The following is a 144,179-nucleotide window of genomic DNA, read 5'->3' on the forward strand; positions in this document are numbered from 1 at the left end:
AGGCTGAGCACCATTAGAACACAGGGCCAAGCAGCTAAGAACAGAGGGCTGAGCACCATTAGAACACAGGGCCTACCATCATAAGATCAGAGGAACTTGTAGCATAAAAACATAGGGCCGAGCACCATTAGAACAGAGGGCCTATCACCATAAGAACAGAGGGCCTAGCACCATTAGAACACAGGGCCTAGCACCATAAGAACAGAGGCTGAGCACCATTAGAACATAGGGCGTAGCACCATAAGAACAGCAGCCCAAGCACCATTAGAACACACGGCCTAGCACCATAAGAACAGAGGGCAGAGCACCATAAGAACAGAGGGCCGAACAACATGAGAACAGAGGTCCGAGCACCATAAGAACAGAGGGCCAAGCACCATAAGATCACAGGGCCTAGCACCATAAGAAAAGAGGGCAGAGCACCATAAGAGCAGAGGGCCTACCACCATTACAAGAAAGGGCTTAGCACCATAAGAAGAGAGGGGCTAGCACCATAAGAATACAGGGCCTAGCACCATAAGAACAGAGGGCCTAGCAGCATAAGAACACAGGGCCTACCACCATCACAAGAAATGCCTAGCACCATAACAACAGAGGGCCTAGCACCATAAGAACACAGGGCCAAGCACCATAAGAACAGAGGGCCTAGCAGCATAAGAACACAGGGCCTACCACCATTACAAAAAAGGGCCTAGCACCATAAGACCAGAGGGCCGAGCACCATAAGAACACAGGGCCTAGCAACATTAGAACAGGGGGCCGAGCAAGAAAAGAACAGAGGGCCTAGCACCATAAGGACACAGGGCCGAGCACCATAAGAACACACGGCCTAGCACCATAAGAAAAGAGGGCCAAGCACCATTAGAAGAGAGGGCCGAGCACCATAAGAACCCAGGGCCGACCACCATAAGAACAGAGGTCAAGCACCATAAGAACACAGGGCCGAGCACCATAAGAACGGAGGGGCTAGCACCATTAGAAGAGAGGGCCTAGCACCATAAGAACATAGGGCCGAGCACCCTAAGAACATAGGGCCTAGCACCATTAGAACAGGGGGCCAAGCACCATAAGAACAGAGGGCCGAGCACCATAAGAACACAGGGCCTGGCACCATAAGAACAGAGGGCCGAGCACCATAAGAACAGAGGGCCTAGCACCATTAGAACAGAGGGCCAAGCACCATAAGAACAGAGGGCCTAGCACCATAAGAATACAGGGCCTAGCACCATAAGAACAGAGGGCCTAGCAGCATAAGAACACAGGGCCTTCCACCATTACAAGAAAGGGCCTAGAAACATAAGAACAGAGGGCCTAGCACCATAAGAACAGAGGGCCTACCACCATTACAAGAAAGGGTCTAGCACCATAAGAACAGAGGGCCTAGCACCATTAGAACAGACGGCCAAGCACCATAAGTACAGAGGGCCTAGCACCATAAGAATACAGGGTGTAGCAGCATAAGAACAGAGGGCCTAGCAGCATAAGAACACAGGGCCTACCACCATTACAAGAAAGGGCCTAGCACCATAAGAACAGAGGGCCTAGCACCATAAGAACAGAGGGCCTACCACCATTACAAGAAAGGGCTTAGCACCATAAGAACAAGGGCCTAGCACCATAAGAATACAGGGCCTAGCACCATAAGAACAGAGGGCCTAGCAGCATAAGAACACAGGGCCTACCACCATTACAAGAAATGCCTAGCACCATAAGAACAGAGGGCCTAGCACCAGAAGAACACAGGGCCAAGCACCATAAGAACAGAGGGCCTAGCGGCATAAGAACACAGGGCCTAGCAACATTAGAACAGAGGGCCGAGCACCATAAGAACAGAGGGTCAAGCACCATAAGAACACAGGGCCGAGCACCATTAGAACCGAGGGCGTAAGACCATAAGAACATAGGGTCGAGCACCATAAGAAGAGAGGTCCAAGCAGCATTAGAGGAGAGGGCCAAGCACAAAGAATAGAGGGGCTAGCACCATTAGAACAGAGGTCCGAGCAAGAAAAGAACAGAGGGCATAGCACCATAAGAACACAGGGCCGAGCACCATAAGAACACACTGCCTAGCACCATAAGAACAGGGGGCCAAGCACCATTAGAAGAGAGGGCCGAGCACCATAAGAACAGAGGGCTGAGCACCATTAGTAGAGAGGGCCGAGCACCATAAGAACAGAGGGCCGAGCAACATTGGAATTGTCGGCCGAGCGCCATAAGAACAGAGGGACTAGCACCATTAGAACATAGGGCCTAGCACCTTAAGAACAGAGGACCGAGCACCATAAGAACATAGGGCCGAGCACCATTAGAACAGAGGGCCTAGCACCATAAGAAGAGAGGGTCGAGCACCATAAGAACATATGGCTGAGCACAAGAACAACAGAGGGTCGAGCAACATAAGAACATAGGGCCGAGCACCATTAGAACAGGGCCCAGCACCATAAGAACAGAGGGCCTAACACCATTAGAACCGAGGGCCGAGCACCATAAGAAGAGAGGGTCGAGCACCATAAGAACACACTGTCTAGCACCATAAGAACAGAGGACCGAGCACCATTAGAACACAGGGCCTAGCACCATAAGAACACAGGGCCGAGCACCATTAGAACAGAGGGCCGAGCACCATAAGAACAGAGGGCCTAGCACCATTAGAACAGAGGGCCAAGCACCATAAGAACACAGGGCCTAGCAACATTAGAACAGAGGGCATAGCACCATAAGAACAGAGGGCCGAGCACCATTAGAACACAGGGCCTAGCAACATTAGAACAGAGGGCATAGCACCATAAGAACAGAGGGCCGAGCACCATTAGAACACAGGGCCTAGCACCATAAGAACAGAGGGCCTAGCAGCATAAGAACACAGGGCCTACCACCATTACAAGAAAGGGCGTAGCACCATAAGAACAGAGGGCCTAGCACCATTAGAACAGAGGGCCAAGCACCATAAGAACAGAGGGCCTAGCACCATAAGAATACAGGGCGTAGCAGCATAAGAACAGAGGGCCTAGCAGCATAAGAACACAGGGCCTACCACCATTACAAGAAAGGGCCTAGCACCATAAGAACAGAGGGCCTAGCACCATAAGAACAAAAGGCCTACCACCATTGCAAGAAAGGGCTTAGCATCATAAGAACAGAGGGCCTAGCACCATAAGAACACAGGGCCTAGCAACATTAGAACAGAGGGCCTAGCACCATAAGAACAGAGGGCCGAGCACCATAAGAACACAGGGCCTAGCAACATTAGAACAGAGGGCCTAGCACCATAAGAACAGAAGGCCGATAACCATTAGAACACAAGGCCTAGCACCATAAGAACAGAGGGCCGAGCACCATTAGAATACACGGCCTAGCACCATAAGAACAGAGGGCGGAGCAACATTGGAATTGTCGGCCGAGCGCCATAAGAACACAGGGACTAGCACCATTAGAACATAGGGCCTAGCACCTTAAGAACAGAGGACCGAGCACCATAAGAACATAGGGCCGAGCACCATTAGAACAGAGGGCCTAGCACCATAAGAAGAGAGGGTCGAGCACCATAAGAACATAGGGCCGAGCACCAGAAGAACAGAGGGTCGAGCAACATAAGAACATAGGGCCGAGCACCATTAGAACAGGGCCTAGCACGATAAGAACAGAGGGCCTAACACCATTAGAACCGAGGGCCGAGCACCATAAGAAGAGAGGGTCGAACACCATAAGAACACACTGCCTAGCACCATAAGAACAGAGGGCTGAGCACCATTAGAACACAGGGCAAGCACCATAAGAACAGAGGGCGGAACACCATAAGAACACAGGGCCTAGCACCATAAGAACAGAAGGTCGAGCACCATAAGAACAGAGGTCCTAGCACCATATGAATACAGGACCTAGCACCATAAGAACAGAGGGCCTAGCAGCATAAGAACACAGGGCCTACCACCATTACAAGAAAGGGCCTAGCACCATAAGAACACAGGGCCTAGCACCATAAGAACACAGGGCCGAGCACCATTAGAACAGAGGGCCGAGCACCATAAGAACAGAGGGCCTAGCACCATTAGAACACAAGGCCGAGCACCTTAAGAACAGAGGGCCGAGCATCATTAGATCACTGGGCCTAGCACCATAAGAACAGAGGACTGAGCATCATTAGAACACAAGGCCGAGCACCTTAAGAACAGAGGGCCGCGCACCACTACAACAGAGGGCTGAGCACCATTAGAACACAGGGCCGAGCACCATAAGAATAGAGTGCCGAGCACCATTAGAACAAAGGGCCTAGCACCATAAGAACAGAGGGCCTAGCACCATAAGAACAGAGGGCCGAGCACCATTAGAACACAGGGCCTACCACCATAAGAACAGAGGGCCTAGCACCATAAGAACAGAGGGCCTAGCACCATAAGAACAGAGGGCCGAGCACCATAAGAACAGAGAGCCGAGCACCATAAGAACACAGGGCCGAGCACCATTAGAAGAGACGGCCTAGCACCATAAGAACAGAGGGCCTAGCACCATTAGAACAGAGGGCCGAGTGCCATTAGAACACACGGCCTGGCACCATAAGAACAGAGGGCTGAGCACCATAAGAGCACAGGGCCTAGCACCACAAGAACATAGTGCCTAGCACCGTAAGAACAGTGGGCCTAGCACCATTAGAACAGAGGGCCGAGCACCCTAAGAACATAGGGCTGAACACCATTAGAACAAAGGGCCTAGCACCATAAGAACAGAGGCTGAGCACCATTAGAACACACGGCCTAGCACCATAAGAACAGCAGGCCGAGCACCATTAGAACACACGGCCTAGCACCATAAGAACAGAGGGCAGAGCAAAATAAGAACAGATGGCCGAAAAACATGAGAACAGAGGTCCGAGCACCATAAGAACACAGGGCCTAGCACCCTAAGAACACAGGGCCTAGCACCATAAGAACAGAGGGCAGAGCACCATAAGAACAGAGGGCCGAGCACCATAAGGACAGAGGGCCTAGCACCATAAGAACAGAGGGCCGAGCACCATAAGAACACACGGCCGAGCACCATAAGAACACAGTGTCTAGCACCATAAGAACACAGGGCCGAGCACCATAAGGACAGAGGGCCTAGCACCATTAGAACAGAGGGCCAAGCACCATAAGAACAGAGGGCCGAGCACCATAAGAACACAGGGCCTAGCACCCTAAGAACAGAGGGCCGAGCGCCATAAGAACAGAGGGCCTAGCACCATTAGAACAGAGGGCCAAGCACCATAAGAACAGAGGGCCTAGCACCATAAGAATACAGGGCCTAGCACCATAAGAACAGAGGGCCGAGCACCATAAGAACAGAGGGCCAAGCACCATAAGAACAGAGGGCCTAGCACCATAAGAATACAGGATCTAGCACCATAAGGACAGAGGGCCTAGCAGCATAAGAACACAGGGCCTACCACTATTACAAGAAATGCCTAGCACCATAAGAACAGAGGGCCTAGCACCATAAGAACACAGGGCCAAGCACCATAAGAACAGAGGGCCTAGCAGCATAAGAACACAGGGCCTACCACCATTACAAAAGAGGGCCTAGCACCATAAGACCAGAGGGCCGAGCACCATAAGAACACAGGGCCTAGCAACATTAGAACAGAGGGCCGAGCACCATAAGAACAGAGGGTCAAGCACCATAAGAACAGAGGACCGAGCACCATTAGAACCGAGGGCGTAAGACCATAAGAACAGAGGGTCGAGCACCATAAGAAGAGAGGGCCAAGCAGCATTAGAGGAGAGGGCCAAGCACCAAAGAATACAGGGGCTAGCACCATAAGAACAAAGGGCCGAGCAAGAAAAGAACAGAGGGCCTAGCACCATAAGAACACAGGGCCGAGCACCATAAGAACACACTGCCTAGCACCAGAAGAACAGGGGGCTGAGCACCATTAGTAGAGAGGGCCGAGCACCATAAGAACAGAGGGCCGAGCAACATTGGAATTGTCGGCCGAGCGCCATAAGAACAGAGGGACTAGCACCATTAGAACATAGGGCCTAGCACCTTAAGAACAGAGGACCGAGCACCATAAGAACATAGGGCCGCGCACCCTGAGAACAGAGGGCCTAGCACCATAAGAAGAGAGGGTGGAGCACCATAAGAACACACTGCCTAGAACCATAAGAACAGAGGGCCGAGCACCATTAGAACACAGGGCCTAGCACCATAAGAACAGAGGCTGGAGCACCATAAGAACACAGGGCCTAGCACCATAAGAACAGAAGGTCGAGCACCATAAGAACAGAGGGCCTAGCACCATAAGAACAGAGGGCCTAGCAGCATTAGAACACAGGGCCTACCACCATTACAAGAAAGGGCCTAGCACCGTAAGAACAGAGGGCCTACCACCATAAGAACACAGGGCCGACCACCATAAGAACAGAGGGCCTAGCAGCATAAGAACACAGGGCCTACCACCATTACAAGAAAGGGCCTAGCACCATAAGAACAGAGGGCCGAGCACCATAAGAACACAGGGCCTAGCAACATTAGAACAGAGGGCCTAGCACCATAAGAACAGAGGGCCGAGCACCATTAGAACACAGGGCCTAGCACCATAAGAACAGAGGGCTGAGCACCATTAGAACACAGGGCCGAGCACCTTAAGAACAGAGGGCCGAGCACCACTAGAACAGAGGGCCAAGCACCATTAGAACACAGGGCCGAGCACCATAAGAACACAGGGCCTAGCACCATAAGAACAGAGGGCCGAGCACCATTAGAACACATGGCCTAGCACCATAAGAACAGAGGGCAGAGCAACATAAGAACAGAGGGCCTAGCTTCATAAGAACAGAGGGCCAAGCACCATTAGAACAGAGGGCCGAGCACCATTAGAACACAGGACCGAGCACCATAAGAACAGAGGGCCGAGCACCATTAGAACACAGGGCCTAGCACCATAAGAACAGAGGGCTGAGCACCACTGGAACACAGGGCCTAGTACCTTAAGAACAGAGGGCGGAGCACCATTAGAACAGAGGGCGGAGCACCATTAGAACAGAGGGCGGAGCACCATTAGAACACAGGGCCTACCACCATAAGAACAGAGGTCGAGCACCATAAGAACACAGGGCTGTGCACCCTGAGAACAGAGGGGCTAGCACTATTAGAAGAGAGGGCCTAGCACCATAAGAACAGAGGGCCTAGCAGCATTAGAACAGAGGGCCGAGCACCATTAGAACAGAGGGCCTAGCACCATAAGAACAGAGGCCTAGCACCATAAGAACACAGGGCCTAGCACCGTAAGAACAGACGGCCGAGCACCATTAGAACAGAGGGCGTAGCACCATAAGAACAGAGGGCTGAGCTCCATTAGAACACAGGGCCTAGCACCATAAGAACAGAGGGCCGAGCACCATATGAACAGAGGGCCAAGCACCATAAGAACACAGGGCTGAGCACCATTAGAAGAGAGGGCGTAGCACCATAAGAACAGAGGGCTGAGCACCATAAGAACACAGGGCCGAGCACCATTCGAACACAAGGCCTAGCACCATAAGAACAGAGGGCCGAGCTCCATTAGAACACAGGGCCTAGCACCATAAGAACAGAGGGCCGAGCACCATATGAACAGAGGGCCAAGCACCATAAGAACACAGGGCCGAGCACCATTAGAAGAGAGGGCCTAGCACCATAAGAACAGAGGGCCGAGCACCATTAGAACAGAGGGCCTCTCACCATAAGAACAGAGGGCCTAGCACCATTAGAACAGGGCCTAGCACCATAAGAACAGAGGGCCGAGCGCCATTAGAACACACGGCCTGGCACCATAAGAACAGAGGGCAGTGCACCATAAGAGCAGAGGGCCTAGCACCACCAGAACATAGGGCCTAGCACCGTAAGAACAGTGGGCCTAGCACTATTAGAACAGAGGGCCGAGCACCATAAGAACATAGGGCTGAGCACCATAAGAAGAGAGGGCCGAGCACCATAAGAACAGAGGGCCGAGCACCATTAGAACACAGGGCCTAGCACCATACGAACAGAGGGCTGAGCACCATTAGATCACTGGGCCGAGCAGCTAAGAACAGAGGGCTGAGCACCATTAGTACACACGGCCTAGCACCATAAGATCAGAGGGCCTAGCAGCATAAGAACATAGGGCCGAGCACCATTAGAACAGAGGGCCTATCACCATAAGAACACAGGGCCTAGCACCATAAGAACAGAGGCTGAGCACCATCAGAACACAGGGCGTAGCACCATAAGAACAGGAGGCCGAGCACCATTAGAACACACGGCCTAGCACCATAAGAACAGAGGGCAGAGCACCATAAGAACAGAGGGCCGAACAACATGAGAACAGAGGTCCGAGCACCATAAGAAGAGAGTGCCTAGCACCATAAGAACACAGGGCCTAGCACCATAAGAACAGAGGGCAGATCACCATAAGAAGAGAGGACCTAGCACCATAAGAACAGAGGGCCTAGCACCATAAGAACAGAGGGCCCAGCACCATTAGAAGAGAGGGCCTAGCACCATCAGAACAGAGGGCCTAGCTCCATAAGAACAGAGGGCCCAGCACCATTAGAAGAGAGGGCCTAGCACCATCAGAACAGAGGGTTGATCACCATCAGAACAGAGGGCCGAGCACCATAAGAACACAGGGCCTAGCACCATAAGAACACAGGGCCTAGCACCATAAGAACAGAGGGCCGAGCACCATAAGGCCTATGTTCCAATCTTGCCTCTGTCCTCTGCTGGCTCTGGATTGTTCAAATCATCCAGCCTCTCTGTTTTCTCAGTTTCTTCATCTATGAAATGGAACTTAAAGAAAAATTGTATGTAACTAAGTTTTTGTGAGGCTTCTCGGATTTATTTTTGACAATTTATAACTGCATGGATTTAATTAAAACTTTCTCAAATCTACGAGTAGGAGCAGTTTAAAATTTGTTTATAACGTAGCGAAGCAAAATTTCTTTCAGGCTTCCAAGGGTTCCCCTAATTCTAACATTCCAGGATCTAGTAATTAATTCATAGATACCCTTTATCCCAACATAAATGTATATATGTAGATCCAAACCGCTTTATGACTCACTTTATGTTAAGCACACAGCCAGAACACTACAGAAAGCTGCTAAATTTCATAGCCGCTAATGTAATTAACATGTCCGAAAACATTCCAACATAATATATCTTACAATCCCCAATTTTATTTCTAGCTCAACATGAGATAACACACTTTTATTAGATGCATTGGATTGATATTTCAGTCTTATTGGCCCACCTGAAATCGCAAACCAAGACATCATTTTTTCATTTACAGTAATGAAGTCATTACCCCCTATAAAAATGACTGTCATACACGAGGACATTATCTGAATGCTGTCAAAGGTGAATGGGTTACTTTTGTAGATAATCATAGGGTCAGTTCAAGACACCCATATAATGAAAGCACTTGTGAAAATATTTTCATAGGAGGTACATTTCAGGCCAAAAGTTGAATGGAGGAAGGTCAGAGTCCAGGAGCATTCCAGCAACGGGTTACCACACCCCTCCCCTACAAATGGGGCTGCAAGTGGCCGAGTCCGGGAAGAGAAGGCAGCAGGGCACAGGGTGGGGGTAAGAGCAGAGAACACTGGAACCAGCCTGCCTGGAGTCACATCTCTGCACTGGCCTTTCCTGGGCCAAAACTCTCTCTGCCTCAGTTTCCTCATTTTCATTTTTCCCATAAAATAAGAGGAGTGAGGGGCAAGTTGGGGCGTTACTGACTTTCATTAGTGGGGAGCAGCAGGCATGTGCTCTTGATCCTTTCCTTCCACTAGGATGTGAAGCAGTGGAGACCCAGTCCATGTGCAGGCCTGTGCCTAACCATTCCCCGTTTGGGATAAGAGCTTTGGACTGGTCAGGAAGCCGACACAGAGGCTGCCGTACCCCATCTGCTCAGTGCAGCATCTGGACATTCCTCTCTGCGGTCCCAGCTGCGGGGCTGGCTCGCCCTGGCCTTTGGTGCACAGTCGCTTGTAGAGCTGGTGTGCTGATGTGCTGGCCACACAGCCTGCTGGGATCACCAACCTGAGCTGGCATGTAGACTCTTGAGTCTGGCTTCCCAGGCATCTAGTACCCCTCTTGACAACTGTCAAGGGAAGGAGAACCATGTTTCTTGGTTGGTGTGATGGAAGAGGCTTCCATCTCCTCCAGCTCCCTTGGTGCATGAGCATGGTGGAGGTGAGGCTCCAGATGGTTTGTTTATGATGTTAAACACACCAGATAATTGAAAGCTGTTGTCTGGATCGCTAGACGTAATGCACCTGGATAACACATCAAATTCCTTGCTGCCCTACAAGTTTTCGAAGTCAAATGCCCAGCACATTACGGTGTGTGTGTGTGTGCATGCGTGTGTGAGTAAGGAGTGTCAGGGGACAGGTTGATAAAGAAAACTCTGAGTGTGGCCACTCTTCACGGGCGAGCATCGGAGTCACAGCCATTGGCTCCAGTGTTCTACCAAGTGGAATCTGCCACAGGGCTCCAGGGTCACGCAAGCTTTGTGGGTTTAAAAGAGGTGAGACGTTCATTCTACAGAGGTTTCCTGGGCACAAACTAAGGGCAGCCCCCATGCCGGGAGCTGTTGGGGAGATACGTCACCGCCTTATGCAAGCTCACAGTTTTGTGAAGGAGTCAGACACTCGTGGCCCATGGAGAGGGATAATGATGTGATCTGAGCTGTCCTCCGACTCATCTGTACCTGCGCAGATAGCTCCTGGTTCATCTCGTTTAGGTTTCTGAACTATTTAAGCAGTTTGAGGATATTGTTCAAAATTCATCCCCTTTCGGGAAGCTGGGGCAGGCTTCCACGTGTGGGCTGTTCAGCCTCTACCGCATAGACTGATTCTAGGATTAAACTGCAGAACTTGTGTTGTGTCAGCTGAGCTTTGCTTGTAAATGTGAGGATGAGGCAGGACTGGGTGTGAGTGGTGGCTCCAAAGTTTGTGTATATTACTCTCTGGCGAAATAAGTAAACAGGGTGGGCTGTAGAAACATGGTGACAAATGGGTTTCTAAATACTGGAGCTGCATGCATTCATTTGGATTAACTAGTTTTATTTTAAAATATGAATAAGATCCTAGAGGATTACGCCTTATTTATAAGCTGAATTCATTGCAAGTAAGTAATTATCTAGCACCTCTCGGAGAGTGGATATAAATACTTTAAAATTTGGAGATTTGAAGAAGAGGCATTTGGAGAGGAGGTGGCCAGCAGTTCAGCAGTGAAATATTTTGAACAAACAGAGGAAGTCATAAAAGCAGGGAGTAAAGATTTGCCAAATAATTCACCCAAAGTGCTGGCTCTGTTCTTTCTTCTCTCACAGAGGCCAAATTCAGGGGCCTAACCAATCCTATCCCTCCCTTGACACTCCCTAAAATCACATCAATTAGAGATTCAGTGAATGAGCAATCAAATATCCCAGGGAGAGCTGGAAAGGAAAGGGAGGGGGTGAGCATCAATCTTTTCAATCCAATTAATCTGAATAAAGAGAATGGAAGTTTTGATTGGGCGATAAAAGGTAAGAATTTCCACAAGGAAGTGTTTCTCAAGCTATTTTTAATTTCCAATCCATTGCAGATACTTTTGTAAAATACAATAAAACAAATTACTAGGAAAATGAAGGGAATTATTGAAGATACACACAATACAAGCCTAGGTTTTTAAGACTCAACTTATTAATAAGTTCAACATAAAATCACATTTCAATAAAAGTAATCAGTACAAACACAACATTGGAAAAAAGGAAAAAATTACAAAAACTGTACACATTCATTGAAAGTGTACATTTGTGTAGGTAATTAACCTATACACTTTTAACTTTTGGTGGTTCTACAATTGCAACTAAATAAAAGTTGAAACTAAATAAAATAATTCTTGAGTGAAATGATGATTCCCCATGAAATGTGTATATGAACCCTTTGAATAAATACTATGAATATTAACATATACTTTTTTTTTCTTTGGTGAGGAAGATGTGCCCTGAGCTAACATCTGTGCCAGTCTTCCTCTGTTTTGTATGTGGGATGCCTCCACAGCATGGCTGATGAGTGGAATACGTCTGTGCCTGGGATCCGAACCCACGAACCCAGGCCGCCAAAGTGGAGCACACAGAACTTTCAATCAATCAGCCACAGGGCCAGCCTGTAATATACAAAGTTTTTAGGGTGACAAATGAGCTTGCTTCTTGCTTGTTAGTTAACCTAATCTAAATTAAATTGCCAACCATGCCGTTTGCAGGAGACAGTGTTTCTGTCTTGCTCTTTATTTTGTTTTAATAACACTAAGAGTAGAGAAAACATCTCACGGAGGAACGTTGACAATAACTTGAAGGCTTTTGCCCTCAGTCTTACTTGAAATTGAGAAACGTTGCATTTCTTCCTTGAACGGAAGTTAAGATCATTAAAGATACAAAGATATCAAACAAAAAAGCATGTCTGATTATCTAATTTACATATTTTAAAATTGGGATCAACCTGGTTTCTGATATAGCAGAAGCTCTAAGCATTCATTCTGTAGCTCAGACATTCCCAGCAGAACTTTCCCCCTTGGCAACAGCCAATAACTCAACAGCCAATAAGAGTTCTTTGTGGCGCTGGCCCCGTGGCTCAGTGGTTAAGTTCGCACGTTCGCTTCAGCGGCCAAGGGTTCGCCAGTCGGGATCCCAGGTGCGGACATGGCACCGCTTGGCAAGCCATTCTGTGGTAGGCGTCCCATGTATAAAGTAGAGGAAGATAGGCATGGATATTAGCTCAGGGCCAGTCTTCCTTAGCAAAAAGAGGAGGATTGGCAGCAGATGTTAGCTCAGGGCTAATCTTCCTCAAAAAAAAAAAAAAAAAAGAGTTCTTTGTGATTCGTGGTTTACAGTTTCATATAATAAAGAGAATAATCTTGAATTCCGCTTTACACATTTCACAATTTTTATGATGTCACTAAGGACACTTTGGTTTAGCTGACTTTGTTTTCATAGGAAGAGTTTCTTGATGAAAGGTGCTGCGCATTATTTTACGTCCCGGTACATGCTCCTTAATCTGGGTGACAACCCCAGGACCTTTTCCTGTCTTGGTAGCTTCTCCTTCAGATCAGACTTTTCTTTGCAGTCTTTCCTAAGTAGTCCTTCCGAATGTCACACTGCAGAGCTAGCTGTGTCTGTTGGCAATGATGCTGTAACGAGATTCTTCATAGCACCATCATGTTCAAATTACACTAAAGGAATTGCCTCAGTAATATCTGTGCATGCATCAGGTTGCAATAAACAATGCTTTGCTAGTTTTATTTGTTCTCTGACTTGGTTTGTTACCGGCTCTTGGTTAATATCACCCTTGAAATGGGTTCCCCTGCAGTGAACCTGGCTGTGTGGGGTCAAAGCTAAACCCTGCATTCCTAGTTCCCCGGGTCTGTAGTTACAGTCAGATGTAAATGTTTGTTACTTCAGCCTCTGACTCCTTGAGCTTTACAAGGAAATAGAAGTTACAAGTTACAAATCGTTAAAGCCCAGATGGCCACAAATTGGGCTCCCGCTAGAGTTGTAGCTAATCCCAGGACCTTGAAGCTCTTTTACAGAGAAACTAATGTCCAGAGAATATCAAGAAACCGAAGCTTCCCAGGCCCAACTCCTCAGCTTCCTGACACGAGAGTCCTCCTCCACCATGGAGATGAACAGCCAAGCACACTCATCTGAAAATCCTTAGTCTCCTCCAGTGGAAGCAGCCCCAGACACAGGGCGATGGGAAAACGCTGACCAAGAAATCCACGGTCCCCTCCTCTACCTAAAACCCCAAATAAAAACACCTACCCATTTCTTAACCGGGAGCAAGCAACTTTTGGGGCACTGGCCCTTGCTTTGCTCCCTCTGCCTGGCAAAGTAAAGCTTTCCTTTTTTCTCCCACGACTCTGTTCCCATTATTTGGTTTGGCATGGGGATCAGAGACCGAACTTTTGGGAACAGGTTTTCTATATCATTATCTAGGGGAGGGGACAACTGGGAAATAAGATAGGCCATAAATTGTTGAAAATGGAAGATGGATACATGGGGTTTCATTATTATTATCCTCTCTACTTTTTGCATATGCTTGAAATCTTCTATAATAAAGGACTTTATAAAAACAAAAAAATTATTAAAAAAAGTAAAATTTCACTCTCTCTCTCATCACCTCTCGTCTACTTAAGTAGCTCCATCAGTTTTTTCTTTATGTATTTTGAGGCTCTTTTATTAGTTGCACACCTGCTTACGTGACCAGGGAACCGGGCAAAGAAAGGGTTACTGAGGATTTACTTAACAACCAACATGGTCTGTCAAGTGTTTTTCAAGACGAAGAGAAACTATGTGTTCTATTTTGCAGAAACTGACGTCTTGGTTTTGCAGATGTTGCTGTTTTGCAGAGAAATCACACCTCTGCAGAAAGATCCCCGCCCCCCCAAAATGTTCCCGCACCAGACATCCTAAAGTTACCTTAACTCATTAGCATCTTAAATTCTCCTCTGGGAAGGTCAAAACAGCCATTTTTAGATTATGTGATGTATGTAATAACATGTTTACCTGCTAAATTTGTGCCTTAAAAGAACACAGTTGTTACAGTTGTTATGCAAATAAACCCTGATCTTCTGCCCTCTTTTGTATAAAGTCTCTACTGGCCCTGAAGTTGGGGAGACACTGCTTTGGGAGTTGTGCCCAGTGTTCTCCATTGCTTGTGAAAGTGATGAACCTCTCTTCATCTACTTCCAGCTTGGTTGTGTTTTCCATCTCTGCACTCACCAAGAGACGAACCCATTACCCATTGTGTTCGGTTACATTTAGAATTCAACATCTTCATGGTGAGTGAGCCTTTTTATCATTGGGTGCAACTCTATTAGTAATGATGCTTTTGCCTTAAAATCTATTTTATCTGCTATTAATATGGCCACCCAGCTTTCATTTTACTAGTATTTACCTTAATATCTTTTTATTTTTAACTTATATTTGACTTTATAATTTAGGTGTGTCTCTATGAAATAACATATAGTTGGGATGAATTTTGGCTCAATCTGACATATTCAATCATTAATTGGTGAATGTAGTCCTTTTATGTTTATTATAATTATTGATATATTTAGAGATTTCTGTCATCTTAATCATAGTGTTTCATTTTATTGTCCCTTTTCTCATCTTTTTTCCTTAACTTTTGAGTTGATATCTTTTTCTTAACAAAATAAGAACCATTCACTAGTTTCTTCTCTGGTTTCTTACTACTTTTTGGGTTTATTCTGTTGCTTTTCTTTCTCAACTCTTTGAGTTGGATGTTCGCATATTGCTTTTTAGTTTCTATTCTTTTTTAATGTGAGCATTTAAGGCTATAATTTCTTGCAAAATATAGCTTTAGATACATCACATATTTTTTAAAATTTAATGTTTAAATCTCTCTTTTTAAATCTATACAGATTTAAAACAGCTCTGTTGAAGTGTAATTGAAATTATAATAACATGCATATATTTAAAATGTATAATTTGATGTTTTGACACGTCAGTACACCCCTGAGGGCATCAACACAATCGAGATGATGAACATTTGCATCATTCTGAAAGTTTCCTCATTCACCTTTGTAATCCCTTCTCCCATCCCCACATGACCATTGATCTACTTTCTATTACTGTAGGTTTGTTTGCATTTTCAAGATTTTTATATAAATAGAATCATTTATATGTATATACTCTCTCTTGTCTGGATTCTTTCACTCAGCCTACTTCTTCTGGATTTCATCCATGTTGGTCCCTGTGTCAATAGTTCATTCTTTTTTACTTCTGAGTAGTATTTCATTGTGCAGACCACAATATGTTTATCCATTCACCTGTTGATGGGCATTTGGATTATTTTCAATTTTTAACTATTACAGATAAAGTCAATATGAACATTCACATACAAGTCTTTGAATGGACACATGCTTTCATTTTTCTTGGATAAATACCTGGGAGTGGAAAGGCTGGTACTATGGTAAGTATACATTTAACGTTTCAAGAAGTTGCCAAACTGTTTTCCAATGTGGCTGCACCATTTTACTTCTCACTAGCAGTATCTGAGAGTTCTAGTTGCTCCATGTACTTGCCAACACTTGGTATGGTCAGTTTTTTAAATTGTAGACATTCTAGTAGGTGTGTGGTGGTAGCTCATTTGGGTTTGATTTGGATTTTCCTAATGAGTAATGATGCTAAGCATCTTTTCATATACCCGTTTGCCATCAATATAGCTTCTGTAGTCAAGTGTCTGTTCAAATCTTTGGCCCACTTTTTAATTCAGTTATGTGCTTTCTTGAGTTCCCAAAGTTCTTTGTATATATTTGATACAAGTTCTTGACCAGATACATGATTTACAAATATTTTTTCAAGTGTGCAGCATATCTTAGTGTCTTTTGAAGAGCAGAAGTTCTCAATTTTGATACATCCAATTTATCAATTTGTCAATGCCCTAGTGCCCCAAATCACCAGGAACACTGTATTTTCTATTTTGGTTTATTACTCATTGTGGCGCAGGAGAACACTCACCATGGGGAGTCTTGGTAAGAGGGTGTTAGAAAGAACCTATTATGGGGTTTGGGCTTTGGCTGGATACTTTTGGGAAAGATCTAAGGAAGAAGGATCTGATTGGGTGCTGTGAGAAAGCAGGTGCAGTTCCACAATTGGCTATCTCACTAAATCTTATTTATTAGGAGGACAAACCAGAACGAGAATGAAGCTGTAACTGGTAAAGAAGTAGTAGTCATTCATTTTAGCTGAGAAGAGGGGATGGTTGGCATTTTGTGGGTTGCACAGTGCCCTTGTTTTTGTCTCACTTGATCATGATCTCAGGGTAACTTTGTCTGATGTTCATGTTCTGAGATTGTTTATGTCCAATAGGAGAGCAAAATTAACTAGCTGTCAGCATCAGGCCAGCTATGTAATAATACTGAGGCCTCACTCTGTGTCAGCCCAGATCCCTGATGTAAGGGGCTCCTTTTTCCTTTTTTTCTCTTATGGATCATGATTTTCATGTTATATCTCAAACCCAGACACAAAAATTCTCTCCTATGTGTTTTTCCCCCCAGAAGTTCTATGGTTTTACTTTTAGGTCAATAATCCTTTTTGAATTAATTTTTGTGTATGATGCTAGGTATAGATCAAAGTTCTCCTTCCTTTTCTTCTTCTTCTCCTCCTCCACCTCCTCTTACTTCTTTTTGCATATGGATATCCAATTATTCCCACATCGTTTGTTGAAAAAACTATTTTCTTCTCCACTCGATAGCCTTTGTTGAGAATCAACTGCCCATATCTATGTGTGGGTCTACTTTTGGAATCTCTATTCTATTCCATTGATCGGTTTGTTTATTTTGACACCAAAACCACACTCTCTTGGTTATTGTAGCTTTATAATGAGTCTGGAAGATTTTGTTCATTTTCAAAGTTGTCTTGGATATTTCAGGTACTGTGCATTTTCATATGACTTTTAGAATTAGCCTGTCAATTTCTACAAGGAGTCATGCTGAGATTTTGATTGAGATCAAGTTGAATCCACAGATCAATTTAGAGAGAACTGACATCTTAAACAACACAGAGTCTTGTGATCCTTCACTACGTTATGTCTCTCCATTTGTTCAGGTCTCCTTTCATTCCTCTCAGTGACCTTTTGTATTTTTTAGTGTACAGATCTTAGACATGGTTTTTCATTTTTATCCTTAAGTTTTTCACAGTTTGTATGATATTGTGAATGGTATTGTTTTTAAATTTCAATTTCCACTTAATGCTAGTATATAAAAATCCAATTATTCATTCCATGGGCTATTTAGAGGTGTGTTACTTAGTTTCCAAATATTTGAGGATTTTCTAGATATTTTTCTATTATTGACTCCTATTTTCAGTCCACTGTGGTCAGAGAACGTACTTTGTATGACTTGGCTGCTTGAATTCTTTTAAATTTATTGAGAATTGTTTTATGGCTCAAATATGTACTATGTTGGTAAATGTCCCATGTGCACTTGAAAAGAGTATGTATTCTGTTGTTGTGGGTGGAAAGTTCTATAAATGTCAATCAAGTAAAGCTAGGTGGTAGTACTATTCAGGTCTTCTGTATCCTTACTGACTTTCAGTATACATGTTCTATTGATTGTTGGGACAGGGGTACTGAAATCTCTAACAATAATTCTGAATTTATCTGTTTCACCTTACAGTTCTATCAGTTTTTGCTTCACATATTTTGAAGTTCTATTATTAGGTGCATACTTGTTTAGGATTATTATGTCCTCTTGACCAATTGACCCCCTTATCATTATGAAATGGCCATCTTTTCTCCTAGTAATATTCTTGGCTATGAAATCTACTTTGTCAGATAGCAATATAGTCACTCTAGCTTTATTTTGATAAGGGTTAAGATGGAACATCTTTTTCCATTCTTTTACCTTTAACTTATTTGTATTTTCTTATTTAAAATGGTAGGCAGTCTATATTTGGGTCTTCCTTTGAATACAATTTGACAATCTTTGCCTTTTAATTATGGCATTTAGACCACTGATATTTAATTAACTTTGATTGATATGGTCAAGTTCAAATCTACCATCTTATTATTTGTTTTCTTTGTCCCATCTGTTTTCTGTTGCCTTTCTCCTTTTTATCTTCTTTCTTTTGGATTAATAGAATTTTTAAAAAAATGATTTCATTTTGTGTCCTTTGTTGGCTTTTTACCTATAGCTAATTGTGTGATTTAGGTGGATGTTTTAGGCTTTAGAGTCTACGTCTTTAGCTTATTATAATTTTCCTTCAAGTAAAATTATATCATTTCACATATAGTATTAGAATCTTACAACGCTGTTTTTCCATTTCTCCTCTCCTGACCTTTGTGCTATTTTTAGCATAATTTTATTTCTATATATGTTATAAACCTCACAGTACATTAATATTTTTGTTTTAAACACTTCTTGCTCTCAGCAGGCATACCTCCAACAAGCTTCTCCTTTCTGTTCTCTTGCTAGAAATTTGTCTAAAATAAGAGCAGATGGGATCTGAGATGATAAGGTTTCATAATCCTTAGTGTGTAGTCTTTGAGGCACCAATTTAAATACTCAGAAGCTTTTTCCTCCTAGCTTCCTGGTTGTTGGCTGTGAATTTGTTGGATAAATGAACAACCTTCATATATAAGTGAATTTCTACTGTATAAAGAAAGTAGATAAAAACAAAAAGTGATTAAAAAGAGAGTTTGGAATAATTCGCTAAGGAGAAACAGATAAAAATCTCGTTTGACTACAACTGTTACAGTCAAAATGGACGGCTAGGGGGAAAATCTTTCATGGAAAGAGCGGGGGTTGGGGTGCGTGGAGCGATGCGCTCTGTATTTGTCTATTATAGGACCAAAGGGCTGCCGAACGTTGTCTCCTTTTCCCTTTTACGAACTGCTCTAAAATTTTCTCTCCTCATTTAATGAGGCATTTTCCTTTTCCCAAAGCCAGATTTGATCAAGGTATTTTATATTTTTTTAGTCAGCTGTTTTAGATGTAAAAAAACCCTCACAAACTTAGAATAAAATTTGGACTTGAAAACATGAACAGTATGGATTCTGGAATATTGTAATGCATTGTATTGCATTCAAATACATAGAATAAAATAGATGGTGGAACAATACAGAGAGAAGAGCAGGCTATGTATAATGAGAATTCTGAAACCTGATTAATGAACACAGAAAGAACACTTTTAGTCCTTGCATAAACACCAGCGTAGCTTTTAACTCCCTTCTTCCAGCAACTTCTGTATGCAGTACTCCATTAAGACACATTTTTAAAAATTCTATTTCTGCTTCCTAATCAAGGGCACAATTGTCCATTTCTCAACTCCCTGCTCCTCCCAGCACCTAGTTTGGTATTTCTTCACATTTTGTATTAAACTTATTGTTCAGTCTAAATTAGAGTTCTAAAGTGTCTCTGTCTAAAACTTATTATTCCGTTAAGAGAAGCTTGCTGATGAGACCCGTTCCGCGCCCACTTCAGGCTTCCCAGCCATTTAAGACAATTTGCCGAATCAAAGCTAGGGATACGTGATGTGCTTGGGAACTTTTCCTAGGTTCTCACTGTAGCCACAGCCACAGGTTGTCTGGCGGCCAGGCCCCTGGGAAAGGCTGCGGCCGCGGTGCGCCGACAGCTGGGCGACCCCGGCCCCGGACACCCGTTGCCGGCGCGGCCGCGGAGGCTCGGCGGAGAAGTGCCTCGGACGGCGGGGAGAGAAGGCGCGGGGAAGGGCGCGTGGAGACGAAGGCGCACGCACACGGGCGGGGACGCCCGGGATCAGCGGCCGCATAGCTGGCAAGAGGCGCGGACCTAGGGAGGGGGTCGCCGCGTCCCTACAGCGGACCCGAGTTACATAAGCCAGTGGAGCGGGTGGGGTGCCACGCGTGGGCAGGGCCTGACCCCGCCCCCTGCACCTGCCCCGCCCCTCCGGGGGGTGCGGCGCGGGGACGCGGTCCAGCTTTGCGCCCGCCCGCCCAGGCGCTGGTGGCCGCGGGTTAGAGCGCGCCGCCCCAGACGCGCGTGGCACTCGCGAAGGTGGCGGCCGAGTGCCCTCTCTCCTCCGCGTCTTCGCTCCGGGCCTCCGCCGCCGCCTCCCCGCGGTATGAGCCCCGAGCCGGTGCCGCCGCCGCCCCAGTGTCCCGGCTGTGACCGCGGGGAGCCTTTCGCCTGGCGGCTGGAGAAGGGCGACGAGGCCTTCCGCGCGGGCGAGTACGAGGTGGCAGCCGACCTCTTCCGCTCCACGCTGGCCGGGCTGGCGCAGCCCGACCGCGGCCTGTGCTTGCGGCTGGGGGACGCGCTGGCCCGCGCGGGCCGGCTCCCCGAGGCCCTGGGCACGTTCCGCGGCGCCGCGCGGCTCGGGGCGCTGCGGCCCGAGGAGCTGGGGGAGCTGGCGGGCGGCCTAGCGCGCGCCCTGGGCCGGCGCGAGGGGCGGCTGCCGGCCGAGGCGCCGAGCGGGGGGCCGTCGGTCAGGGCTCCCGCCGCCGCCCGGGAGCTGCTCGGCTGCCCGCGCTGCCAGCGGCTGCTGCACAGGCGGGTGACGCTGCCGTGGGGGCGCACGGTGTGCAAGCGCTGCGTGGAGCCGGGGCCCGCGCCCCCTCCCGTGCGCCGAGTCCACGTGGTCCTGAGCGGCCTGCTGGAGAAGTGCTTCCCGGCCGAGTGCCGGCGCTGCAGGCTGGCCGGCCAGGCGCGGAGTCTGCAGCGCCAGCAGCAGCCCGAGGCCGCGCTACTCCGGTGCGACCAGGCCCTGGAGCTGGGTAAGTGGCCGCGGGCGCTGGGCCGCCGCCCGCACACCTGTCGGGCAGCAGCGGGCTTGGGGGTGGAGAGCTTTGTTCCCCACGGCCCTCGAGGTTATTTTGCTTTCTGAACGTGGTGAGGTGAGGATGAAAGGTGGTGACGGCCACGCCCTCCAGCCGGGGTGGCTGGTGTCAGAGGCCGGGTGCGCCTCCATGGTTGTGCCTTTCCCAGGACCTCCGCAGCCTTCCTGAGCAGTCCCGTAAGGCCAACACTGCCTTTCCAGCCTATCTGAGCTGTTTAGCAGTGGGAGGATGACCAAGGGTGTTTTTGTCCTGCAGAAAAATGTAAGAAACTAACAGTCTCGAGGCGGAACAGTGCTTTGTGATGGGGCGGGATTTGCTTGGGGGTTTCAGCCAGTGAATCCAGTAAGGAGCCCCTTTCACTCTGCTTTCATTACTTCGTAGTGTCTGCTTCTGGCCTTCCTGTCTCAAAAGCTGTTGGATGGTTGTTATGGTGTAATTAGCTTATAGATAGTTATACTAACTAGTACGTGTTTTTTTGTTCTTTTTAACGAAAGTCTGTGACCAGCACCACCTGCTCTGTTCGCTCCTCGCCCGCCCTCCCGTTAAGAATAAAGAATTTGAAGGTAGGCCAAACTTCGGTGGTTCTGTTTGACTCTGAATGAGAATGCTCTATCGACCGTCATTTTGGGTGGAGAAGTGCGTGTGTGGTGGGTGATTTCTCAATTCACTGGTTTTGAAGCAGGTTGTATATGATTTAAATCACTAGTCAAGAAGACTTGGTCTAACCTTTTGTTGCTAAAGGACTCTTGTGTGCTATGGTCAGTATGCATTTTATTTTAATCTTAGGGTTAGGGTTTTCCGTTTTAGGAGGCACACCTATATCTAAATTGGAGGAATCTCTGCTAGGATAGAGCAGTTAAATTGCTTTATTTAACAAATATTCTGTACCGTTTTTCTAACCAACATATTCATACTTTAACAGGTTGTATATTTTGTTTTCAGCTATCTTGTGTGTGCATATATGGTGCAGAGCAACACTGTCCAGTAGAAATATTGCTTAAGCCACATAGGTTATTTAAGATTTTCTGGTAGCCACGTTAAAAAAGGTGAAGAGAGGCAGGTGAAATTTACTTTAACAATATTTTTAATCCTATAGGGGTTAAAATATTATTTCGACGTATCTTCAATGTAGGAAAAAAGATGCAGACTTTACTCTTTTTTAAAAAATTGTCTTTGAAATCTCATTATGTGTTTTACATTTACTGCCCATGCCAATTAGGACACTGAATTTTCATCAGAAATGCTTCTGCTATATTTAGATTTTGTAAAATTTAGAGTTGAAAAAGTAGATTCATGTATTGAAGTTGTTCCAAATTAACTTCAAAGTTTTTCACCAACTGAATAGAGTATCAGTTTTTAAACTTAAATCTCAGTTAGTTAAAATGAAATAAGGGTAACAACTCAGTTCCTCTGTTGCACTAGCCCCATTTCAAGCGCCCATAGCCACATGTGGCTAGTGGCTGCTGTCTTAGACAGTACAAGAATAGAAATTTTTTTAAAAAAAATTTAAAATAGTAATTTTAAAAAAAATTACTGCAAAAAAACAGAAAATTTTGTAACTATGTATAGTGATAGACATTACTAGACTGATAGTAGTGATCATTTTACAGTATATACAAATACTGAATCATTGTGTTATACATCTGACACTAATAAAATGTATGTCAGTTATATCTCAATTAAAAAAATAATTGCTGGAAATGTAAAAGGTCAAATGCCAACTATTGGAGAGGAAGTAGAAAATGAGAACTACTGGGCTGGCCCCGTGGCCCAGTGGTTAAGTTCGCGCGCTCCGCTGCAGGCGGCCCAGTGTTTCGTTGGTTCGAATCCTGGGCGCGGACATGGCACTGCTCGTCAGACCACATGCCACAACTAGAGGAACCCACAACGAAGAATACGCAACTATGTACCGGGGGGCTTTGGGGAGAAAAAGGAAAAAATAAAATCTTTAAAAAAAAAGAAAAAAAAGAAAGAAAATGAGAACTATGTATGCTGCTGATGGGTCTGCAAAGTTTACCCTGGAAAATTGGTCGGTAGTATCGGAAAATGTTAAATATGACCTTTGGCCAAGAGGTTTTGAATAGGTACATGCATATGTGTACCAGAAGAATGTATAGCAATGTATATTGTCATTAGTGATAACTCCAAATGTAAAGAACTCTAATGTGCAGTAAGAACAGAATTAACGGGTAAATATAGTATGATGTCTTTATGGAATACTATACAGAAAGAAAATAAAGCAGCTATAGTCAGAAACTGCAATGTGGATGAATCACAAACATAATGTTAACTGAAAGAAGTCAGACTCGAAAGCATCTTTGCTATATGATTCTATCTATCTGTAAGTCTAAGCATGCCAAATTACTGTAGCGTGTTAGAAGGAAGGGCACTGGTGACTTTTGGGGGAGTAAAAGAGGACAGTTCCTGTGGGTATGAGGGGGCCCTGTGGGGTAGTGGTGATGTTCTGTTTCTTGGCCTGGAGGTTGGATACACAGTTGTGTACAGTTTGTGATAGTTTATTGAGCTATGTACTCATGATTTGTAGCTTTTCCATGTATGTATTAGACCTCAATTTAAAAGTGTTAAAAACGAGGACTGTTGCAGTCAATTCATCATGAAATTTTTATTCAGTATTTTCCATTCAAAATTAGATAAGAAAGCCAAGTTTCCCTAGTTTAAAAATTTATAGTCAAATTTTAATTTTGTGATAGATTATCCCCTAAAAGGTTTTAATATAGTAGAAAGGTCACAAGTGATTGGAATCAGAAATGCCTGTGTTTAGACCTAGGCTGACACTTGCTTATGTGACCCTAGCCAAGTGTAGTAATCATTAATGCTGTTCCCCAAATGTTTCTCTCTCTGTACCTGCCCTCAACAAGGTAGGATTGCATTCCTGGCCTGCTTGTGGGGCCTGTCACTAATTTTGGCCAATAGGTTGTGAGTGGAATTCAAAATACCTAATAAATATGTTAAAACAGAAATAAATCTATGAAAAGATAAAGCATTCAATAGATAACGGTCTCTGAAAAATATCTGAAGTTGAGAATTAGATGGATTTAAAACCAGATTGGAAACACCAGAAGTTGAGATGAGAACACTCAGGAACAAGTCAACAGAAAATATCCATGTGGAATCACAGAGAAAAAAAGAATAAACAAAACAGAGTGTGAGACATATGTGTGACACAGACAAAAGTCCTAAACTCTATGAAGTTTAAATTCCAGAAGAGGAGAGAGAAAGAGGGGGAAAGAGAAATACTTGAAGCAAAAATGGCTGAGAATTTTGCAAATCTGATGAGGAACTTTAACTCACTGAGTCAGGAAGCTCAGTAAGCCCGACAGAATAAACACGAACACACAACAGACGAAACGTATCTGAGTATGTTCTAGTCAGGTTACTTAGAATCAGAGATAAAGAGAAATTTAAAAGCCGGTAGAGAAGACAGGACATTTTCCTTCAGAGGAGCCATAAAAAGACTTCTAGCTGACTTTACAAGAAAATTATTAAAACTAGAAGATAATGGAATAACATCTTTAAAGTGCTTAAATGGGGGGGAAAAGCCTACCTGGAATTTTTTACCCAGCTGAAAATACCTTTGATAAATGAAGAGAAAGTCAAGATTCTTTAATCCAAATAAATAAATAAAATCAAAGAATTTGTGTTGCTATCAGAGATGCACTTCATGAAATACTAAGGGAAATTCTTCAGGCTAAAGGAAAATGATCCAGATGGAAGCATGCATCTAAAGGAAGGAATGAAGACCACCAGAAAGAGTAAATCTGTGAGTAAATTTGAGAGAATATTGATTATTTCAAAAGAAAACAGCAACAGCTTCTGGTGTTTATAACATATGTAGACGTTAAATGTGGCAATAGCACAAAGCTAGGATGAGTAAATAAAGTTAAATTGTTGTGTGGGCTGTGTGTTGCTTTGGGTGTGATAAAAGTAATTAAAATACACTAATAAATCAAGTTTGCATATCTCTTGGGTAGCCACCGAAAGGATAATAAAAGAAGATAAAATTAAAAGGCTGTGGTGGAATAATAAATACTTGACTAATTCAAAAGAAAGTGAAAAGGAAGAAGGTATCAGAGAGTAAATGGACAACTAGAAAAGAAATAGAAAAATGGGGTTTAATTTGCATTAAATGTAAGTGATTTAAGTATTCCACTTAAAAGACAAATGTTGACAGACTAGATTAAACAAAACACAGCTACATGAGATAGATATGAGATAAACTTTAGATATTAAGACACAAAAGGGTTGAAATTAATAGGATGGGAAAAGATACTGCACAAAGACTGACCAGGGGAAACCTGATAGGGCAAATTTACTGTCGGATAAGGTGGTGTTTAAGGCAAGGAGCATCGTGAGAGATGGATATGTTTGTGATAAATAAGCCAATTCAACAGAAAATATGTAACATTCCTAAATTTATATGCCCCTAAAATCAGATGTACACATACACGGCAAAAGCTAGCAAAACTGAAAAGAGAGATAATTGGAGATTTTGAACAAAACTCTTAGGAGCTGGTAAAATAAGGATAGAAAAATAAGGATATAGATTGGAACAACATAGGTCAGCACTTTGATTTAATATACAGTGCTAGATACAACTAGTGCAGAATATACCATCTGTTGAGGTTCACGTGATGTTAAACAGTAGGCTGGACTTGGTCTGTGGTTGGGCCATAGAACAAGTTTCCACAAATATTGAAATATTGAAATCAGACAATATATGTTCTTTGAACACTGTAGACTTAAACTAAAATTGAGTAGTAAATAACTAGAATATCTTCAAATATTTAGAAGTTAAGCAATACATTTTTATATATCTTATAGGTCAAATAAGAAATCACAGTGAAAATTAGAAAATATTTTAGCTGAATGATAATGAAAATATGAATATCAGAAGCTACGAGCTGCCACTGCAACAGTGCTTAGAGGGAAATTTATTGCTTTAAATGTCTGTACTCCAAAAGAACAGTTGAACGTTGGTGGTCTCCAGGTGTCCATTTCAGGATGCTAGAAGAAAAACAAACTGCATCCAAAGGAAGTAGAAAGAAAGACAATAAAGGTCAGAGCAAAAATCAGTGACAAGAAAGGAAAAATATATAGTCCAGTATTTCTTTGAACATAGATGCAAAAACCCTAAACGAAATATTAGCGGACTGAATCCAGTGATACACTTAAAGAGCAATACATCGTGATTAAGTGGAATTTAATTACTGAAAATCAACCAATGTGGTTTACCACGTCTGCAGAATAAAGGAGAAAAATCATGTGACCCGTGTTAAAATTTCTCGGAACCAGAAATAGAACTTTCTTAATGTGTTAAAGAGTATCTACAAAAATCTGTAGCAACCATCATAATTAAATGTTGACTGTTTTCCCAGTGAAGGAAAAGGTGACGGGTGCTCACTGTAGTACTGCCGTTCAACATTGTACTGGAAGTTCTAGCTAGTGCAATAAGGAGCAGGTGAGAGGGTAGTAAGATTGGGGGAAAAAAGAAAACTTATTATTGTAGATGACATGTTGGAGTACATACAAACTCCAGAAGAATATTCAAAATTATAAGTGAATTAGTGAATTATAAGTGAATTATCAAGATTGCTGAATATAAGGTAAAAATAGATCAATGATAATCATATACACTTGGCAAAAAAACAAATAGAAAACAAAATTTTTAAATAACCCATTCGTGCAACAAAAATGTTCCTAGGGATAAATCCTGAAATCTGGAAGATGTTCAAAACCTCCACACTGAAATTACAAAACATTTCTGGGAGAAATTAAAGTAGACTTAAATAAATGGAAAGCTATATTATTTTCACTGATTACAAAACTCAGTATTGATGAGATGTCAGTTCTCTGCAGATTGAACTGCTGATTTAAGGCAATCTCAGTCAAAATATCTCCAGTGCCTTTGGTGGAAATTGATGAATGGCTAAGGCAATGTTGACGAAAAATAACAAAGCCGAAGAATTTACACTGTAAGATACCAGGGCTTACTATAACACTGTAATAATTAGGACGGAGTTGCGTGGGCCTTGCCAAGGATAGACGCGCAGAAACTGACTCGCACACATACCGTCGCTTGATTTACTACAAAGATGCTAATAGAATTCCATGAGGAAAAAGCCTATTCTTTTAAATAATCTGAGGTAGTTGTTTATCCATATGGAAAAAAATGAACCTGGATGATGCTTATCTTACATGATAGGTTGAAATTACAGTCAGATATTGAAAAGAAATTGTAGAATATTTTCAAGAACTTGGGATAGGCAGTTATTTCTAGAATGAAACATGGAAAACAACCATAAGAGAAATAAATCTGATTAAAATTAAGAATTTCTGTTCCTCACAGATCTCCTAAAAAGTGAAAAGGTGATGTGTATTTGTAATATGTATCTTACTGAGAATGCAAATCCAGAATATTGGAAGAATGCCTGCAGTTCAGGAGCAGAAACGACTGTCTCAGTAACGACAAAGACTTGAACAGATGCTTTAAAAACTAGATCTCAAAATGGACACTAAGCCTATGAAAGGGTGCCCAACATTCTAAGTGATCAAATGCAAATTCAGACTAAAAGAAGATATCACTACATATGTGCCAGAATGGTTAAAATGAAAAAGAGTGACAATATCTGGTTTGGGCAAGTATTTGAAGCGATTGAAACTCTTACATTGCTAGTGGAAGTGTAAATTGGTACAAGTTAATAAATGTGTTTGGAACTACCTACTAAAGCTAAACATACGTAATCTCTGACACAATATTTCCACTTCTGAGTACGTACCAAATAGAAATGAATGCTTATGTCCACCAAAAGACATATCCAAGAATGTTCATTGTAGCTTTATTTATATATGCCAAAAACATTTAGGAAACAACCCACCCCATAGAATGAGCAAATAAATAAAGTCATACAGTGTAATAATCGACAGCAATTTATTTTTTTAAAAAGACTACTGAGACGTACAACAATATGGATGAGTATCACAGAATGATATTTAGTGAAAATCATATGTGAAAGAGTACATTGTATTTATGTGACTCCATGTATAAGAAGTTCAGAACAGGCTAAGGCAATCTGTAGGGATACAAGTCAGGACGGTGCTTATCCTCAGGAGAGGTGCACCAAGTGGGGAAGTGCACAAGGGAACCCTCTAAGGTTCTGGACGTGATTGGGGTGCTGATCACGTGGGTGTATACATATGTAAAGGTTCAGGATACACAGTTAAGATTTGTGGACTTGAGTTTGAAGTCCTACATCACTTTGAACAAATAACCTATGAGAAGAATTGCCATTCGTTCTTTCTATTCACCAGAAAAGCTACTGAGTTGTCATTGCTTTATGTGTCAGTTCCTTCACTGCTTTTTGAATAACACTTGTACAGTTCTGCATCTCTCACCACTGCACACTCATTGATAGGTTTTACAGCAGGGCCCGGGCTCCCTGCCCAGCAATGGCTCTGGGTTCCAATTGGAGGCGAACAGCCTTTGATCGACCCTAAACACAGATGTAGAGAGTAGACTTTTCACGAAGCCTGGTTCTCAGGTTGTCTTCTTTTTGACTCTCTTCTCCGTACGGGGGTTAATTGGTAAATCCTCTGAAATGTTGTGTCAGTTTTTCGGAAGGTGCACATGTGCGTTTTTCTCCCGTATGCTTTCTCCCCACAAAGAATTTGAAGTTGCTTTTCCTCTTCCCTTTATTTTTGGGTGGTTCCTCAATAAATTCTCTTAGTTTTATTAAGCTTAAGGCTTAATGCTTAGAAAATGTGTAGAGATTTATTTTAAATATTTTAAAAGATTAAATCGTGAAGTGCTGCCTTCATAACTGGATTGCCAAAGAAGACACTTTGATGTATTCGGTGTCTGGATGAGAAGTGAGTGTAATTGCTTTTGGACCTGAGTAAAAGCCTTTAGAATGTGAGGAGTAGAAGCTTAATGCATTTGTTAGAAAAGAAGGATTAAAAATAAATGTGAATGAAATGTGTTTTTGACTCAGGAAACTTTGTCGAGATCGATTAAGCTAACAAAGTATAAGCAAAGGAATGGTGAAGAGAAAATAATGAAACAGAAAAAAATTGAGTTGGTTAACAAGTCAGAAATTGGTTCATTACAAAGACCAGTAAGCGAGACAAATGTTTGGCAAGTGTGATGAAGAAAAATGCAGAGCACAAATAGTGTCAGGAATGAAGAAGCAGCGTAATTGCAGATATAAATTAGTATCACAGATTTTAAAACCTGTTAAAAAAAGGACAATTTGATGGAAACTAAAAATGACCAAAATTGATCCAGGAAGAAGTAAAAGCCTGACGTGGACCAATAACTGTAAAAGAAATTGAAGTGCTACTCAGGGATTTTCTTCTGAAAAAAGATGCTAAGGTCAAGCAAGTTCTAACAGCCTTTTGATGAGCATTAACTCCCATCTTATTTTAGATCCTAGAAAAATTTGGGAAGATTTCCATGTCGTTTTGTAAGATTATTATAAGGTTAATATAATCAGGTAAAGCTTGCACAGGAAAAAATTCATAGACTGGTCTTAATATGTACTTAGATGCCAAAGCTTTCATTAAGTGACTTAATATTTTGAATGTAGCAGAGCAATAAGAGTTAAGGTCAAGAAGAGCTTATCAAGGAACATAAGGATAATTCAGTGTTAGACAAATCTTTCAATGTAATTCTCTGTTATAACAGGTAGAAGGAGCTATGCTCCATGGAATCTCTCAGATGCTGACAGAGCATTCTATAAAATTCAACACCTACTTGTTAGAATGCCCTCAGAAAACCAGGAATACGAGGGAAGTTACCTAATTTGGTAAATATTCTCTCTCAGAAAATTAGAGCAAACATAGTTCATGTTAAAACATGAGACATGTTCTTTTTAAATTCAAGAATAAGAGAAAAATGTCCGCTATCACTACTATTAATTGCAATATGAGGATAAAGGAAACGGGTATTAATATTAGAATGCAGGAGTCAAAGCTGTGTGCATCTGCTGTGGTTGTTCAGCAGTTCAAAAGCATCAACTTGAGCAAGACGGGAACGAGATGGGAGATCTCCCTTCTCACAGCAGGTCTGTCTCCCAAGCTCGGACTGTAGTTCCAGCAGCCTTTTTTTATTTTGAGATTTCCAAAAATCTCCAAAGGAGATTCTGTATTTCAAAATGCATTTAACTGTGCAACTGAGGAGCTTGCACCTAATCGTCAGTTGGAAATTATTACTTTGTAGTTCTATTTATTACGTAATGACGTACTAAAAAGACAAATATCAGGAGAGGCATCTAATGGAATTCTATAAATGCCTTCCAAGCAATGAAATGCTCAATTTAAATTCATATGCTTATAGATTGACAACAGTATTTCATAGTACTTATGTGCGTTTTTGAAGATGAAATAGGTAAAATCTCATTACAGATCATAATCAACAATGAACATTTTCAGTTGATTTTGATGATAGGGAACACTCACTTTGAACCTCAGTTGAGGAAAATGTTTGCCTTTCCCAAACAATTCCGTTTTTCTAATTAGTAGACATGCGTGAAAAAAAAGTACAAAATAATTATCATATTTTGAGTTTTGTCAAAATTTTTCTTTCTTTCTTGTTATGTAAGTACCTGCATGATATCCTCAAGTATGCCTCTTGGTCTACAGAGCCTAAAATATTTAGTATCTGGCCTTTAACAGAAAAAAGTTGCTGATCCTTGGTTTAGCTAATGTCTTTTTTTTTTTTTTTTAAGATTGGCACCTGAGCTAACATCTGTTGCCAGTCTTTTTTTTTTTTTTAAAGACTGGCACCTGGGCTAACAACCTGCTAATCTTTTTTTTTTTTTGCTTTTTTTCTCCCCCAATCTCCCCGGTAGATAGCTGTATACTTTTAGTTGTGGGTCCTTCCAGTTGTGGCATGCAGGACACCGCCCCAACATGGCCTGATGAGTGGTGCCATGTCCGCGCCCAGGATCCGAACCGGCGAAACCCTGGGCCGCAGAAGCAGAGTGCACGAACTTAACCACTTGGCCATGGGGCCGGCCCCTAATGTCTTTTTTAAAAATTTAATTTTTATTGTTTGACTCTCCATTCCTACTGTTCTTTTTCTCTTCTCCCGCTTTTTTCCTCGTCATGCCTTCTCTATATTACACATGTGTAGCAATAGTGCATTTATAAGTAGTGCCGCTCACCGTGTCTTGATGTAGTATCTTTTTGCATGAGTTCTTTTATACACACTTGCTCAGCCACCTGTATAAACTGAGGGAGACGTAGTGGCATTTGGAAAGGAGCAGGTGGTTAGATAGAGAAAGAGTCATGATCAAGGATTTGGAACAAACTGAAAATGTGTATTAGGTAGAAAGATGAGAACACATCCTAGGTGCTCAGAATGTTTATTGATCAACTAAAATGCACACTGTAGCTCTATTAACAAAGATCCTGCAATGAGCATAGGCAGAGTGAGCCAGGCCCAGCTGGATGAAAACTGGCTGTGATGGTTCTGTTTTCGTGAACTCTGGCTTTCTTGTCTCTTTTGCATGGTGCCCTGCCAAGTCAGCACCTTCATTTACTACACGTTGGTTCGTAGAGTCATTGTTGGCTTCTGTGGAGCTGGGCTTATGAGAATTACTCTCATGTAGTAGCAAATGCTACTAATGCTACTACGTATGCTACAAGATTGCTTCTGTTTGAGGAATCTTGGGGAAAAGGAAGTTTTTCTTGTCCTTTTCCCACTTAAGAGAACATACTGTAGGTACAAATCTGGTGATAAATCCGCATCCATGCGGTTGTATAGAAAAACAAACTCTGTTTTACTTTTGTTAGTTTCTTAAGCTTGAATTTCCTTATGCACTTTCAATAAAGTTATTTTAAATCCTTTTTTAATATCTAGTTATAGCATAAAGGTGATTCAGCATTTACTCAGTTTATTGGAGATTATGTTGTAGCTGGTGTGTACATAGCAGTCTTTTTCTTGGTGCATTTCGAAGTCTTGTTAATCCTCTTTCTCTTTTCTTGAGAGAAGCTATGTAAAATACACTTACCGAACTACTAAATCTAAGTATGATTGAAGGGAGGAATTATTTCTTATTTTGCCTTTAGGTTTATTTTCTAATTTAATATTTTTAATGACTTAAAGGTGATTTCTTTTTAAATGCAGTCATTTTTATTTGTTCCTGTTCCTCATGTCTTTCAGCTCCTGGTGATAATTCATTCTTGCTGCTGCGAGCAGAGTTACACTTAACCATGAAGAACCCTGAGCGGGCTCTGAGGGATGCCGGTGCGGTTTGTCAGAATGAGCCTCTCCTGACTAAGGTACTGGTTGGCTTGGACATAATAAATATACGTTTATGAGATTTTTCTTAAGAATAAAGTATGTTTCCCACGAATTACAGTAGTCTAAATATAGTAAACCACTTCTTAATAAACCTGCTTGATTTAAAAGACTGAGTCTCCAACTGGATCTAGATAAGAAACACAAATTTAAATTAATTTTTGTAGATATTTAACTGAATAATATGCCTTCTATACTGAGCAAGTATATAAAAATAGAATTTTATAAATTTTTGAGCAAAGAGGAAATATTTAAAATTAGTTTAAATAGGAAGATCACATCATGATTGTGATGAACAGTTAGGCCCTCATATGCATGGAGCATGTAGATGCTGTTAGTAAAAGGGTGAATGTTTCGTATGTATTTTGGAATAATTTTAATCTCTGTGTTTTGGTTGGAAAGGTCTAATATTGCTTCCTCTAATGATACAAAATAGCTTAACTCACTTAATAACGATAGCTTATGTTGTCCTTGAAGAAAGCCAAAGAATGAAAGTTGTAGTTTTTTTCACAGATTTTGATTATAAACCTTTATAAAATATTTTAAAGTTTTAACAAACTTGTGATGAAATTAACACCTATAGCATACGCTATTAGCTAATAATTGAAAATATTTTTTTTGTGCTATGTTACTTTTTATCATCTTTGTTTTAGAGACGTAGAAGAGACACTAACCCAGGTTAATAGACAGAGTGGATGTAGCCAGCTCTTTCTTTCTCCCTCCCTTCTGTCCATGCAGCCATCTATCCAAGCATCCATCTTTTAAAACAGAATGTCTTCAGATCAGATTGAGTGTCACATCAGATTTGGGAATTAGCTGAAGGATGGGAAGGAAATGTTTGTTGGACCAAGCCCAGAAGTCTATTTTCTTGTTTGTATGCTTCACTAAAAAGGTTTTCTACTCCCTTTTCTGATGCCTTTTCTCCTCTCCCTCTATCTGTTACTCTTCTTAGATAATTCATGTCAGTAATGATTGAGCCTTAATTCTTGTGAATTATAAATCTAGTATTTCTGACTGACAATAGACCTACGTTGCCCTCTGAAGCTAGATTATTCTCCATAGTATTGGTCTTTGAACTAAAAAGTCTGGCAGTGTCTCTCTGATCAAAGACAGACTTAATTACTACAGAGTTACATGGCTAATTGTAACTGTAAGAAAGGCAGAAAATGAACCTTTAGCCTTTGGGATTTTGGTCATTATCTTCAGGGTTTATTGCGAATCTGTGGACCTCAATTCTTGGCAAATGTCTAATGAAGAACAGCTTCAGCAGAAATTTACACTGTCAAATCACTTTAAGATAGTAAGGGATAGAAATTTATCTCCAAGTTAATGTTTGTAACTAAAGGATTAGAGAAGAAGTGACATTGGAAGGTAAGTTGAAAGAACTGAGGGGAGGACGAAGTTGGCCAACTATGATTAGGATGAGATGGAAGCACTTGTGGAACCAACCTCAAAGTCCCAGTTGGGGCCTGATGTAGCAGTGTATTTTTCCCAAGCAAAACTCTTAGCAAGCAGCCAATTGTGGCTGATAATTAGTTCAGAGCCTTTGGTCCAATGGAGACAAGCCACTGCTAGAAAATGTTTGCCCATATGCAAAAACAGAATTAGGTACATGCTAAGTTTGGTCTTAACCCAAACAGGGAGCCTGTAAGATTTAAAACTGTTCAAAAGTTAGTGAATTTAATTAATAAGCATTTATTGATACACTCAAATTTTTAAGTATTCTGTGTACGTGTGTGGAAAACTTCAAACTGTGAAGTGCTTTGTATATATAAGACTATTATTCTCTTAGAACTTTTGATAAGCTGACAGAGAAGATTTAGAAGCTTCTGAAACTTGAGAGTCAGGGCCCCTTACTTACATAATGTCTAGGAAGGGGCCTGGTAGCCTTGTCTTCTTATTAATTTTGTACTTTTTCTTAAAAGGATATTACAAATTGTGTAAGCTTCAGGCTGCACAAAAGCTGGGTCCACTCTTTTAAGGATAATAAGAAAATTAGTAAAACTTCAGATGTTCACCAAAATTAAGAGAGTTCCATAGACAAATCACTGATGGCCTGAAGTGCATGTGACGCTTTTCAGGGAGCTCAAGGATGATACTGATGAGCTGTCGTCCAAAATGTTTGTCGTGTCTTTTGAAATGGCTGTTCTCCCAGAGAGCTGGAAGATAAGTGATGCAATGAATAGACAGTAAATGTTAGGAGAGGTGTTGGTGCTGGAGATAGCAACTGGCCACCACCAGCACATTCATGGTGTTTAAAACTATAGAGAAAGAAGTCAGGTGAGAGAGGGCCCTGAAAATAGGCCTTTGTGTTTGATCTTTCATGGTTGCCAGTGCCTCAGAACATTTTTAATAACAGAGATAATGACAGGAGACATGAGGGATTAAGAGATAACAACTGGAGTGCATGCGTTATTGTTTTCCCTACTAAGGGACTCAATTAAAATGAAAGCAAAATTATAAAATTATAAAGCTATATAAATTAAAAAGTTATAACAGTTATACAAACTGGAATAAAAGAACAGACACTGTAAAGCATCCAAAACAGACAGAAGCTAGAAAAGAGTACACATGAAAGGGCTAAGAATTGTGTTTGTAGCTTTTTGGCCCAAGGGTTCTGTCCAGTTGCAACTACAGAAAACAGTAGTGGGAAAAACCCTTTAGCATTACTAGGTAAAGGTATCAGAGTTCCAGCTTCAGGGACAGTAAAGCATCTGGAAATATGAAGGGGAAAACTTGGCAGCACAGAAATTGCTGGAGTGACACAAATTCAAAACAAAAATTGTCTAAATCCCTGACGCACAGCTGAAGTGTGCATTTGTGTGTGAGATGCACAAGGTCCGCCAAAAAAACTGGCAGAGACCAGAGAGAAATCTGCCGTTAAAAGAGAGTGACAAGGACCCATATCTCTTGAGTTTGTGCTTTTCTTGATTGAGTGCATGCATTCCACAGCAGTGTGTAGCTCAGGCAGTGGAAAGCGTGACACGTCAGAGTACAGTGCCCAAAGGCGACAGAACAACTGAAAGGGAAAATCCCTAACAGCAAGGAAATCGAGGAATGGATAAGTGCGAGCTCCAGCCAAATCCTGGCCTATTGCCACACTTCACAGGTGTAGGGTAGAACCACAGGGCTTACAAAGCAGGAGTAGAAAGACATAAAAAGAGACCAGAGATATAAGCAGCTCCATACCATGGGAGAGACAAGGGTTGCAATTGAATGCAGGAAAGTTAACTGCCTACTAACACAATCTTTAGCCAATAATCTTTAGAAGAATACAGTAAAATGCAGAGTTGATACCCAGCGTATTATGTACAATGTCCAGTGTTAACCAAAAATACTAGACATGCAGAGAAACAGGAAATTGTTGAGCTATACTCAGGATAAAAGACATTCAATAAAAATTGTCTCTGAGTGGGCTGAGGTTGCAGTTAGCAGAAAAAGACTTTGAAGCAGCTGGTGTAAATAAGTTCAAAGAATTAAGTGAAATTATGTCCAAAGAATTGAAGGCAAATACGGTATCTTTGAATTAACAGGCACTCTCAACAGGACAGTTGAACCTCAACAGGCAGTTGAAAAAGTGGAAATTCTAAAGCTGAAAACTACAAATGCTGAACTAAAAAAAAGGCGAGATAAGCTCAATAGCACATTATATGTGGCAAAAGAATCAGTGAAATTGAGGATAGATTAATAGAAATTACCCAATCCAAAGAACCAGAAACAAGAAAGAATGAGGAAAAATGGAAAGAATCTTAGAAACCTGTGGGGCAATATAAAGTGGTAGAATACATGTGTAATTGAAATCCTGAAAGGAGAAGATAGAGAAAATGGCAGAAAAGAATTGAAGGAATAATGGCTAAAAACTTTCCAAATTTAGTGGAAAATATTAATTTCATATCTAAGAAGCTTAATAAGCCCCATGCAAAATAAACACAAAGAAATATACTTAGACACAGAATAATCAGACTACTGCTCTGTAAGCCAAAGATAACAGGACAGTCTTAAAGGCAGCAAGAGGAAAATGGCATGACATGAGAAAATTACATAGAGGAAAGTAAGATTTATGATTAACATATCATCAGAAATTGTGGAAGCCAGTTAACATTGGAACAACGTGTTCAAAGTGCCAAAAGAAAAAAGTCTATCAACCAAGAAGTCTATATCCGGTGAAAATATCCATTAAAGGTGAAGCTGGAGTAAAGACATCTTCAGGAAGCAGAATCAGAGGTTGTTGCTAGCAGTCGTGTACTACAGGATGCTAAAGGCATTTTTCTAGTCTGAAGGAAAATGGCAGTAAATGGTAACTCAGATATACAGAAAGATAGGAAGAGCGCCACAAATAGTATAAAAGTGGCTAACAGAAGATTACGTATTTTTTTCTGCTTACTTTTTTTTTTTTAAAGTTATGCCTTTTGATGAGGAAGATTGATCCTGAGCTAACATCTGTTGTCAGTCTTCATCTTTTTTTTTTGCTTCTCCCCAAAGCCCCAGTACGTAATTGTTTATCCTAGCTGTACGTCCTTCTAGTTCTTCTCTGTGGGACACCACCTCAGCATGGCTTGAAGTGCAGTGGTAGGTCCGTGCCCAGGATCTGAACTGCCGAACGCCAGGCCGGTGAAGTGGAGTATGCGAACTTAACCACTATGCCACTAGGCCAGCCCCTTTACTTACTTTTTAAAAGACCCGTCAGTGGTTAAAACAAAAATTATAATACTGTATCGATGGGTTTATAACGTGTGGATATAATATGGATGACGACAATTTCAGTAAGGATGTGAAGAGGTAAATGGAAATATACTGCTGAAGAATTTTTACTATTTTACCTGAAGTGATTCAGTTTAAATCTAAGTAGAATTGGATAACTTTGAGGCATATTGTAATCCCCCAAATATTCACTACGAATAGTTTAAGATATATATCTAGAAAGCCAATAGAGGAAATATAACATAATAATAAAAAGTATTTGATTAACACAAAAGAAGGCAGGAAAGGAGGAGTAGGGTGAAAAAACAAATGAGAGAGAAAAAAACATAGCAATATAATAAAAGTAAATACAACCGCATTGATAGTTAAATTAAGTATAAATAAATACTCCACTCCAAAGGCAGAGAACATCAGACTGCCTACCAAAGCAAGAACCAATTATACGGTGTCTACAACAAATCCACTCTAAATTCAAAGACACAAACAGGCTTAAAGTAAAAGATTGTAAAAATATACCATGCAAACAAGAAGCATACAAAAGGTGAGATGGCTATATTAATACCACACAATGAGTATTGCTAGCAACTTAAAAGGAATATTTTAGAGAGAAAGAGAGAAATTTTATAATGGTAAGAGGATCAGTACATCAATTCGTCAATAATACTGTAGTCATGAAAGTATTTTAGAGACAAAGAGGGAGATTTTTAGTAAGAGGATCTATGCAACAATTATGAGTAAATAAGAAATAATGGAGCACCAAAATGTATGGAGGAAAAACTAAAACTCAAGGAAGGAGGAAGACAAATCCACAGTCGTAGGTGGTGGATTTAATAAAGCTCTCTTAGTAATTGTTAGACCAACTTGACAAAAAATTTTATTTAACCTAAATAAGATCTGAATAATACTATCAATTCCCTTAATCTAATTAAAATATGTAGAACACCGGACCCAACTTCAGTATGCATGTATTTTTTAGTGCTCATGCAATCCTATGCTGGTAAAACAATAGATTTCAGATCATTGAAATCTTTTAAAGAGAGTGCTCTCCGACAATAGAATTAAAAGAATAATCAACAAAAATAAAACGTCTAGGAATTTCTTAAATACATGCAGCTTCATCAGTTTACTTCCAAGCAATCCATAGGACAAAAAAGAAATCACAAAGGAAACTAGGAAATATTTTTAAATTATTGATAATAAAAACATCGTATCTAATCTGTGATAGGTAACTAAAGCCTCTCTTAGAGGGAAGTTTATAGCATTAATGAATTATTAAAGAAGTAAGGTCTCAAGTCAGTGTTCTAAGCTTCCACCTTAAGAAACTAGGAAAAGAAGAGCCAACTAAAACCAAGGGAAGCATAAGGGGAAATAATACAAGAGAAGTCAATAAATAGAAAACAAGAAAGCAATAAAGAAATGTCAGTGAAACAAAAACCTGTTGTTTTCAAAAGATCAATAAAATCAATATACTTCAAAAGCAAACTAATCAGGAAAAGAAGAGAAAAGGCACACAAATCACTATTATCAGGAATGAAAGAGGGGATATCACTACAGATCCTACAGACATTAAATGGATAAAAAAGGAATATTATGAACAACAAGTTCACATGTTTCACTTCAGTGGCCCAGAGTTTGCCGGTTTGGATCGCTGGTGCGGATCTATGCACCACTTGTCAATCCATGCTTTGATAGGCATCCGACATATAAAGTAGAGGAACATGGGCACAGATGTTAGCTCAGAGCCAGTCTTCCTCAGCACAAAAGAGGAGGATTGGCAGCAGATGTTAGCTCAGGGCTAATCTTCCTCACAAAAAAAAAAAAAAGAGAAAAAGATGAGCGGCAAAGAGGGGCAGTATATAATGAGAAAAGGGACATTCCACCAAGAGGATATAACACTTATGAATATATATACACCTAACACAGGAGTACCAAATATATAAAGCAATTACTAACAGACCTAAAGGGAGAAATTAAGAGCAACACAGTAGTAGTAGGGAACCTCAACACCTCACTCACATCAGTGGATAGGTCACCCAGACAGAAAGTCAACAAGGAAATAGTGGCCTTAAATGAAGCACTAGACCAGATGGACTTAATAGATATGTATAGAACATTCCATCCAAATACAGCAGAATACGCATTCTTCTCAAGTGGACGTGAAACATTCTCCAAGATAGACCATGTGTTGGGAAACAAGGCAAACCTCAATAAATGTAAGAAGATTGAAATTGTATTAGTTACCTTTTCCGACCACAATGCTATGGAAGTGAAATCAACTACAAGAAAAAAGCTGGAAAATTTACAAATTTGTGGAGACTAAGCAACATGCTACTGAAGAACAATTGGATCAATGGAGAAATTAAAGGAGAAATAAAAAAGTATCTGGATACAAATTAAAATAAAACATACCAACTCTGGTGGGATGCAGCAAAAGCGGTACTAAGAGGGAAAGTTATAGCAATGCAGGCCTACCTCAACAAATAAGAAAAATCTCAAATAAATACTCTTAAATTAGACCCAACAGAACTAGAAAAAGAACACAGCCCAAAGTCAGCACAAAGAGGAAAATAATAAAACTTAGAGCAGAAATAAATGGAATAGAGACTTAAAAAACAATAGAAAGGATCAATGAAACTAACAGCTAGTTCGTTGAGAAGATAAACGAAATTGACAGACCCTTAGCTAGACTCAGCAAGACAAAGTGAGAAGGCTCAAATAAATAAAATTAGAAACGGAAGAGGACATATTACAATGGATACCCATGGAAATACAAAAGGATTATAAGAGGCTACTATGAAGAAACCATATGCCAACAAATTAGATAACCTTGAAGAAATGGATAAATTCTTAGAATCGTACAAGCTCCCAAAACTGAATCAAGAAGAAACAGCAGATATGAATAGACTAATCACAAAAAATGGATTGAAACAGTAGTCAAAAACCGTTCTCAAAATAAAAGTCTAGGACCAGATGGCTTCTCTGGAGAATTCTACCAAACATTCAAAGGAGATTTAATACCTACCTATCCTTCTTGAAGTATTCTGAAAAATTGAAGAAGAATGTGATGCTTCCTAAGTCATTCTGTGAGGCCAAGTTCACACTGATCCCAAAACCAAACAAGGACAACACAAAGAAGGAAAATTACAGGCCAGTACCACTGATGAACATAGATGCAAAAATCCTCAACAAAATATTAGCCAGTTGAATAGAGCAATACCTTAAGAGGATCATACACCATGATCAAGTAGGATTTATATCAGGGACACAGGGATGGTTCAGAATCCACAAATCAATCAATGTGATACACTGTATTAACAAAATGAGGAACAAAAATCACGTCATCATCTCAATAGATGCAGAGAAAGGATTTGACAAGATCCAACATCCATTTATGATAAAAACTCTCAATATAATGAGTATAAAAGGAAAGTACCTCAACATAATAAAGGCCCGTATATGACAAACTCACAGCCAACATCATACTTAATGGGGAAAACTGAAATCCATCCCTCTAAGAACAGGAACAAGACAAGGGTGCCCACTCTTACCACTCTTATTCAACATAGTACTGGAGGTTTTGGCCAGAGCAATTAGGCAACAAAAAGAAGTAAAAGATATCCAAATTGGCAAGGAAGAAGTAAAACTCTTGCTTTTTGCTGATGAAATGCTTTTATATAGAGAAAACTGTAAAGAATCTAGCGGAAAACTACTAGAAGTAATCAGCAACTACAGCAAAGTCATGAGGTACAAAATCACCTTGCATTTCTGTATATTAATAATGAACTAGCAGGAAGCGAAGTCAAGAATACAATCTCATTTACAATTGCAACAAAAAGAATAAAATGCCTAGAAATAAATTTAACCAAGGAGGTGAAAGATCTATACACTGAAAACTATAAGACATTATTGAAAGAAATTGAGGAAGACGTGAAGAAATGGAAAGATATTCTGTGCTCATGGATCAGAAGAATAAACATAGTTAAAATGTCCATACTACCTGAAGCAATCTACAGATTCAGTGCAATCCCAATCAGAATCCCAATGACATTCTTCATGGAAATAGAACAAAGAATCCTAAAGTTTATGTAGGACAACAGAAGACCCCAAATAGCCAAAGAAATCCTGAGAAGAAAGAACAAAGCTAGAGGCATCACAATCCTTGATTCAAAAGATACTACAAAGCTGTAATAATCAAAACAGCATGGTACTGATGAAAAATAGGCACACAGATCAATGGAATAGAATTGAAAGCCTAGAAATAAAACCACGCGTGTACAGCTAATCTTCGACAGAGGAGCCAAGAACATACAATGGAGAAAGGGAAGTCTCTTCAGTAAATGGTGTTGGGAAAACTGGACAGCCATGTGGCAAAGAATGAAAGTAGACCATTATCTTAGACCATTCACAAAAATTAACTCAAAATGGATTGAAGATTTGAATGTAATAGCTGAAACATAAAACTCCTAGAAGGAAATACAGGCAGTACACTCGTTGACATTCATCTTAGCAGTATCTTTTCAAATACCAGTCTACTCAGGCAAGGGAAACAAAAGAAAGAATAAACAAATGGGACTTCATCAGACTAAAAAGCTTCTGCAAGGCAAAGAAAACCATGAGCAAAATGAAAAGACACCCTACCAACTGGGAGAAAATATTTGCAAGTTGTGTATCTGACAAGGGGTTAGTTTCTAAAATACATGAAGAACTCATACAACTTAACAACAAAAGAATGATGTGATCAAAAAATGGGCAGAGGATATGAACAGACATTTTTCCAAAGAAGATTTACAAATTTACAACAGGCACATAAAAAGAAGTTCAGCATCACTAATCATTATGGAACTGCAAATCAAAGCTACAGTGAGAACCTTACATCTGTCAGAATGGCTGTAGTTAACAAGACAAACGGCAATAAATGTTGGAGAGGATGTGGAGGAAAGGGAACCCTCATACACTGCTGGTGGGAATGCAAACTGGTGCAACCATTATGGAAAACAGCATGGAGATTTCTCAAAAACTTAAAAAGAGAAATACCATACCCCCCAGCTGTTCCACTACTGGATCTTTACCAAAAGAACTTGAAATCAACAATTCAAAGAGACTTATATACACCCCTATGTTCATTGCAGCATTATTCACAGTGGCCAAGACCTGGAAGCAGTGCAAGTGCCCATCAGCTGATGAATGGATAAGGAAGATGTGATACACACACACACACACACACACACACACACACAGAATGGAATACTACTCAGCCATGAAAAAGACAAAGTCGTCCCATTTGCCACAACATGGATGGACCTAGAGGGCATTATGTTAAGTGAAATAAGCAAGACAGAAAGATAAACCCCATGTGATTTAATTCACATGTGGAAGATAAAACAAACATATGGATAAGGAGAACAGATTAATGGTTATCGGAGGGGAGGGTGAAGGGGCACATATGTACAGTGATGGGTAAAAACTAGACTATTGGTGGTAAGCATGATGCAGTCTGTACAGAAACTGATACATAATAATGTACAACTGAAATTTTACAATGGCATAAACCAATATGACCTCAATAAAATAATTGGAAAAAATAAGGAAATCCTGCTATTTATGCAGCAACAACATGGATGAACCCGGAGGGCATCATGCTAATGAAATAAGCCAAGTAGAGAAGAAAAATACTGTATGGTATCACTGTATGTAGAATCTTAAAAAAAAAAAAAAAAAAAAAGCTGATTTTATAGAAACAGAATAGAATGTTGGTTGCCAGGGGCTGGGGTGAGGGGGGCATGGGGAGATGTAAGTCAAACAGTACAAACTTTCAGTTGTAAGAAGAGGGAGTTCTGAGGATCTGATGTATGTATTGCAAGTTGACTATAGTTAATAATATGGTGTTGCATCCTTGAAATTTGGTAACGGTAGATCTTAAGCATTCTCATCAAAAACACAGAAAAAGAGTTAACTACGTGAGGTAGTGGGGGTGTTAATTATCTTGATCATGGTAATCGTTTTACAGTGTATATGCGTATCAAGTCATCATGTTGGACACTTTATATGCAATTATATTTGTCAGTTATTCTTCAGTAAATCTCGATGAAGAAAGGAATTCAACTATCTAACATCTGGAGGAGATTAAATTCTTCATCTTGGGCTCTGTGACAGCCATTTTTTCTCTGTTCACTTTAACTACCAAAACCTGTCATTCCTGAGACATTTCAAGGAGATGGACTGAGTGACCTGCAATGCACGTGACCCGTTGTAGCTGCTGATTTGAGCAAGGTCGGGTAACTTATAACTTTCTGGTGCGTCACGTGTTACTTGCCTGAACAAAGGGCTATGAAACTAATAAAATTTCTTTTTAAAAATTTTAAAAAACGTGTAAATAAATAAATTGTAGTATATTCCTACAATGGAACCCTACTTGTTGGTAGGAAAGAATGAAGTGTTGATCTGTGCGTCAACGTGGATGGATCTCAGAAGCATCACAGTAAGTGAAGGAAGGCACACACAATATGCGTGTGTGATTTCTTTTACATGAAGTTCTCAAAAAGGCAAAACTGTAGTGACAGAGCAGTGGTTTCTGGACTTGGAGTGGGGAAGAGATTGACGTCAAAGGGCACCAGAGAACTTTTTGGGGTGATGGAAATGTGCTGTACCGTAATGGTGGTTGTAGTTACACAACTGTATACATTGTCAAAACCCATCACATTATACATTTAAGAAATTGGTGTACCTTTAAAATTAGTGAACTTTATTTTATATAAATTATACCTAACTAAAAATGTGACAGTAAGAAATTATAAACAAGAATTAAGTCCATAACTGAAGAGAATGGGGAATATTTATGGGATTGGAAAGTTCAACAAACTTTTGGAATGTGGACGAAAGACCAGCGGATGTTACAGTTCAGCTGGGAGCTGAGCTATGTCGTATTACAGACTCCAGGATGGGAGTAAGAAATGGGGTAGGCTCTACAGTGCCAGTTCACTCTGCTATGGAGAGCAGTAGTGGGAAAAAGTCCTAGGGCCCCCCTTCCGAAGAATTTGAACAAACTGCCTGAGGAAAATTAAGGCTGCCAGTGAATGTGGCAGGTTTCCCTGAGTAAATCCCTCTAAATCCCGGCTTATGGGGCTCCCAGGCCTGGCTTCCCTGCCACACACCTAAAATAAAACCTCCCAAATGGGTCTCACCCATGGACAGAGGACCCCGTAAGTCTTCCCTTTAACAATGAGGTCTGTGAGGACAGAGGCGTAGCTGACTCCGTATCAGAGAAAGCCGCCTGGAAGCAGTCCATTTTTCTTAAGTATGAACAAAGAACCAGGGATCAACAAGAAAAAAGTGAATAGTATAGAAGAGGAAGACTGAAATAAATAATCAGAACAGTTGACCCAATGGATATATAATGCGTGAATTAGTAAAATGAAGAAACCACAATATTTACATTGATTTGAGAAAATATTGCATCCATGAAACGAAAACAGAATGGTATTGGAAAATACTGACCCATGTTGCGTTTTGTTTGTTTTTGCTGTGGTACTTGGGTATCATGCTTTGTGTTATAGTTGTTTCTGGTCCTGTCTATCTTCTCTCACAAGACTGTGCTCCTTGAAGACGGGAACGTGGTCGTGACCTGTGGTTCCTGCGTGAATTTAAAGTTGATAGACAGCCAGTTCTCTCTCAGCGTGTCCTTGGAGCTGCTCTGGACTCAGATTCCAGGTCTGGTGACTCCCTTGTTCTGACTGTGCGTTGTGTTCATGAGACATTCAGGTTCGCTCAGTTTCCGAGGTGGTACAACTAGCGCCAACCTCTGGGTTTTTGTTTATTCTTACTAATGTGAAAATAAAACGTAGTTCTAATGGTTTATTTAAGGGCTGTGTGTATGCAAGTATATAATCACACTGTTTTCCTAACTGTCTGTCTTGTCTTTTGTTGAATCCAGGGACATCATGTGAAAGCTCAGGCCCTGTCTGGGTTGGGAAGAAGTAAGGAGGTGTTGATGGAGTTTCTCTACTGCCTCGCTTTGAATCCCGAGTGTAGCGCAGTGAAGAAAGCAGCACAGGAGGTGTGGTTTCCTTTAAGTGACTTTAAAGTTCTTCTTTACGTCTTATTTACAGCCTTCGTGTCCCTGCGGAGTAGCTCCTGCATGTAAAATGCACAAGAAGTAGAATTCTGAGTATTCGTGGCAGTGAGATTAAAAACGCAGAAGTAATGATAAGGGTCATGCATTTGACACCTTTGATCCGTGGACAAAGCGGAATGTTCCGTGAGACGGCACACACACCTCAGTTCTGCTGAGAGAACGACGCCTACTAGTGAGGCAGGGTGTTTGAGGCCGGGGAGGCAAAGTGGTTTTTCCTAGAGTTTGTAATTTCAGGTGTTAAAGTTTGTACAGGAATTTATGAAAGGCAGTGATGTATACAAAATAGATCAATTTAGCTACACAGGTTGACTTGAAATTTTCAGCAAAGCTTCACCAGCACGATGCAGAAATAGCTGCTCTTTTATGCTAATCTTTCACCCAGTCTTATTGGAAGTCATCAAGTCACACTTAATGTAAGAATCCACTCTGTAAAAAAGGCTATACCGTTGTTACACAGCCTCAGTGCTTCCCATGCCCAGGAGTTCTTGTTTTTCTGTCTGCGTTTCCCTCGTCTAATGCTATTTATTGCCAACTTCTACTGCACAGTTACCGTGTAATTTCCACTTTACAGTCTAGTTTTGTTTTCTGGATCAAAAGAAAATGAGGTCAGTTCTTCCAGCTTCATTTTAAGCCACCTGAGATATTTGAGAACACCTGTTATCTTTGCCTTCAGTCATTCTTTGGACCAAACATCCTTTTCTCGTAGAACAGGGTTGTAAAGTTTGCTCCCCTGGATGCATTCCAGTGTACCCCAAGTTTCAGCACCCACATCTGGCAGCAATAGGTGGTGAACTCTTACCTGCCCTTGTGTTCATGTCCTGAGGTGTGTTTGTTTATTTTTAGCCTGATACCGTCACACTCTTGGCTCCCCTTAGAACTTTAGTTAGCCAGACACCTAGGTAATTTTTTTAAATGAGAACTTTGTGGTATATTTAAAAATTTTTTTTGGTGGGGAAGATTTGCTCTGAGCTAACATTTGTGCCAGTCTTCCTCTGTTTTTTGTGTGGGTCACCAGTGCAACATGGCTTGATGAGTGATGTAGGTCCTTGCCTGACGTCCAAACCACTGAAGCTGGACCACCAAAGTCGAGTCACCGGACTTAACCGCTAAGCCATGGGGCCAGCCCCTCTAGCATATTTTTATCCCTTTTTTTTTTTCCAGTTAATTGGTCTTTGTTAATCCTGTTGAGTTGTAGCTCATTGGTTTTGGCTATTATTTCAACTTGTCAAAATAATATTCAGTCTTGAGTTGACTATTTTAACTATTCCTGCCTGCTTTGTCCCACTCAAAAATCTTACAAGAATCTTAAGACATATCTTATCTCAGGTGATCCTTAGAACAGCCTAAAATTCCGCCTGAGCTCAGTGAGATTAGGCAGATTCACGAAGGTCCCAAGACCGGAATTTAGGTCTTGTGCATTCTTGTCTGTCTGGGGCTTTTTCAGACGTGGTGTTTTTTCCTCCAGCATTCTATGGGTGATAGGTATCTCGTATCACAGACAGTGCCAAAACACTGCCAGCCTGTTGATGCCCATGAAACATGGTACCCTCCCTGGCAGCCTCCCGCAGCTCTGCTGAAGCTCCTCAGAGCCAGTGCTGAGGACACCGATGTCCCTGCTGAGATGCTGTTCCTCATTGCTACAGAGGTCAGGGTTCTGGTGCACTCACCTGTCACATGAAGAACAGCGGGGGGACTCGTTGAGGTGTCAGTCACTCCTTTTTGCCTGTCTCAGGCCCTTGGATTCAGCTGAGTCCATTGGGTTTGACAGGACCATCGACTGACTGGCAGTCACTTCCCACCACCACTGAAAGCCGGTTCACGGTTCTTCAACTAGAATTACGGCGTTTCACCTTCTCTTCCTTTCAAGTTCTTACTAGGTGACTCTTCTGTTTCTCTTGTAAATTGAGCCGTCCTCTAGAAATAATCTCACTCCTGTGGGCGATCACAGTTTAGATTTAATCTGAGACCCCTGCAACCTCTACACCCCACTTTTCTCTCTTATTCATGAGACTTTTAGGGGAGATTTTCTGGAGATGTGTGAGGACCATACAGAAGGAAAGTGTAAGGCTCATATTTCGTAATTGTTAAGACTAATATGGAAAGGGACTGAGAGCTAAAGTGCTTAAAACGTTGACTGTGGTTTCAGAAATGTTTGAATTTTAAATATTGTCAATTGGAATATGGTAGTTATTCTTTTCGATGTTTTAGGCCTATTTGGCCTCATAGTTTCCTCTGAATGTATAGGCGTATTATATATTTTTCAAAAGTGTTGTAAAATACTTTTTTTCTTCGTGACAATTTTGTAGGTAACGTGTGAGGTGTTTTTTCCAGCTTCAGAAAACATGTGTCCAAATATAACATCTTCCGTCCAAGGTGGGATCTTGAACCCCAGACTAAAGGCTCACTGTTGCAGCCGTGTCAACACCCAGCCTCCCCAGGAAGAAGCTGATAATGCAGGGCGCTCTAAGGTATGACGTGGTTGTGTTTGTCAAGCTTTATGTAATTCCTTGATTTTGAGCGTTTACAAGTTATTCAGACTGTGGCATGATGTTAGAAGTACTTCTCAAGACCAGTTCTAGCTCCTCAACTTGAGAGTTGAAAGTTTTAAAGGAAGTTGGTGGAAGTTAAGGAGAATGATTGAAGATAAAAGAGACTTTTGGACATCTCCAAACAACCCAAAACATCAGGAGGCTTGAAATTATTTTGGCCTGGAGAAAAGAAAGCAGCGGATGATTTGAAGATATGAAGATTGATGTTCAATTGATCTGTCCCAGGAAGAAATGATCCTATATTTTACCATGAAAAATGGAAAGTTCATCTTAGAAGTTAATAGATGAAACCAATTATGAAGGAAGAGTATAAGCCCTCTTCTTTCCGAAATTTCTAGGCAAGGCTACTGCATGAGTTTGTTTTGTCTTATGTTGTGATTTCTTTAATAGTTAGGATTCTTTTTTTCTACTTAACCAGAATGCATCTGAGAAATCTGATGTGTTTAAAAATGTGAATTCTTCAGTTTTATGTTTTGTGCTGGGTCTACACTTTGAGGAGGATAAAGAAGTGTTAGAAAGTGTCCTTGCAGTAGCGCCCAGCGCTGGTTTAAAGAGAGAGTTTCTGAGTGATTTGGAGGATGCGCGTGACCTGAAGGCCCCTGGAAAAATTCCCAAGAAAGGTCAGTAAACTGTTTTCTCCTGGAGTTGTGTGACTCCAGAGGGATAGAATGTTAGCTAATATTCAGTATAGTTAAAAAAAAAACTTTACACAGGTAGTTTAAATTTAATGAGGAAGTGAATATATCAGCCTTAAGATTATAGAACAGTTTAAATGGTTAATCCTTCAAAGACTTGATGGTCAAAAATAGCAGAGAAAATTTAGGTGTACCAACTTTTATTCATGCTTACTGTCTAGATCAGTTATAGCTGTATACTGTTAACTCGACAGGAGCTCCTCCTGCCCGGTGTGGCTTGTTACATTGGTGTAACTATCCAGAGGACATACAGTTACTGCTTGCTCTTAGCCAGATGTGCAGGTATTAATTATAGCATTTTAAATGTTTTCAGAGGCAGATTCCTCACCTCAAAGAAATATGAACTCTAACGTAGGAGAAAGTCCAGAGCTTTCGATAGATGTAACCGACTTTGAGTGTGCCCTTTGCATGAGGTAGGATCACGTAGAGTGAATGCAACTCTTTGAAGAATTCAGCTTTCCTGAATTTTATATCCTAAACATAATGATCTTTTTATTATCAGAAAAATTACATATATCTCAGTAATAATTGATTTATTTTTTAAAAATTTGATAAAAATACAAATGGAAATGGATATAAGTGAGTTCCAGAAAGTAAGGGAATTGCCTAAGGAATTCTTACTATAAAATAAACAGATTGTTTGAAAGTCTCATCTGGACATTTTTTGCTGAAAACTCAGATGTGTTTTCCAGGTTGTTCTTTTAGCCTGTCACTACACCGTGTGGACACACCTTTTGCCTAAAATGCCTTGAGCGCCGCCTTGACCATGCACCACATTGTCTGCTGTGCAAAGAAGAACTTTCGGAACTAAGTATTTCTTGTGAAATGACAAGATGGTTCTGCCCTCTTCTCATCCCTTGGTAGCTGCTCGTTTCATGGGTTGGCTTTGCTTCTGCTACCCATTTATTAAAGTCAGATTTCTCCAATCAAAGATAGGTCTGTTTCTCATCTCTCTGATTTCTTGAAGAATACACAGAGGAATTTTAGATACAGAAACAACTAAATTTCAAGGAAATTTCCAGGCACGAATTATGGTTGATACATTGGAAATAGGTGACATTATTGGAGCTCTCACTATGTGTTGATTATAAAGAGTTGAGATAACATTACTGAGTCCTTACCATACGTTAATCATGAAAGACTGAGATAACATTATGGTGCGCTTAACGTGTCAAGGATTCTCTCCTTTACCTCGTCTCAAGGCGGAGTCACATTATCATGCTCAGTTTGTGTAGGATTGAGGACTTGATCGTTTCTGACTACTGGGAAGCCCCTTTGGTGTGCTGTCAGTTATAGGTCTCTTTTCTCCGAAATCAAAACCAGTGAAACCTAAGTTCCATGGAGAAGCTATTTAATTATGTCCAACCCAAATATGCCAACCCTGGGGTCTAGTGGATAAGATTCAGTGCTCTCACCGCTGTGGCCTGGGTTCATTTCCCGCTCAGGGAACCACACCGTCCGTCGGTTGTAATACTGTGGCAGCTGCATGTTGCTGTGATGCTGAAAGCTCTGCCTCTAGGGTTTCAAATACCAGTAGGGTCACCCATGGTGGACAGGTTTCAGCAGAGCTTCAGCAGACTAGGAAGAAGGACCTGGGCACCCAATTCCGAAAAAATTGGCCATGAAAACCCTGTGAATAGCAGCAGAGCACTGTCTGACTCCACGGCACTTACAGCAAACCCAAATATAAACTATTAAATCCATATGGTAGGTATGATAAATACAGTAAACAACACTTAAAAGCTGAAGGCTTTCTGATCAATTTTTCAATAATGAATCTGTATCAACTGTGTTGGGCTCTGGTCCAGTTGGTACACTAACTTTCCATGAAGGAAGTTACTTCTTTGTCAGGGAGGGGATTTATTTTTTCATCCATAAAATGATACTAATTATGTTTGCCTTAATTACCTCCTGGAGATTAAACTCACTCACTGCATCTTTCTTTTTTTTGAGGAAGATTAGCCCTGAGCTAACTACTGCCAGTCCTCCTCTCTTTTGCTGAGGAAGACTGACCCTGAGCTAACATCTGTGCCCATCTTCCTGTACTTTATATGTGGGACGCCTACCACAGCATGGCGTGCCAAGCAGTGGTGCCATGTCTGCACCTGGGATTCAAACCAGTGGACCCTGGGCTGCCAAGAAGCAGAATGTGCGAACTTAACCACTGTGCCACTGAGCCAGCCCCTCACTGCATCTTAAATAGGATAAAGTGGTTTTTTTAAATGAGTGTACTGTATAATTGATTTTTAAATCTGACATGATAAATGAGATGATAGACTTAAGTGAATTGTTAAATAATTGTAACTAATAGTTTTAAAATAATTTTTAATTTACTGCTAAAAGTAAGTTTAAATTTACTGCTAAAACTTAAATGTTACTATAATGGAACCCTTTCTAAAGCATTGTATGCATGTATTTGCTATGTTAAATTACATTCATACTGATTGCTGAGTTATTCTGGGTTCTAATATGAATATTAGCCATCGTGCTATGCACTGTGTCATGTTGGTTGAGGCTTTTTGAGTCTACATAGCGGTTTCCTTTGGTGGTTCCTATGTGGATCTACTCCAGGGTGTTTGCTGTCTGTTCTTGATAACGATGACATAGCATCTTGCCTGCTACCTTGTCAGCCATAGTTGCCTCGGCCAGTGGGTACAACCCTGGTGGAGATGCTTGCCTGTCCTCACAGAGTGAAATGCATGTCTGGGACCACGGTTTGTACCACAGAGCCTTCATTCCCCTCTTTGTTCAGTGCTGCCTTGCAGGGGGCTGTGTGATGAAGCGGTGTCTGCAGGTGGCACTTGAATATGAGCTCCTTAGGGACAGAGATGACTTCTGTCTGATTTTCACTCTGTCTCCAGGGACCAGAACACATACTAGAGGTTCCAGAAATCTTTGTTGAAGGAATGATTACGCGTGAGCTATACGAAGATTGCCAATGTTCCAGAAATTAGCATATAACAACACTAGCTAAAATCCGGAATCGTAATTCGATCCTTCTTCAATGCAGAAATCACTTCATGAGTTTAGACTTCCTCACATGCATTACTATAAATATGAATTATCGATTATCTGTGTATGGACAGAAGTCTTGGTTAACATAATGTCAAGTAAAGCAGATTTTATTGCCCTACTCTTCGGTAAAAGGATACCATAAACTGACAGTTTATAAAATGCCTATGTGATTAATAATGAAAATTACGAAGTAGTATCGTGAACTAAGTGAAACTTGTTTCTGCTGGTTATGCTGTGACTGAGGTTCCCACACACAGTTGTTTCCAGTGCTTGAACTCCTGGTTCTCATCAGTTACAGCAGTACAGGTAGCTTGTTCACGCAGGCTGAAGGGAAACCCGGCAGCGTGTCAGGACTCGCGCAGACCTAAGTGTGTGAGACGTACGTAGAGCCAGCAGTGCAGCCAGTTACCAAAGCAGCAGGAGCACACGGAAGCCCACCAGGCCTGGGGTCCTGGCTGTGCCCCGGGGGCTCTGCGCTGGTCCCTTAACCTTCCTGTGACCCCGCTTCTGTGTTAGTGCAGTGTAGACACGACCTGTAGTGATTGCTGTTTTAAGGCCTAACTTAGTTTCCATGAAGCATCCGCAGTCGGTACCTTAAGTTTTAAGTGTCCGTGAAAAAGAGCTGTTGTTTGCAAATTCATATGCCTGAGAGAAAAATGGTGCACACACCCAGGGTAATAGTTCTTGAGCCACATGTGAACCTTCCACCCGTTGATCCTAGCACTTTGTAATTCAACTTCCACCTACTTTCCCTTCATATCCAGCTTTATTTAATTCCTTGGTCTCTTACTCCCTTTCTCAACCCGAATAAAGTCAGCCATGCTTTTTACACGTCTGTATAAGTAACATGGCAAAGCAAGAGAAAAACCACAAAATTGGGAAGATTGGTTTCAGTTTAAATTTATAATCTGAAATCTTGGACTGAAAACATTAGTAGTCATTCTTACTATTCTTTTTAGTAACTTCAGTTTTTCACTCTGCAAGATGATTATTTCATTTTTCTCTTCTCTCCCAACGTATCCCAACTCACTGCTGCACCCCTCCCTGACATTATGATACTTGATTGAAAATCTAGAAGCCATCAGGATTGAGATTGCCTCATCCTTCCTCCAGGTGAACACCTTCTCCTGCCCTTTTCCCATGGGAAGGAACTGCCCTGTCCCCCATCCCTGCCACAGGCTGACCTCCATGCTCTCATCTCCCCGTGCCCTTTGTCTTCTCGAAGACCACAACGCTCTACCTTTGTTGACCTCTGTCAACAAGGAAGAGGGTGCTTTGCTCTTTAGTATTAATTACCATGTGGTGTTATTTAACATTTTCTTTTGTTACAGTTGTTGGCAAGCAGAAATGTTAATATAACTGTTCTGGCTGAAGAATTAACATTTCGGTATTTGTCGGATGAACTGTCTGATAGGAAGAGAATTTATGATGAAGAAATGACAGAACTTTCAAAGTAAGTCCTCACGCTCTGTCCTTGCTCTTGAGTTCAGATTAAAGAAGAAAATGTGTGTTAACCTTGTAGCTTTATCTCAGTTTTACTCCCCCTTGACCGAGAAATTAGAAAGCCTCAAAATAGAAAAAAATAATTCCAAAACTTTATGGAAATTTAATTGAAAGAGGTTATAAGAAATATTTTTAAAGTGTATTTTAACGAAATTATGTAGTTTCTCTTTGTATGTAAGTGATACTGAATTTTTCATAATTGAGAAGGCACAGTATATAGAAACAGAACAGAAAACAGTATTACCAAAGTAGCCTTGCCAGTTTTTTTTATCTTTTAAAGTGATTGAAGTTTTGTGTTGTGGTAACCTTTAACTATTGAGATCTTAGAATTCTTCAACTCTTTTTTATTTAGAATGCATTGCTTTTGACTGCTATGTAGTTTTTGCTTTCATCAGAATTTTTTTCTTATTTATTGAGGTATAATTGACATATTATATTAGTTTCAGCTGTACAACATAATGATTCCATATTTGTGATATTGTAAAATGGTCACAACAGTAAGTCTAGTTAACATCCGTTACCATACATAGTTACAGAATTTTTGTGCGTGCTGTGAGAACTTCTAAGATGTACTCTGTTAGCATCTTTCAAATATGCAATACAAATAAGCATCATTAACTGTGGTTACCATTCTGTATATTACATCCCATGACTTAATTTATTTTGTGACTGGAAGTTTGTACCTTTTGATCCCTTCACCCATTTCTCCCATCCCCCACCTCTGGCAACCAGCAGTCTTTTATCTGTATCTGTGAGCTTGGTTTTTTGTTTTTTGTTTTTTTGCTGAGGAAGATGCGCCCTGAGCTAACATTTGTGTCACTCTTCCTCTATTTTTTGTATGTGGGACACCACCACATCATGGTCGGTGAGTGGAGCAGGTCTGTGCCTGGGATCTGAACTCACGAACCTGGGCTGCCGAGGTGGAGTGTGCAGAACTTTAACCACTCAGCCGTGTGGCTGGGCACTTTTTTTTTTCCTTTTTTTTAAGATTCCACATATGAGTGAGATCATAGGGTATTTGTCTCTCTGTCTGACTTATTTCACTTAGCATAACGCCCTCAAGGTCATCAGAATTTTTTTATAGTGGTCATAAGCTATAACTTTCTCTAAGTAAACTAAAATAATTCAGCATATTCTCTCATCATATTAAATAAGACAGTCTTGGCAGGAAACTCAGGTGAGTTGGAACTTGTTCATGCTGTGGTCCTTTGCTTTTTTCCCCACTTAAAACTTGCAGGCCTCAGGGTTTTATTTTCAAAATGAGAAAATTGAGGTTGGCTTTTGCTCCTTTACAGTGACTGGTACTCCCTCCTGTTTCTAACAGCTCCTGCATCTAAGTTAACATTTTCCTTTACCGACAGTCTGACCAGAGACGTCCCCATCTTTGTGTGTGCCATGGCCTTCCCCACTGTCGCGTGTCCTCTCCACGTCTTTGAGCCCCGCTATCGGCTTATGATAAGAAGATGCATGGAAACTGGCACCAAACGGTTTGGCATGTATTTATCTTCTGAGCATGCAGGGTGAGAATTATCAGCATTCATGGGGTCCTAATTAAGTGCATAATTTGTCGTTTTTCTTGAAGAATGGTTTAGGATGATGGTGAAAATCTCTAGTAGCCCCCATTACATAACGAGGTATAAATTCCAGGCCATCCATGATGTGATCTCGGCCTTCTTTCTGTCCGTCTCCTAGTCCTTCCTTTCAAACGTCATTCCTGCTAGTCCACTGCCATATCATTTGCCCTTCTCCGAATACAGTTCATGTTTTCATACCCCCATGTTTTCCTCTGCCTGCAGTTCTCTTCTAGCTCATCAATGTACAAACCAATCTGGTCCAACTTTTAAGGTCTAAAATAATTTACTACATCCTCCAAGAAACCTTCCTTTATACACACAAAATTTTCAGTCTTATGAAAACCCACAGCACTTGGTTTTCACCTTTCCTTGTTTTGCATCATTTTTCTAGGGAAGAAGTTCCAGATCAGCAGACAGCTCCCCTCATGAGCTTCTTTGGGGTCTCTGGGTCCTTCCCACCTCTTCGCTTCCTCATCCCCTAGGGCTTTGTCAGCACTGCATCATCATGCTGAGGTCACTACATCCAAGTTCTAGCTGTGGAAGAGGCACACGTGCTCTTAAAGAATTGTGGAGAAAAGGGGCACACGTCCCTGCTGCTCACACTCACTGCAGAGGAGGCTGGGAAGTGCCGTCTACCCGTGTGCTCACGAGGGAGAGGAGACTGGATATTTAGGGCCACCCACTAGTTTCCACCGTAAATACCCAGGAACAGATCTTTCTACAGATATGTGTTAGGACCTCAATGGAGAAAATTCTACAACTTTATTGAAAGACATTCAGGAAGATTTACATAAATGCAGAGAAATACCATGCTCATGGATGCATAGACTCAGTGTCATAGAGATGCCAGTTTTACCCGAATTGGTCTATAAATCCAGAGTAGTTGCAGTCAACACCCCAAGAGTGTGTTTTCATGGAATTCTTCAAGCTGATTTTAGAATCTGTATGGAAAAGTGAAAGACAGACCAAGACCATGACAGTTTTGAAGAAACCGTTGAGCAAGATGGGAGAATATTCCTACAATGTCAGACTTAGAAATTATAGTAAGTAGACCATTGAAATAGAGAATAGAGATAAGAAACAGATCCACTCATGTATGGACTCCAAATTGATATGGAATTTTGTGAAAAGAAAGGCACACTACTCAATAAAACGTGCTCAGAAAAGTAGTGGGTAATCCACATGGGGAAACAAATCTCTACTCTGCCGTACGCCATACACACAAAATAACACATTTACATTCCCAGTGTGAAATGTGAAGAAGAAAATATAAAAAAATTTAAGAGCAAATATTGGGGACTATTTTTATAATTAGGAATAAGGAAAGAAGGTTTTTTTCGTTTTTTGTTTTTTACAGAGGATGCTGAGAGCACATAGCATAGATGGAGAGATAAATAAATTTGAGTATATTAAAATTTGACTCATCAAAATGAGCAAAAGCAAAGTGAAAAAGCAAGTTCCAGAAGTTCCACTTCTAACCAAGGAGGTAGAACACTGAGAAAAGTGTTACTCCAGATAAACTACAGAACCTAAATTTCTTGCACCTGTCAGAGTGGAGCTTGCTCAGGGTAACAGAGGAAAGACAGGTCCCTCCAGGAAGAGAGGAGACAAGAGCCCTGGCTCACCTGTGGCAGAGCCTGGAGGAGGAGCTATGCAAGCGTGTAGGAAGAATTCAGCTAATTTTTTTGACAATTTCTAATGGCCTTACGTGGACAAGCATGAGAGTCGAGATCCCCTTAGAGCTGCAGATGGCAAGAGGAGTTTGTACCCACTCACAGGTTTATGTCTACAGACAAGAGAGAGACAGGTTCTGCAGCTGAGGCTGTCTGCTGATAGCTGGGGGAACAAGTCCTCCCTTGAAGGCATCTTCAGGGTGTTTCCATGCACACCACAGCTATAGATAAAGTAGTCCTGTTACATAACCAGGAAGAGAGAATTTTATTAGAGATCCCGGTAGAAGTGTCCAGCAGGCACCTGGCCATGCAGGCATGCAGCTTGGGAATCATCACTCATCATTAAGTGAAGGTGTATGGTGAAGTTGTTCACTCACTTTAGAATCAGGCAGCCTTGGGTTCAAATCTTGGCTGTAAATCTTATTTGACCTTAGATAAGTGGCTTAATTTTTCTAAGCTTGCGTGTTTTTGTGAAGCTTGAATGGGTATGTGTTGTGAACTGCTGTGTGTAGAGCTTGGTACATCATAGGCAAGACCAGTGTCATCACGATACAGATGGTTACAGATGACGGTTGAAATCACAAGAGTGGGTGAGATTGCTGGGAGAGCTTGGGGCGAGGACACAAGTAGCCAAGTATGCCTTCCTGGGTAGCCCCAGTGTGTAAGGGGCGTGTGAAGGAAGCAAGCTGTCAAGGGCTGGACTGGTCAGGGAGGGCAGAAGGAGAGCAGCAGATGGTGTTGGGTCAGTGACAGGTCAGCAGGGTCATGCCCAAGTCATTTGTGACTTCTGCTGGGGTCGTTGCAATAGAGCTTGGGGGCATTGAGAAGTGAAATGGAGACAGGGAGATGAAGGCAGTGACTGTAGACGACTTTCCATAGCAGTTTGCTGGGGAGGGCAGAGTTGACCAGCGTCCGTGCAAGTGGGAGCGGAGGGAGCAGAGATTGTGAGTAGCCCGGGGGCCTGGGCAGGCTACGTGTTCTCTGGAGCTCTTGAGGTTGCTCCCTGGCCAAGGGGGCTAAGGGTTTAAGATTCCATCTCTCTCCATCTTTTGGGTCCTTCTCAAAGCACGAGCTTGTTTGAACAGCTGAGGTACAAGTGCTCTCTCACCTCCAGCCCTGCCTCTGCAGCCATCGCATACCAGGGTGTTTCACATTTAACAGAAGGAGTCATCTGCATCTGTCTGTTAGAGAAAATGACCTTGGTGGTTCAGTGTGGAGACACCATTTGTTTCGTTTGGTTTTTTATTCCTTTAAGACCCAGACTTTCATGTAGGGAAAAATAAGACCTCCTGCATTTTTTAAGTCAGGGTCGTGTCTCCTGACTGTCCTTTCAGGATTTCAGAGTATGGCTGCATGCTGGAGATTAAGGACCTGAGAACCTTGCCTGATGAGAGTTCGGTTGTGGATGCAGTTGGTATTAGTCGGTTTAGAGTTTTAAGCCACCGGCACAGAGATGGGTATAACACGGCAGACATTGAATATCTCGAAGATGAAAAGGTGAGGTTTATTTTACTGATGTGTGTTAAAGAGGTCAGTCACTTTATTTCCTTCAGCACTGGGGAAAAACTTGGTCAAATTTCTGATGACAGTATTACTTATTTCCTCCTTAAGTCAGCACTTGGCATTTTTATCTCAGTGGATTTTTACCTGAGTTGGAGCTGGTAGAAAAATCTCCTCCTGAAAAAATTTCCTTATTGCTGAACATTGCAAAATGGATTTGGGATTCCTTGTTTTAATGTTCTAGTCCAAACTGTTCTGGAAAAGGCCACACAATAAATACTCCAGACTTTCCAGGCCACATGGTGTCTGTTGCCACTGCCTCACTCTGCTCTTGTAGCAGAGAAGCAGCCATAGACGATACGTAAACTAATCAGCATGACTGGTTTCCAGTAAAATGTTGATGAACAGGAGTTGATTTGCAAGCGGTAGTCAGTCCTTGTCTAGATAAAACTGGTATCAGTTCAGAATGAGACATGCAGCAGTAGTGCTGAAAACTACCTTCTAAAGCTAAGTATAAAAGGCTTAGGTCTCTTACCCCTTAAGAATTAAATTGTAGCTAATAGAAATACCAGAATCCGTAATTTGGCAGAGTAACAAAATATTTTGAAGGGATTCTCAAAAAGACTTGTACGAGGATGTCCATAGCAGTCTTATTCGTTAATTGCAAAAAACTAGAAACAGCTCAGATGCTCATCAACAGGTGAGTGGGTAAGTACAGTATAGTATCTTCATACTTGGCAATAAAAAGGAATGAATCTCACTGACATTGTGCTAAGACGGAGGAGCCAGATGTGAAAAATGCCTACTGTGTGAATCTGTTTATACACTTCCAAGAACAGGTGTAACTGCTGATAGAGGTCAGAGGGTGGTTGTGGGGTGGGAGTTGGAAGTGACTGGAAGGGGGATGCAGGAATCCTTCTAGGTGACTGAAATGTTCTCTGTCCTGTTCACAGTGGTGGTTACACTGGAATGTACAGTTGACAAAACTCTTCGAGCTAAACCATTAAGATCTGTGCATTTTTTGTATGTGAATTATGCTGCAACAAAAACGTTAAAAGTATTTAGAAGGGCGAAATCCTTGGAATTATTGTATCCCTCTTTTGAATTCTTTGGTTCATGTTGAGAAATGAGGAAAGTGAGTCTTTAGCCATCTCGCCTCACACTGGAAGTCACTCTGGGGACAGCAGTATACGTTCTCGACACCTGTGCATAGAATCACACTACGGTGCCAGCTGCCCCCTTCCAGCTGCTGCTGCGGTCGTCTGTGAGCACAGTGCTTTGCAGCACAGGGGAGCAGAGCACAGCAAGCCCAGCTCCCAGGTCTTGGGACCAGGAGCTGGTTTTAATGGCTGTGACTGGAGGTGATAGTTCTCTGGGTCCCTCTGCTGCCCTGATGACAAATCTGATGGAGGGTTTTTCCACTATTGTGGATGACGGCTTTGAATGGCGTATGTATTTATTTTAAAATGGGAGCCTAAACAGCTACAGCATGAAATGATTTTAGTTCTTTTTTTAAAGAAAACCATACACTACATACGAATAGTTGATTTGTATAGATCAAATTGAGAATGGTTATATGTATTATAATCTAATTCCTCAGTTTACTATAGTTTTCATAGATACTGGAATTTTATCGCTAGAGAGGATCTTAGTGGTTTATTCCCAGTTTACAGATGAGAAAACTCTATCCTAAGGAGGCTGTGCAACTGGCTGAAACTCACATGAGTCAGTGATGAAGGCGGAACAGATCCAGGTCCCCTGATCCCCGGTCCTTGCGCTTCCCACTCAGGTGTTCCTAAATTGGACTGAGACATGCTTGAAATGAGCGACTTGACAGCGAGATAGGTACCCAGAAGCAAAGCCTGATACATCTGAAGTGTCAGGCCCACCACTCACATGAGGCTAATGCAGTGAATGCATTGTCGCTGAAATATCTTTTGGATAATATGGAATACAATTTTTAAAATGTCTAATTCTTTGACTTGGTAATTCTCCTTCTAGGAAACTGTCCTGAGGGAATGACAGCCCGTTCTTTCACCACAAAAAACATTTTTGCATAAATGTTTATATTACTGTGTTATTTTTAAAAATGAAAAATTGGAAATAACCTTAATATAGGTTATGTGAATGGTAGAGTAAATGATGGTATAACTCAAATATGATTGCATGTAGCCATGAAAATTATTTGTAATAACCTGGGATATGTGCCTACAGTTGTTGAGAGAAAAATCAGGATGTGATAGAGAACAGAGAGATCTGGACTATGTAAAAAGAAGTGCAGTTTCTGTGTTGAGCATGTGTCTTGTTTATAAAACACTAATGAGTTATCAAAGTAGCAGATACCTCGAATCCACTTAGCAGAGGCAGCAGAGGTCACTAAGTGTATTTCATGTGTAATAACGAGTTGTGAAAATGGTCGTCTCCTTTCCTTGATCTGGTGGAAGGTGCAGAGTATGAAGAACTAACCAGTCTTCAGGATTCAGTTGATCAACAGTCTGTTTCCTGGTTTACTTCACTTCAGGATCACGTGAAAGAGCAAATTTTAAGTCATTTTGGGTTAATGCCAGCCAGGAACCTGAGCCTCAGGTACGTTCTCCTTTTTTCTTATATAATGCTGTTACTTCCTGTTGTGGTGTGTGGCACTGTTGTGTGATATACTTCATTGTGATTGCTTATGAATCAGTTCATTTATTAGCAGCCCCCAGGAAGTGCCTAATACAGTAGCATGTGCCTCTTGGAGCAAAACGATAAATGTTTTCTGATTACTGCTACATAAAGATAACTTCTTTTCTATCACAAATCAGTTTATTCTGATCGGCCGTCAGCTTTTGTGCTTTTACTTCTCTCACCAACATCATAAGATTTAAATAGTAATTTGAGTTTATTGGCATCAACACTCCACGTTTGGCACATCACATTGCCTGGCCCCTAATAAACAGGTGTTGACTAAATGAAGAGCAGATCCCCTAAGTCGTGTTAAATTAGGAGCTTCCCTGCCCTTGTGGTCCCTTCCATTCAGTCGTCACTGGCTTCTGCTCGTGCCCCCAGCAGGGCTTTTGGTGAAGCTGGTTTTTTAAGCAGCGAATGGGCTTCAGGTGTGTGAAGCATTTCCAAGTGCAGATAACTCCTCTCCTCGGTGTCTGGGTGACAGAACCAGGCAGGGATGGTTTAGGGTTGTGGCTGAGAGCACACAGTTCCCGTTGTACACACACCCCTCTTGGGGAAAGTGGGGAAGCAGGACCAGCTCTCAGTGGGTTCAGGGTCACATGAAATGTCTTTTTTGTCTTTTCCATCCATTTTTGTCTTTTCCTGTCTTTTGAGGGCTTCTCTCTTTCACCCCCACCGGAGTTCTGTCTTTTCCAAACTCAAGACAGTGCTTTAAGCCAGAAATTGCCTCTGAGTCCCTCCTCACCCTCCACTCTTATCACCCCCTCTTCCTACTCTGTATTGTAGCTCAGATTCAGAAAGAAAGGTGCTTAGACTAACTCCAATTAAGGTATGAATCATTCTTTTTGTAGGGATTTTTGCTTATTAATCCAACTTAATCTCTAATTGGGGGAGGTATTAACTTTTTATTATAGCTGTAACAAATTACACAAATACAGTGGCTTAAACAACAGAAATTTAGGGACTGGCCTGGTTGCGTAGTGGTTAAGGTCGGTACACTGTGCTGCACTTCAGTGGCCTGAGGTTTGCAGGTTTGGGTCCCAGGCGTGGACCGACACACTGCTCATCAAGCCATGCCATGGCAGCGACCCACATATAAACTAGAGCAGATGGGCTCAGATGTTAGCTCAGGGCCAGTCTTCCTCACCAAACAAACAAAACAAGTTTATTATCTTGCAGTTCTGGAGGTCAGAAATCAGACACAGGTCTCATTGGGCTATGAGCAAGGTGATGGCAGCACTTTGTTCCTTTCTGGAGGTTCTAAAGGAGAATCCATTTCCTTAGCTTTTTTACCTTCTAAAGGCTGCTGGCGTTGCTTGGTTCATGCCCCTTCTTCCATCTTCCAAGCCAGCAATGTTGCCCTCTCTGACCATTCTTCCATAGTGCACATCTTCCTCTGACCACGGCCCAGAAGAGCTCTTGCTTGAAGGAGAACCCACCAGGATCATCCAGCATGACCTCTCCATCTCAAGGTCCTTGACTTACTCACATCTGCAGAGCCCCTTGTGCCGTGGAAGCCTCCATGTGCACAGGCTTCAGGGATTAGGGGGTGGGCACTTCTGGGAGACCATTTTCCTTCCTACCACAGAAGATTGTAGGTGGTATGTGGGAGATATTTTTATGCCGAGCCCTTCCCATTAAGCATGCTACTCAGTTTTTCCTGCTCTGTTAGATGAGGACGGAAAAGGAGAGTTGTGAATCATATAGAAGGGGTTTTTCTCTAACAGTTGGGAGGGAGGCCGGTTCCTTCCTCATAGTGGCTTGGCTGCCCCTGTGCACTTTGTCCTCAGTGTGACTCCTAATCTTTCAGTAGAATCTACCTCACTCTAAACCATGGTGACTCCAGAGTCCCCCCTCCCTGGTTCTCAGCTGGGGTTCTGCATTGAAAGATACTTCTCTTTGCAGCCCTTTTGTGAGTTCCCCCCACTTAGATGTGTAGCATAAGAGTAAACTGTGTGTTTCGAGGGCTGAATGAGTTGTGAAGTAAACCTAACTTAGGAGGTGGCACTCAATTCTTGCTCATATGTCTGTTGGTGAAACAAAAGACAGTGTTGGAGGGGTAGGCTTGTATTTTAGGCGATAATTTTGTGGTTTCTTTTCCTTTCTTTTGCAGAGTAATCCTAGTGGTCCTGCTTGGTCCTGGTGGATCCTGGCAGTGTTGCCGTTGGAACGCAAGGCTCAGCTGGCTATATTTGGCATGACCTCGCTTAAAGAGCGTCTGCTTGCCGTTCGGAGAATATTAGTCATCATCACACGTAAGATAAATAGTCGGCAAGAGCTGATTAATAGCCGGGGGAGAAATAATTGATTTTCTCTCTCTGTCAGGGTTTCCAGAACCCCTTGTACTTTCCTGAGGATGCGAGGCATGGACGAGCAGCATCCCATTCATTGCGCTTTGTGAAATGCTTGTTGATAGAGTTACAAAATGGAACATTTAGCAAATATTGACTCCTACTCAAAAGTTAAAAGTCTGTGCCTGGTGGAATCTCACTCTGCACAAGGTTAGCCTAAAGTTTGAATGGAGCCCATGGTTGGAAAGCAACGTAAGAAAATCTCTTTGAAGCAGATGCTTCTGGTGTGCTGACACAGCATGGACATCACAGATGGTTTGCAAATGGTTTGGGTTTTGCAAGAAAGAAGGACTCCTTTCTTGTAAAGTACTTTGCTACACCAGATGGGAACAGCATGCTTCAGTGGCCAGACAGTAAGGGGGAAACCACGTTTTTATCTGGATTCAGATTTCTCAGAGCACAGGCTAACCGAAAATGTGCTTAGGTTTTGTGTGTCACTGTGAAGTTGTCTGTGAAATTGAGAGATCAAACCATTGTCCAGTGCAGGAGCTGAACTTAGGTGTTACCTGAGAAGTAGTCGCTACTCGATAGAACTATGTTTTGTGTCCTGCAGTAGTTCAGATGTTGTAAATTTCATGTTGTAATCAAGTGAATGTCAAAATGCAAGAAAGTGTACCTTGGACATAGAAAAATCTGAGAACAGTGTAGTTTATTTGAGGATGTATATTTATACACACTCAATCAAGAGTGAGCAAAAGTGAGTTAAAACTACATGCATTGGGATGTCAAACATATGACCAAACTAGTGCAAAGAGCCCATTGAAAGCATAACCCTGTGGCATTGATTCAATGGATACTAAGCATTTAGGAATCTTTTCATCTTTCTGCTAGGATTCGCATTAGAAATTAGGCCCATCGGTAAATTTGAGTTCCCCACCCATCCACTAATACATGATGACATTAAAAGCTGCTATGAAATGGGAATCTGTCTGTTCCAGGGAAACATACCAGGAGAATATTCAAGGAGAGCGAGGCTGGTAGGGGATGTAAACATTCAAGCTTTTCTCCAACACGAACCGAGAAGTTATCTTTGTTTTTTTGCAGTGTTACAGTGATAGAGCAGGTGTCATCTATTAAAGAACAATACCTTTCACTTCCAACCTAATGCGCATTGGTCACATTGATTGGAATAACCATTTGACCCTGAGATACTGAACCGTTCTCACTGGCCTAAGCAGCCGGCGCTTTCAGTTGGCTTCTTGGCCTGTGACGTGGATGTTCTTAAATGAAAGATGGTAAGGACCAGACTGGAGAGCAAATCGCAGCTGTAAGTTTTGCTTTCTTCATTCAAGGTGTATGATTTTGAGTTTTAAAAGATGTATTTCAGAATACTAAACGTTAGTGGTTTCTTGACCTATCAAGCATTTTATTGAAAAGACTTTCTAATAGTATTTGTTTTTAATTGTAGGAGTTTTCAGTAGCTAAAACTCAGTTTCGTCATGGGAGTTAGAAAACACTGCTAGTGGAACTTAGTCATAAAGAGAAAATGTGAAAGAATTTTCCAGTCAGATGTTCCCAGTGCTTCACTTACTGTGAATCTCACATCTCATCTTGTACATGGTTTAAAGGCAATTTGTCCAAGTGGTTTCTAAAAGGTTTTATTAATCCATGCATTAACAATAGTGTTCAACTTTCTTAGGCACTTTAATCTAACCTGATCATTTAAAAGAAAACAAAACTGTATCTAGTATGCCAGGAGGCCTTTTCAGAAATGGTCATGAAAATGGGTATGAATTGACCATGCTCTGTCTTTTTCTACTTTAAAACTGTATCATTGTATTTCTATTTGGGGGTGTCTGATAACCAGAATGTGATCAAATTTCTGCAAGATCCTTCCTCAAGTTAGGTTTCTGTGCTCACAGTATTTGGGCTTTCCCCGTAACAATCGATGCTGTTGCTTTCTCACCCTCACTCCTTAAATGTCATAACTCAGACGGTTTTTTAACCAGAACCCTTGTTATCTCTTCCTGATTCTTTCTGCCTCTGTCTGAGTCGTCTTCTCATTCTGAGTGTTCGTACGTAAAGCCTGTTGAATAGTAGTGATGTGGACTAGAGCAACAGAAGTTTTTGTTGTTTTTATTTATTGACACCAAAGGGAACTGACTGTGATCGCTTCGTGCTCGGTCCAGCTCCACCCCTCCACAGAGTACAAAGCTGGAGTGGATTGGTACTTCCTGAGCACTTAGGTTACATTATTTATCAGGAAGTCCCACCAAGGAAATAATATCCTGAGACATATTATGAAAGAAGCTTCCTTTTACAAACTTAAAAAAAGAAAGAAACCCCAACTCCAGTTTGCTACAAATTGAGCTAAAGCAGAACAATCCCCTTTCTCCTCTCCTACACCTATTTTCTATCATGGAGATCTCGTTTCTAAGGATTTCTCAGAAAATAATGTAATCTCTGGGTCAAAGTCAGATCATTGCAATTTGATTTTACTGAAAATGTTCCAACATGAATGCTCTAGTTACATGAGAATAAAAACAGAATCTACTTAGAGTATAACAATGCGGGGAGTGATTTTTCTTGAATACAGTACACTGTTCGGTATTTTTCCACTTACTCTCCTGAGAGGCTTCACTCATCATTCCATCCGTGCCTGTGTCTTTGAAATGCAGCTGATGTCCTGACAGGCAGGATTCTGAAAGCCCATGAGATTTTAGGGTATCACATCCCCTATGAGTCCCCATCTTCAGAATTGAAAGAATATTTATTAAAGTTGCAAATGAAAATAAATTTAAAATTTTAAGGTTTATTCATGCAACCACAATAATTTTTAATCGATTCATGTACCAAATTTCAAGTATTATCTCATTTTGATGACCACAAAGATGTCCTTTCTTCTCTTAACCCCCTTGCCCAAACCAGAAAACACCAAGACTGTTTGCTAAGTTGTGTCTCCATTCTTGCTATACCTTACGTCTTACCACAGGGCTTTTGACTCATCAAGGAAGAAAGTTAGAGATGGTAGAATTACCATGAACTGTGGTATTATCATTTGTTTTTGGTACAGTTCTAAATGGGATTGTTTACTTAATTTCTCTTTCTGATAGTTTGTTGTTAGTGCATAGAAATGCAACAGATTTTTGATTATTGATTTGTATCCTGCAACTTTACTGAATTCATTTATTAGTTTTAACAATTTTTTAGTGAAGTCTTTGGGTTTTCTGTATCTAAGATCATAAAATCTACGAACAGATAATTTTACTTCTTTCTTTCAATTTGTGTGCCTTTTATTTCTTTTTCTTGCCTAATTGCTATGGCTAGGACTTCCAGTACTGTCTTTAATAAAAGTGGCAAGAGTGGGCATTCTTATCTTATTCCTAATCTTAGAGGAGAGGCTTTAACTTTTGACTGTTGAGTATGATGTTAGCTGGTAGCTGTGGGCTTGTCATATATAGCCTTTGTTATGTTGAGGAACATTCCTTGTACACCTAATTTGTTGTGAGTTTTTGTCATGAAAGGATGTTGAATTTTCTCAGTTGCTTTTTTGCATCTATTGAAGTGTTCATATGGTTTTTATCCTTCATTCTGTTAATGTGGTGTAGCACATTGATTGATTTGCATGTGTTGGTACATCCTTGCATCCCGGGGTAAATCCCTCTTGATCATGGTGTGTGATTGCTTTAGTGTGCTCTTGAATTTGGTTTGCTAGGCTTTTGTTGAGGATTTTGAGGTAACTATACGGTACACTGAAATAAGACACTGATGAAAGAAACTGAAGACACAAATAAATGGAAAGATATCTCGTGTTCTTGAATTGGAAGAACTGATATTATTAAAACATCCTTACTACTCAAAGAGATCTACAGATTAAATGCAATTCCTATCAAAATTTCAATGAAATTTTCTACACAAATAGAAAAGACTATCCTAAAATTCATACAGAATCAGCGTAAATTTTAAGGTCCCTAGAATTTCCAGAATGGTAAATGAGCTTGGCTTCAACTTAAAGTCACATGCTGTTATTAGCCCCGTACAGGAGAGTCAACCTGTCCTTTGAATGGCTGTGAAAGGCTTGGATGGCGTCTTCTCACGTAAGGCTGTTTAGTCTACATTGATAATCTGCTGTTTAGTGTGGCCACCTTCAATGATTCTCTTCGCCAGATCTTCTGGATAACTTGCTGCAGCTTCTCCGTCAGCGCTTGCTGCTTCGCCTTGCACTTTTGTGTTATGGAGACGGCTTCTTTCCGTAAGCCTCATGAACCAGCCTCTGCTAGCTTTAGACTTTTCTTCTGCAGCTTCCTCACCTCCCTCAGCCTTCATAGAATTGAAGAGAGTTAGGGCCTTGCTCTGGACTAGGCTCTGGCTTAAGGAAATGTGGTGACTGGTTTGATCTTGTATCCAGACCACTAAAACTGTCTCCCTATCAGCAATAAGGCTGTTTCATTTTCTTGTCATTTGTGTGTTCATCGAAGTAGCACTTTTAATTTCTTTGAAGAACTTTTTCTTTGGATTTACGACTTAGCTAACCATTTGACGCAAAAGGCCTAGCATTTGGCCTATCTCAGCTTTCAACATACCTCCCTCACTAAACGTAATCATTTCTTGCTTTTGATTTAAAGTGAGACACATGTTACTCTTCCTTTCAGTTGAACACTTAGAGGCTATTTTAGGGTTATTAATTGGCCTAATTTCAGTATTGTTGTGTCTTGGGGAATAGGAAGGCCTGAGGAGAGGGAGAGAGATGGAGGAATGACTGGTCAGTGGAGCAGTCAGAGCACACACAGTATTTATCAATTAAGTTCACTGTATTACATGAGCACGGTCTGTGGCGCCCCTAAACAATTACAATAGTAACATCAGAAATCACTGATCAAAGGTCACCATAACAAATATAATAGTAATGATGAAAAAGTTTGAAATGTTGCATGAATTACCAAAATGTGACACAGAGACACGAAGTGAGCAAAAGATGTTGGAAAAATGCTCCATAGACACACTTGCTCCATACAGGCTTGCCACAAACCTTCACTTTGTGAAAAAATGCAACACCTGTGAAGTGCAGTAAAGCAGAGCGCAATAAAATGAAGTATGCCTGTATATTTTGCTGCTGTTGGATGGCATGTTCTGTACATGTTGTTAGATCAATTTGGTATAAGGTGTAGTTCAAGTCCATTATTTTCTTAGTGATTTTCTCTCTGGGTGATATCTGTTGTTGAAAGTAGGGTATTGAACTCTGCTACCATTATTGTATTGCTGTTTCTGACTTCCCATGTGTTAATAATTATTTAATATATTTAGGTGCTCTGATATGGGGTATGTATATATGTATATATTTGTAATTGTTGTATCCTCTTGATGAATTGATTCCTTTGTCTTTATATAATGACCTTCCTTTGTCTCTTGTTACAACTTTTGACTGAAATTCTATTTTGCCTTATATTAAGTATACATAAGTATATTACGTATAGCTACCCCTACTCTCTTTTGGTTTCCATTTGCATGGAATGTCTTTGCCGTGTCTCCAGTTTTAGCCTATGACTGTCTTACAGCTTAAGTTAGTCCCTGTAGGCAGCGTATAGTTGGGTCTTATTTTTTTTTTATCCTCAGCCACTTTTGTGTCTTTTAATTAGAGAATTTAAACCATTTACCTTTATGGTAATTATTGATAGATAAAGACTATCACCATTTTGTTACTTGTTCTCTGATTGTTTCTTTCTTCTTCTGTTGTTGTCTTTCTTTTTGAATTGATGATTTTTATAGTGGTATGCTTGGATTCTTTCTCTTTATCTTTAGTGTATCTCTTGTAAGTTTTTGCTTTATGATTTCCATGAGGCTTTCGTAGTACAACTTAGGATAGTCTCTTTTAAGCTGATAACTAGTTAACTTTAATTGCATAAGAGATTCTACACATTGACTTGCCCCCCACCACATTTTATATTGTTGATGTCATAATTTACATCTTTTTATATTATGTGTCCATTAACAAACTATTGTAGCTATAAGTTATTTTCAGTATTTATGTCTTTTAACCTATATGCTAGAGTTGAAAGTGGTTGACACACCACCATTGCAGTATTGGAGTATTTTGAATTTGACTACAGTAGTCCCCCCTTATCCATGGGGGATACATTCCGAGACCCCCTGTGGATTCCTGAAACTGTGAATAGAACCAAACCCTATATGTACTGGTTTTTTTTTTTTTTATTGAGGTCATAATAGTTTATAACATTGTGAAATTTCAGGTGTATATTATTTGTCAGTCACATGTGTATGTACCCCTTTACCCCTTATGCCCATTCCCCAACCTCCTTTCCCTCTGGTAACCACTAATCTGTTGTCTTCATCCATGTGTTTGTCTTCCACATATGAGTGAAATGATATGGTATTTCTCTTTCTCTGTCTGGCTTATTTCACTTAACATAATACCCTCAAGTTCCAGCTATGCTGTTGCAAATGGGACAGTTTTGTCTTTTTTTTTTTTTTTAAAGATTTTATTTTTTTTCCTTTTTCTCCCCAAAGACCCCCAGTACATAGTTGTATATTCTTAGTTGTGGGTCCTTCTAGTTGTGGCATGTGGGATGCCACCTCAGCATGGCTCGATGAGTGGTGCCATGTCTGTGCCCAGGGTTTGAACTGACAAAACACTGGGCCACCTGCAGTGGAGCGTGCGAACTTAACCACTAGGCCAGGGGGCCGGCTCCCAATTTTGTCTTTTTTATGGCTGAGTAGTATTCCGTTGTGTACATATATCTATTCTTTACAGATCTTCTTTATCCATTCATCAGTGGATGGGCACTTAGGTTTCTTCCACATCTTGGCTATTGTGAATAATGCTGCTGTGAACATAGGGGTGCGTAAGTCTCTGAATTGTTGATTTCATGTTCTTTGGATAAAGACCCAGTAGTGGAATAGCTGAGTCATTTTGTATTTCTGTTTTTAATTTTTTGAGCAATCTCCATACTGTTTCCTATAGTGGCTGCACCAGTTTGCACTCCCACCAGCAGTGTATGAAGGTTCCCTTTTGCCACGTCCTTTCAAACATTTGTTGTTTTCGTCTTGCTAATTATAGTCATTCTAACAGGTATAAGGTGATATCTCACTGTAGTTTTGATTTGCATTTCCCTGATAATTAGTGATGTTGAACATCTTTTCACGTGCCTGTTGGCCACCTGTAAATCTTCTTTGGAAAAATGTCTGTTCATATCCTCTGCCCATTTTTTGAGCATGTTTGCTTTTTTGTTGTTGAGTTGTATGGGTTCTTTATTTTGGAGATTAACCCCTTGTCGGATATATGATTTGCAAATACTTTCTCCCAGTTGTTGGGTTGTCTTTCCGTTTTATTCATGGTTTCCTTTGCCTTGCACAAGCCCTTTAGTCTAATGAAGTCCCATCTGTTTATTTTTCTTTTGTTTCCCTTGCCCGAATAGACATGGTATTGGAAAAGACTTTTTTAAGACTGATGTCAAAGATTGTACTGCCTGTATTTTTTTCCAGGAGTTCTGTGGTTTCACGTCTTACCTTTATCTTTATCTTTGAGCCGTTTTGAGTTAATTTTTGTGTGTGGTGAAACATAAGGGTCTGGTTTCATTCCTTTGTGTGTGGCTTTCCAGTTTTCCCAACATGATTTATTGAAGAGACTTTCCTTTCTCCAGTGTATGTTCTTGGCTCCTTTGTTAAAGATTACCTGTCCGTAGATGTGTGGTTTTATTTCTGGGCTTTCAATTCTGTTCCATTGATCTGTGTGTGTGTTTTCCTATTAGTACCATGCTGTTTTGATTACTATATCTTTGTGGTATATTTTAAAGTCAGGGATTGTGATGCCTCCAGATTTGATCTTTTTTCTCAGAATTGCTTTAGCTATTTGAGGTCTTTTGTTGCCCCCATGAATTTCAGGATTCGTTTTTCTATTTCCGTGATGAATGTCACTGGGATTCTGATTGGGATTGCATTGAATCTGTTGATTGCTTTAGATAGTATGGACATTTTAACCATGTTTATTCTTCCAATCCGTGTGCATAGAATATATTTCCATTTCTTTGTCATCCTTGATTTCTTTCAATAACATTTTAGAGTTTTCAGTGTATCAGTCTTTCATCTCCTTGGTTAAATTTATTCCTAGACGTTTTAGTCTTTTTGTTGCGATTATAAACGGGATTGTATTCTGAAGTTCTCTCTCTGTTAGTTCGTTATTAGAGTATAGAAATGCAACTGATTTTTAAAAGTTGATTTTGTACCCAGCAACTTTGCTGTAGTTGATTATTTCTAATAGCTTTCCAGTGGATTCTTTAGCATTTTCTATCTATAAGATCATGTCGTCTACAGAGTTTCACTTCTTCCTTACCCGTTTGGACTCCTTTTATTTCTTTCTTTTGCCAAATTGCTCTGGCCAAAACCTCCAGTACTATGTTGAGTAAGAGTGGCAAGTGTGGGCACCCTTGTCTTGTTCCTGCTCTCAGAGGGATGGCTTTCAGTTTTCCCCATTGAGCATAATGTTGGCTGTAGGCTTGTCATATATGGACTTTATTATGTTGAGGTACTTTCTTTTTTGTTTTTGAGGAAGTTTAGCCCTGAGCTAACTACTGCCAATCTTGCTCTTTTTTCTGAGGAAGACTGGCCCTGACTTAACATCCACGCCCGTCTTCGTCTACTTTATACATGGGACGCCTACCACAGCATGGCTTTTGCCGAGCGGTGCCATGTCCGCACCTGGAATCTGAACCGGTGAACCCTGGGCCACCGAGAAGCGGAACCTATGAACTTAACCGCTGCACCACTGGGCTGGCCCCCTCTGTTGAGGTACTTTCCTTCCATACCCACTTTGTTGAGACTTTTTATCGTAAATGTATGTTGGATCTTGTCAAATGCTTCCTCAGCATCTATTGAGATGATCGTGTGGTTTGTATTCCTCATTTTGTTGATGTGGTATATCACATTGATTGATTTGTGGAAGCTGAACCATCCCTGGGTCTCTGGTATAAATCCCACTTGATCATGTATGTATGTATGTATGTTTGGATAATCCTTTTGATATATTCCTGTAGTCAGTTTCCTAATATTTTGTTGAGGATTTTTGCATCTATGGTCATCGGTGATATTGGCCTGTAATTTTCCTTCTTTGTGTTGTCCTTGTCTGGCTTTGGGATCGGGGTGATGTTGGCCTCATAAAATGTGTTAGGAAGTGTTCTGTCTTCTTCAAGTTTTTGGAATAGTTTGAGAAAGATAGGTACTAAATCTTCTTTGAATGTTTGGTAGAATTCTCCAGAGAAGCTGTCTGGTCCTGGACTTTTATTTTTTGGGAGTTTTTGATTACTGTTTCAGTCTCTTTACTTGTTACTGGTCTATTCAGATTCTCCATTTCTTCTTGGTTCAGTTTTGGGAGGTTGTATAAATCTAAGAATTTATCCATTTCTTCTAGATTGTCCCATTTGTTGGCATTTAGTTTTTCATTTTGTTCTCTTATAATCCTTTGTATTTCTGTGTTATCCATTGTAATTTCTCCTTTTTCATTTCTAATTTCATTTATTTGAACCTTCTCTGTTTTTTTCTTAGTAAGTCTGGCTAAGGGCTTGTCAGTTTTGTTTATCTTCTCAAAGAACCAGCTCTTAGTTTCATTGGTCCTTTCTACTGTTTTTGTGGTTTCAATTTCATTTATTTCTGCTGTAATTTTTATTATTTCCCTCTTTCTACTGACTTGGGGCTTTGATTGTTCTTCTTTTTCTAATTCTGTTACGTGTACCTTGAGATTGCTTATTTGAGATTTTTCTTGTTTGTTAAGTTGGTCCTGTATTGCTGTGAATTTCCCTCTTAGTCACGTTTTTGCTGCATCCCATATGTGTTGGTCTGGTGTATTTTAATTGTCATTTGTCTCTAGATGTTTTTTTATTTATCCTTTAATTTCATCAATGATTCATTGGCTGTTCAGTAACCTGTTGGTCAGTCTCTACATATTTGTCATGTCCCAGCGTTTTTCTTGTAGTTGATTTCTAGTTTCATAGCATTATGGTCTGAAAAGATGCTTCATATGATTTCAGTCTTCTTAAATTTATTGAAGCTTGCCCTGTTTCCCAACATAATGGTCTCTCTTTGAGAATGTTCCGTACCCATTTGAGAAGAAGGTATATCCTGCTGATTTTGGATGGAGTGTTCTCTATATACCTAAGTCCATCTGGTGTAGTTTTTCGTTTAGTTCCACTATTTCCTTGTTGACTTTCTGTTTGGATGATCTATCCATTGATGAAAGTGCGGTGTTAAGGTTGCCTACTATTATTGTGTTGCTGTTAATATCTCCTTTTAGGTCAGTTAATAGTTGCTTTATGTACTTTGGTGCTCCTATGTTAGGTGCATATATATTTATAAGTGTTATGTCCTCTTGGTGGGGTTCCCTTTTATATTTGTATACTGCCCCCTTTGTCTCTCATTGTCTTTTTTTTATCTTGAAGTCTGCTTTGTCTGATATAGGTGTAGCAACACCTCCTTTCTTCCGTTTGCCAGTAGCTTGGAGTATGGTCTTCTATCCCTTCACTCTAAGCCTTCAGAGTGTCTTTAGAGTTGAGATGTGTTTCCTGGAGGCAGCATATTTTGGGGTCTTGTTTTTTAATCCATCGAGTCACTCTGTCTTTTGATTGGGGAATTCAGTCCGTTTAACTTTAGAGTGATTATTGATACATGAGCGCTCAATGCTGCCATTTACTCACCTGTTTTCCAGTTGTTCTGTATGTCCCTTGTTTTTGTCCTGTGTATTTTGGAATGAGAGTTGAGTTTGGTGGTGCTCTATGATGGTTTTCTCTTTATTTATGATTTGTGTCTCTGTTCTGATTTTCTGTTTAGTCATTACTGTGAAGTTGGTATAAAAGATCTTGTTGATGAGATAGTCTCTTTTCTGATAGCTTCTCGTTCCCTTAGTGTAAGCAGTTTCCATCTCTTTCCTCTTCCCCTTCTAAGTTGTTGTTGTCATAACTTATTCCGTTTTGTGTTGTGAGTTTGTGGTTAAAATGAAGTGATTATATTCTTGATATTTTCCTTCCCTTTATCTTTAATGACATAATTACGTGTTTGCCAACCTGTTCTGAAAGAGAGTTAGAATTTTCTGATTTTGTCTGTGTGTCTATCTCCTTGCTTTAGGCTTTGTAAACCCTTTCTTTTTTTTCAGTTGTGAGTGCCTTCTTGATCGTTTCCTGTGAAGGGGGGATCTTGTGGTGATGAGCTCCCTCAGGTTTTGTTTATCTGGGGAAGTTTTTATTTCTCCATCATATCTGAAGGATATTTTTACTGGATAGAGTATTCATGGCTGAAGGTTTTGTCTTTCAGAATTTTGAATATATCCTTCCACCCTCTCCTAGACTCTTAAGTTTTCTGCTGAGAAATCCTCTGAAAGCCTGACAGGAGTAACTTTTTAGGTTATTTTCTTCTGCTTTCCTGCCCTTAATATTTTTTCTTTGTCATTTGCTTTTGCTGGTTTTCCTAATAGGTGCCTTGGAGAAGGACTTTATACATTGATGTAATTAGGAGTTCTATTAGCTTCGTTTATATGTAATTCCAGCTCCTTCCCCAGGTATGGGAAGTGCTCAGCTATTCTTTCTTTGACCAAGCTCTCTGCTCCTTTCGCCCCCTCTTCTCCCTCTAGAATACCTTCAATCATTATATTGCATCTCCTGATTTGTCAGATATTGCTCAGAGATTTTATTCGTATCTTTTTAGTCTCAGTTCTCTCTCCTCCATCTGAAGCATTTCTATATTCCTGTCTTCAAAATTGTTAATTCTGTCCTCCATAATATCAGCTCTGTTATTTATGGACTCCAGGCTTTTCTTTATCTCGTTGATTGTGTTTTTCATCAACAACATTTCTGATTGGTTTTTCCTTATAGTTTCAAGCCGTTTTGTGAAGAATTCCCTCTCTTCATGAATTTTGTTCCTGATTTCTTTGTGCCGTCTTTCTGAGTTCTCTTGTTACTCATTGAGTTTTTTTATGACAGCTATTTTAAATTGTCTGTCATTTAGATTGTAGTTTTCTGTGCCTTCAGGATTGATTTCTGGGCATTTGTCTTTTTTTTCTTATCATCTGTAGTATTAATATACCTCTTCATACTATTTGATGATGGGGATTTGTGCCTTAGCATAGATTCCACTTGTTGCCACTGGAATGGGAGGCAGGAGTTGTGTGTTCTGAGCCTGTGACGATCCCTCTCCACTGTGGTGTCCGAGCCTGGTCCACTCATGGGGACTGCAGTGGCACTGTGGGCTTTCCCACCAAATGGGAAAGTGATCATGTGGGGGCTCAAGGCTGCCACCTCTGTCCCGCCAAAATGCCATTCTCCCCTTCAGGGCTGCAGTTGTACCCTGGGCATTCACAGCAGCTGAGAACTTGTCCACCTGGGCCTGCAGATCTGCCACCATCTCCTAGGTCACACCAGCCATTGTGCTTGGTGGGCATGGCCTCCCCACTGGGTCCAAGGTTGAGCCCCTCCCTGGGACCATGGCAGCACTGTGGGCTCTCCCACTGGACAAGAAAGCCATCACTTGGGGGCTCAGGCCTGCGGCCACCTGTTCCCACAGTCCTGCTGAGATGTACTCCTCCCCTCGGGGCCGCAGCAGTACTATGGGTATTCACAGCAGCTGGGAGCTCATTCCCCTGGGCCTGCAGATCTACTGCCATCTCCTAGGTTGCACCAGCCATTGTGCTTGGTGGGCGTGACCTCCCTACTCTGTCCGAGCCTGGGCCACTCCCTGGGAATGTGAAAGTACTCTGGGCCCTCCCACCAGACAGGAAAGTGATCACACGGTTGCTCAGGGCTGCTGTCACTTGTTCATGCAGTTGTGCGAAGGCATGCTGCCACCCCTGGGGCCACAGTGGTGTTATGGGCACTTCAGTGCCAGAAGAGCAGTTGCGAGCGTGTACAGGGCTGCCAGGGGGCTGGAGAGGGCTCATCTGTCTCCACCACCCTCCTGGGAGTAGTCCATCCCCCTTCAGATGTATAGTTGTACAGGTCTCTCAGCCACCCTGATGTACTGTGTGGGTATCTTCTGCTTATCAGTGAATGTCCATTTAGTTGTAGTTTGAAGGGGAAGAGACAATGGGAACAGCTCACTCCACCATGTTGCTGATGTCTCTCCTACTGTGTTTCTCTATGCATACATACCTGTGATAAAGTTTAATTTATAAATGAGGCACAGTAAGAGATTACTAACAATAATCATAATAGTTGATAAAAGTTATGTGACTATGGTCTCTCTGTCAAAGTGTCTTATTGTACTGTACTCACCCTTGTTCTTGGGATGATGTGAGATGATACAGTGCCTCTGTGATGAGGTGAAAGACGTAGGCAATGTGATGTAGTGTTAGGCTGGTATTGGCCTTCTGACAATACCTCAGAACGAGGCTCGTCAGGCCCTGATGATGACTATGGTTGGATGTCAGGAGCAGACAGTGTGGGTGGTTGGGGATCATTGATAGTTGCAAGTTTGTTTTGCAAAATCTTTTGGAAGAACATTGTAATTGGAAACTGTCATCTCTTTCTTTTTGACTCATCGAAGTGTTGCTGCAGAGGTGGTAATCCTTCGGTGATCATGTGGGTGACTTTAATGCTGCATTACATCTGAGAATCATATTCCATAGTTTTATCCTTTAATGTCTGTACAATTGGAAAACTTCAGCAATTTCGGTAACATCCCTGTTGCTGGTTCTGCTTCAGTTTCTTCTTCATTCTTCTCTTCCTTTGCAGATGACTCAACAAATTCTTCCCATTCCTCATTTGTTAATAATTCTCGATGGCCTTCAGTGTGTTCTTCCACTTCTTCATCAAGCACGTCAGCAATTCCCTCTCCACTAACTTCTTGCTGCATGAATGATTTTCCTAACTTCTCTGTTGATGCCTGGGAAGCTTTTCAAATAATTGATGACTTCACTCCATATGTTTTTCCAGGAGGCATTTACAGTTTCTGATTTTAATTCATCCGTTACAGCTTTCATGAATGTCACTGAATCAGCAGTAATGAATGATTTCCAGCACTGCACTATATCCAGATTATGGTCTACATCAATTGCTGATTGAATGCGATCAAATACTAGGCAAGTTATGTGGCCTTGACAAACCAAATGGTGCCCTGGTCAAGGGGCTAAAACAATGAGGTTGTGTTTGGAGGTAAAAATAGAACCTCAACGTTTTAATTTTCGTAGCAAACAGATTTGGGATGGCCAGGTGCATTGTCTATTATTAATAGAACTTTAAATTCCAACCCTCTTCTTCCAAGTGTTGTTTTCACTGCTGGGATGAAGCGTTGGTGGAACAATTTCATAAATGAGATGGCTGTCACCCACATTTTCTGATTATATTGCCAGAACACAGGCAGATAATTTTGCTTTTTAGAGTGCACGAGTTCTCCACTGTGTACGCTACACCTGGCTTTGTCATATGCCCCACAGTGTTGCCACATAGTACTAGAGTTAATCTGTCAGTCCATGTTTTATGCCGTTGATGCCTCCTTTATATTTTTATGAATGTAGATTCTACTGGCATCTTCTTCCAGAGGAGCCTAGTTTTATCACAATTGAAGACTTGCTTTCAATGGTATTCTTTCTCCTTAATTAATTTCTTCAGCTCTGCTGGAAATGTGGCAGCAGCTTCTTCATTGACAGAAGCAGCCTCTCTAATAATTTTTATGTTTTTCACTCTAAACCTTTTCCTGAATCTGCGTAACCATCCCTTACTTGTGGTAAGTGGCTAGGTGTCACTCGTTTCAGGGGACTTGTTGCTGAAGCCTTCGCATGGGCTCAGTGCTTTCTGGTGCAACACTTTGTTGTCAGTCGGCACACATTTTATGTTCATGTCTTCCACCCATAAATTTAATGTCTCTTCCATCTTAACTAAGCATTTATCATTCAGTGTCGCTGTACCTTTTGTAGTTTGAGGCACAACAGCAAAACTAGTATGAATTTCTTTTTCCTTCTTCTGAATTTCAGGTGGGACAGAGTTGGACGGCACAAGAATTTGTCTCACTACTCAGAACAGTGTGCAATTTAAACCTTACAAATTGTTTATTTCTGGAATTTTTTTGGCAGGGGGTGAAGATTGGCCCTGAGCTAACAACTGTGCCCATCTTCCTCTATTTTGTATGTGGGATGCCAGCCACAGCATGGCTTGGTAAGCAGTGCGTAGGTCCATCACCTGGGATCCAAACTGGCAAACCCGGGGCCACCAGAGCAGAGTGTGCAGATTTCACTGCTGGAATTTTTCCATCCCTGGCCCCTGGAATTTTTCATTTTATCTTCAGGCCATGGGTAACTGAAACTGCAGAAAGCAAAACCACACATGAGGAGGGACTACAGTATGTATTTAGCTTTACCAGTGAGTTTTATACTTTCGTAAGTTTGCATGTTACTACTTAGTGTCCTTTCATTTCAGTGTGAAGAACTCCCTTTACCATTTCTTGTAAGGGTGGTCTATTGATGATAAATCCCTCAGCTTTTGTTTGTCTGGAAAAGTCTTCATCTCTCCCCGTCTTCTGAAGGACAGCTTTGCAGGATGGAGTATTCTTGGGTGGCAGTTTTTCTTTGAGCACTTGGACTGTGTCATTCCACTCTCTCCCGGTCTGCAAGCTTTCTGCTAAGAAGTCGCCGTGTTGGGTTCCATTATGTGTGTTGAGTCTTTTTTCTCTTTTGCTGCTCTCAAAAGTCTGTCTTTGTCTTTGGATTTTGAGAGTTTCATTATAATGTGTCTCAGTAAAGATCTTCTTGAGTTAAATCTGTTTGGGGACCATTGGGTTTCATATACCTGGATGATCCATATGTCTCCCCAGATTTTTGCAAGTTTTCATCCATATTATTACTTTAAATGATTTTCTGTCCCTTTCTTCTCCTTCTTTGACACTCATAATGTGAATATTTTTTCGCTTGATGGTGCACCGTAGTTCACATAGGTTTTCTTCACTCTTTTTCATTCATAATTCTTTTTGCCTTTTATTGTATGGTGTTAACAATCTGTCTTGGACTGGCCCCATGGCTAAGTGGTTAAGTTCATGCACTCCATTTCGGTGTCCCGGGGTTTCGCCAGTTTATATCCTGGGCACAGACATGGCATTGCTCATCAGGCCATGCTGAGGTGGTGTCCCACATAGCACAACTGGAGACACTGGCAACTAGAATATAAAGTTATGTACTGAAGGTACATGGGGGAGAAGAAGGAGGGAAAAATGAAGATTGATGACAGATGTTAGCTCAAGTGCCAATCTTTAAACAAACAAACAAACAAAAATGCTGTCGTTAAATTCATGAATTCTTTCTTCTGCTCATGCAGCCTGTTGTTGAAGCTCTCTCTTGCACTTTTCATTTCATTCATTGTATTCTTCACCTCCAGAGTTTCTGTTTGGTTCTTTTTTATGATTCTAAGACTTTGTTGAACTTCGTGTTTTGTGCATGTGTTGTTTTCCTGAGTTGATACAGTTGACTCACTGTGTTCTCTTGAATTTCATGGAACTTCTTTAAAATAGTTATTTTGAGTTCTTTTTCGGATAACTTGCAGAGTTCCACTTCTTTGGGATCAGTTGCTGGAAAATGATTGCGTCCCTTTTGTGATGTCATTTTGTCTTGCTTTTTGGGTTTCTAGTGACTCTGTGTCAATGTCTGAACACATGAGAGAGACATCACCTCTTGCAGCCTTTTCAGACTGGCCTTGGTGTAAGACTATCACTTGAAGGTAGCTGTCTGGGTGCCAGATGAGTGGGGTCCATCTCTGGTTCCGGGGAGCGCACAGCAGCATAGTGCCCATACAGCTCTGTTAGCTGAGGTCAATGTCAGCAAAGGCTGTGGGAATCTTTGGTGGTCAAGAATGTGGAGGACCTGTTGTTGGCAGTGGAGGCTATGGCCATTCGAGGACTTGCTGGTGAAGGTGGCTGGAGTCCTCCTGCTCTCCTTTGTTGCCCATGGGAGGAAGTTCTAGTTGAGGGGATCTCACTTGGCACCAGGTTGTTGTGCTGATACTCAGGTTGGCAGTGGAGCACTGGTCCAGTAGAACTACCATGGCACCAGGGGCCTGGGGCATAGGTACGCTTGCCATGATTGTGGCGTCAGTGCTTGATGTGCTGGCATTGGAAATGTGCTGTGGAACCAGGGTCTGGGTCTAGGGCTCAGTACAGTGACTTGGGCCCCAAGGGCAAGGGGATGCAGCAGCAACACAGACCTCGGGATCAGGGTGCTGCGGTGCCATGGAGGCAGGGGGCAGCATCATCATGCCCTGGGGATGATGTATCAAGGTTCTGACTCTGAACCCAGGGTGCAGATGCAGAGCAACAGCAGCTTGGCCTCAGTTATGCTGGATCAAAGCCTCAAGTGAGGAACCAGCAGGGGAACACAGAGCTGCAGCAGCACAGCCTGGGGATGGCAGGTCAGTGCCTGGACTTAGGACCCAGGGGGTGGGGCACAGAGAAGTAGCGGCAGCAGCACAGCCCCTATGATGGAAGATGAAAGCCCTGACTTAGGACTCAGGAGGCAGATCAGGGCAATAGTAGCATTCCCTGGTGATGGCTTGTGAGTGTTGCAACTTGGTACCCAGTGGGTAGATGCAGAAGAGCAGCATCATGGCCCCAGTGATGGCCCATGAAAGCCACACGTCAGGATGCAGAGGCGAGGGTGCAGAGCAGCAGCAGTGCAGCCTTGGTAATGGCAGGTCAAAGTCATGACTTTGGCCCCAAGGGTGGGACACAGAGCAGGGGCAGCTCTGGTTCCACAGGTCAGAAGGCACTCTAATGCCAATCATGGAGAGCAGAGTCCTGCAGCACCTAGGGCCCCTGGGGGCAGACCTCACTGCCATGGCAGCTCCAGTGCTGGGGAGGAGACACTGCAGTGGGGACCTTGAGTAGCTGTGTCAGCTGGTCCAGCATTGGTGAAGACTGTCTGTGCTCCTCGTAGCAAAGGCTGCAAACGTCCATGGCAGGGACAAGGATTGCTGGGTCCTCTTGTTCTCCTTTTCCCATGGGATGAAATCCCTCTGATGGGACCCCCCTTGTCCTTTATTTGCTCTGGACAGGGGGATGGGGTGATACAGGTAAAATGCTCCCTAAACTTTCCTGTGTGGCCATTGTTAGTTTTTGAGTTCTGCAGGGTTTCTGTTGCTGCTTTGTTGTAGTCTGGAGCTTTCCAACAGCTATTTTCATTGGCTTGTAGTTTCTTGTTTCTGGTTTTTGTGGGGAAGATGAATGCTGACACCGCTTAGGCTGTCATCTTGCCAGATATTTTTCAGAAAACTTTTTTACATTGATGTACTTAGGAGTTCTATCTTCTTCTTTCACTTGTAATTCCATCTTGTTCCCAAGATTTGGAAACATCTCAGCTATTATTTCTTTGAACAAGCTTTCGGCTCCATTTTCCTCTTCTCACTCTGGAATACCTAAAATCCGTATGTTGCATTTCCTAATTGAGTCAGAGATTTCTGGGAGCATTTCTTCATTTCTTTTTAGTCTTAGTTCTCTCTCCTCCTCCATCTGAAGCATTTCTTTATTTCTGTCCTCTAAATTACTAATTCAGTTCTCCATCGTATCAACTCTATTGATTAGGGAGTCCAGAGTGTTCTTTATCTCATCCGTTGTATTTTTTATCTCCAACATTTCTGATTGGTTCTTTATAGTTTCCATCTCTTTTGTGAAGAAGTTCCTGATTTTATTGACTTGTCTTTCTATGTTTTCTTGTAACTCACTGAGTTATTTTATGATAGCTGTTTTGAATTCTCTGTCATTTAGATTATAAATTTCTGTGCCTTCAGTATTGGTTTTTTGGTACTTGTCATTTTCCTTCTGGTCTGGATGTTAAATATACTTTTTCATACTGCTGGGTGGTGTGGATTTGTGCCTCTGCACAGTGATAGTATCTGCTCGCAGCTCCCACCTGCTGCCACTAGGTGTGGGTGTGGAGCTCTATATTCTGAGCCCAACACAGTCCACAGCTCCCACACTCCAGCCACTGACTGATTTTCTCTCTGTGCAGCACTTAGGCCAGCTGCTGGTCTCAGGTACCAGGCGAGGAGTGGGGTGCTTTCTTTCACTGGGCTATCCTCCCAGGCACTGACTGCTTTTCTGTCTGTGTGGACACTCTGGCTGACCAGTGAGCTGTAGTGCTGGGTCGGGAGAGGAGCACTTCCTTCAACCTGTGGGATCCCAGGCTGTTCTTGCTGGGCCCTCACTATCTGCTCTCCTGAGGTGCTGGTCTTAAGAATACACTCCCTTAGTAGCTTAGCCTCCTGTGTGTGGGGCTTTCCCACAGGCTGTGAGGGAACTTGGACAGCAATGGTTTTCCCATGGAGGGTTGCCCCTCCGTCTTTTCTCTCACAGTCATGCACAGTCCCGGGATCGCTGCTATTCATGAGGAAAAGATGATTCCCCTTACCCCCTTCCACTTCCTCCGGGGGCTCCAGCACCTCCATCTTCAGATGTATGGCTCTGTGGGTCTCTCACACATCTTTTGTGTTGTTTGAATGCCCTCTCTTAGTGTATGAGTGTCCTTGTAGTTGTATCTTAGAGGGGAGAGTCTAAGAGGAGAGCTTACTGTGCCATGATGCTCAGGAAAGTTTCTTAAAGTGTGTGTGAGGGGGTGAGGCAGCCTAGGGGCCATGAATTATTAGAATTTAAGGTCTGGGGTACAACTGAGGCGCACTTTCAGGGTCTGTTTGGCAGACTGGAATCTGAAAAGGAGTTTTTTGAGGAGACCATCATCTCTTGTTAAACTGGGTATCTGGGACCTAATAAAGACATGAAAGTTCTGTTGAACACCTTTTCCAAAGGCCCAGCATTGTGTACAGTAGCTCCCCCTTACTCATGGTGGATACATTCCCAGACCCCTAGTGGATGTCTGAGACCCTGGACAGTGCTGAATCCTATGTATACTGTTTTCCGCTATACATACATAACCAAACTTAGTGGGTCCCTCTCTTGGTGAGTGTGGAGCTGACAAGCACAAGCATGGCGGAAGTGGGTGAAGAAAAGTTTTATTGCCTGCACAAGCAATGGAGAATACTGGGGATAACTCTGGAAGCAGCATCTCCCCGATCTCAGTGCTGTTGGAGACTTTATACAAAAGAGAGTGGAGGGTCAGGGTTTATTTGCATAACAGCTTTAACAACTCTAACAACTATGTTCTTTTACAGTGCATGTATACATGTTATCACATATATGGCATGACTTAAAAATGGTTGGACCCTCACAGAGGAGGGGATTTTAAGATGCTAATCAGTTAAGGTAATTTTAGGACATTAGTTCCAACCAGTTTGCAGGAGTCTTTTTGCACTCTTGTGATTTCTCTGCAAAACAGCAACATCTGCAAAACAGGGACAGCAACCTCTGCAAAAGAGAACATAGTTTCTTTTTGTCTGAAAAATACTTGGCCGATTATGTTAGTTGATGACCAGACCCTCAGTAACCCTTTGTTAAGCTGATTCCCTGGTCACAGAATCCCCCTTGATATATTTTACTCCTCATTCTTGAGGGACTAGGGACGGCATTCAGTCTTCTGTGACTGCTTCCTGCTGGTTGCGGTGGTTGTCAGGGGAGTTTCAGGGGTAAAACTCTTCCTGCTGCCAGGCTAAGGTCAGTTTCGGGGCTGTCTGAGAAGTTTTGTGATGGTTGATACCGTCACATAACTATGACTTGTAACTTGAACTTTTCTCATCAAGAGCTGATAAACTTAACTGGCATATTAAAGATGGATGTGCCAAAAATTGAAAGGAATAGGAGAAGTACAGAGGGGCCTATCAAAGGCAGGAGCCAGGCTGGGGAGGGAGTGGCCTTTTCTCACATTGTCCCATATCTTGCTGGCTGTACTGACCTTTTGGTTAAAGGTGTGTAGCTGTGCAGCCTGGTCAAATATTTCTTTAATAATTACTTCTTATTTCCCCTGAAGTATTTCCCCATGTGCAGCCTCAGGTTTTAGTTACGATGCACATGCTTCCTTGCTCTCCATGCAGGTAATCCAAGGTTATTCTGTTATCCAGCACCATGTTCACCAGTGACTCTAAGGTTATTTGTATGTTTTGGAGTAATTTTCCTGTATTCTTGGCCAGTGTTTCAAGAGATTTAGTTCTGTTCCTTAGGGTCAGTTCATGGTATCTGAGTCCTCCCCAGGGAGCAGCCAGTCCAGCTGTCAGCCTTATTGCTGAGAGGAGCAATCCACTAGCGCTTTTTCCTCTGGGCTGGTGCTGGATATGGTTGTATATTCTGATTCCTGTAGGACCTCACATTCCCATTGTACATCGTCCCATGTGTTGTACATTATCTAAGCATGGATGAGCTACTGCGAGCAGCAGAGAAAGGAAAACCGCCGAAGGGGATGATAGGGAGCTGTGGTGTGGTGCCCCACAGAGGAAGGCATATGCTGGGGGTGCGCAGGCCCATGGGGGCGTGGTACTTTCATGCCAATTGAGTAATGTAATGCCCAACCAGGGGTATTATCTCTGCAACAAGGAGATAACAGTCCCTTATGAGTTAAGTTATAGTTGATGGGGCCTGTGGCTGCCTTCCAGCTACCCTAGGAGACAGGTAAGCAAGCCTCCAGTATCCAGCGGGCTTTTGTATCCCTGTCCAAACTTTGCACTGGTTTTGATTATTTCCCCTCTGGCTTTTTCCACCCCTTTCACTTTCAGAGCGTCAGGGAGTTTCATTTGGGCTTCAGGATTGAGTACTAGTAACATTAAAAGTGAGAGGGTATATAGAGGAGTGGGTTATGTTGCCTTCCGCTGGTGAGCATTGATAACAGGTTTCACTGAAGTGCAGTTTAGATACGCTATCCACTCGTGGTTGATGTCAGTTGCTACTGGAGCAAGATTTACACGTTTTAGGTTTTCAGCTGAGGGGCCTGATTCCACTGCAGTAGGTGGGGGACCACTAAAAGACCGAGGGTCCTTCAGAGAGGCTGTGGCCGAGTGGTTAAGTTTGTGTACTCCGCTTTGGTGGCCCAGGCTTTTGCCGGTTTGGATCCTGGGCACGGACATGGCACTGCTCATCAGGCCATGCTGAGGTTGCGTCCCACACAGCACAACCAGAAGGACCTACAACTAGAGTATACCACTGTATACCGAGTGGCTTTGAGAAGAAGCAGCGCAAAGAAAAAAAAAGAAGATTGGCAACAGTCGGCTCAGGTGCCAATCTATTTAAAAAAAAAAAAGACGACGTGGAGTTCAGATAATAGAGCCGAGTTCCAGGAGGAGTGCCTCCACCCTTTGGGCAGCGGGCACAGTTTCATCAACAAGTAGAAAGTTAACGAGGCACAAGTGAAGAGGACAAAAACCGTAGGGCAGCCAGCAGATCCAGGCGTTACTTTGCTTCGCCACCCTTCTTGAAGGGAACTTCAGCTCTGATATTGGTTTGCAGGAATAGGAGTCCATGGGAATGGGGAACAGTCTCTGGCTCTTGAGTTTGCTTAACCTGAGTATGGTGGATCCAGGGGGTCACATCTTGCAGTTTAAGAGAAGAGTGAGTGGTTAGCAAAAGCAGATAAGGTCCTGTCCAAATGGATTCAAGCTGGTCCTGGGGGGACCCAGACGTCCAGGTTTTCAGGTACACCCACTCCCCTGGCTCACAGGGATTAAGCTTTATTCCTGTAGGGGAAGGGAGGTCCAGATGGATGTGTTTTTGAAGGTTCGACGTCACCTGCCCCACGTTAATTATGCGCTTTACAGCTGGTTCGATCTCTTTGTCAGGGTGCATTGTTGAGCCTGTATCACCTGGAAAAGCCCTTCCATAGAGTACCTCAAAAGCTCTTAGCTTAACCTTCCCTTGGGAGCAGCCCTGATGCATCAGGGCAGTGGGCAAGAGCTGCAGCCCGTTGTCGTGGGCCTCTTGGCACAGCTTGGCCAAAGTGACCTTCAGGGTGTGGTCGGTTCTTTCAGTTTTCCCTGAAGATCGAGGTCTCCAGGCTATGTGCGATTTGCATTGTATTCCCAGTGTTCCAGGAACTCTGGCAACTTCTCTTGATATGAAGGTGTTGCAGGGCTCAGAGCAAGAAGGGCCCTGATGGGGCCCAGAGCCCAGGAGTGAGTTCTTGGGCACCCGCAGGAAAGAATTCAAGTGAGAGCCAAAGAATAAGACAAAGACAGTTTTATTAAGCAATTAAGCAGGACGTAGGTAAGAGAAAGGCACAGGCTACAGAGAGCCTGGGCTGTCTGGGAAAGCAGGGAGAGTAGCCTCAAAGAGGGGTTCTCTAAGGGGTTCTAGAGAGGGGTAGTGAGTAAGGCACTGGGGATTGGATCTTGGGATGCGTGATCAGCTGGCTGATTGCTTCTGGAGCTGAGTGTTCAGTGTGTCCCTCTGTCGATGGGGTTTCAGCAGGTGTGGACAGGCTGCTGGTGTGCTCTCCGTTACAGGATGTGTGGCCGACTTCAGGAGGATATCACGTCCTTCATGTGCAGACTCCTTCAACCTAGGCCCCCACCTCGCCCACCAAGATGCCGCCAAGACCTAGGCAGTCCAGACCTTGGGATGATTTCTTTTATCAGGCCATTCATCACTTCCCCTGATTTTTCTGTTCTGCAAGGAAAGGCTCCCACCCATCCAGGAACGGTGTGTACAGAACCCGAGAGATACCTAAGCCCTCCAGGTGCCGTTGGCGTAACCGTCAAGTCCACCAGCCAGTCTGCCCCCGGCTGGGTTCCCCTGGACTGTACGGCTCTTGCCGGGGGTGGTATTGGTGGCCTGGTGTGTACATTGTTTTGTCGGCCGTGTACCCATTGCTCTGTTAATGTGTCTATTTCCTTTAAGCCCAGAGTTTTTATTCTGCCAGAAGCCAATTACACAGTTTCTTTCCCATGGTGAGTGGAATTGTGAGCGACCTTTCTCATGGTCCAGGCTGTCTCTGAGTAGCCAGACCTTTCCCTTGCTGTCCATCACCAGCTTCCTTGAGAGAGGAGAGGTTTGGAAACTTGCCCTCTCAGCTTCCTCTCTTTCTTCTGGGGTGTTTTTGGGGTGAATTCATAGAGGGGTCGAGAGGGAATGAGGGCCGGTTGGAGAACCTGCTGTGTGAAGGCTGCTCCTGTGGCCGCTGCATCAGCCGAGTGATTTCCCAGACCCGCCTCCGACTCCCGCTTCTGACGTCCTCAGCAGTCGAGAGCCGCGGCCTCCATGGTTCACTGACTGCCGAATTAGACTGAGAACCTCCCTTCCTTGTTTAATTTCTTTACTGTCGGCTGACAACAGACCTGTTTCTTTCCACATGGCCCCGTGAGCATGACTAACAGAGAAGGCGTATTTGGAATCAGTCTAGATGGTCACAGTTTTCCCTTTTCCCAGTTCTGAGGCTCTTGTCAGGGCAGGAAGTCCTGCCTTGCGTGCTGATGTTCCTGGGGAGCGCGCCCTTGCTTCTCTGGTGGCGGAGGGAAACCACGGCACAGCCTGCTCGGCGTGGCCCAGTAACAACAGAACTGCTTCCATCTACAGACCACACGTCCTCTGCGTTCTGCAAAGGGTCACTTCGGAGGGCTTTCCTGCTTGAACGTGCCTGATCCTCTAGCTCAGAGCAGTCGTGCACCAGAGGCTCCTGTGACACAGGAAGCCAGGTGGCTGGATTTAGGACCTGGTGAGGCTTTAAGACTAGCTGAGGAGTGTCCAGCAGCGTCACCTGATACTGCAGTGATCTGCTGCTCCTGAGCCAGTGGTGTCCTCTCGTTTCCAAAACATTTGAAACCTGCTGTGGGGTCCACACAGTTAGGGGCTGCCCCATAGTAAGTTTTGATGCGTCTTTAATGAACAGGCAAGTGGCTGCCACAGCCCACAGGCGAAGCTACCAGCCTCGAGACACGGTGTTCACTTGTTTTCAAAATAGGCCACCACTCTCTTGAGAGGTCCAAGCACTTGAGTGAATACTCCTAAGGCCACTCCTTGTCTTTCATGTCCACAGAGGTCAGATGGTTTGGTTAAGTCAGGTAATGCCAAGGCGGGAGCTCTCGTCAGAAGCTCCTTTAGCCTCTTGGAGGCCTGTTCACATTGTCCCATTCGAAGGGACTGGTTTCTTGACCCTGCAGCCTGTCATACAGGGGTTATGCTATGGGTCCAAAATTAGGGATCCAGATGCGGCAGAAACCTGCTGTTTCCCAAAACCCTCGTACTTGTTTCCTGGTGTTTCCTGGTGTTCGGAGGGCCCACTGGTAAATCGCTACTTTTTTTCCTTGGAAAAGGCTGCATTGGCCTTGCAAAATTATCAACCCCAAATATTTCGCAGTTTCCTTAGATGCTTGTGCCTTTTCTCTGGAGACTTTATAACCCCTTTCAGCTAAAAAGTTCAGGACCACGACTGTGTTCCTGTCAGAGTCCTCCTCTGTGGGGCTGGCAATAAGGATGTCATCCACATCTTGCAAGAAAGTCCCATGGTTTAATTTCAGGTCTCTTAAGTCTCTACCCAGGATTTCTCCAAAAATGGTGGGGGATTTTTAAATCCTTGTGGCAGCGCAGTCCTGCAATATTGCTGTTTTTGATGAGTCTCAGGGTCTTCCCATTCAAAAGTGGGAACTCTTTATCCCTGGGACTCTGGGTCCAAAGGGAGCAGAAGAAAACATCCTTTAGGTCCAAAACAGTGTAATACTTACTATCTCCAGGCAAGTTTCCTAGGAGGGTATGTGGGTTCCAGACCACTGGGTGAATATCCCTGATAGCCTCATTTATAGCTCTGAGGTCTCATACAAACCAGTATCCTCCTGTCCCTGTTTACTTTTGGTTTTCTGTTTTTGTTTTTTGGGGGGTTTTTAGGTGAGGAAGATTGGCCCTAAGCTAACGTCTGTTTCCAATCTTCCTCTTTTTGCTTGAAGAAGATTGTCCCTGAGCTGACATCTGTGCCAATCTTCCTCTGTTCTGTATGTGGGATGCTGCCCCAGCTTGGCTTGATGAGCAGTGTGTAGGTCTGTACCTGCGATCTGAACCTGTGAACCCCGGGCTGCCAAAGCCAGCGTGTGAACTTAACCACTGTGCCACCAGGCCGGCCCCAACCTGTCCCTGGTTTTTTGGGGGTTTTTTTTGTTTGTTTTTTTATTGAGTTAATGATAGGTTACAATCTTGTGAAATTTCAGTTGTACATTAATGTTTGTCGGTCGTGTTGTAGGTGCACCACTTCACCCTTTGTGCCCACCCCCCACCCCACTTTCCCCTGGTAGCCACTAATCTGTTCTGTTTGTCCACATTTTTAAATTCCTCATATGAGTGGAGTCATACAGAGATTATCCTTCTCTAACTGGCTTATTTCACTTAACATAATTCCCTCAAGGTCCATCCATGTTATTGCAAATGGAATGATTTTGTTCTGTTTTGGGGCTGAGTAGTATTCCATTGTGTATATATACCACATCTTCTTTATCCGTTCATCTGTTGATGGGCACTTAGGTTGCTTCCATGTCTTGGCTATTGTAAATAATGCTGCAATGAACATTGGGGTGTATAGGACTTTTGGAATTGCTGACTTCAAGCTCTTTGGATAGATACCCAGTAGTGGAATGGCTGGATTGTATGGTAGTTCTGTTTTTAATTTTTTGAGAAATCTCCATGCTGTTGTGCATAGTGGCTGCACCAGTTTGCATTCCCACCAGCAGTATATGAGGGTTCCTTTTTCTCCACAACCTCTCCAACATTTGTTACTATTAGTTTTAGATATTTTTGTCATTCTAATGGGTGTAGGGTGATATCTTAGTGTAGTTTTGATTTGCATTTCCCTGATGATCAGCGATGATGACCATCTTTTCATGTCCCTATTGGCTATCTGTATGTCTTCTTTGGAGAAATGTCTGTTCATGTCTCCAGCCCATTTTTTGATCGGGTTGTTGGATTTTTTGTTGTTGAGTTGTGAGAGTTCTTTATATATTATGGATATTAAGCCTTTGTTGGATATATGACTTGCAAATATTTTTTCCCAGTTAGTTGGTTGTTTTTTTGTTTCAATCCTGTTTTCCTTTGCCTTGAAGAAGCTCTTTAGTCTGATGAAGTCCCATTTGTTTATTCTTTCTATTGTTTCCCTTCGCTGAGAAGACACGGTGTCTCAAAAGATCCTTTTAATACTGATGTCAAAGAGTGTACTGCCTACGTTTTCTTCTAGAAGCCTTATGGTTTCAGGTCTCACCTTTAGGTCTTTGATCCATTTTGAGTTTATTTTGGTGAGTGGTGAAAAAGAATGGTCAATTTTCATTCTTTTACATGTGGCTGTCCAGTGTTCCCAGCACCATTTGTTGAAAAGACTTTCTTTTCTCCATTGTATGCCCTCAGCTCCTTTGTCAAAGATAAGCTGTCCATAGATGTGTGGTTTTATTTCTGGGCTTTCAATTCTGTTCCATTGATCTGTGCATCTGTTTTTGTACCAGTACCATGCTGTTTTGATGACTGTAGCTTTGTAGTATGTTTTGAAGTCAGGGATTGTGATGCCTCCTGTTTTGTTCTTTTTTCTCAGGATTGCTTTAGCAATTTGGTGTCTTTTGTTGCCCCATATGAATTTTAGGATTCTTTGTTCAATTTCTTTAAAGAATGTCATTGGGATTCTGATTTGGGATAGCGTTGAATCTGTAGATTGCTTTAGGTAGAATGGACATTTTAACTATGTTTATTCTTCCAATCCATGTGCATGGAATGTCTTTCCATCTCCTTCCTTACGTCGTCATCCAATTCTCTCAGAAAGGCCTTGTAATTTTCATTATATAGGTCCTTCACTTCCTTAGTTAAATTTACCCCAAAGTATTTTATTCTTTATGTTGTGATTGTGAATGGTATTGTGTTCTTGAGTTCTTTTTCTGTTAGTTCATTATTAGAGTATAGAAATGCTACTGATTTATGCAAATTGATTTTATACCCTGCAACTTTGCTGTAGTTGTTGAGTACTTCTAAGAGTTTTCAATGGATTCTTTGGCGTTTTCTATATATAAGATCATGTTGTCTGCAAACAGCGAGAGTTGCACTTCTTCCCTCCCTATTTGGATTCCTTTTATTCCTTTTTCTTGCCTGATTGCTCTGGCCAGGACCTCCAATACTATGTTAAATAAGAGTGATGATAGAGGGCATCCTTGTCTCGTTCCTGTTTTCAAGGGGATGGCGCTCAGTTTTTGCCCATTGAGTATGATGTTGGCTGTAGGTTTGTCATATATGGCCTTTATTATGTTGAAGTAGTTCCCTTCTATGCCCATTGTATTCAGAGTTTTTATCATAAATCACTGTTGGATCTTGTCAGATGATGATCATGTGGTTTTTATTCCTCAGTTTGTTGATGTGGTGTATCATGTTGATTGATTTGTGGATGTTGAACCATCCCTGTGTCCCTGGTATGAATCCCACTTGATCATGATGTATGATCCTTTTGATGAATTGCTGAATTCTGGTTGCCCAAATTTTGTTGAGAATTTTTGCATCTGTGTTCATCAGTGATATTGGCCTGTAGTTCTCTTTTTTTGTGGTTTCCTTGTCAGGCTTTGGTATCAGCGTGATGTTGGCCTCATATAGGAATTGTTCCATCCTCTCTAATTTTTTGGAATAGCTTGAAAAGGATAGATATGAAATCCTCTCGAAAGTTTGGTAGAATTCCCCAGCAAAGCCATCTGGTCCTGGGGTTTTATTCTTTGGGATGTTTTTGATTGCTGTTTCAATCTCTTTCCTTGTGATTAGTCTGTTCAAATTGTCTGCATCTTCTTGAGTGAGCTTTGGGAGATTGTAGGAGTCCAAGAATTTATCCATTTCCGCTAGGTTATCCATTCTGTTGGCGTATAGTTTTCATAGTATTCTCTTATAATCCGTTGTATTTCTGCGGAGTCTGTTGTTATTTCTCCTCTTTCATTTCTGATTTTGTTTATTTGAGTTTTCTCCCTTTTTTTCTTTGTAAGTCTGACTAGGGGTTTGTCAGTTTTATTTATCTTCTCAAAGAACCAGCTCCTTGTTTCATTGAACCTTTCTACCACCTTTTTTGTTTCAATAGCATTTATTTCTGCTCTGATTTTTATTATTTGTCTCCTTCTGCTGACTTTGGGCTTTATTTGTTCTTCTTTCTCTAGTTCAGTTAGGTGTACTTTAAGATTGCTTATTTGAGATTTTTCTTGTTTGTTAAGATGTGCCTGTATTGCGATGAATTTTCCTCTTAATACAGCTTTTGCTGTATCCCATATGAATTGGTATGGCATGCTATCATTTTTGTTTGTTTCCAGGTATTTTTTGATTTCTTCTTTAATTTCTTCAATGATCCATTGCTTGTTTAGTGGCGTATTGTTTAGTCTCCACATCCTTGTGCCTTTCTCAGTATTTTTCTTGTAATTAATTTCTAGCCTTATAGCATTATAATCGGAGAAGATGCTTATCATGTTTTTAAATTTGTAGAGGCTTGCCTTGTTTCCCAACATATGGTCTATCCTTGAGAATGTTCCATGTGCACTTGAGAAGAAAGTGATCTATATATGTCTATTAAGTCCAATTGTTTTAGCTTTTCGTTTAGCTCTCCACTATTTCCTTGTTTATTTTTTGTCTGGATGATCTGTCCATTGATGTGATCGGGGTGTTGAAGGTCCCCTGCTTTTATTGTGTTGTTTTTAACATCTTCCTTTAGGTCTGTTAATAGTTACTTTATGAACTTTGGTGCTCCTATGTTGGGTGCATAGATATTTGTAAGCATTATTTCTTCTTGATGAAGTGTCCCTTTGATCATTATATATTGTCCCTCTGTGTCTCTCTTTACCTTCCTTATTTTGAAATCCGTTTTGTCTGATAGAAGAATTGCAACACCTGCTTTCTTTTGCTTGCTATTAGCTTGAAGTATTGTCCTCCACCCCTTCAGTCTGAGCCTGTGTTTGTCCTTGGGGCTGAGGTGTGTTTCCTGGAGGCAACAAATTGTTGGATCTTGTTCTTTAATCCATTTTGCCACTCTGTGTCTTTTTATTGGAGAGTTCAATTCCTTTACATTGAGGGTGATTATTGATGCATGTGGAGTTAATGCTGTCAATCTGTCGCTCGTTATCTGGATTTCCTGCGTTACCTTTGTTTCTCGTCCTGTGTGCTTTAGCCTACCCATTGACTACTGCAGTTTCTTCTGCTGGGTTTCTTAGATTTTTCCTTATTTATGTTTTGTGGCTCTGTTCTGTTTTTCAGTTTAGTGGCTACCCTGAAGTTTGTATTTAGAATCTCATGTATAATATAGTCTATTCTCTGGTGGTCTCTTACTTACTTGCCCTAGACTGATTTAGTCCCTTTCCTCTTCCCCTCCTAAATTATTATTTTCATTTCTTATTCCAACTCGTGTTATGAGTTTGTAGTTAGAGTGATAAGATTGTCTTTGCTTTGGTAGTTTCCTTCCCTTTATCCTAATGCTATAGTTGAATATTTGCTATCCTATTCTGGTTCTATCTGTCTCCCTACTCTGTGGTTTGTGACCCCTTTCTCCCTTTTTTGTTTTTTCAGGTATGAGAGCCTTCTTGAGGATTTCTTATAGTGGAGGACTTTTGGTTACAAATTCCTTTAACTTTTGTTTGGCTGGAAAAGATTTAATTTCTCCCTCATATCTGAAGGATATTCTTGCTGGATAGAGTATTCTTTGCTGAAGATTTTTATCTTTTAGAGTTTTGAATATGTCGCTCCATTCTCTCCTAGCTTGTAAGGTTTCTGTAGAGAAATCTGCTGAAAGTCTGATAGGAGTTCCTTTATAGGTTATTTTCTTCTGTCTTGCTGCCCTGAGTATTCTTTCTTTGTCTTTCATTTTTGCCATTTTTACTACTATATGCCTTGCAGTAGGTCTTTTTACATTGACAAATGTAGATCTGAAAACTTTCTCAACACACATTTCTCCCTCAGTCCCTAGATTTGGGAAGTTCTCTTCTATAATTTCATTAAGCACACTTTCTGCTCCATTCTCCTTTTCCACGTTCTCAGGAATTCCTATGATCCTTAAATTCTTTCTCCTTATTGAATCTGCTATCTCTTGGAGATTTTCCTCATTCTTTTTAATTCTTAGTTCTCTTTCTTCCCCTGTCTGGAGCCATTCAGCCTATCTTCGATTATGCTAATTTGCTCCTCTGTGGTGTCTCCACGGGCATTCAGGGAATCTGTATTCTGTTTTATCTGGTCCATTGTGTTTTTCATCTCTAGTAATTCTGTTTGATTCTTCTTTATAATTTCAATCTCTTTTGTGAAGTAACTCCAGAACTTGTTGGCTTGTTTCTCTATCTTTCTCTCTACCTCATTGAGTTTTTTGATGATAGCTACTCTGAACTCATTTTCACTTAGTTTACCTATTTCCAAGTCCTCAGGACTTAATTCTGTGTTTTTATTGTTTTCCTTCTGGTCTGGAGCTTTTATAAATTGCTGGATGGTAGAGGAGTGGTTTTTGCACACGATGGTAGAATTCGGTTGCAGTTACAGCCTGTCGCCACTAGATGGGGGTGGAGAGCAGCCTGTTCAGAGCTCTCCACCTTTGGGCAAGATGGCGGCACCCAGTACGGTTTGGCGGGGGGAGGGGCAGTTTCTCTCATACGCCAGTCTGGATTCGGATCAGCTCTGTTCTCTGGTCTCCTGGGGCCCTGGCTTTATGGGGTCCCCATGCACGGCAGCTTCCCCCCATCAGTGGGTGTCCACTGTACCAGCGGTGGGAGTCCTGGATGATTACCTGGTCGCGCAGCCCCTCCCCCGCTCCTTCCCGCACCCGTGGCAGCGATCCCAGTCTCTAGGGGAGGGAGCGAAGTTCTCTCTTACCCTGTTCCAGCTCTTCCAAGGCCAGCTGCAGCCTCTCCGTCCTACGTCTTCCTGGTGCTGTAGGTCTCTGACGGTCTGGCATTAGGTTTATTAGCTGAAATTCAGTTTTTCCAATCCTTTGTTGTAGTTTGGAGGGGAGAGAGTCCCTGGTCAGCTCACCCCACCATTTTGCTCTGCCTACTGTCCCTGGTTTTTAACAGGCAGGATGGCAGTGTCGCAGGGAGATCTGCAAGGCCTTTGAATCCTCCGTTCAAAAGCCTGTTTAGTTCACTCAGCATCCCAGCTGAAGCCTCAGGTTTCAGAGGGTATTGTTTTACCCAGTGGTCATTGTGCTTTAAGTTTACCCTAATGGGCTGGACGTTAACAGCCCGTCCCACCTGCGCTTGTGCCCAAGCGTTGGGATCAACTTTAGTTAAAAAAATTTCTGGAATGTCTTCAGCCAGCTTGGTTGTCTCATGGAGGTGTGCCTCACATTCTACTCCACGGTTCCGAGGAGCCTGAACCATTTTGTCTGACTTATGGTGAAGACTTACGCTGGCCCCTCATTCCACCAACAGATGTCTCCCCAGTAAAGGAATTGGACACTCAGGGATATACAAAAAAGAGTGTCTTCACATGTTGGAACCTCTTTCCCAGGTCAGAGGCTCTTTGTTTCTTCTTTTCCTGATACCCCTTTTGTATACCATTCCCTTTTGGATAAAGTGCCGTTTTTAGTGGTCAAAACAGTATGTGGCTCCCATATCAAGCAGGAACTCGATGTCCTCTCCTGCAGTATCTAAAGTAACCTGGGGTTCCTCGGAGGAAAGTTTGAGAGCTGCACGGGGAGCCCCTTGGCCTCATCAGTATTCCTCTCCAGTCAAGGGTGGCTGTCAGGAATTGGGCTTGTCGTCCCCCTTCTCTCTCTGGGAAGGTGCGGGCATTCCCCTTCCAGGGTCCCTCCTGCCTGCAGTAGCCACCTCCTTCAGGCCTCAGCCCTATAGGCCCCTTTGTGGTCCCGCATCAGGGCCGGAGCACTCACCATGGCGATTTCTTCCTTCCTCCTGGGTGAGCTGGAGCAGACTGCGGCTTGACCGCTAACAAGGCTGCCTGCGTCTTCATCTTCTTTCCTTCCTTTTCCTCTTCTGCCACATCCATTTGTTGAAGACTTTAGAGGCAGTCTGCACCCACAGGGAGGGTGGGTCTCAGGACTGATGGCCAAGTTTTGGACTTTCCTCTGGCTCTCAGAGGCACCTGAGACGTGAAAGAGGTTCCCAGCACTCTTGGGCTGCCTTCACTGTCAGGGTTCCGGGGGTGTATTTTGAAGGCATTTACTCCTTGCTCGTAGACTGTCATCTCGTCTTTGTTGAATTTCCCTTAGTTTATTCCAGTTAATGGGGAGTTTTCCTGCTACCTGCATCCTTTTCAAGTGCATGTTTTTATAGTGCTTTCAGGCTGCCTTGTCCCCTGTTCTATTGGGATCCCAGCCAAGATCTGTGGCAGGCACTGACCATTCAGCCGGTTGCTGAATCTGGTGATCAGGCTGATTGGCATGCTGTTTGTCTGCCTCTTTTTAGGCTTCAGCTAAAACTGCTGCCTTTTCTTCAGCAGTGAGGGGGTTGACAGAAGATTCTGTGTATCAGCTCAAGTGGGGTCATGAGTGGAAAAACGACCCTTCCTCACGTTAAGGAACTCTCCAGGGTCCACCTGCAGACCCTGAGACTGTCCCTTCCAGTTGTAGGAGTCAGAAGTGGTAAAAGTCACATGCACATTTATGAGGTTGTCGTGCCCATCAGGGCTGTGGCATCCCTGCCTTTTTCTAGACTGTAGCGAGTCCCATGTTTAGTTGGGCCATCAGGCGAGGGAAGGGCGATGGGTTTAGGAGCGGCAGTAGGTGGGTGCTGCTCCTCGGGGGCAGGTGACTGAATGGGAGGATAAGACGGGGCCTGTGCTGTGAGTCTCATTGGAGCTGGGTTGGTGGAGCAGATGATATGGCTTCCCGGTCCCATCTCTTGGCAGGATAGAGCAGGTCCTCGTCACCTGGAGGGCTTTCTAACACTGGGGAGATAGTCCCTTTTGGGGCAGATGGTTTAGTCTTTAATTTGGTCAATTTACGTTTTCGCTGAAGACTCTCATCCTGAGACAGGGCCATAAAGCATTGTACATAGGGGAATTGCTTCCCATTTCTCTTCCCTTTTACAAAACAGATCCAATTGTAGGAGGGTAGTATATTTCGGTGACCCATTTTCTGGCCACCCTTCTTGATCTCCCAAGCTATATTGGACCATGCTATATTACAAAGGAATATTGTTCCCTCTCTCTTTTTCTTCTTTTTTGAGGAAGATTAGCCCTGAGATAACATCCGTGCCCATCTTCCTCTACTTTATATGTGGGACACCTGCCACAGCGTGGCTTGATAAGCAGTGCATAGGTCCGCAAACAGGATACAAACCAGTGAACCCTGGAGCCCTGGGCTGCCTAAGCAGAGTGCACAAACTTAACCACTATCCACTGGGCCAGCCCCATATCATTCTCTTTTTAGTCATGGGAGCATAGCCAAATAATTACCAGTGACGGAGGAGGCACCCTAATGGGTTTCCTCCAGTGTGGACGTTGTATTGCCCATACTGGAGAGTTTTTGTTACAGATTTGTTTCCAGCTCCAAAGGGTTGTTAGTAATGATTAGTAGACACACAATTTCCGCAGGTTTTATCCCAGGTATCATTGAAATACTTTCCCCACCAGGATTCTTAGAATCACACACTCAGGGGGCATAGGGGTGTCATACAGCCAAGCCTTCCTCTCCAGATCTCAGAGCTCTCTCCCCCAGTTATAGAGGTTTCCTCAGTTGGGCATCCGTGACCAGCCTCCCCTTCAGCCAGAACAGAGATGTCTTGCAGTCTCCCAGACCTTAGCTGTTTCAGACAGAATAGAAACCAAGCCTGGGCACCAGAAATCTGCACAGTTTCTACCCAGAACCACTCATCTCCTAATCAGTCTGAAGGAGTCTTATAACCAGTTTGTGGGTCCAGCACAGCTCACCGCTCCAGGAGCACTTCGGAGCAAAATGGTCCAGTGCAGCCACTAAGTTTGTCAGGAGTGGCAGCACTGCAGGGCTGGCAAGTCCAGGTGCCAAGAGGAACCTTCCCCCTTCACCAAGTCACCAGTGGCATTAGCCCAGGTGAGCTTCTGCAGCCCACTGCTTCACTTGTTGGAAGCTGAGTGACAAGGGTCTCAGGGGTCAGAGAAGCAGCCCCATCTGGCTTGCCAAATTTTGTGACTGAACACAATGGGTTCGTCTCTTGGTTAGTGTGGAGCCAAAAAGCACAAGCATGGCAGAAGTAGGTGAAGAAAAGGTTTATTGCCTGTACAAGCAATGGAGAACACTGGGGATAACACCCAAAGCAGTATCTCCCCAAGCTCAGTGCTGGTGGAGAATTTATACAAAAGAGAGGGAGGGTCAGGGTTTATTTCCCTAACAACTTTAACGACTCTGTAACAACTGTGTTCTTTTAAGACATGTATACATGTTATTACATGCATCACATGACCTAAAAATGGCTGCTTGGAGCCCGACCTGATGACCTGGTGGTTAGAATTCAGTGCTCTCCACTTAAGTGGTCCAGATTTGGTTCCCGTGCAGAAGCACAACACTTGTCTGTCAGTAGCCATACTGTGGCACCAGCTCACACAGAAAAACCAGAAGAACTTACAACTATACATAACTGTGTGTTGGGGCTTTGGTGGGGACAGAGGGAAGAAAAAAGGAGGAAGATTGGCAACAGATGTTAGAATAAGCCCAATCACCTAATAACATCAGTATTTTGGGCTACCACAAAAAGTGGGCTCACTTCTCTATTAGAAAACCAGTTTGCTCCTTATCTAGTGAAAGAGAGCATCAAACTAGCTGCAAAGCAGTGCCGGTCAATCCCACACTTGATGAATCTTCCCCTACAAAAAAAGAAAAGGCTGCTTGGACCCTCCCAGAGGAAGAATTTAAGGTGCTAATGAGTTAAAGTAACTTTTGGACATCTGGTGCTGGAACGTTTTGCAGGAGTCTTTCTGCAAACGTGTGATTTCTCTGCAAAACAGCAATGTCTGCAAAATGGGACAGCAGCCTCTGAAGAGTGGAGAACAGTTTCTTCTTGTCTGGAAAACATTTGACAGGTTCTGTTAGTTGTTGACCAGATCGTCAGTAACCCTTTCTCTGCCTGGTTCCCTGGTCACAAAAGGGCAGGAAGCGAAACTGCAGATAGGGAGGGACTGCTATGTGCATTTAGCTTTACCAGTGAGTTTTATACTTTCCTATGTTTTCATGTTACTACTCCATGTCCTTTAGTTTCCTTTGGAGGAACTCTCTTTACCATTTCTTGTAAGGCAGGTCTGTTGGTGATGAATCCCTCAGCTTTTGTTTGTCTGCGAAGGTCTTCATGTCTCCTTGTCTTCTGAAGGACAGCTTTGCAGGGTGGAGCATTCTTGGGAGGCAGTTTTTTCTTTGAGCAGTTTGACTATGTCATCCAACTCTATCCTGGTCTGCAAGCTTTCTGCTAAGAAGTCTACTGATTGCCTTATTGGGTTCCATTATGTGTGGTGAGGTGTCCCACATCCCACGTCTTGGCTATTGTGAATAATGCTACAATAAACATACTGGTGCGTAAGTCTCTTTGAATTATGTTCCAAGTTCTTTTGATAAATACCCAGTAATGGGATAGCTGGGTCATATGGTATTCCTATTTTGAATTTTTTGAGAAATCTCCATACCATTTTCCTTAGTGGCTGCACCAGGGTTCCCTTTTCTTCATATCCCCTCTCATATTTGTTGTTGCTTTTCTTGGTTATTATTGCCATTCTAGTTGGTGTAAGATGGTATCTCATTGTAGCTTTTGTGTTTTTTGGGGGAGGTGAGAGATATTCAAATTCAATTTTGTTATTTTATCTTTAAAAAATTTTTTTATCCTTTTTAATTGCAGTAACCTTGAATTATAACAATATATCGGTTTCAGATGTACATCGTAATATATTTCTAATTCTGTGTAGATTACATCATGTTCACCACCCAGAAACTAATTATAGTCCATCCCCTCACATGTGAGCCTAATCACCCCTTTTGCCTTCCCCCCCTTCCCCATGGTAACCAGCAATCCAATTTCCATTGCTATGTGTGTGTTTGTCGTTGTTTTTATCTTCTACTCATGAGTGAAATCATATGGTATTTGATTTTCTCTCTCTGACTTATTTGACTCAGCATAATACCCTCAAGGTCCATCCATGTTGTCACAAATGGCCGAATTTCATACTTTCTTATGGCTGAGTAGTATTCCATTGTGTACCACACCTTCTTTATCCATTCGTCCCTTGATGGGCACCTAGGTTGCTTCCAAGTCTTGGCTATTGTGTATAGTGCTGCAATGAACATAGGGGTGCAAGTATCTTTATGCCTTTGCGTTTTCAAGTTCTTTGTATAAATGCTCAGCAGTGGGATAGCTTGGTCATATGGTAGATCTATCCTTAATTTTCTGAGGATACTCCATACTGCTTTCCATAGTAGCTGCATCAGTTTGCACTCCCACCAGCAGTATATGAGGGTTCCCTTCTCTCCACATCCTCTCCAATACTTGTTTTTTCCTGTCTTATTAATTGTAGCCATTCTGACCGGAGTGAGGTGATACCTCATTGTAGTTTTGATTTGCGTTTCCTTGATAGCTAATGATGTTGAGCATCTTTTCATATGCCTGTTGGCCATCAGTATATCTTCTTTGGAGAAATCTCTGTCCAGATCTTTTGCCCATTTTTTAATTGGGTTGTTGGTTTTTTTGTTGTTGAGCTGTATGAGTTCATTGTATATTTTGGATATTAACCCCTTATCTGATATATGGTTTGCAGATATCTTCTCCCAATTGTTAGGTTGTCTTTTCGTTTGGTTGATGGTTTCCTTTGCTGTGAAGAAGCTTTTTACTTTGATGTAGTCCCATTTGTTCATGTTTTCTTTTGTTTCCCTTGCCTGGTCAGATATGCTGCTCAGACTGATGTCAAAGAGCGTACTGCCTCTGTTTTCTTCTAGAAGTTTCATGGTTTCACGTCTTACATTCAAGTCTTTAATCCATTTTGAGTTGATTTTTGTACATGGTATAAGGTAATGGTCTATTTTCATTCTTTTGCCTGTGGCTGTCCAGTTTTCCCAGCACCATTTATTGAAGAGACTTTCCTTTCTCCATCATATGCTCTTGGCTCCCTTGTCGAATATTAGCTGTCCATAAATGTGTGGGTTTCTTTCTGGGCTCCCGATTCTGTTCCATTGATCTGTGTGTCTGTTCTTATGCCAGTACCATGCTGTTTTGGTTACTATGGCTTTGTAGTATATTTTGAAATCAGGGAGTGTGATACCTTTGGCTTTGTTCTTTTTTCTTAGGAATCATTTGGCTATTCGGTATCTTTTGTTGTTCCACATACATTTTATCATCTGTTGTTTTATTTCTGTGAAAAGTGTTGTTGGAACTTTGACAGAGATTGTGTTGAACGTACAGATTGCTTTAGGAAGTATGGACATTTTAACGATGTTAATTCTTCCAATACAAGAGCATGGAATAGCTTTCCATTTCTTTGTGTTTTCTTCGATTTCTTTCAACAATGTTTTATAATTTTCGGTGTACAGATCTTTCACCTCTTTGGTTAAGTTTATTCCTAGGTATTTTATTCCTTTTGGTGTAATTGTAAATGTGATTGTATTCTTAATTTCTCTTTCTGTTACTTCGTTGTTACTGTGGAGAAATTCAGCCAATTTTTGTATGTTGATTTTGTATCCCACCACTTGACTTTATTCATTTATTGTTTCTAAAAGTTTTTTAGTGGATTCTTTAGGGTTTTCTAGATATAAAATCATCTCATCTGCAAAAAGTGACAGTTTCACTTCTTCTTTTCCAATATGGATTCCTTTTATTTCTTTTTCCTTCCTGATTGCTCTGGCTAGGACTTCCAATACTATGTTAAATAAGAGTGGTGACAGTGGACATCCTTGTCTGGTTCCTCCTCTTAAAGGGATAGCTTTCAGTTTTTCTCCCTTGAGAATGATATTTGCTGTGGGTTTGTCATATATGGCCTTTATTATGTTGAGGTATTTTCCGTCTATACCCACTTTATTTAGAGTTTTTATCATAAATGGGTGCTGTATCTTGTCAGACGCTTTCTCTGCATCTATTGAGATGATCATATGATTTTTATTCTTCATGTTGTTAATGTGGTCTATCATGTTGATAGATTTGCAGATGTTGAACCATCTCTGCATCCCTGGAATGAAACCCACTTGATCATGATGTATGATCTTTTTAATGTACTGTTGTATTCGATTTCCTAGTATTTTGTTGAGGATTTTTGCATCGATGTTCATCAGTGATAGTAGCATGTAATTTTCTTTTTTTACATTGTCCTTGTCTGGTTTTGATATCAGGATAATGTTGGCTTCGTAGAATGAGTTAGGAAGCCTCCCCTCCTCTTCAGTTTTTTGGAAGAGTTTGAGAAGGATGGGTATTAAGTCTTCTTTGAATGTTTGGTAGAATTCACCAGGGAAGCCATCTGGTCCTGGGCTTTTATTTTTTGGGAGGTTTTTGATTGCTGTTTCAATCACCTTCCTGGTGATTGGTCTATTCAAATTCTCTACTACTTCTTGGTCCAATTTTGGAAGGTTGTATGTTTCTAAGAGTTTATCTGTTTCTTCTAGATTATCCAATTTGTCAGTGTATAGCTTTTCATGGATTTCTCTTGTTATCTTTTGTATTTCTGAGGTGTCTGTTATAATCTCTCATCTTTCATTTCTGATTTTATTTATTTGAGCCTTCTCCCCTTTTTTTTTTTTTTTTTTTTGGTGAGTCTAGCTAAGAATTCGTCAATCTATTTTCTCTTTTCAAAGAACCAGCTCTTGGTTTCATTAATTTTTTTCTATTTTTTTTAGTCTCTCTTTTGTTTATTTCTTCTCTGATTTTTATTATTTCCTTCCTTCTGCTGATTTTGAGCTTTTGTTCTTGTTGTTTTTCCAGTACCTTTAGCTGCACTTTTAGATTGTCTATTTGGGATTTTTCTTGTTTGTTGAGGTAGGCCTGAATTGCTATAAATTTCCCTCTTAGAACCACTTTTGCTGTATCCCACAGATTTTGGCATGTTGAATTTCATTTTCATTTGTCTTCAGGACTTTTTTGATTTCTCCTTTGGTTTCTTCATTGACCCAATCGTTCTTCAGTAGCATTTAGTTTAATCTCCACATTTTTGTGGCTCTTCTGGTTTTTTTCCTGTAGTTGATTTCTAGTTTCATTCTTTTGTGGTCAGAAAAGATGCATAGTATTATTTTGATCTTCTTAAACTTAGTGAACTTATTTTGTGGCCTAATATGTGATCAATCCTGGAGAATGTTCCATGTACATTTGAAAAGAATGTGTATTCTGTGGTTTCTGGATGGAATGTTCTATATATATCTATTAAGTCCTTCTGGTCTAATGTGTCATTTAAGGCCAGTGTTTCCTTATTGATCTTCTGTTTGGATGATCTATCCATTGGTTTAAGTGGAGCGTTAAACTCCCCTACAATTATTGTGTTACTGTCTATTTCTCCTTTTATGTCTGTTGATAATTGCTTTATATATTTAGGTGCTCCTAGGTTGGGTGCATAGATATTTACAAGTGTTATATTTTCTTGTTGGATTGTTCCCTTTATCATTATGTAGTGCCTGTCTTTGTCTCTTGTTACAGTTTATTTTAAAATTTTTATTGAGTTAATGATAGGTTACAATCTTGTGAAATTTCAGTTGTACATTATTGTCTGTCAGTCATGTTGTAGGTGCACCACTTCACCCTTTGTGCCCACCCCCCACCCCACCTTTCCCCTGGTAGTCACTAATCTGTTCTTTTTGTCTAAATTTTTAAATTCCTCATATGAGTGGAGTCATACAGAGATTGTCCTTCTCTGTCTGGCTTATTTCACTTAACATAATTCCCTCAAAGTCCGTCCATGTTGTTGCAAATGGGACGATTTTGTTCTTTTTTATGACTGAGTAACATTCCATTGTATATATATATACCACATCTTCTTTATCCGTTCATCTGTTGATGGGCACTTAGGTTGCTTCCACGTCTTGGCTATTGTCAGTAATGCTGCAATGAACACTGGGGTGTATAGGACTTTTGGAATTGCTGTCTTCAAGCTCTTTGGATAGATGCCCCGTAGTGGGATAGCTGGATCGTATGGTAGTTCTATTTTTAATTTTTTGAGAGATCGCCATACTGTTGTGCATAGTGGCTGCACCAGTTTGCATTCCCACCAGCAGTATATGAGGGTTCCTTTTTCTCCACAACCTCTCCAACATTTGTTACTATTAGTTTTAGATATTTTTGTCATTCTAATGGGTGTAAGGTGATATCTTAGTGTAGTTTTGATTTGCATTTTCCTGATGATCAGCGATGATGACCATCTTTTCATGTCCCTATTGGCCATCCGTATATCTTCTTTGGAGAAATGTCTGTTCATGTCTTCTGCCCATTTTTTGATCAGGTTTTTCCTTTTTTTGTTGTTGAGTTGTGAGAGTTCTTTATATATTATGGATATTAAACCTTTTTTGGATATATGACTTGCAAATATTTTTTCCCAATTAGTTGATTGTTTTTTTGTTTCAATCCTGTTTTCCTTTGCCTTGAAGAAGCTCTTTAGTCTGATGAAGTCCCATTTGTTTATTCTTTCTATTGTTTCCCTTCTCTGAGATGACATGGTGTCCGAAAAGATCCATTTAATACTGATGTCAGGGAGTGTACTGCCTGTATTTTCTTCTAGAAGCCGTATGGTTTCAGGTCTCACCTTTAGGTCTTTGATCCATTTTGAGTTTATTTTGGTGAATGGTGAGAAAGAATGGTCAATTTTCATTCTTTTACATGTGGCTGTCCAGTGTTCCCAGCACCATTTGTTGAAAAGACTTTCTTTTCTCCATGGTATGACCTCAGCTCCTTTATCAAAGACTAGCTGTCCATAGATGTGTGGTTTTATTTCTGGGCTTTCAATTCTCTTCCATTGATCTGTGCACCTGTTTTTATACCAGTACCATGCTGTTTTGATGACTGTAGCTTTGTGTAGTATGTTTTGAAGTCAGGGATTGTGATGCCTACACTTTCTTCTTTTTTCTCAGGATTGCTTTAGCAATTTGGTGTCTTTTGTTGCCCCATATGAATTTTAGGATTCTTTGTTCTACTTCTGTAAAGAATGTCATTGGGATTCTGACTTGGATTGTGTTGAATCTGTAGTTTGCTTTAGGTAGAATGGACATTTTAACTATGTTTATTCTTCCAATCCATGTACATGGAATGTCTTTCCATCTCTTTATGTCGTCATGACCCAACAGTTTTTAGTCAATATGGAGATGGGACCTTTTGCTGACGAGAACATCCCCTGCTAAGAGGACTGTCTGCAGTTTGGCCAATCGTGCTGACCCTTGGATCCCATCCTTCGTGGGGGACATCTTGACTAAGGGATGGAGAGCAGCAACCTTCTACTGAGCTCCATCGTTTTGATGATGGTTGGCACTGCCATTCATATAATCTGCAAACTCACATTGCTGTCCACTCAGTTAATCCCAGGAGGCTTCCCAGGTTGCCAAGGGATCTGGGAGAGGGTGACCTCCTCCAGCATCAAGGCATCTGGCGAGGGACTGAGGACAGGGGAGGCCACCTGCTTCTACAGGTGAAATATGTCAGAGAGCAGAGGTTTAGCTCCATCATACATCAAGGAGGCTTCGGTAGCCATGCTGAGTTTGTAGGGTGCTGCTTTCATTACCCCAGGGTAATGGGCAGCTGGACATAGGGTGCACAGTCTCAGGGTCTTTGAGAACCTCTATTTTCCGGATACCTCAGTATGTGGGCAGTCGTTTGTCATTTTGATGGTGCATAGCGCAAACCCAAGGAGGTCAGTTGCTTACATCCAAAGCCTTTGGGCAACTTATGGCCAGCATCAGGGGTCCCAAGACTCCAGGAGGCCTTAGTGAGTGGGTCAAATGAGTCTCCTTGGAGGAGGATGGTTTCAATGTGATGTCATACCTGTGCTCCTGGAGAAAGGTGGATGCAGCGAGGATCTTGTCTGCAAAGCTGTTGAGGTGCCCCATGGGGAGCCTGGAAAGGTGGGTTTTGTCCCTTTGAGAGGAAGGCAAACTGTGGCTGAGAGGCTGTTGAAATAGGCACTGAGCAGAACATACTAGGTAAATCTATACGAGCAAACTACTTACCAGTTACTGATTGAATAGAATTAGTAATTTTAAGAACATTGGATATTGGGTGTGTGGGCCCTATGAATACAGTAAAGCTGTAATAATCCACCGTGAGGCACCGTTTATTTTCTCACGTTTAAGAACAGGCAGAAGAGGGCTGTAAAATGGACAAGTAAGGGGGGGAATCACCCCTTCATTAATTGGGTTTTATATAAAAAAATTTAATTATTGAGGCCCTGTATTAATGTACATTAGCCAGATGAACTTTTCACTGAGGTCCATGGAGTCCCATTTTATCAAGCCAATTCGTAAGTGCCAAAGACTTATTTTAATTTTAATTTATTACTCATTATGTTAGAGCATCCATACCCTGTAGGATATTTTAGGGCAATGGGTGGGAAATTTAGGCAAGGCTACAGTTAAAGTAAGGCCATACTTAATTTTTTTCCATTTTCTATTTAGTTACTTTTAAAAAGAAGATTATAGAGGGTACAATGTTTAAATTTAGTAGAATGCCAAGGTGGAACTAATTTGAATTCCCTGGTATTGGATAAGTCCATGAAGCTTTGTCTGTCCATTTTAGCAAATGCTAGAGTGAATTTAGAACCTAGGTTGTAGACGCACAGAAACCAACCAATGCCTGTTTATCTTTTGATTATAAACATTTTTGGTGTATAAATCTTGTTACATATGTATAATTGTTATACGTAATTTGTTATATAAATTTTTGGTGTATAAATTTTGGATTTCCAATTGGATCAACCTATGGACCTTTGTTTTGGCTTAGTTATATATGTATCTATACATATATATGTATATGTTATGTATGTATTATTTTGTTATACATATAGTTATACATGTATATCTATACATATATAATTTGTTCATTATATAGTTACACTAAACTATTATATATATAAAGATCTATTTAGTTACCTTTCATTTTCTTCCCCTGCATCTAGGGGGATTTCTTTCTTTTCTCTTTTTCCTTTTTTTCCCCTGATTTTGGCTTTCAGCCAGCTGAAGCAGAGGTTTTAGTTTGTCTCGAGCTGACGGGAGGAAGGAGGGTGGGAGGAGCCTGGTGCCGAGGGCAGCAGCCTCTCCCTGGGGCAACCCCGACTGCAGCAGCGTCAGTCCCTTTTCCCCCTTTCTGTTTGAAATACGTTTTTTAGAATGGCTTATATCTCTAGGCTGCTGAAATTTTTTCTTTTCTTTTTCTGTTTTTGTCTCTTGTCTGTTCATGACTATTTTTCCCCCTTTGGTGTTTACCTGACAATCTCCTGTTGGCTCTGAGTGGCCTCCTGTTCTGGAGTATCTAAGTCAACCTCCTAGAGGCTGGTCTTGCATCCGAGAGACCACTGGTGGTAGCATCCTGATTTGTGACAGTTTAGTTTTAAAAAAGAGGCTCATAGCCTGTTGATAGGCAGCAGCACTCCCAAGTGTCCAGACTCATTGGCCAGGAGATGTACAATCTCCTACGAGCTGAGAAGCTTCCTCAGATCCTAGGGTGAGCGAGAGCAAAGTACTCTTTCCCCTTTCCCTTTTTCATTGAGCCACTGGTCTAGGTGGATGAGATCTCTTATATCCTGCTGGGTTTGGGGAAGAATCGCAACAGCAGCAAGGCAAGTGACAACAAAGAGATCTGCCCTTGAAGCAACTTTGAAGCCTTTTGGTTGCCATTGTTCCCATGAGGAAGACACCCAGCACCGTGTTGCCAGTGGATCTCTGAAGCACGCCGGGGACACCCTCTAAAAGGGCAAGCCAGTGGAATCAGGTGCTCACAGGATGGGGAGGGAGGGTCACTCAGTTGAGCAGCTCACCACTGACTTCCAGATTGTCGGCTCAGTTAATCGCACTTATCCCAACACAGTCTGTAAGAGAAAGCCACTCCTCACTGCTTTTTTAGGAGTAGCCTCTGCCTTGTTTGTTACCCAGTTATCCTAGTTGCCCTCAGGGTCACCACCCCAGAAACTAGGTATATGTGGTAGGTTATCAAATGGGACCCATGGATTCAGTTATATATCCCAGAAGGTGCCAACTCAGGAATTATGATTAACATCAGCCTAGACGCCAGCACCTAAAAGGAAGTGAGGACCAGAGAGGTGCACGCCTTCAGGGTGCTCTTACAGGTCTGGCTGGAGCACCGTGGCAGCACCCAGGGGACGCAGCATACGCGGTGACTACCGGAGTGTGAGTTTGCCAACAGGAGCTGTGCTTTCCCAGGCAGTGCGGGCTCTTTGGTGAATTTGTTCAGTAAGTCAAGAACAGTCAAGAGGCGCATCCCTCCGTCAAACACAGAAGCACCCTGCCTGCCACATGAATTGTGTTAAAATACACCCGTGGGATTTTAATTTATAGAGCTAACTAGGTGACAGCATGGAGAAGCTAACACCGTGCCCCACACGGCCACAGGGAGAGCACCAGAGCCAGGCAGGAGAGGAGCGAGGGGAAGCTCGGGGGAGGGCCTTCATTGTGTTTCTGTGGGAAAGGTCAGGCAGGGCAGGGAAACAGCTGAGGACCGGCCAGCTTGAATCATGTCGGTGGGCTCTGGGCTCTAGGGGTGGTCTCTGGTTGTCTGGTCCCAGCCCTGGGTGATTCAGGCAGAGGAATACTGCCTTCTGGAGGGTGAGAGCCAGACAGAGGAGGGTGGCTCAGGGTGTGGGCTCCAGGTTGGTTGGTTTTTATATGAAAGTCATGCTCCCTGGTGGCCCCTTTGCTGTCTCCAAGAATTGGCTTGTTCAAGGAAGGGCAGTCTCTCCCCAGTCACTGAGGACCCCAAGATGTCAAAATGTCACAAAATAGAAAAAAAAATAAACAAGCTCATTCTAGCATTTCTGGTGACAGATTCTGTAAGAGGTTTATACTCTCCAAATGGGTAGGTATTTTTCTGCAGGGTCTGGTCCTGGGCCTGCGGGCGCATCCTTCGTGTGTGCGGAAGCTCAGCGGCAGCCCCACTGCTGCAGTCATGCAGCAAAGGAACAGCACTGCACGGTAGGGAGGCGTCTGGCAGCACCCAGGTAGAAAGATTGGACCTCGACAGTCGCATAGTAACCTGAGCGAGATGCCTAAGTCAGGAGGGTGAGTTGGCATATGTGGCACTTAAGGACAAAAATGGATTTTGCTCAGGGATCATTTTAAAACATTGCGTTGGGACCTTTGTTAGTTACCGTACTCTTAACTTGAATGGCTTGGTCAAGTTTTGCCCTGTTGACAGTTTGATCAGTGACTGGTGTGTCTTCTCTCTCATTCTGCTTACTCTCCCCATACACAGTTCTCCATGAACTCTGGAAAAAAACTGTTACTAACAGATAGATTAGAAAGTTCTATTTGTGTATTGCTCTTTCATGCTAGTAGAGGATGTGACATTAGCATCTTAATTTTATAGTTGTAAAATGATTTTACCAGTTAAGAATTTGATGTATATTTTTTCTATTTAATTAGAAGAGCAGATTTGAACAAATAAGTTGATGTAAATAAACTTAAAATCATGCTTTTACCTGTTTAGAGATAGGCACTGTGTTATCACACTCATATAATGTAGATTATTCCTCTGCCCTTCCTTTTATTTCCTGAGTGCAAGCAGCGTTACAGATGTAATAACAATGTTTGGCATTTTTTATTGCTTAAGTGAGGACAAACTTAAATGTTGCCATATTTACTTCATGTATTCTTGTTCTGTTCATTTTTATTAATTGGAATTGTCTATCTCAACATGTGATATTTGGAGTAAATAAAACTTAGAGTGTTGTCAGTGTTTTTTAATAAATAATTGCACCCAAGTAAGAGGGTAGAATGACTGGAAATTGGACCAAATCAATGCGTAGGGTATTGTATTAGTTTCCTGTGGCTGCTCCAACCAATTACCGCAGACTTGCTGGCTTACAACAACAGAAGTTTATTTTCTCACAGGTCTGGAGGTTAGAAGTCCAAAATCAAGGTGTCAGCAGGGCCGTGCTTCCCCCGAAGGCTCTAGGGAAGAATTCTTCCTTGCTTGTAGCTTCTGGTGGTTGCCAGCATCCTTGGCTTGTGCTAGCGTAACTCCATCTCTGTCTCTGTCATCACGTGACCTTCTTCCCTGTGTGTCTCTGTGTGTCCGAATCTCCTTCTTCTTATAAAGGATACCAGCCTTTGGATTCAGGGCCCATCCTAATCCAGGATGAACTCATCTTAAATTGATTACATCTGCAAAGACCCTGTTTCCAAAGCCGGTCACCATCACAGGTTCTAGTTGGACATGAATTTTGTGGGAACACTAGAAAACCCAGTACAGATGTGGAACTATTCCAACTTAATTTAGTAGTAGAAAAATAGGGGAAGAGACTGTCAGTAGCTTTGCTTTAAAAACCAAAATTACTTTTTAAGGTGAGTTCTATCCAAGGCAGATAAGACTTTACAGGAACTAAAGCTTGTGTAGTTTTTTTGGGGGGAGGGGTAGTGCTTCTTAAGAAAAGGAATAAAAATAGCAAATCTAGAGAGTTGGGTATGAAAGTGCATATTTATTTAGAGTTTTAAAAGGGAGTAAATTAAAATTTTTAAAAGCTGGCATAGCACAATCAACACAAAATATTGAAAACTATTTTTATTAACTGCCTGACACCTTTATGATACTTTCTCTGTCCTTTTTTGACCACATATACTTTGATCACTTCTTCCTATGACAATTTTGTATTAGTTTCTCAAGAGGGTCTGACTTTTACGTTTTTTTCTTTAGCATAGTTATTGAAAAAACTGTAGACGTTTCAGTTTTCCCAAATTGTCATTGTTTGTTTGTTGTTAGGATTATTGCCAAATATGGGGAAGCCAGTATTGAGTTTCTTTTATATTTGAGCTGTATGAGTCGGGCATTTTTCAAGATTTCTTGAGAATGCAGTGACTATCTTAAATCCTTTGGCCCCGTCTGATAAAACTTTCTGTGGTGATGGAAATGCTGTAGATCTGTGCTGTCCACTGTGGTAGCCTCCAGCCACAGGTGGCTACTGAGCACTTAAAATGTCATTAGTGTAGCTGGGAAATGGAATTTTTTGTTTAATTCAGTTTAACAGTTGACTTTTCACCCAGAGATCTGCCCACTCCCAGCCCTGTGGCCCTCAGTGTCCTCCCCTGGGCCTCCTTCCAGGCCCAGTGGCTGTGTCAGCAGACTGGGGCCTGAGCCAGTAAACTTGGTGAAAACTAACCAAGGACGTGGAGGTATAAGAAAAATCGTCTGCCTCCCTCACGCCCGTGTGCTCAGAAAGACTGCTGCATCAGCACGTTTAAAGAAGAAAAGGTGTCTGGTTCTGGAACAGGTTCCTTTTCATGTTCTTGAGACTCATGAGATCCTTTCCCTTCTCTCTGCTGAAGTCAGATGTATCAATCAGGGTAGACTACGTGATGCTGCAGTAACAAGCGTCCCCCCCAACCTCAATGCCTTCAGATGGCAAGGGCTTAGTTTTTACTTACACAACTTACCTATCTATGGTGGACACCTGTGATGCATGGCCCACACCCCCTTCAGTGGGAGACTGGTGGTCTCACCTGCTGGGGGAGCTTTTGGCTGTTGGCCCCTTCAGAGGGCCACCTCACCCAAAGTCACATCCCTTTCTGGGGAAACTCACATTCGGTGGCTGATCAGAGTGATAGCATAAAGGTCCAGCCATCTCAGCCTGACGTAGGACAACTCAGAAGGGCCTTTCAGCTCCAGAGCTCCCTGTGAGCTCAGCCGAGGCTGTCGTTGCACCTGCAGTACAGCAGGACCTCTCCCTTTGCCCACTTCTTCCTTCCTCAGATAGGAGTTCCACAGGTATTATTCACAAGGGCGCCCCTTCATATGCTGTGTGCTAAACTCTCGTCTCAGAGTCTGCTTCCCTGGAACCAGCCTGCAATGGTTAATACCAAGAGTGGGCCAAGAAATCAAGCCCTGAAGTGGGGTTTGGGAGCTGGACCACTCAGCACTTTCTGGCAGTAAGAACCCCGTCACTGGCTGAAGAGCCCCTGGTATGAAGTGACTGTCTAAGTTTTAGAACTTCCGCTGCTGGGGACTGGGATGGTCTGCCAGTAGAAGGAAATGCACTGGTTCATGCAGTATATCAGGTCTTTGAGAAATGTGGAGTAGGTAGCTATAAGGACCGTGGAATTGGGTGGCTATAGCAAACAGTGATTCATGCTCTAGGAAAAGATAAAAAGCTATGAATAATTGCCAATCAAAACCTTGACAATTTTGGAAACTCAAGATTCCCCTGAACCTTCTGAACCTACAGAAGTAGCTGAGAAATGACACAAACGTTCCTTTCTCCAGAGGGTAATGCCATTTACGCCTTGGGATCTACCCCCACCTCTCCTCCTAATCGCTAAGCCTATAATAGGGTTAAATCACGATAAAACCCACCCAGGGACATTGTGAGCCTGATAAGGGGGTGGAGCACTATTTCCCAAAGGAACTACAAGACCTAGCCCATGTGTAGCAGCAGAAGGCAGGAGACTATGTATAGGGTGGGATTCTGAGAGTGCTTCATCAAAGGGATTGGAAGATAAAGTTGTATGAGAGAGAGCTGATCAATTTGGAAGTATTTAATCTTATAGGATTCAGTACTTATTTAACACACCAGTGAGGACCCCAGAAGACAGGGGAGTGCCCTGGTGAAAGAAGTAACAGTAACCCTAAAATGTAATCCAGAGCTGATAATAGGAAAGACCATTATAGAACCCAGCCCACTGATAACTGGGATTATAGAATTCGAAAGCAATAGAGGCCACGTGGCAGCACGTGACTGTGGGATGCGTGATGTGCAGTTACTATCAAGTGTAGCAATGCCCAAGGTGGGGAAGTAGGGGATGCTGCTGACCTATAGATGGTGACAAAATGGTTATTAAAACAAGTATTGCTGGGCTAAAGTAGACGGACAGCCAACGAGGGAGCTACTCAGTCTACCAGTAAAATCAAGAAGTGATGATCTGGAGGCAAAAGTGAGTTGCTCCCCTAAAATGCTCCTTCCTTTGCCCAATTTCCACATCTGAGCGAGTTTCAGATACAGAACCCATTGGAGACCAGCTGCCCGGGAGGAAGGGGACTGCAACACCATGGTGAGTTTCCCCGGTCTTTCTCCAGAGGTACCTTCATCCATTCATTCAGCTAACAGTGCACCAGGGAAAGAGGAGTACTTCATATTTCAAAGACTCTTGGACACAGGATCCAAATCTGTATTGTTATCCAGGCACATGAAATGTTGTCTTGGCGCCCTTATTAGAGTGGTGTATAGGAGGAGCGAGTACTAAATGTGGTCCTGAGCAGGATCCAGCTCACTGTGGTCCTTTGGTTCACAGACCACCCAGTGGTCCCCTGTGCAATTAGAATAGACATGTTTTAGCATCCTTGGCCTTGGAGGTAAGAGCTATCACAGTGGGGAGGGACAAGCAGAAGCCTCTGAAACTGTTCCCCTCTCCCGCAGCCAAGATAGTAAATTGAAACAATCTCGGGTCCCAGTGGGATGGCAGAAGTTACTATCACTATTCCATATCTAAGGGATGCAGAGGTAGTGGTGCCCCATTTCCCCATTTAACTTACTAGTGTAGCCTTTGCAACCCCTGGTGGATCCTGGAAAATAAGAGTAGACTCCTCTAAGCTCAACTGGGTATTAGCCCTGATTGCAGTCTGCCATGCCAGATATTATGTCTTTTCCAGGACATAGTAACTGGGACCAAGGTGAATGGTGTATGGACATTGATTTAGCAAATGCATTTCCTATCACAAAAGAAGCACTTTGCATTCACATGAAGCAAACAATGTATACATTTACAGTTTTGTCCCAGGACCAATGGTGTCCCTTTTGCCCTCTGTCATAATACAGTCTGAAGAGATCTGGACCATCTGGAAGTTCTGCAGAACATCACATTAATCTGCTACACTACTGATAGCATCCTCATCAAACTGGATGAGCAAAAAGTGGCTAGCATATGCAAGGCCCATGTAAAACACATGCATTCCAGAGTACGGGAGGGAAACCCTACAAAGATGTGGGGCTTGACAAATCAGTGAAATTTTTAGGGGTCCAGTGATGAGAGGCATGCAGGATGTCCCACCCAAAGTAAAGGACGGATTATTGAATTTTGCATCTTCCACCATGAAGAAAGAAGCGCAGAATCCTGTAAGCCTCTTTAGATTTTGGAGACAGCATGTTACATACCTGGAATACTGCTCTGACCCACATACAAGGTGAATCAAAAGGCTGCCCACTATAGGGGGTGCCCAGGGCAGGAAAAGGCCCTACACAGGTCCTGGGCTGTGGTGCAAGGATCCCTGATATTTGGACCATGTAACCTGGCAGACATATCATTAATGGGAAGGGGAGCTGTGCAGAATGTATGGCAAACCACAATGGGAGAATCACAGTACAAATCCCTTTGGCCTCTAGAGAGCAAGTCTATTCCATTTCCAGCAGAAAATTATACATCTTTAAAAAACACTCCTGGCGTGTACTGGTCCCCAGTAGAGACAGCCCTTCACCATGGGGCATAAAGTGGCCATGCAGCCACAAATGCTCATGATGATCTGGGTTCTGACAGACCCATCAAGTCATAAGGTTGGGTGGGCCCCCAAGAATCCATTTTAAGGTGGAAGTGGTATATCCACAGTTACACACAGGTAAGAGCAGAGGACACAGCAAACTACACAGCATGTAGCCCAGACCCCTCTGTCATCCCTATTCTTGCAGCAGTGCAGCTCATCAGTTTGTGTCCATGGCTGTGTGGAGAGTTCTGCATGACCAGAAGGAGGAAGAAAAAGTCCAAGCTGAGTTTGTGGTCAAGTAGGCTTGGTGGTATCTGTGTGTGTGTAAGCCTGAAATAGATGGCAGCTGTGTACCACTTCAGTCAAGGGTGGTCTTGAAAGAGTAGTGAAGGAAAAACCTCCCAATGGGCAGGAGTTTGGGCAGAATACCTGGTTGTCCATTTTATCTGGAAAGGAAAGTAGCCCCAAATTAGAGTATATGTGGCCTCACGGCAGTGACAGATGGCTGGTCTGGCTTCAGGAGCCTGGGATGAAGAAGATTGGAAGGTCTTGGACAGGGTGTGGCAGAGGCACGTGCATGGACATGTGGGAGAGGTAGGCAGAGTGTGGGGAGACTCATATCTATGTGTGTGTGTTCACGGAGAGCTTCACCTCAGAAAAGCCGTGTAGCAACCAAGTGGACAAAATGACTCAGCCAGGTGACATCAGCCAGTCTCTGTCGTTGGTCATCCCAGTGCTGGCACAATGGTGGCAGGGGTGGAGGCTACGCGTGGGCCCAGTGACATGGGCTTCCACTTAGCAAAGCTGATTTAGCTACTGCTGCCACCAAATGTGCAAGCTGCCGCTAACGGACAAATGCTGAGTCTCAGAAGGCTTAATCCCTCAAGGAGACTTGGTAGCAAGCTGACTTGGAAGGGCCAGTGATCTGTTCTGACAGAAACAGACACAGACTCTGAGTATCGGTTTACCTCTCCTGACCACAGGGACTCCGTCAGAACCACTGTTACATGTTCATGGAGTGTCTGACTCACAGCGTGGGATGTCACGGATCGTTTAAGATCAAGAGATCCTCTCCACAGCAAAAAGGCACAGGATGGGCCTGTGACCGTTGATTTATGTCACATCCTGAGCGGCTCGGGAGCTGGAAGGGCCTGTTAAAGGATCAGTGCCAGCTCAGAGGCGCTAGTTTGCAAGAATGGGGTGCCATCCTCCAAGACGCAGGATCTCTGGATCCTTTATATCTCTGGACCTTTATATAGTGCTGTGTCTCCAGTAGAAAGAATATATGGGACCCACTTGGAGTATTTGTGCTTCCCAGACCCTTCGTTCTGAGCTCTGCCGGTTGAGACAATTTGGTGCCCAAAGGGAGATTTCTGCCTCGGAACACAGTAAGAGAATCACGGCATTACAAAGTGCAGTTTTCATCTGGGGGCGTCAGGGTGACTAGCAAGCAAGAAGAGAGTCACCATCCTGATGGAGCTAGTTGACTCTGACCAGGAATGGGAGGCAGGGCTGTTACACAGTGAGGAAGAGAGGAATATGTGTGGAACCCAGGTGACCCATGGGGCTGCTGCTTGGAACTCCCTTGCTCGGTGTTGATGGTAAATGAACGCATGCAATGATGCCATCCTGAGCAGGGTGTGTGGACCAGGGAGTCATAATTCTCAGAGAGGAGGTTCTGGGTCATCACACCAGTTAAGCCACTGAGACCAGCAGGGGGGCTAGCTGAGGCGGGGGGAATCTGGAATGGATGGTGCAGAAGGGAGCTAACGACTATCAGCTGGACCTGGAGACCAGCAACAGAGGCGGAAGCTGTAGGTCGTCGTCCTAACCTTCTCAAGTTTCCCCCGGAAAATGAGGCCCACTGGAATCTTGAAGGTGCTTCCAGAACATGTATGAAGAAGTATGTCGGAGGGGCACAGAGGAGGGCTGGGGTGAACATTGTGATGTGCTGCCACATCCCTTTCAATGAAGGCCTGGTTGCTCTAGTGGCTGGGAATGCTGCCAGCACACAGCCTTCAGCTCTCTGCTCCTTCTGGAATTGTCTCAATGGCAGAGAGTTCCCAGGCAGCTCACATCCCATGACTGACCAGTATGGGAGTGTTGGCCTGGCTCTCTCTGCCTAACTCAGGACATCTCTGCAGGATCATTCTGGCTCCAGAGGTCCCATGGCGTAGCCGAGGCTGTGGTGGGGCTTGTGCTGTGGTTTGGCTTCCCCTTCTGCCCTCTTCCGTCTCCTTCCTTTCCCTTCCATGGGTGTTGAGTCCAAGGGCGTTCCTTAGTAAATACCAAACTCCATCTCAGAGTCTGTTTCCCAAAAGCCAACTTGCAACGTCATTCACGCCAGTGGAATATACAGGCTGCAGAAGGTGTTAACAACAAAAGCCTGTGTCTGGTGGAAAAGTGTCTGGTGATCAAATCAGAGGTTAGTAGCCGGGGACAGACCAAGTGCACAAGGCAAGGACTGGGTGGATTTCCTTGGCCAACAATAATTCCTCCAAACCCAGAGCCCTGCTGGGGCCATGCAGGAGAGCCTTCCTTAGGTACCGAAGGCTGAGAGCTCAGCGCCTGGCTATGTGCCCTCCCCTGACTGAATGAGAGTTGATGCCCCATGGGGTAGGCAGAATAATGATTCTGTCCCCAGGTCATGTGAATATGTTAACTTACATGGCAAAAAGGACTTTGCAGATGTGACTAAATTAAGGATCTGGAGATGAGGACATTTTCTGGGTGGGCCCAAGGTAACCACAAGGCTCCTTAAAAATGAAAGAGGGAGGAGAGAAGGAGATGGGAGGATGGAAGCAGAGGGCAGGGCAATACAATTGCTGGGTTTGCAAATAGAAGAGAGTTATGAGCCAAGGAATGTGGGCAGCATCCAGTAGAAGCTGGGAAAGGAGGAAACAGATTGTCCCCTAGGACGTCCAGAAGGAGCACAGCCCCGATGACACCTCGACTTTAGCCCAGTGAGACCTGTGTCAGACTTTTGACCTCCAGAACTGAAAGATGATTAATTCATGGTCATCTGTGACCGCAGCAAGGGGAAACCCATGCACTCCAGAAGCGTGGTTTTCCCAGGACCTGGCCCACCCCCTTTGCCAGTTCTCTTGGCAGGAGAGTGTGACAGGTCTGTCGCAAGAGAGACCCACCTTGAGTCTTCACACCAAAGGTTGCCACAGAGATGCACAGTCAGCGGATCTTTACACTGTCAGCGGTCTGTGTTTCACATGAAACCTCAGAAACCAACTTTGGAGAAAGCCATTGCTTCAGAAAGAAGAAAAAAAGAAACTGAGAGGCATGGACTGGAAACAGAAACAAATAATAGATTTCTTCCTCATGCAAAACGATGTCACCGTCCCCTCAGACCAGACCATAAGGTTGTAGGTCAGCTGCTAAGTGCCTGGGCCACCACTCCCCACGGAGGCCACCACTTCCCACCGAGGCCACAACGTGGGCAGCAGCACAGGAGGGCAGGAGAGCAAGTGGGGCTGCGTTTCCACATCCGTCTTCCTTTGTTTCTTCGCCACCTCAAGACTGTTTCAGAAATGCATTTTTGAGGAAAGGTCTCATTTCCAGTGGAAACCTGAGGAGCAGAGGCAAGCAATTATCAATTAGAAACACAGCCCTGGAAGTAAGTGGCAATAAATAGCAGGACCCTTAGAAGCTCATCTCACCACTGAGGGCCACCACTTTGCTGCTGGGGACTGTCACTTTTTGGTGTTTTGTTTTCCAGAAGAGTACAGCCTGTGTGCTGGTCCTGGTGGCTGCAGCCAGGGTTCATTTCCTGGTCAGGGAGCCACACCCCCTGTCTATCAGTTGTCACACTGTGGTGACCGCGTGTTGCTGTGATGCTGAAAGCTCTGCCACTGGTATTTCAAACACCAGCAGGGTCACTTGTGGTGGACAGGTTTCAGCAGAGCTTCCAGCCTAAGACAGACTAGGAAGAAGGACCTGGCCACCCACTTCCAAAGAAATTGGCCATGAAAACCCTGTGAATAAAGCACTGTCTGATGTACTGCCAGAAAGGGAGAGAATGGCACAGGAAGACCAGGCAGGGCTCCGCTCTGCTGTCCACAGGGTTTAGGAGTTAGAATCAACTCAGCAGCATTAACAACAACCAACTTGCGTAGCCGGAGCCTTGGACCAGAGGAAGGGAGGAGACGAGGTGGGGGGTACCAGAGCTGGTTCTAGTTCTGCACTGCTCTCCTGCTGACCCCTCTGGACAGGGCCGGGCCAGCCCCCAACAACAGTTTACAGGAAAGGAGGCTCCGAGAGGCCCAGAGGCCCCAGGCCCTGCTGCAATTGAATCAACACGTGAATAAGCTACATAAAAGCAAAACACAGCACCCAGATAAGGTGTGATGTTACTGGACTGTTTTTAACTCTAACACGTGGCATTGTGAGCCATTTCTGTGCACGTTAGTGAAGGGGAGAGCTGCAGAGAATCCAGAGTAGCTGAGCTGGCAGAGCACAGCTCTGAGGCCTCAGCATGGGTCCCCGCAGAGGCGAGGTGCTGGAGAGCGTGGCCGAGTGGACGGTGCTCCAGGTCGAGTCCTTTCCTAGGTGTCCACGCAAGCTGCCTGACTAACCCAGGCCCAGCGGCCTCCGGCCCGCCATATCCAGCTAGCAGGTGGAGGGCCTTAGTCCAGGCAGAGAGGGGAGAGCCCCCCAGCTGGTTGCTCTGCGGAAGCCACTTGAGGATCCAGAGTGTTCCACCCCTTTGGAACCTGTGCAGCAGGCTCAGTGGGAAGAGAAGCATCCTAATGACCACGTTCCCCTAAGTTCTGCTCCTTGAGCTCCACTGGCTCTGGGGACACTTAAACCTGGGGGAATGTGGAGCTGCTGGCACAAGGCAGCCACAAGTGCACTGAGGAGCATCTGACAATGGCCTGGGGCCACTAGCGTGTTGTGATGTTAATTTGGTAGGTTGTGATGGTCATCCCCAAACAATGAAACGGAACAGAATAGCACAGAAAACTGCAGAATGCATTGTACTTAGTAAGGACACCTTAAGCTACCATCCTGAGCGGCTATGGCATGATGTGGGTTGTAATGTAACATGTATTTCTTAATGGGCGGGGGGGGCGTGTCACAACCCAGAAAGTTTGAAAGCCTGGAGTAGAGCCCAGCCCCCTGCTTGAACCCAAAGAGGTGGAGTGAATTGCTACGGTCACAGGCTAATCCATGGTCTGAGCTCCATCCCAGGCTGGATCCCTGCCTCTGGCCTGGCCTCAGGCTCAGTGAGATCACCGCCTCCTATTAACATGACGTCAGCCATGACAGACAGCACAGTCGAAAGGGTGGAGCGCAGGCTGTGCCTGCAGGGCTGCTGTCCGGGAGATTAAGAACAGCATCTGTGGGATGAGCACCTGGCATACAGTCGACACTCATAATTGGGGTGGGAGGCTGCAGAGGAGAGAGGCTGCTCAGGAGTCTTCACAGCCCTGGGGCTGGGGGAGGGGGAGAAGGAGAAGGGAGGGGTGTGCATATGGGGGGCCACATGTGTTACCATACTCACGACTTGTCCTCCTGACACTCAGGCCGTATTCCCTTCCCTGGGACCCCCTTTCTTTCGTCCTCCCAGTCTTGAGGTGCGGGCTCTGACCCCCAGCACCATGCATGCTGTGCCCCGTTTTGGGGGGAGGAGACACGGGCCACCACGGCCCCACCCAGCCAGGAAGGAGACTGAGCCTTGTCTCTCACCCCTCCACGAGAGACTCTCACGCAGAGTGAGGGCTCTGGCGTCCCCAACATGGCACCGGGGACACCCTTTGTGGCCCGGAAGGGCAGTCACAACTGCCTAGCTAACAACCGAGGCAGCAGCCGAGCCAGAACCAGCAGTCCCCCAGGCTGGCAAAGGGCCAGACCTACTTGTTGGCCCAGGCCCCTCAGTTGGAATATTGAGGGTGTCTTAAAACCCATGTTCAAGGCTGCACAGGTGTCATCTGCCCCAGAGTCTGCTCCAGCTGCTCCACTGTGGCTAGCACATGATGGAATCTTCACCGACCTGAGGGGTGGGGAGTGCAGGGACTGAGGCATCTGTGCCCCTATCAGCAAACACAGTTCCTAGCCCAAGGATGCTTGTGGAAGGAGGGGAGGAAGAGATGAGGGAGGGAGGGCCTAAGGATTGGACTCTAGTCGGGCGGGACCTTCTGTAATTCAGTGTGGTCCTGAACCAGCAGCTTCAGCACTGCCTGGGAACTAGTTAGACATGCACATCTGGGGGCTCCACCCCAGACCTGCTGAATCAGAAACTGAGGGTAGAGCCCAGCATCTGTGCTTAAGAGCCCCCCGCCCCTCCCCTCGGGGATCCTGATGCACAACTTCAAGAACCGCTGGGCGAACCGATCAGTGGGACCGACCAACTGCCTGTGTGCCCACCATGGAAGACAGGAAAACATATGGAAGGTCTCCCCTAGGGAACGGGTCCAGAGCAGCTGCTTCTGCCACTGGCCACACTGCCACCTGGAGCAGTTCTAAAGAAACAGGGTGAGCTGGACGCCCCTCAACCTGGCTGCAGTGGACCGACCCTCTGCCCTGGGGCTCACCCACCTGCATTTCCAGGCTGTCAGCACCTGCATGAGGCAGCCACTTGGTGAATGGTGTTGAATGCAGGAGTGAATCTCCATTTTGGTGGGGTGTACCCATCGTGGACCTTAGTAGCAAACTTCTGGCTGACTTTAGGAGGGAAAGAACACTGACAGTTATCAGGTAACTCCAGGGTGGCGGAACACCAGGCCCAGAAGCTCAGCAGGCAGGACCAGTGCCCAGCTGCCAGCCTGGTCCCAGGCTGTTCCTGGGGAAACACTGCCCAAGGCCACTCGGCCAGCAGTGCGCCCAATGTTATGACGGACACCCACACCTCAGGGGGCACTCTCGTGCTCTGGACTGGACATCCGCAGCTCTGCTGGGCCGCCCAGAAGGGTCTTAAACTTCGGCTGTGTCTGCCACGTCTGGAGTCCGTGGGGCCCCCGTTTGTCCCCTCGCTCACCTCCCCTGGGAGGATTAAGCTCTGAGGAGCCGGCCGAGGCGGCCGCCCACACCGGCTGTGGGGCAGGTTGCAAAGCGAGTTTTCCGTGTGAAAGTCCCGTCAGCCAAGGCCTAACGGGAACACCTGTGCTCTGACGGCATCGGTCCACTGCCCAGGAGGACAACTGTGGTCAGGCCGCGGGCCCTGAGGATGCTCTGAAGGAGCGGGGGGCCTCCCTGGGACGGTGGGTGTCAGCTCCGGGCCGGGCCGCCCTGAGGCAAGGAGGGCTCTGCCTTTGGGGGTCCCTAGTCATGGAGAGAAAGCAGGTCGGGGGATCGGGGGAGAGCAAGGGTCACTCGGGGCGGTGGTCGCGGCATTCCCCCGCGGCAGCCCGGCCTGGGCCCCCGCCGCGTTCTCCCGCGCGTGCAGCTGGCCGAGAGCGTCCCCGCCCTCACTGCAGGCCTGCATTTCCCTCCCTTCACTCCAGGCTCATTTTCCCTCTGTCAGTCCGACAGGTTTTTACCCTTTCCCTAGAGAAGGCGTTCAAAGAAAATAAATCTTCAGCGGACTCAACGCCCTGGAGCAGAGGAGCCCCCCTGATGTTTATCCTGCGCCCCTCAAATCCCGAGGGCAGCCCTCGTCGCACGCTGTCCGCCAACACGCCTTCAGAGCGCACGCGTGAAGGACAGCATGCTACATGTTTTAAGGAACATTTTGAGGGTTTGTATGTGCTAGATGTTCTCTGTACATTAACTCGTTTGTGCCAACTTGAAAACTACGCGGGGCGCTCCACTGTTACCCCCATTCTCCAGATAAGGAAACCGAGGCACTTGCACGAGGTCACAGCAGTGTGGACTTGGGACCTGAAGACAGACGAGACGGTCTACCTCCGGCACCACAGGCTGAGACCATGGAGCTCGGGATACTGCTGCCTCCGCGGCCCGCCTCCGCCTCCCGAGTTCCAGCGGGCTGTTATTTTTCTCTTATTATGCTCTGGGCTCCTCAAAGGCAGGGGCTCTGTCGTGATTCACCTCCCCAGGGTCTTGTACAGAGCTCAGCTTTAGGCTTTCATAGAGATTGACGAATCAGTGACTAAAGGAAGAAAGGGAGAGAGGGAGAGGACAGAAGGGAGGAAAGGAGGCAGGGAATGAGGAGGCAGAGCCGTTTTGAAGGTCCCGTCTCAAGGACAAGCGATGTCGTGCGCCCTCTGCTGGACGTTCTGCGGTACTGCAAGGGCGGGGGCGCAGGGGCGTGCGCTGGGGTAGGGATCCCCATTACGGCTGCCCCAGCCCGTGCCTGATGGTTTTCCAAAGAACTTCACCAAAATAGTAAAAGTCTTTGCTGAGGTTCCATGACAAATGGCTTCAAGAGAACAAAGCACAATCGCCACCGCTCAGGCAATTGATCGTGGAACACAGTCTTCCCCAGGCCCCCTCTCAACATTTCCCCTCCTTATCAGGAATCCTAGCCAGAGCTGGCCTCCCGTTATGGGAGAGGTTAAGATGAAAATTCTGGTTATAAATGCACCTCCTGTTCCCCCGATCTGTGCTGTGATGTATCGTAATTTCTGGTTGGATCTTCAATGGCCGTCACACCGTCTAGTTGTAGGTTTCTCTGTCCTTGGGCCATTTTGCCAACTAGTTAAAAGTTGAAAACATTTTGTACTTAAAATACTGGAGACCTCTAGTTAAAGGAACCCTGGAGTGAGTTCTTTTGTGAAGCCAGGAGCCTTTTTACAAAGCAAAAGGATTTATCTTTTATACATTTAAATGATTTTTTAAAATTCTGGGCCCAATTGTACAAACAGTAAACGATGACAGGCTGATGGGTGTTAAAGCAAAATAGCCGGAGTCATGTGGAAGGTTTCACCCGAGGTTATAAAGCCAGCAGCAGGACAGGCAGAGGGTGACGGGTCAGGGTACGTGCCCCTGGTCAAACTTGCTTATTTAGACGCAGACCTTTCCATTTAATGCTCTGCCCTTCCCAGCAGTGGCGGCAGCAGCGCCGCCTCCACAAAAAGAACCGTTTCTCTCCATTTACAATGAAGAATCCAGGATGGGAGCAGCTGTGAAAGGGAGCCCTCGGGGCAGAGGTCCTGAGTCCTGTGGTCCCGCCCCTTTGACGGCTGCTGTGTTAAGGCCGTGGAATCTGGAGTCAGGAGTCTGATCTAGGTTCAGATTTCGTCTCTACCACCCCGTAGCTGTAGTGCAGGCAACAATCTTGCTAAGCTTCGCTTTCCTCGCCTGTGAAATGGGACTACAAACTCTGTCTGGCAGGGTTGTCGTGAGGATCACTGAGAGGGCTCGTGGAAATGCAGCAGGCCCTGAAGAAACAGTAGCCGTTGTCACCTCCGCTAGTTACAGCTGAGGCCTCTGGTTGCCTACATCTTCATTCTCCCCTTTCTTTCTTAGGAATATACCCAGCTTACAAAACTACAGTTCCAAGGCTGCTTTACACATAGGGATGGCTGAAACAGATAACGGAAGTTCTGGGACAGTAGGAAAAGCTGCTTCAAAGGAAGCTTACCTCGCTGGCAGATGAGCTTTTAGCCTTGCTCCTTCTTTCTTTTTTCTGCCTGGAACTCAGAATCGCTGGGTGGGGCTCTAGCAACCATATTGTGATCATGATGTAACCTTGTGGATGGGAGTCATGCTTCAGGATTGAGGAAGCAGAAGGCAGAGACTTTAGGGTCTCAGATGACATCATGGAGCCACCCTAGCAGCCCTGGGCCACCTACCTCTGAGGGACTTTAGGTAATATGAGAGAAAACAGCCCCTACGTTATTTAAGCCACTATGACTCGACAGACGTTAGTAGCAGCCGTATGCAGTTCCTTGCTGGGTGGCCGTAAGGAGAGACTTGCTAATACTTCTGACCCTCACTTTCATTTAGAAAATGAAGGAGTGGCTCAGATAAGTCCTATGAACCTTCACAAATGTCACATAACAGACCCGCATTTCCACCTCCTGAGTATGGAGGTTACTCCAAAGCAGAGTTTCCTTGGCCCCCCTGTGTGCCTTTGTCTTTTCTCTAAGATGCAACAGACTGGTTGGGGACCAGGGGAGGTGCAGAGGAAAGGGGGAAGGGGGAAATGAGAGGGGGGCATAGAGGGGAAAATTAGACCTTGACGTTAGCTGGCCTGATCAATGTGTTGCTGTCCCCCATACGCTGCCTTAAGGGGACGCTCTTGGCCCCCTTCCTGAGCTCGAGGGTTCCTGTGGTCTGCATGCTAGAGGATAGTTGTCCTTGCAAGGTCAGCCTGCCTCCTCCCAGTGGGAGCTGCTTCTGTCGCCTCTCAGGGGAAGGAAAGCAAAACTTCTAACAAAAGACATCAATCTGATGATTTTTTAAATGGTGAACTACAGTCAATAAGCAGCTACACTGGGAAATGGCCACGTGGGGTCACTGCATGCTCAGGAATGGGGGGGGCGGGGGCGGGGAGGGCCCTGTCTCAGGCGGGTTTGGATTTGAGAAAGGAGCTGCCCGAGGAGGAGATGGACGGGACAAACTCTTCGCTGCTTGGAGCCTTGGTTTCTTATTTGTAAAATGGGAAATCCAATATCTGTGTTGGTTGGAGTTGAGCATAAAGCACCCGTCAGTGCTGGGCACGTGGTGAGCCTGTCACTGCCAAGTTAGGGAGCAGGGTGGAGAGGCCTGGGGAGAAGTTAGGGTGTAGGTTTGCAGGAGGCTGGGCCAGGCAGGTGGAGGGCGGCCTGCGGGGAGCTCAGCAGAGCTGGGCCGCTCTCCGGGATGGGGCAGATTTGGGGCCATCCGCACGTCACTGTCATCGCCACGAGTGGTGTGGGCCAGTGGTTCTCAAACTTTAACAAGCTCGGAAGCTTCTGGAGGGCTGTTGAGACACCGATGGCTGGGACAGCCGGCCCCAAATACCATGTGGTTGTAACGGGTTCTTTCAGGGTCCGCTACCCGAGGCCTGGACTTGCCCTTCTCTGTGGATGTTCTAAAGCCAAGAGTGAACTTCAGGATTTCTGGCTGGCTTGGCATCGTGCCCGAGGAAGAGTCCAGCAAGGTAGCCCTAACTCCACACGACCAGCTTGTTGCTTTGTTTTTGCCTGCAAAAGATTTCATTTGACCAAATGGTTCCCTGGCTTTAAAAACATTTGAAGAGCATTGGTCTAAAGCAAAGAACAAACGTCTCAAAGTACATTTCCCAGGCCAGCAACATCAGCATCACCTGGAAACTTGCCAGACCGGCAGAGTGTTGGGCCCCACCCCAGATGCGCGTATCAGAAACTCCGGGTGGGACCAGCAAGCTGGGGGCGAACAAGTCCTGCCCGTGGTGCTGGTCTAAAGGCAGCGTGGTGCTCCAGCCGTTCTTCTCTGGGCCAGTTTGCTTCGAGTGTCATTCTCCTTTTTGGCCTTTCCTCTTTGGGATCCCAACCTCTCCTTCTCCCTCATTAGCTTCCAGGCCTTGCTCACCCATCTCTGCTCCCCACTCTGGACTTAGCAGTGGGGAGTGAAGGGCTAACCAGGTGCGCTCATTTCCGCTGGTCCCGAAAGTGAGTGATGCAATTCCCCCCAGGTTTCTGTCTGCAAAAATACATGCTTCCTTAAGAACCCTGAAAGAGAAAGTAAGAACCACAGGCCAGATGTGGGCGCTGGGATATTTTGTGGCCCTTGGACACCCCTTAGATGGCTAATGATAACGGCCTCTGTTGATGAGTGAGTATAACAGTAATAATAACAATGACAACAGCAGCAGCCATAGTAGCGACATTTGTGGGCACTTTCTGGGTGCCAGGTGTGGCTCTGTGTTAACTCATTCGCTCCTCACAACAAGCCATGAGGTTCGCACAACTGTTTTCCCATCTTCTCGAGGAGGGAGGGTTGGCACGGAGAAGTCCCGTGACCTGGGCTGCGTTCACACATCTCCTAAGTAGGGGCGTGGGCTTTGCACCCCAGCCAGGGTGACCCCTGCCCAAGCTACATAGGAGGTCTCTGAGAGACAGTGCTAGGAGGATCCCTTATTTGGACTGATCAGGCACTCCTGCTGACCGAGCGTTGTCTCCAAATTCTCTGGGGAGGAAGTCCATGTAAGTTCTGGATTTCGCCATCATTTTAGGAGGCAGGACAAACACGAGTCAAAGCAGGGGCTTGGCTGTTACCCCACACTCAGGACAGCTTCCTGAGCTCTCTGCGTCTCAGTCTCCTGTAAAATAGGGGTGAGGGCAGTATTTCTGGGGTTCCCATGAGGATCCGACGAGGTGACGCATGTAAAGTGCTCAGCAGGGACCAGGCGTCCAGCTGTTCCTCTGGGAAACAGCCACCAGACTGTCAGTCCTTCCTGTGAGCCCAGTGCTGGGCCCCCACCTCAAGGCTGGTGGGTGCCCCCCCCACCCCACCCCAGACAGAGCTTGGAATCTCATCAGACACTCAGTACCTGTCCGTGAGCAGAAGCAGAGGAAGAACCAGAGGATAGCTGTGTCCAGCCAGCAGTGGTCCTGGGAGCAGACCCCTCTGGAAAGCCCCACTCCCGTCTCCCTGCAGCAGGTCCAGAGGGGGCAGTAGCTGTTCCTGGGCACCGGGCAGGCTCAGCCCACGTCACAGCTCAGCCTCACTTGCGCCTGTGTGTTGGCTGAGCCTGGGAGGTTGTAGGAGTGGATACTTCATGTTGAACTCTGTCAGGTGACAGCCACCCTTCTAGCTTCGTATCTTGGGAGCTCGGGTCAGGGAAGCTTGGCAGTGGGGTGAGGGCAATGGCAGGCTGACTCGCAGAACCAAGAGGGGCGAGTCAAATGCACTTGCTCTGCACAGGGCAGGCCCTGCCACCTGGCATTATCCCAGGCCTTGGGGACACACTCCAGTGCCTTCCATCTGCATCCTTATTTTATTCTCCCAGCAATCCAGGGAGAAGGAGTTGGCCAAAATCAGTGATGTCTGGGAATCCCCAAAAGGCCATCCTCTGGGAGCTGAGCCCCCAAGCTCTGCAGCCTCTGGTGTGGGGCCCTCCCTGCCCAGCCCTGTCCTCAACCTGGTAACACTGCAGGGGACATTCAGCTGGTCTCTGCAGAGCTCGAGGGCTAACGAGGCCGGGGAGCGAGCTGCATCCCTTCCACGTCATCTGCTCTTGCCTTTTTGCAACATCTGATTGTAATTTCCTTGTCTTGGAGCCACTTTTCGGGGTTGGATTAATACCAGGCCCTGAGTTAGGCGCCTCACTTTCCAGTTCATCCAGCAGCTTGTGGAGGGGCCCGTCCACCACCGGGAAGCTGAGTCCCTGCGTTGATCAGGGCTGTGATCTCTGTGGACACACAGGCTGCGGCACAGCCATGTGAGGCCAGGCCCTGCCCTCCACTGCCAGATGGAGGGAGTCCAGCCGGACATGCCTGGGGGGCCAGGTGGGTCTGCCAGGGGCGGGTGCTGGAGACTGAGCCTGCAGCCACCTCAGGTGTTCTGGATAAATACCTGTCGAGCCCAATCCATGGAGTTTACAAGTGGAATGTTCCTAAACATAGCTGAAAGTATGTCCGCTCAAGGTAAAAGCTACAGCACTTCATGCAAACCATGGCTCTAGAGTGGAGGGAAAATATGTCCCGGCACCAATCACTGTTCTTGGGACCGTTCCAGATGCCCGGAGGGTGTTTATTGCAGAACAAATAAATAAGAAAAAATAAATATAATGATATATGCATTATGTGTCATTATCAATAAAATATATCATATAATATAGTATATTTTCTATAATTATATATCAAAATTATGTTAATAAATACAATACAATATATAATTATATTGTATATTTTATAATTATAATTATGTATGTATATTATTATATACACATATGTGTATGCACACACACGCACACACACTGTCCTGAGGAGAAGCTGCCCCTTCACTCTCTTTGAGGAAACCCTCACTGCATTTTGGTGTTGAAGTTCGCCTTTCCCTTATGAAGTGCTGCTGACCGCTGATGGTAGGTCTCTTTTTTAGCATCCTTACTGGGTGAAATAAAAGGTTAGTGACCCTGTGATGACCTCCCCAAACATGTCAGAATCGCGACGAGTCCATGCTGTCTACAGTCTGCAGCCCGCCCCGCCCTCCTGTCCTCCTCCACACGTCCTCCCTCGGCCCCAGCTGCCGTCACACCAGGTAGCGCAGGGCAGAGCCCTCGCGTCAGGCCCCAGTGAACATGCGTTTGGAGTCTCCAGCGAAGTGCCGCCCGGAGCCAGGTGCTGGGACGCGGGCCAACAAGGCCCGGTGGTGACTTCCTCAACATCCCGCCTGGCTCGCTGGCTCCATCGTCCTCCGCCGGCCCTGGCCCCAGAGGCATAATCAGCGCGAAGCCGGAGTAGAAGAGGGGCGGCCGGCGCCCACCGGGGGCGGACCCAGCGCAAGCCAAGTTCTAAGGGGTCAGATGAGGAGCCTCCCGCCCCGTGTGGGAGAGCGCGGGAGGGCCCTTCCCCTGAGCCTCGAGAAAAGAGAGAAGCCCTCCCTCCAGCACGCTGTGTGCAGTAGGTGCTCAATAAATACATATTGGCGCCATGGCTGCTCGTCTACTCAAGGTCCGGGGTCCAGGCCACTCCTTCGCTTTTTCCTGCAGGTGTGGTTTCTAAGGACTCTGCTCCCTCCTGCCAGGAAAAGGTGCCTATTTTTAGCACACAGGAATTGATGTGTTGGCCCCAGGGCTGTTGAATCCCCTCCAAGGCTCCCGCTGAGAGGAGCTCCAGAGCTGGGAGATGGACTGCCTGAGCCTCCCCGGCGTGATACACGCCCCTATTGGAAGAAGCTGGGACCTGGGGGGTGTAGAGGAAATGGTTCCAGTCTCCAGGGCATCTGACCCATATGTGTGTATTTAATCCAGGAAAAGCAGGTTTGTACACATTTTTGCAATCTGATGAAATTCTGCCTTCGAAAGGCCCTGAATTCAAAAGCTAAAATGCAGTACAAGAAAGAAGTGGTCTTGAGCTTCATCAGGCTCCCCTGCTCGTGCAGGAGCCTCCCTTGGCTTCCCCCTCGCTCTTTTCTTGCTCCCAGCTCCTCGGCTCCTCTAGTCACAGTCCCAGCCACACTACAAAGCTGGCGATGGAGGCACGGAGGGCGCGGGGACGGCCCTGAGCACTTTGCATATGCTGCCTGCAGGTAAGTACCATCACTGTCCCCACTGTAGAGGGGGACACGGGCACAGCGGCCAGACGACCTGCCTGGGGCTTGCAGCAGGCGGTGGTGCAGCTAAAGACTGAGCTCGTACAGTTACCCCTCCTGCTCTCATCCCTTCCCTGGCACCAGCCTGCACGGAGCTGTGAGAGTCAGTCGTGTGTGTGAGCGTGGCTGGGCCGTGCTGCCCAGATACTTGGTAAAGCATTATTCTGGGGAGTCTGCGATGGTGCTTGGATGAGATTAATGTTTGATTTGGCAGACTCTTTTGTGCCTCGTGTCTTTCCCTCGCCCCAGTGCCTCTGAGATTCATCCATGTGGTTCTGTGTTCCACAGGTTTCATTCCTTTTCAGTTGCTGCATAGTATTCCATTGTGTGAACACTCTTATAGGCTGAGGATTACGCTTAAGATCAGTGAACTTTATCTTTACCATACACATGTGTTTCCCCTCAATTTAAAAAGTTTTACAAGGTGTGTGAGAATGCGTCCCACTGTGAACAAAGGCTGGCAGCGGCACACAGCTGAAATGGTTTCTCACTCGTTTGCACTCTAGCAGCAGTGTGTAACTTACTGGTTTCACCTCATGTTAGAGTTATCTGTGTGTATCTTCTGTTCTGAACTGTGAGATCCTAAAGGAGGAGGCTGAGAGGGCAGTGCCAGTGGTGTGCTGGCAAAGGTCGGTTACTGACTCCCCAGAGAAGTGTATATACATGTGGATAAATATGTTGATTATAAATTTGACTGCTATAAAGGACATGTAGCACACAATTTACAAATAATTATAAAATATATAATACTCTTTACTGTAAATTCGATATAGCCAATTGATTCTCACAGATTTTTTAAACTTTTTTCTTGAACTCTTGTATTCTTAACCGTCCTGTGGTTGCATTTCAACCGTGACTCGACAAATGGAGTGGCTTCCATGCTGCACATGATTTTTGTTCTTGTTATTTTCTGTCTTTTCATCTTACATTTACAATTTTAACACATTACTCTATCATTTTGGTATTTTATGGATCAGAATCTGAGAAATAATTTTATCTTGTTAGGGAAATTCTTGATACCACTTGATTAACATAAAATTTTCTGCTAGTGATTTTATTTGTTTAAAAATGACATAAATTTCATGTTAAATACCTTGTTTTTCAGTTAATACCTCTAACCTCCGTATGACTTCCTGATTCTTGCAAAATTGACTGCTAGTCTTTATAATCCTATCAGTAACAACAGTGTAACAAAATCAGACTGCAAATAAGTGCTTGATACTATCACATTTGGCGAAGTCACTCGTGTCATTGTAAATGAGTATAATTTCACCATAAATGTTGGTTGATATTTTTGTTTACGTTCATAAGACAAAAGTGAATCAACAAAGATGGATGTTGGAACTTCACTCATTTGCCGATGATCGAAGAAACTTTTTGTTAAATTAGATAATAGTTTCCAAATACTGGAAGAACATTTGCTAAATTTTTGTGCTGATTGCAATGTAATAGCTACAGGCATAACACACTTTTAAGTTTAATCTGCATTATTAAAATTTTGTCCATCTACTTTCTCAGTCTAGGTGATATCATATAATAAATCAAGCCCCGTTTGCAGTATTTGCCAGTTTCGTTGGTGTAAATACTCCCACCATGGTCCTTTTCAAGCTACTAACATGTTATCACAGAAGTGATGCCTGAGCTCATTTTTGAAGGATAAATATGGGTTAACTGGATGGACAAAGGAGAGGTGCATTCCAGGCAGAGAGAAAGGCAGGAGAAAATGCACAGGCGCACAAAGCAGTTGGAGCGTGAAGGACCCTGTCTGGAGCGTGGAAGACCTCGTCTACCCACCAGAGTTGATAGAAATGAGAACTAACATTCGCTGGATGAGTACACTGCGCCATCGCTGGGCTGAGCATGACCTCCTTTAATCCTCGTTAGCATCCCATGAGGTAGGAATTTTTGTTATTCCTTTTCACACACAAGGAAACTGTTGTGGATAGAGCACAACGATTTCCCTGAGGTCACACAGCTGCTAAGTGGTAGAGCTGGGATTTGAACCCAGATTAGTCTGACTCTAGAACTCTAAATTTACCTATAATCTCATAAAGCCCTCTCCTGTCTCACAGAAATCCAGGCAGAAAGTGGGGCCCTGAGCCAAGGCAGGCTGTGCTGGGGGATAGAGAGGAGGGCAGCAGTAAAGAGGAAACAGCCTGGGATGAAACCTGGTGACCAACTGGTTGTGGAGGTGAGAGGGAGAGGGGGGGAGTGTGACAACAGAATTTTTAGCTTGAACAGTTAGGTGGCTGTTGTTGCCCTTAACCAAGGAAAGGAGCGGAGGGGGAGTAAGTAGAGGACTGGAAGGGAGACGGCGCTTCTGGGCATGCTGAGTGGAGGCAGCTGAGACATGAGACGGAGACTCTTTAGGAGGTGTCGGGAGACGTTAGGAGCAAAACCCGGCCTTTCTGTCCCGAAGTCATCATAAACCCATGGGCGGTGATCTCACCTGTGAGCATGTGAAATGCTTCAGGGAGAGCGACAGTGTTTACCGGCAGTAAACCAAACTCTAAGGGCCAACGTGGAAGGATGCTCTTTACATTTCCATGTGTTACCACTTGGTTGAGCATTCCTGGAAGGCTGGTTTTAATTACTACAGATTCTAGTAAACAATAAGAGAGCAATCCTTCTGGAAGTTGCTGCACTACTTTATTTTCAGAGATAAACCATCTGTTATCTTCCACGGAGAGGCCCCACGTGGACGCAGAGCCAGCTCTGCAGGCCCCAGACTAGCAGCTGCCCTGCGCAAACTGAACGCAGAAACTGTTTTCCTGGGGATCCCCATCCCACTCTTTTTTGGGGGAAGGAAGAAGAAGGAATGGGGGATTTATAATCATGCTGGCCAAAAAGGGAGGGGCTACCAGTCTGTGAAAGCTCTCCACTGGCCGCGGAGCTGAGAGAGAAGAGGAGGTGTCCTCATTCACACAGGAAGAAGAAGCCCCTTTGGTGCCTATAGATGTAGCTTCCTGGGCTCCTTCAAAACTTCTGTTCAGTAGGTCGGGGGCAGGGCCCAGGAATCTGCATTGTAGTGATACCTGCATTAGTCAGGGTTCTCCAGCGAAATATATATACAAAGGGATTTATTCTAAGGAATTGGCTCACACCATGATGAAGGCTGAGAAGTCCCACAGTCTGCTCTCTGCAAGCTGGAGACCCAGGAAAGCCAGGGGTGTCATTCAGTCTGAGTCCAAAGCTCTGAGAATCAGGGGAGCAGACGGTGGAAGCCTCAGTCCAAGGGCAGAAGAAGACTGATGTCTCAGCTCAAACAGGCAGAGAAGGGACATGTGCTCCCTTCCTTCGCCTTTTGTTCTGTTCGGGTCCTTAATGGATTGGATGGTGACCACCCACACGGGGGAAGTCCATCTGCTTTCCTCAGTCAACCCGTTCAAATGCTAATCTCATCCAGAAACAGCCTCACAGACACACCCAGAGTAATGTTTGATCAGATGTCTGGACGCCCTGTGGCCCAGTCAGGTTGGCACATAAAATCATCCATCACACCACCCCAGGTGAGTCTGAGACTGGGCAGTTCTGAGAGGATGGAGCTGGAGAAAAGACGATGGAGAGAAACTGGGAAGGAGATGGAAGAAGGACAAGCTGGGAGCCGGAGGAAGGTTGCGTCCTCAAACCTTCAGGACAGTCTCAGGAAGGAGGGAGGGGTCACCTATGTCGGAGAACTCAGGTCGCCATCAGAAGGTCACTGAATGCTTGGGTCAGAGTGGCCTTTGTGACATGGTGGACAGAGGCTGACTGGACTGGACTGAGCCTGGACCAAGAAGTGCGGAGCTGGCCAATGGGAACAGGTCATTTCCACGGGCTCGCCATGAAAGGAAGGAGAGACACGGGCCAATGGTCAGTCAGTCACCACACAGCGACGTGAGGAAGCTCTGCTGTGTACCCCGGGGCCCAGGGTGGCTCTAGTCTGGCTGACTGGCTGTGGCGTGTGTAGGTGTGGGCGTGGATCTGTTTCTCTCCCTCTCCTTTCTCTGTCACAGTGAGTGCTGGGCATTAAGTTCTCCTCCCTCTTCCCTGGGAGCCGTCTGGTCCAAGCCTGGCTGCAGAGTGGGGTGTGGGCTCCCAGGCATTCTATCCCTTCTCCTGACCCCAAGCATATATACAGCCCTGTTTTGCATCAAGGACTGCCTTGATAATCCCTGTAATGAGAGATGGGGTTACAGAAAGCACAAATGTGGTCAATATGCAAAGCTTCCTAATTTTGCAAGTTCTTATAGTTCGTAATTTCTACTTGGGATGGCCAATGGAAAGTTGACAGGACCTAGGGACAGATCTTTTATGTGAAATATTGCATAATACAGAAAAATACAGAGAACATATTCCACACCATTGGCTCCACTGTCATCTCAAATTCTAACAGGTTTCCGTATTGGATTCATATTTATTTTTAAGAAATTAAAAAGGATAAGTAATAGAGCAGGCCTTCAAGTGCTAGTGTATTCTCCCTCCAAAGCCTGTGTTTGCACACGTGCATACACACACACACACACACACACACCAGGCAGTGACTGCTAGGGTCTGGCCTCCTCTTGCCTGGCAGACCCCTCGTTCTGCGCCGGCTGCCGAGACCATTAAACATGGGGCTCCTTGGAGGAACTAAAGGGATAAAAAGGAATCGCAGCCAATCACTTTATCCTTAAACTTGGGGGCATCTTTGTGCTGTTTGTCTGCTGTTCCTCAGTAAAACAAAGATAGTAAGCAAGCGTGCCACCTTCCGGATTGTTCTGCATGTGTCCTTCTGCAGCGTGCTGCTGTGCTCAACTTTATGGATAACTCGTGTTGTGTGACTGCGCCTCGACTTGCAGATCCACTCTCTTCCGGTGTACATTTAGGTTCTTTCCATTTCCTGTTCTAAAGAAAGCTACAATTAACACCATTTACCAGCACTGGGCATTGCGAGATGTTTTTAATTTTAGGCGATCTGATGTGATTGAAACAGTGCCTCATTGTGGTTTTAATTTGCATTTCCCTGCTTCTTGTGAGGTTGGGGATCATTTCACATGCTGTTGGTGGTTCTGCTTTCTTCTTCTATGAATTGCCTGTCCTGCCTTTGGTGTGGAGAGTTTCTTCATGTAAGAGAGTGTCCGTCGGTCATGTTCACATCCCGGAGGAAGGCACTGTTGAGAGGGATAGATTAAAGATACTGCCTGAGGGTGAAGCAAAGGTCCTGAGGAGGCAGGGGGAGCAGGGACCCAGAACACGGGAGGAAGATTAAACTTAGAATGGAGTGGAGGCCGTTCCTCTGACAGGAAGGGAAGAAGGAAAGACACTTCCCCAGGTAGCGATGGCCAATGGGAAATCGAGGAAGCTCATGCCCTGTGGCCTCCATTTTCTTTCTTGGGGTGGTGGTGGCAGGAATGTGAGGGAGGCTGTGGGACGGGAGAAAGATGCTCTGGGGAATGCAGTGGGGAGAGCGGACCAGACTCTGTATGAGAATGATCAAGTGGCTCTGAAGGGCCTGGGGACAGTTTGGGTCAGACCAGCACTGAACCAGTGTGCCCTGGAGCATGTGGTGTCCACCCTGGGTGGGAGGTTGTTGTTGTAAGAGGACCACCAGCTATTTCAGAGCAAATAACTGTGACGATCAACGGGGACAAGCTGGTTTTAGGCTCCGTGGTGCATCTCTGCCCTAACATGGTATAGAGATGTTTGAGAATCTTCAAATGGGAATGTCTTACCCGCAGAAGGACCCCAGCCAGGGCTACCTTCAGTGAAGGTGTGAGTTATGCTGACAGCCAGAGGGATTGCTCAGCCAGTCCCTCAGACACCTCTGCCTTTTCCTGGAGGTAATCTTCACGTGTCCTAACAAACGGCCTAATCTTCATTTCACTCACAGTGATCCCACTATACAGTTCCTTTCAGAGCCATTACAGATGAAGCTGCCTGATGTCCTGCAAGTGAGCATGTATGTCACCAAGTTGTGTTCATATAAAACTATTTGTATTAGTTTCCTGGACAGCTACCAAAACAGATTACCACAAACTGGGGCACTTAAAACAACAAGAAGTTATTCTCTCACAATTCTGGAATCCAGAAGTCCCAAATCGGGGCCTAGGGGCTGGGCTCCTCCTGGAGGCCGTAGGAGAGAATCTGTTCTTTGACTCTTCCAGCTTCCGGTGGTTGTTGGCATTCCTTGACTTGTGGCCACATGACTCCAATCTCTGCCTCCATCTTCACATGACCTTCTCCTCTGCGTGTCTGTATCTCTCCCCTTGTAGCTCTTACAAGACACATGTCATTGGATTTAGGGCCCACTCAGATAATCCAGAATGATCTCATCTTACGATCCTAAAATTAATTTCATCTGCAAAGACCCTTTTTCCAAATAAGGTCACATTCATGGGTTCTGGGGATAGGATGTGGACATATCTTTTGGGATGCCACCATTCAGCCTACTAAGTACTATTTACTCAGGCAAACCTTCTAGAAAAGTAGATGTCACTTGAAGCATTTAAGATGTGTGACTCAGGGGCCCCCTGCAGTGTAAGAGCCATAGAGATTCTGGAGAAGACCTCTGCAGTCCCATTGTACAGAGGAGAAGCCCGGGGCCCCAGGAAGGGAAGCAGCAGAGCCTGAGATAGCCTGGTGAGAGTTCCTCTCCTCAGAAACAAATCCTTGTACCTGGAAATAACTCTCACATGCCCTTTCTGCAAACAGCAAAACCTGGTTGGAACATCTTTTCTTCAGTCCAGAAGCCCAGACCATGAGCAGACTCCGTGGCACTTGTTCAGGGCAGAGTACAGGGAGCAGTAACATTGATTTTGGCGAAGTGCTTAACACTTCTCGGGTTGTATAAATGACTGTCCTTCTCTTCACTTGATGCCTGGAACCCATTTAATTTTTGTTGGAGAGCACAGCTGATTTCAAATGTCATCTGTTGTAAACATCTATGGCTAAACTGCCATAGATGTCAGAACAAAGGTTTATTGGTCACTGTGAGATTTTCCTGGAGGGAGACGGGGGATTGTGCGACAAGCTGGAGGGAAGGACCTGTGTTTGGAATCATCCCGATCTTTTAACCACTAAAGTGTGTGACCTGGGCCAGTTGGCTAACCTCCCTGGACCTCCTCTTCTCCACCTATGACATGGAGTCGATGACCCTAGCTCTGGGAGTTGGCTTGAGGACTGGTGACACAGTGGTTGTGAAAGCACCTGGCGTGTAGTCACTGCTCGACAAAGAACTTCAAGGTTTGTCTTTTAAACAAAAGGTGCTTCCAATCTAGAAAGGAAGGTGACATGCGGTGCTTTAGGTAACAGCTGACACTCTCCTGTGTTTTACCCTCTTCCAAGTGTGTCACGTGTATGCGCTCATCTAACCCTCTAACGACTCTGCGAGTCCGGCACTGTTATCATTTGGGGAAACTGAGGCTTAGAGCAGCAAAGTGACTTGCCCGAGGTCATGGAGCTGCTCCACGTTAGAGGTGGGGTGGGACCCAAGGCAGATGTGCTCCCGAGCCTTCTCTCTGCCGTCTCTCCAAAATTTCAGAAGGAATATGCTAAGGGAGGTGAGAGAGGCTCGGGCGGATTTGAGGTCAGAGAGAGAGTACTGCAGGCGGAGAAGTGCAGAACGGCTTCAGGACGCTGATGGCATTTAAAGGGCTGGGCTGGATTTTAACCGACATAGGTGTGAAGCCACCCCCATTGCACAGGGACAGGGCAGTTTGTCCTCTGTCCCAGCAATTCCTCGTTCGACAGAACCTTGTGTTGGCTTTTCCAGAGCTTCAGGAAGGTAAGCCGGCCCCCCTCCAGCCAGGGTAGAGACGCTTCAGACAGGCCAGATTTCAGACACCAAGGAGACAGTGCTGACCCGCAGATCTTCACCAGGTGGGGTGACTAGCTATTGTCCAAATCGAGACACTCTGGAGAGTTATTGGCCATCAAGCCAGGACAAGACGTGTCATCTGGGACTGTCCTAGCAAACTGGATCATACGGTCACACTGCCATTGAGCAGCCGGCTGCCTGGGCCTACAGAACATATCGAAGCACAGCCCACATGGCCCTCCCTGCAGGGCTTCTGAGTGGCAGGCTCACTGGGGAAGCTGTCCAAACCAAATAGGGTGTTGCTGACGAGAGGATCTGTGCTGGGGGCAGCCGGGGAGAGGTGAAGACCCCTTACCTGCCCGCTCATGCAGTGACGACACACCCACGGCCCCCTCTGTGTTTTGGGAATTAAGAAGAAGCCGCAAGTCAAAGACCTCAAGCCTTTCCATGGAGAAGGGACTTTCTCACTCATGAAGGGAAAACGCCACTGGGGTCGTTATTTGAGTAACTCAGGCAAGAAAACCCAGTGTCTGCTTCAAGCACTAGAATAACCCAGACGAAAATAGCCTTGCAGGTTGTTTTTCTTCTTTTCACCCAACGAGCCTTGGAGAGGTTTGTGGTGTGTCCCACGTAATGATGGGCCCTCAGAGCTCTCAGTTCCCCCTTCTCGGTCTCAGCAGGGAGCAGGGTGCCCGGGAGGAGAAGTAGCCCCTGCACCATCTGGGGAGCCACACCTGTGCCCAGTCCCTCTCTCCTGGTCCACGAGGCCCTGTCTGCAGACAGGGGTCACCAGCAGCCTTGCTGCTAAATCCTCCTCATGCATCCCTGAGGGGAGAAGTGGGCACGGAGCCGGGCCCTGGAAGTAGGGGATGAGACAGGACGGTTTTATAGGAATGCAGGGAGGGTGGGTGCTCCTGGGGTGCACAGGCAGCTTGAGGAGGGTGGAGATGACACACTTCCTTCTGCACATGGGGCCCAAGTTGGGGCTGCTGGGGACACCCACAGCATGGGTGACGGACTGGAGGAGAGCAGGGTCCCAAGCTTCAGTGTTGTGAGGCTGAGGAGGAGCAGAGCTGGGACAGCACCGTGAGGACCCAGGCCTTCCTGTGTGTCCTCACCCACGGCCCCCCGTCCAGGCCCCGAGCCCCTCCCCGGACCCCCACCACCCATAGGGTGACTAACACACGAGGGCCGGGGCCTCTCTCTGGAGCGGGATTTGTCCGCTCACCAGCGGCGTCCCAGGAATCTGCTTTGTCTCTCGGAGGGATAATTAACTCGTGTTAGTATGATATCAGAAAATTGCTAATTATGGCAATGAGTTAACACAGCGATCTGGGAACTTGTGGAGCTATAGTTAGTGATGACAGAAAAGGAAAATATTTGACTGTTTTGTGCTGCACCCGGGTTCTCAGGAGGAGGCGAGAGACGAGGCTTGGCATGGGGCCATGCTGGGAGCCCCCGGCCCCCCAGGCTCCGTTTCCTCCTCGGAGTGTGGAGTGGAGGCGGTCGGCTGGGAAGTTCAAGGTGATGTGAGGAATGAGGATGACGAGGGGGCTCATGTCACTGGGATCCAGTGCCCCATGAGGGACAAGGGAGTGGGTATGACCTGTTCCCACCCCAAAATCACTCTCACATGCTCACACACACATATACTCACACACACACACACACACACACACACACACACACACACACACACAGAAACATTTAAACACTTCAAATGAGAACTCTCCTCCTGGTCCCGGAAAGAAGATGGTCATGTCAGCATCTTGAGTTCAGATGTCTGGATTAGATCCTGAGCCAACCTTGGTACCTTGAGAGAGTAAATTCTCCACCTGCCATATTCTCTGAGCCATAAGCTTTAAGGGCGACAGAGAGAATGCTAGCAGCACGAGCTATAAATTCTGCTATGACGCTTAAACTCCAGGAAATGTTGGTTGTGCTTGCAAATTACTTCAAAGAAAAAACTTTCAATTGACTGGGTACCTTTCAGAGAGGTAATGTGTGATGTGTAGTAGAGCCCTGTAGGTATAACTCATGAGCAGCCCACTGCCATCTTGCAGTCGACATTCAAGGTGCTTCTTATGAGTGACCAGAGTTGAGAACCACCGTGAGTCTAGAGAGCGGCTCCCAACCTTTGCTGCACATTAGGATTACAAATCCTGATGCCCAACCAAGCACCCGGATCTTGATTTCTAATCCATCCTCCAATAAAAGGGCCCAGGGATTGTTGAAGAAATGATTGATTCTAGGGCTGGGACAGGAAAGATACAAGAAAGCCTGGAGCGTGTTGTAGTGTCAGAGAATAAGGAAGTGCTCAGAGAACACAATTGTGGAGGTGTGTCAAAGGGACACAGGAGCCAACTGAAAGAGTTCCCAATGGCCAAAGCTGGAACGATTTGAGCAATGAAATATAGGACCATAAGCAATGTATAAAATAAATATCCATGAGTCCATACTGATATAAATACGTGATTGAAAAAGAAACTAATGGGGAGAATGGACAAATCTCTTGTACAGAAGAATTCCAAATAATTTATGCTCTTCCATCAAGGAGGTGGAACAGAACTCCCACCTCTTAAGTGAGGATTATGTATAATGACTTCCAAAGAGGGTAGGATGCAAAGGGGGAAAAGGAGTAACTTTACAGTGGAGAAACTTGACAAACCCAACCTCAGCCAGGTGAGCAAGGTCAACCTCAACGGTGGTAAGTCATGTGCTCTTGATTGGTGAGCACCTCTGGGGTCTTCCTCCGAAAAACCCATGACCCCAGTCAAACCATGAGAAAAACATCAAACAAACCCACATCAAAGGACAGTCTACAAAACACCTGACCAGTACTCCTCAAAACTATCAAGGTCATCAAAAAGAAGGAAAGTCTGAGAAACTGTCACAGTCTAGAGGAGCCTAAGGAGACATCATGACTAAATGCCACGTGGCATCCTAGGTGGGATCCTGGGACAGCAAAAGGACATTAGGTGAAAACTAAGGGCATCTGAATAAAGAATGAACCTTAGTTAATAATAATGTGCCAGTGCTGGTTCGTTATCATGACAAAGGGACCACAGTCCTGTGAGATGTTAACAAGAGGGAAACTTGGTGAGGAGCATATGGGAGCTCCCTATACTACCTTCTCAACTTTCCTGTAAATGTAAAAGTATTCTAGAACAAAAAGTTTATTTTATTTTATTTTATTTTAGATTTTTTGAGGAAGATTAGCCTTGAGCTAACTACTGCCCATCCTCCTCTTTTTGCTGAGGAAGGCTGGCCTTGAGCTAGCATCCGTGCCCATCTTCCTCTACTTTATATGTGGGACACCTACCACAGCATGGTGTGCCAAGCAGTGCCATGTCCGCACCCGCGATCCGAACCGGCGAACCCTGGGCCACTGAGAAGTGAATGTGAGAACTCAACCATTGCACCACCGGGCCAGCCCCCAAAAAGTTTATTTTTAAAAATCCTGATTCCGAGCACACTTAGAGCAACGAAATCAGAGTGTCTGGAACAGGAGCCGGGCATCAAGGCTTCTGAAATTTCCTGGATGGTTTTAATGTGCAGCCAAAGTGAGAACCTCAGGCTAGTTTGTGCTGCAGCAACAAACAACTCTAAGTGTCTAAACAACACAGATTTTTGTGTCCCTGTAGCTACACAGCCATTATGGGTAGGCCAGGGCATGCTGTTCATCATAAGTGACTCAGGGACTCAGGCTGGTGGGGCAGCCACCATCTCCAATGACTGGCATGGGGCCAGAGGGAAAAAGAACTCCTAGGGTCTCACCTCAGTAATTACAGGCCCTGAGAGAAGGGACATGTGCCACTGGCTCTCACAACTCATTGGGCAGACTAGTCACACGACCCCATCCCGCCACAGGGAGGCAGGAAATGCAGGCCTACCATGTCCTCAGAAAGTGGAGAGCAAGAATATTTGGCAAACAGTTGTAATGGCTACCACAAATGTGCGGCCAATGCTTAGCAAGAGGGATTTAAACAGAAAAGTTCTTTCTCCTGATGCATGGTGTTGACTGAGGGCCTGGTTCTGCCTCACGCCCAAGCCCTACCTCACACCTCCATGGTGGACAATGACTGTCTGTCTTGTATCCTGTGTCTTTGTCTCTGTTCTCAATGCCCTATCTAGGGCCCTAGTCTCTCTAAGAGTAGGGACTTCCAGAGACTGGAGTCTCATTGAGCCACCCCCTGCCCTACATGCTGGTAGAAGATGTCTTTCCATCTGATGATAAAGTTCTCTAAAGTCCCTTGAGACTCAGTTTCTGGAGAGGGTCTGCTCTGAATTCTCTGGTCTTATGCTCAGCCCAGCTCTCAGGACACCTGTGATTGCGCAGAAACTCCTGACCTGACAGCTGGGCTGAATGACTGGCCACCTCTTGTCTGGTCATATCAACTGCCACATTCTGCCTGGGAGACTGAGTTCCTCCTGGCCACAGATCCACCTTTAGGACCTGCCCCATCCCAAAGTTCCGAGTCCTCCCAGTATTCCAGGGTCAACCCACATGACTGACAGGCTCCTAAAGCATGAAGGCCCTTCCTCCAGAGAGCTCAAGGAGGGGCATGATCAGAGTGATGACAAGCAAGGCAGCGATGAGAGTGAGACAGCCACACGAAGATATACCCTAAATTAGTTTCAACCCTCCTGCAGGTCCTTCCATATTTCTTGTCTTGATCAACTGAAAACCCAATATCAATTCAGTTCAATTCTGAAAATAAACACCGAGCCAGACACTGTATAAGTGCGTGGGACCAGTAGTAAATAAAAGACATGGTCTATGCCCTCAAGGAATTTACAGTCTATGGAGAAGACAGATCTTAAATAAGGGTGAAAACATGAAAAACCTCTGTGTGTGTGTGTGTGTGTTAGAACACTACAGGAGCTTGTACAAAAAATAGGAATTAACCTAGTCTTGGGGGTGAGAAAAGACCTCCCTAAGAAAATGGCCCTGAATATGAAACTTACAGCTTCCAATGGTGCTTGGCCAGGCGCATAAACTCTATGGTTTAAAGAGGGTCACAAATTCTTTGCTCCTCCTCCCACTGAAATGTGAAGTCTAATTCTTCTGCCCTTGAATCTGGGCTGGCCTTAGTTTGGCCTATAGCACGTGGCAGAAGTGACATTCTGAGTCTTCTGAGGCTAAGTCACAAGAAGCCTTGAACATCTACCAGACCTTCTAGAATACTTGTTTTGGGGAAGGCAGATGCCAAGTAAGAAGTCCAGCTACCTGAGACCACCATGCTGTGAGGAAGCCCATGCTAGCCTTGTGGAAAAGCAGTGTGAAGAGAGAGACACCCAGTCAGCCCCTGGCTGTTGCAGCTGGCCCAGCAGACCCCAGACATGTGAGCAGAGAAGACTTCTGATGGTTCCAACCCCAGCCATTGTCTAACTGCATGGGAAACCCTGAGTGAGAACCACCCATAGGAGCTCAGTCAGCCCACAGGATTGTGGAAAGTAATAAACTAGTGATTTAAACCTCTGAGTTTTGGGGTGATTTGTTAGGCAGCTATAGATAGCCAGATACTGGGAGTGTTAGAGAGTTCCAGGCAGAGACTGAGCGTGTACAAAGGCCAAGACTCTGTGCCCTTAGACTTTCTTTAGAGAACAAGGCTTTAGAAACATCTTAGACTCAGCTCTGCAGGAGCAGTTGCAGTGCTTGGCCCTCGGGCATAGAACAGACATAGAGGGATTTTTAATCCATCTATGGAGGGACTGCGGAGAGGGATAATTCATACACCTCTTGCGATCGTAGCTAAGTTAGCTTGGGTACAGGTACATTAAATTCCTCCTGGGAAGGGGACCCACCAGGTTTAAAGAGGTTTGAGAGCTCTTTCTAAGAACGAGGGGTAGTGTTTTAGATTTTTAAAATAGTGTTTTCTAAGCCAGCCATAATTATGCTGGAACTAATAAGACACACTCTTGCTGGGTACAAAGTAGATTCTTTAAAAGAAGAATCAAGGGAAGCCATAGCATCTGGGTCAAAAAGTGTGGATTTTCCACTTATTCTATATTGACTTAGTTCGTAAACGAAAGCGTTTTCCCCCTTGAACTCTGAGCGTCTATAGCGTCGGAATACATTTGATAAGACTAAGTGGGAAGAAAAGAACAAAAATCAAAACTTCAGAGGACGCTGAGAGAACTCTGGGGTCCTCTGGCCTCTCTCTGTGTCCAGGGTGCATTGTGAGTGAGGGGCCCTGGCTGTGCCGGAGCCTGTCCGGGGCTTGGCATGGGAGGTGGGGCCTCCTGGGCATCCCTGGAGCAGAGGAATGAAGACGGGGAAAGCCGACAGGGTCTTGCAGAGGCACAGGCTTTGGCCTGTCCCTCTGACTGTTTAGCCACCTCTGCCTCCAGGTGGCACTCTATCGCCACCATCCTGCTTCTGCCTTGGAGCCAGCCTGGTGACCCCACCAGGCCCTCAGTGTCTCCCAGAGGCTAGGCCTGTCCTGAGTCGTTAGGAAGCTCCTCGTGGTGCTTTGCAGGAGTGAGGGGGTAAGGGGGGGAGGAAAGCGTCCTGCCTCCTCCAGGTGGGGAGCCCCATTGAAGCTTTGCCTGGAGGTTTTCTCCTCTTGAAGTAAAATAATTCCCACCCCACACTCGGGAGCCACTGGAACTGGAAGAGTTAGAAAAGTGTCAGGCCAGTCCAGCATTTGCTGTCCTCTCCCTGCCCCGGCACATTCTGTAACACCTGGGCAAGAGGCTCTCTCGGGAGGCAGGAGGGAATGCCGGCTGCTTGGAGGGATGGCCCCCTTTCTTATTACCTCCTAGGGCCACCTCACCTTCTTTCCAACAGGTCACATTCACCTGGTTCCCAGGGGAGCACCACACACCTGGATGGCGCCTCTACCTCCTCGTAGCTCACACTACTTCAGGGAAGTTGTTAGACAGCGAGTCCATGGTGCTGCCTGGAGGGAGTGTGTTTTGAATGCAAGAAGAGACAAGATGGCCCGTTTCTGCTGCTCAGGCTCCTGGAAGAGAACAGGAAGC

General features: G+C 44.0%; 1 protein-coding gene and 1 long non-coding RNA gene across 2 annotated transcripts; both read left to right on the forward strand.

Annotated features, from left to right (window-relative positions):
- Positions 1-20,479: 20,479 nt before the first annotated feature.
- On the forward strand, positions 20,480-63,082 carry LONRF2 (LON peptidase N-terminal domain and ring finger 2). Its single transcript, XM_023618553.2, is given in 14 exon segments — positions 20,480-21,254; positions 21,812-21,880; positions 32,500-32,618; positions 45,269-45,391; positions 47,776-47,937; positions 48,437-48,638; positions 49,033-49,126; positions 49,406-49,518; positions 53,058-53,181; positions 54,593-54,751; positions 57,813-57,974; positions 60,415-60,542; positions 60,545-60,564; positions 62,759-63,082. Coding segments are annotated over 14 exon segments (2,322 nt in total). The 5' UTR covers positions 20,480-20,602; the 3' UTR covers positions 62,954-63,082.
- Positions 63,083-71,395: 8,313 nt separating this feature from the next.
- On the forward strand, positions 71,396-109,551 carry LOC138917813 (uncharacterized). Its single transcript, XR_011426284.1, has 2 exons — positions 71,396-71,738; positions 104,947-109,551. It is a non-coding gene; the product is annotated as an uncharacterized lncRNA (long non-coding RNA).
- The last annotated feature ends 34,628 nt before the right edge of the window (positions 109,552-144,179 follow it).

The sequence above is a fragment of the Equus caballus genome, chromosome 15, assembly GCF_041296265.1.
Source record: "Equus caballus isolate H_3958 breed thoroughbred chromosome 15, TB-T2T, whole genome shotgun sequence".
NCBI lineage: Eukaryota > Metazoa > Chordata > Mammalia > Perissodactyla > Equidae > Equus > Equus caballus.